This window comes from Trichosurus vulpecula, chromosome 5 (assembly GCF_011100635.1).
Source record: "Trichosurus vulpecula isolate mTriVul1 chromosome 5, mTriVul1.pri, whole genome shotgun sequence".
Taxonomy (NCBI): domain Eukaryota; kingdom Metazoa; phylum Chordata; class Mammalia; order Diprotodontia; family Phalangeridae; genus Trichosurus; species Trichosurus vulpecula.
In genome coordinates, this window is record NC_050577.1 from 49533273 (window position 1) to 49677451 (window position 144179).

Below are 144179 nucleotides of genomic sequence, written 5' to 3' on the forward strand. Positions count from 1 at the left end.
ATAAAACACAGATTGGTTAAGGAACTTTCCCATGGTCACATAGCTAGTAAGTGTCTGAGGCAGGATTTGCATCTGTTTTTTTCCTGACTCCAAGCCTAACATTAATTGGCATAGATAGCCATTTACTTACTCTGATTTTTAAGGGCAGAGAAACTCAGTTGATTAAAAAATATCTCCCCTTCAGCCTGCCATAATGCCTGCAATTCTACGGTTTGGAATCACTTCTTTGAGTTAAGGTGTTTTGATCTCCTGGAAGCTCTCCATGAATATGCATATATTACCAAAAAGGGTAACCTATTATCATCTTTGTTCTAATTAGCTACCAAATTAGCTGACCAGTCACTAAACGAGGCTCAGAGAGAATAAAAATAGGATTATAATGTTTGTTTGTGGGGTAAAGAAGTAAAATATCTAAAGCATAAAGAAACTTAGGGAAGACAAGGCTGGATGGGGCACAGTTTTGGAAGGCCTGTGAAACCAGGGATTGCTAGTACATATCAGCTGCTAGAGTTGCTAAAAAGGGATAGGAAGATCAGAAAGGAAGGTGCTTCTGGTTCAGGTGAAGGAGAATTTTTGATAAAGAGAAACTAACTATTAAATAGCTTTTCCTTGAGTGAGCCTGAAAGGCCCCAAATATAGGAACCCTGGAAATTCTTTTAATGTTTTAAACAACATGACTTAATAAAATCGATCAATCAACATTTTATTAAGTACTTACTATGAGCCAGGTAATGAGTCCCGGCTCTCAATGAAGGAGACCACGTATAAATAAACGGCACATACATATAAAAGGCACATGAAAGATACATTTAGAGCAGATGGAAGGTGATCTCAGAGAGGAAGGCTGAGGAAAGCCTTTGAGTTCTTCGTTTCAAGTCAGTTTTTCACTGATGTCTTCTAGTTGAAGCCAAGCAATGCCACCATAACTACAGAAAGACCACATGGCCATCTACAGTAACTTTTTTTTAAAAAAAAATGTATTTATTTTTAGTTTCCAATATTCACTTTTAAAAGATTTTGAGTTCTAAAAATTTCCCCCTCTCTCAGCTCCTCCCTTCCCAAGATGGCAATCTGATACAGGCTATACATGTACAATCATATTGAACATAATTCCACATAAGTCATGTTGTAAAGAGGAATCAGAACCAAAGGGAAAAATCATTCATCTCTTGTAACTTTGGACTCTCTCAGCCCCTTTCAGGATTTTGCTTAAATTCAGGAAAACATTTGGGTTGGCTCTTCTTCTGTCTGACTTGGTTCACAAAGTAACACCATTTGAAAAACATTTTAAGTTCCTGCAGTAGGCAGAGGATTGTAGTAGGTGTTGGGGAGGGAACAAAATTTAGAAGATACATAGTCCCTGCCCCTGGGGAGTTTATACTTTCTTACCCCCTCCCCCCACTTTATAGGATACAAAGCAAGGTAAATATACTCTGCAACATTGCACAGTAAGTGTGTTATAGAGGTAAAAAATAAACCACCAGGTGGAAAATTCATCAGGATAAAAGCACAGGGATTATTTTCACAAATAGCATCGAGTCAAACATGTCAAAGTAACTTCCCCAAGCATGAAGGTAACGGTTTCCCACCCCTGAATTTCCTTTGTCTTCTACACCAACTCAAAACTATGCTCTAAGATGGTACAGGCCTTTGGCCTCTTTCTTCACAGGTGGGTGGCACTGGTTTTGTTTGAAAAACCCTTTTTTTTGACGTGACTTTTTGTTTTCCTAGTTACCCAGGTGATTGGTGCGGCTGTTTTTAAAGCTATTCTCTGTATCCTGTACATTTTCCATGCACCAGTGACTAGGAATATTTCAAGCTTGAGTCAGAGTTACTGGCTTTGTGAAGGTCTGTACGTGATTGACGTGTCTTGTCTTCCCTGGTGTTCTTCAGTGTGAGATAACTCCATGGAAGCAAGTTTGTATTTGGGAGAAGGGGAGGACAAATTAAGATGTATTTAGAAGTCAACCTGCCAGCAACACCTTTTGACATTCCGTGCTAGATGTAAATTCAAGAATCGGGCTATCACTGAGGAGAGATAAAGAAAGCAAGAGGGGTTAAAAAAATTGGCATCCAAATGTCTCCTTAAAGATTCCTGTTGGATGATGATCCTACGACGGAAGCTTAGGATAAAGAAAGGAAGAGGACGGTGTACCCGTGGAAAAACTTCATTCCAGAATAGTTATGGACTACAAGACTAATGGGTCCGTGGAATCAGGAAATAATAATGTTTATGGTAAGCTTTCAGTTGGGCATCAGGGCCTGAATCCTAAAGAGGAGAAAAAGTATATCTGTTTACTGAGTCAAGTCACATCCTTTCCTTAACTCCCAAATGTGTTAAAGGAGGTTAGGAGATTCCTGGTTTATTGTAAGGCCCAGGCTTACAATAAAAGGAAAGAGGGCAGGTCTGAACTTGTTGGTGGGGCTGAGGTAGATCAAGATTAAGCCCTCCAGAAATAGCCTGCATGATGAAACTCTTCTAAATGGCCTTGGAAGGGCCTGGAAGGCTGCCCTTTGGTGCAGCATTATCTGACAATTTTATCTTTCTCCGAATGAATGAACGGAAAGAACTGCCGTTTATTATATTTTCCCTGCTCTGGGAGAAAGGTGAAGCTGGTGAAGGGCAGCAGTGACTATCTTCATGCCCTCAGAAAATCTCCGAGTGAAAAGGGTTTGAACAACAGATAAAAAGTCTCACGCTGCAAACCATTCAGGAGTATGGTCCCTTATCTTCCCTTTTTTGTAGCAAACATTTAAAAAATACTTAACAATGTATGATGGCACTAATATTTGCCAGCACTTCCCCACAATCTGTGTTAGGCTCATGTGTCCCTCCCCCCAACCCCAAACACAGGTTAGGTATAGGCCTCCCCTTTCCCTTTTGGGGCAAGGATTAGCTTTCTTTAAAAGGAAACAAAGTTGCCTTTGGGACCTGATTGGTCTATACTTTCCTTGACACAGTTTCTTTACTTCCAACCCCCACCGTGGGATAGGCATTGGCTCTTCCTCCTTCCCTCTTGTGACAGGGATTAACCTTCCCTAAAAGGAGACAGTCATCCTCAGAACCTGATTGACCCTCAGTTCCCTGACGCCTTTCTGATCACCTAAGGGCATATAAAGTCCCAGCCTTGTTGAGTCCAGGCCTCGAAGACTTAGTCGGTGCCTGAGACACTTGACACTTTTCCAGATGACTCGCTGATCCGATGAGTTTCCGTAAGGAGGCAAGGGTCTACCAAGGCTGAAGATGTCTCTGTATCCTTGTCCCATGTTCTTGTTGAGTAAGAGCAAAGTAAACCTCTTTTTCTGTTAACTGTTTAAAGCCTCACAACTACTCCATTTTGTCCCAAAATAGAATGTGAACTAAGAGAGTGCTGATGTTAGACCCACCTCTAATACCATGGGGAGAAAACCAAAACCAAAACCCAAGAGTTATTAGGGAATTCAGCTCTTTTCCTCACAGAAGTAAGAACATTTAACTTGATAGTTGAAGCCCTGTAACCATAAGAGACCATTTTCAAACACCCTTTCATGGTCAGAGAATCTCAGCATTGGGAGAGATATCGGTGCTCACCTTTGTCCAGAGTTCCTGACTTTGACTGAAGAGTCAGTCAAAGGGCCCCACTTGAGGACCTAGAGGGCCACATGTAGCCTCTAGGCAGCAGGTTCCCCACCGCTGGAACTCATATTCCCTGTGAATCCCAACTAAACAGTCATTCAGCCTTACTTGAAGACTTCCAAGAAGGGGGAACCTGCCCTGCCTTAAGATAGCTCACTCTGCTTTTGAGCTGTAATGGTTAGGACATTTTGCATGATATCCAGCTAAAGTTGCCTCTTTGTAACTTCTACCTATTACTTCTGGTTCTTGGGCACATGATCTGTTTTTGGATAGACTATTTGCCAAAGGTACAGTGGATGGCTATTTTTCTTCATGCCTATCATTTGAGATAGGGCAAGTGACAGGCACCTTTGCCACATTTCAAGACTGAATTAAGGCTATCTCCCATTGGTAATTGTACTAAGGTACAAATTCTGTGTTAGAGAGGCATTCTAGGGCCCTGTACCCCTCAGCCTTTTTTTTTAATCAGGAAGAAGAGGAGAGTATGATATCCTGTATTCTCATCTTTTATCATAGAGAATAAATTAACTCAGTGAGAGTTTTTAGTGACTTGCCTAGCTTCAAGCCCAGAAAGTAAGATGAGAATGGAGACCCCAAGTCCACAAACTGCACCTTGAGCTTTGCCTTATTCCACTCAACTAGACATTCCATTAAAGATTGAACACAGGCTGACAGAAACTGGGAATTTCAGAGAGAAGGCTGTCCTCAGACATCAGCACAAACATCAAGGGAATAATGTTCTATGCTGTGGAAATGCTACGATGCCACAAAAGAAAAAAAAGGAAGGTACAAAGGGATAGATTTTAAAATTATATGAAAGTTGGATGGCTTTTGTTTAAATGCATGATTTTAGCACTGCATGCTGGAGGAAGGTTTTGTTTCTTTCTCCTGGGAGAGGAGGAGAATTGGGGAATGTAAAGAAAAGTCTTGTCTATACATGCAGTCCATCCAAGTGGATACCTTACAAGCAAATGGCAGGCACTCTGCCATATATCAGGGCAAAGGGAAAGCTGTCTCCTCCCATGGTGCACTGCATCAACATATAAGCCATATGATAGAGAATTATTCTCAGCCTCTCCACACGTCTTGATTTTTATTTCATTTTTTTTTATCAAGGTCAAGAAAAGCACAGCAAGGAGCTACTATTTCAAATTCCTGAAAAAGAGCTCTTTAAATTTATAGGAATTGATTAACTAAAAGATAATACATTTAAGGGCCTATGGAAAAACGGCAGTGACTCAGTGTGCAAATTCCCTTCTGTAAACTAGAGAAAACCCAGCAGTGTGGAAAGTGCACTCATCTCAATGTCAGGAGACCAGCATTTGATTTCTGGCTCTGCTGCTAATTACCTGCACAAGGCTGGGAGAAGTATTTGACCTATTTGGGCTTCACCTTCCTCATCAGTAAAATGATGGAGTTGTAGTTGACCTCTAGGGTCTTTCTAGCATTCACAGTCTAGGCAGCCTGGAATTCCCCTCTGTGGCACTTCTCTGTGTCAGGAAATGTTTCCCTGATTCTATCACACTGTCAGTCACAAGGTGGTTCAGTGGAAAGAATACATATAAAAGGTGGTGTCTGAGGACCTGGTTTCAAATCTTGACTCTGCCCTTTACTATTTCTATGACCTTGGGGATCAGTTGTTCTTTCTTATCTGGAACAGTGGATCCCTCAGAGCTGAGGGCTCAAACAAGTATAATCCTTTTACTAAAATCATATTCCAATACCCTCAGGTTATTTAGGAAGATAGAAACAAATAAAAACCAATACCAAGAAGGTTCAGAGCAGTTGGCAAGGGGGCTTCCTGGAGCCTTGTGAGCACTTCACCAAAGAAACAAAAGCTCCTTTTAGACTCCTCTTGCCTCCTGGGCCTGTAACCCACTTTCCTTGCTTGTAACAGGAGCTTTAGGGGTTAGCTCAGCACTTCCCAGTTCCACCAATATCATGAACCACAATACTAGACAAACTACTGAATCTATCTAGGACTCAGTTGGCTTTTCTGTAAAACGTGGGATTGGATTAGATAAGCTCTCAGGCCCTTTCCAGCTCTAAATCTATGAGCCAATGATATTTTTTCAGAAGAAATTCCTTCCCTTTTACATCCCCTCTCCCTCCCCTTGTGTTGAAATCACATGCACTTGGCAGTTCTCAACAGGAGGCAAATGAATGTTTCATTCAACAGCTTCCTCTGCCTCCTGCCAGCCAACACCATTTCACAATTACCTTTGTCAAAGGTTATAAGGTAGTATGAGTATACAGAAACAAGTACTTGGTGAATTTCCCATGTATTTACATCCCAATGGACATAGGTTTCTAAGGCATGGGCATAAACTCCTTGAAGGCAGGCGCTGATTTTATGTTTGCTTTGGTAATCCCAGCACCTAACTAACCCTTGTTGAATTACATAGTATAATGGGACAATGAGTCTTTGTGAGTGAACTCTTATTGAGTAGAACAATGTCAAGGACAGCTAGCATGTATGTGGTGCTTTAAGGTTTGGAAGTCACTTTACAAATGTTATTTCATCTGTGGGGTAGGTAGTTGCTATTACCATCCTTATTTTACAAATGGAGAAACTGAGTCAGGTGATGTGACTCATCTAGGATCAGTCACACTAAGTAAGTATATCAGATGAGATTTGAAATCAGTTTTCCTTGACTCAAGTCCAATGTAAATAGTGTGATGGGAAGCAGTGCCTGTCTGCCTTCCTTCCTTCCTTCCTTCCTTCCTTCCTTCCTTCCTTCCTTCCTTCCTTCCCCAGAGTTGTTGGAAGTGGCTTGCCAACTTTCTTCCCTCTCTTCTTCCCTGCCCCCTTTCCCTTCTTCTTCCTCCTCTTCCCCCTTTTTCTCTTCCTTTTTCCACTACCCTATGTTTCTAGTGCTTTCTTTCTTTAGGCTTCTCTGAGCCTTAAGGTAATGTACATGACCTAACTGGGGCTGGAGGTGAGGGAGGAGGATGAGGATATGCCAATAGTCAGAATGGTAAATGAATGTGCTTTTGTCTCCCCCCACCCACAGCTTCAAGAAGATTCAGCAAATGGTGGTGACCCTGTTGGTGGCACACAACTTGCATCCTGAAACAAGGAACAGCTGAATAGAGTTCAGTTGTTCTAACTTAGGAGATTAGAATGGGGAATGTTGGTTAAGGCAGGTGAGTCAGGAGGTCCACTGCACCGTCTAAAGACCTTGTTGTGTGCCAGCCAATTGTGGCTGTAGGCCTTACTAAAACAAAAGAACTAGAAAGGTGATTGCTCATTCTGGATATCTCAATGTGAGAGCTGTAACATTTTCCTGAGGGAAGGGAAATGGATGGCAGCTACAGAAATGGAGAGAGCAGCAGCAGTTACAGCAGCCCTATGGAGCAATGGTGCCTCCTGGCTTCCATACAGGAGTTAGAGGCTGGGCAATACTAAGCCACATGGACCAGAGAAAGAATGATGACATGTGAACCTGATAGCATTGGCAATGGGGTGATAGGGGAAGAGAGAGGAGGGGAAATCAGTGGCGCAGTGAACCCTGGGCCCAAGAATCAGAGAAGTAGCTGGAACCAAAGAGCAAAATGATACAGAACCATTCTGTGAAGGAGCAAATCCAAACCGTACAATTCACTAGTCTCTCGAGTCATTTGGAAGTGGAAGTTTTGAGAGAAGGGATTCAGCTAGGATTGCGCTGAAGCCAGCTTGAACCAGCTTTAGGAGAGGCCATTGTTTAGTTTTCAATCTAAATTTTTATTTTGACTATTTACACCTCAGAAATTGGGAAAAGCTACAAACCAGACTTAAGTGGTAGAGAAAATGTTAGTAATGCAAACTAAATTTAAAACCGTGTACTGTGGCTTTTTTTTCAAGAGAATTGATATATTACTAGCACACACTATAGTGACCCTAAGTTACGATCTCAGTGTGATACCATAAGTTTGGGGTGACTGTATAGATTCCTGGGGAAGGTAGAGCTCACCAGAAGGGACATTCCTAAAAGTTCTAGAATAAAGACCCTTCTGTATTTTTTGTTGTGTAAGATACATTTGTTCTATGTGTTATGTTTTGTTAACTTGATGCTTGCAGAAGGATTGAATAATCTTAGGAGATAATTAGAAATGAATTGTGAGAAATGATTATGATTATTCCAAGGAACCATTGTGGAAAGATGAGTCAAAAAATATTACTACTAAGCAGTCTTCAAGTCTGAACCTGGTTCATGAAAGTCTAGAACTTTTTAGTAAGGGGTCATTAGTGCTACTAGATCTGGGAATTTGTAAATCAATTTCATTAAGGTAAAGAAGTAAAATAAAATCGTCTAATAGTGGAGACATTTTGTCTTATGTTGAAGTAACATAGCAGATAGGCTAGGTTTGCTCTCAGAGGGGTCTGCTTCCTTACCAAATGAGACAAGTTGCCTTTTTCTCTGTGGGCCACATAGAGTCAGATGCTAGAAGAAACACATTTTATTTACTCTTACACACAAATCTCTTCTTCCAACTTTCACATCAGGATTGTGAGCTCTTTAGGTATGAAGAAATATTGTATGAATTCAGCTCTTGGGGACCAGAAGAAGAGGAGACATGAAAAAGCTATTCAATGTCTCTGGTTACAGAGATAAGTACAAAGGGTTACTGGCATTAAGGCTGTAATAGCTGCTCTGAGCATTGGCCTTGATTGGAATCTCTTGATAACTGATGCTTGGATTCTGGAATATTTATCTTGTCATTAGGAGAGGCTGCTCTTAGCTGATAAGATGCCTATAGCTGATGAAGTCCACCAGAAGACTGAGATGATGCTGGGCCCCTTTGTAGCTATTCTTTGCAGGTAGCAAGGAATGCTCACCACAAGGGCAGAGTACAACATCCATCAGCAGAATTATCCAATCTTTTGCCTGGGGCCAACTTATGGAATCTTTAGTTAACAAGAACTGGTGAATATTCTGATGTACAAGTGCAAACTGCCTGGAGCCTGTTCCTTGAATTGGCTAGCAAGCCACAAATTCACTGATTTGGAAGCTCAGGTTAGAAGGAAGCAGAGGAAAGGAAGAGGGAAAATGATCCAAGAATCATTAATCAGTGTTTTCCATTTTTCAGAAAGACTCTCATCATGTCATATGGTGCCAGGAGAGTGATCATTCTGTATACAAAAAGTGAAGTCATTAAATTTATATAACTCTGGGATCTCTTGTTATTATTCATTTAGCACTCTGTCCAGCACATAGTAGGAGCTTAATAAATGCTTATTGATTGATTGACTGAGTCAGCCATTTTGGATTGGAGCTTCAGAAAAATAAAGAACTAACTGAAAATAAAGACAAAGCATTGATTAAGCACTCACTCTATGCCAGTAATGGGTAAATTAGAGACAGCACAAAAAGGAGAAGACATTTCACATTCATACTCATTCTTCATTCTCTTATCCTTCTACAACAGGGCTTCTTAACCTGTGGGCTGTGAACTTTTCAAAAATGAATTTTTTTCATACCTGTATTTCAATATAATTGGTTGCCTTAGAAGTCTTTTGTATTTCGTTTTATGCATTTAAAAGAATTAGCGGTTGATAGGTTTCACCGGATTGCCAAAGTCTACAATTTGCATCCCAAATGAGATCAGATCCTGTCCCTTTGCTTTGTTTACATAAGTGGGAGACTGGGCAGTACAGTGGAAAGAACTCTGGTTCTAGAGTAAGATGAGCTGGCTTTAAATCCTCACTTTGATGCTTATCACCTGGAGAGGGATGAGAAAATGAAGAGGAATGACCGAAAGTGAGATGTTTTCCTCTTTTCATGTTGTCTCTAATCTAATTATTTCTAACACATAGTGAGCGCTTAATAAATGCTCTGTCTTTATTTTCAATTAGTTTTTATTTTTCTGAAGCTCTGGTCCAAAATAGCTCAATCTATATTTGGGGCAGACAACTTAATCTCTTTAGGTCTCAGTTTCCTTAACTGTAAAGTAAGGAAGTTGCATTTGATGGCTTCTAAAGCTAGCATCTGATGCACATCAGACTAAAATTAAGGCTTTTGCTCATTAAAAAAATATGATTTTTCTTTAAACCAAGATGGCGGCAATATTTTTTTTTTTGGCAGTTGCCATGTTCTTGACAATGAGAGTGGGCATAGCTGGCTGAAAATCTTGGGTAATGTATTTATGCTCTGCTTTTTCTTCCTAATTTTAGCAGGGGACAGTTGTAGGTGGGTTGCCAGGATTATGAGACAGATGGTGAGACTTCAGCAAACTATTATTATTGTGCTGTTGCCTTGGAGAAAAACTATTTAGGCCAGGAGCCACTGTGGCAGGGATGCTCAGTTGTGGGTTCAGCTCAAATTGGCTTGTGCCTTTGTTAGGTTCTATTGCAGCAAAAGCACAGGGTTGCATGATGGTCACCCTCGATGCCCCCAGGCCTTGTCTTTCACTCTGGACCATCTGGACTTTGGACCTTGACATCTGCCCTGAAGATGAACTCAACTATATGTAATGTTTCTCTTTACCAGAATATAGGCTCCTTGAGGGTAGGGACTGCTTCACTAATATATTTGTATCTGTAGAGCTTAACACAGTTCTTGACCCAATGTGAGCACTTAATTAGTATATTTTCATTCATTCTTTTCCAGCTTGCATCTATTTCATTTTTTCTAAGGTCTGGGAAGAAAATGGAAACACATAGCCCCTGAACCTACCCATGCAGTGCAAGGTGGAGGATTGAGTTACTATCAATGAAACTCAGGCAAAACCCCCATTGAGCTTCAGTGACCTGGATTTTTGGGGTAAAAGTGCATTATTGGCTTGAATTATCCTAGATAATTTCCTCAATTATTTGAAACAGAACCCTAATGATCAAGAGCAAATCTTTTGACTTTGCCCTGGCTAATACTAGGGAGCTTTTGTAGGTATTATGCAGCATGCAAGATCCATCATGAGGAGGAATGATTGACACTCCATAAAGTGAAGGAAATTGAAATGTTTCTTGACTGGCTGAATGACAGTTGAAGAGCTCATGCATTAGCCCACTGTGTTGTCAGGTTACGTATAGTGTCTTTTCAGCGAGAGCACTTGCAGAGGTTGGGGTAGGTGGGGAGGGTGGGAAGGATGGCACTGAGAGTCTTCTTGGGGGGCACAAAAATGAACTAATGACTACATTTCTAGGCTTGGCAGAGGTATGAACCAGGGAGAGTAAGAGACCCCCCCCAAAAATACATCTGAATCCATCATGACTGGGGACCAGTGGCTAATTAACACATGGGTTACATGTAGATATACAGCCTGCCTGTTTCATTCTTGAACTGACTAGTCACAAAGCAATTTAAGCTTATTGCAACTTCAAAAAATATCAATAATAGCCCCCAAAGAGTCAATAATCAAATTATTCCTTTCATCTCCCAACCCTTTGTCAACTTTAACAGTGGATCTTTTATATTTGAAGAATGAACATGGGATCTGTGACAAAAACCACACCCACCAATCCCAATTCCCAGGTCCTAGTTCCCTCTGACCTAGAGAGTAGGAATAAAGAATCAGTGGCTTATGAAATGGGGGACCTGCCCTCAGCCAGGCAGTATAGGCACCAACCAAAATCCCCCTTGATGCGCTTTACTCTCCCACTTTAACCTGACATGGGCGGCTGCTATGACACATGAGAGAGTGTTGATTCCAAAAGACCCGCCTCTATTTCAGGAATATCATAAGCCAAAGAACAGTCACGTTCCAGAAAGGATGTGTCTTGCTCATACCCCATTTCAGGGTCTCACAATAGAAAAACCTTAGAAATTCTGCTCTCAGAGAGCCCACTTAAGAGGACCTCTCTCTCCACACTGTAGCTAAACCAATGAAATATTAAACAGTAGAGCTCTCCCCAAATCATTAGCACTGAATGCACAGGTAATGAATTTGACTGTAGGCTATTTGGGGCCTGTTGTTTTTATTTCCCACCCACAGAATACACTTTTCAGTAATGAACTCTCCCAGCTCAGGAAGACAGAACATACACAATGTCCCCAGAAGGCTTGAAACAGTCTCATTTCTGCCAGTAAGACTGGCCCGGGAGGCACCAAACCCTCTGTCACAAGCAGGGGGAAGAAAGACAATCACATAGCTGTCTAGATTCACTGGCTGGTTGGATGAGAAAACTCTATTTCTGTAAGACCTTCTTCCTGAACCAAGTTACTGGAGGTGATTCAATTAGCCTGGCACAGTGGCTAGAGGCATGTCCCTTACCCCTGATATCAACTAGCTGTATGGCCCCCTAGGGTAAGTCACTTAACCCCTCTAGCAAGTACCACCTCTGATATGATTGATCTCTAGCCCCACCTTCTAGTTGGAGACTGCCTATGTCTCCCTCTCAGGAGTATCCCTGAGGGGTTGGTGATGTCTTTATCTAATGTTATCTGCTTAAGCCCCCATTCCAGTGGGTTCCTCCTCTCACCTGGTTATCTATCAGTGGTTGGTTAAGGCTCCAGTTCCATTTAACTAAATAATATCAATTAGTTTTTACAAATGGAAAATTACTTTGAAGATATAGCAAGAATAGAAGTACAATTATTTCTTTCCCAGTGCCTGAGGCTCCTGTTCTCTCCTATGCCACTGTGGTCACTGGGGAGATGAGGCTCAGATTTAATGTAGTTTCTACATAGCATTGGTCCCACCAAATAAAATCTAAGCACAACTTTACTGCTGGATAAGACTCCTCTTAGCTGCCACTGAGAATCCCAAAGGTCCTTCCTTGATCCTTGGGGCCTCCCTGTGAGGTAGGGAGGGAGGGAGGGAGGAAACATATAAGTATCAACAATGTGAGTCAGAGGACTTGAGTGCTCCAATCCTGCTTCTGCCATTTACTATCTGTGTGACCTTGGGAAAGTGGTTTAACCCCTCTAAGCCTCAGTTTCCTCATTTTACAAATGAGGGATATAGATTTGATTATTTTTAAGGTCCCTCCCAGGTCTCAAGCTGTGATCCCTAGGAACCTATGTATAATGCCTTATAAACTTTAAAGTCCTATAGGGCCAGGCTGGTACAGCAAATAAAGCTAAAGGTGGGCTGGGTTCAATTTCCACCTGAATGTTTCATAGCTGTGTAACCGTGGGTAGCTCGCTTAATGTCTCTGAGTCTCACTTTCCTCCTCTGTGAAGGGGAGGGGTTGGACTAAATGGTCTCTGAGTTTCTTTTTAGCTTCAGATCTATGATCCTATATAAATGTCAGTTACTTTTATTATTATTACTATAGGTTATTTCAATAATCCTATAGAAATGGACCAAAATAAAATGACACTTTGTTCTTTTCCTGCAGTTTAGTTCTAAATGGCTTAAAGAGCTTGACCAATTTTATCTTTAATCCTCTGGAACAGTCAGGTGGCCTCCACCAGTATTATCTCTGAGTTCCCTACAGAGAAGCCAAGACCCAGAAGAAGTGAAGCAACCTTGCAGAAGTCACATGACAAGTCAACAGAGACAGGGACTGAACTGTGGTCTCCTGCTGCCTGGTTGAGTATTCAACCCTCTGGGTTATCCTGTCCCTTTAACTCAGGCAGTCATCTGGGATGCCAGGTGTGAAATAGGAAATCTACCTTATGCGCATAGCCCGCTACCAAAGAGCCGTTAGTATGCAAGAGAAAAAAAAAAAAGAAGTACATTTTGAATGTAGCTGTCATGTCAGCTAGATTGCTAAATTATATAGGTCAGGGTGGGCTGCTGAGTTGCAAGACTTTGAGATCCAGTGAATTTAGTTCATGAAAACTGCCTAAGAAACTTCGTTTCATGTAGATTTTTGATCACAGGTGAGAAGCAATGTCAGGCTTTAGTGGGCTTATCCTTTAGATTAGAAAAATCATATGGTTTAAACACAAGCTAACTCTCGAAACTTGTTTCTCGGCATCAAGTATGACTGTACTGAACTAATGAAGTCAGCTGCTAGCTATTTCCTGCTTAGCTTACAAAGATGACTTTGGTCTTTTGGCTCAGCACTAAGGAGGGAATGCAGAGATTGCCGTGTTTAAGAAGCTGTCTTCAAAAGTTAGGATTGAGCAGGTTGGGCTTTTTTTTTTCTTTTTATCTTTGATTCCAACACATAGTATGAGTAAATAAAACTGGGAAGGAGGCTGGGGAGAGGGAATCTTTGTATTGTAATCTATGAATCAATTTTGGAGCCTTATAGATCTGGATTTATTTACCTGTTGGATATTTCAAACTGAATGTCTCAGAAACATCCCAAACTCAACATATGTAAAATAGAACTCATCTCTTCCCCGCAAAGCCACTCCTTTTTCAAACTGCCCTGTTTCTGTCAAACATACCACCATCCTTGTAGTTGTCTAAGTCTGTAAGCCTGGTCTTTTCCATTTTTCCTCACTCTCTCCCCCTCACCTTACATGTACACTGTAGCAGAAATCTTTTTACTTGGAAGCTATAAACTTTTAAAAAATGCTTTTGATAACTGTATTTAAATATAATTAGCTTCTTTTGTTATCCCATATTATGCATTTAAAAACAATCTAGACTTCTGGGGGTGGAGTCAAGATGGTGGAATAGAGAATGCACTCAGCTGAGCTCTCTCAACATTTCCCTCCAAACAACTTTAAAATAACAACTCAAATTAAATTCTAGAGCAGCAGAGTCAACAAAAGGTCAGAGCGAGACATTTTTCCAGCCCAAGACAACTTGAGAGGCCGGAAAGAGAGATCTGTGACACAAAGGTAAAGGTTGAACCAGAGCCAACAAAGAGGACTAGGTAGTGGTGACAGAAGCACCAGCAGCTTTAGGGACTCTTAAGCAAGAGACAGTAAGGGACCCTTACAACTGGTCAGAAAGAGATTACAGGGAACCCCTGTGCTAGCAAAGGATACAGGACCGATGTTGTTTGGCAGATCCATTGCCTATACCTACTACTGGGTCATAGTTCAAGGGTGGAAAGGAGCACTTTTGGTCAAAAGGGAGTGAGAGCCTTGAAGGGCAGTATTGCTTTTAGTCCCAAGGGATCAGGGACCTGGAGGAACAGTATTAATTGCAATTCCATGGGATCAGGGGCACTCCCAGCTGACGACTTGAGTACAGACCAGGAGAGTGCTGACCATACCTCTTCTGAGATCACACCCCCTTGGAAGCACTGAAAATTTCCAAACCCTCCGAACTAGCTCTGAAAATAGCTAAAGCTTCGTACAGTTCCCCCGTCCTTCCTCCCCCAAGAAAGTTACACATAATAGATTTGCATTTTCATGCCATCTTTCTATGTTGTGGAAATGCTTGTTTTATTCTTAAGTTTAGAATAACATTTTAAAAAAAAAGTAGAATTGACCAAATGGAAAAAGAGGTACCAAAGCTCACTGAAGAAAATGATTCCTTAAAATTTGAATGGTCAAGTGGAAGCTAATGACTCCCCGAAACATCAAGAAACAATAAGACAAAATCAAAAGAATGAAAAAAGAGAGGAAAATGTGAAATATCTCATTGAAAGCAACTGACTGAAAATATATTAAGGAGAGATAATTTGAGATTATTGAACTACCCAAAAGTCATGATCAAAAAAGAGCCTACAAATCATATTTCAAGAAATTTTCAAGGAAAACTGCCCTGATGTCCTAGAACCAGAGGGTAATCCAATCACCACCTGAAAGAGATCTCAAAATGAAAACTTCAAGGAATATTATAGTCAAATTCCAGAGCTCTGAGGTCAAAGAGAAAATACTTCAAACATCCAGAAAACAACCATTCAAATACCTTGGAACTATAGTCAGGATTACACAAGATTTAGAAACTACCACATTAGAGGAGTGGAGGGCTTGGAATCTGATATTCCAGTAGGTAAAAGAGCTGGGATTATAACCAATAATAATCTATCCATTAAAAGTCAATATAATCCTTCAAGGAAAAAATGAATGTTTAATAAAATAGAGGACATTCAATTATTCCTGATGAAAAGACCAGAGCTGAATAGAATATCTGACTTTCAAATATGAGACTCAAGAGAAGTATAAAAAGGTAAATAGGAAAGAGAAATCATAAGGCACTCAATAAGGTTAAATGGTTTACCTCTATACGGAAAAAATGATACATGTAACTTTTAAGAACTTTATCATTATTATGATAGAAGGATTCTACATAGAAAGAAGCCATTGGAATGAATTGATTATGTTGAGATCATGTTAAAAAATGGATGGGTGAGAAAGAAGAATGCCTTGGGAGAAGGGAGAAGGGAGAAGGGAGAGGAAGAATGGGGAAAATTATCCCACATAAAAGAGGCATGCAAAGAAGAGCTTTTTCAGTGGAGGGGAAAATGGTAGTAGTGGTAGGAAAGTGGGCAATACTTGAACCTCACTCACATCTAAATTGGTTCAAAGAGGAAGAATACATACACACACACATACATACATATATACACATACATACACACATACACACCCACACCCACACTCATATATATATATATATACACACACACACATATATATATACATACATATATACACATACATACACACATACACACATACACACCCACACCCACACTCATATATATATATATACACACACATATATACACACACACACACATATATATATATACATATATATATACACACACACACACACATATATATATACATATATATATATATATATATATATATATATATATACACTCAGTTGGTTATTAGAAATCTATTTAACAACAGGGAAATAAGAGGCAAAGGGGATGAGGGAAATAGGGAGTGGCAAAAGGAAGGACAAAAGAGATGATAAATGAAAACAGTGCTCAGAAGCAAAACAAACTTTAGGAGAACACAAAAAGAGAGAAAGAAGGATAAACAGAAGAAAATAGGATGGAGCATAAAATATATCATTAGTCATTATAACTGTGGATGTGAATGGGATGAACTCACTGATAAAATAGCAAAATGTATTAAAAACCAGAATCCAACAATATTCTGTTTACAAGAAACACACTAGAAACAGAGAGATACATATAGGGTTAAAATAAAGGGCTGGAGCAAAATCTATTATGCTTCAGCTGAAATAAAAAAGACAAGGGTGGCAATCATGATCTCAGACAAAGCAAAAGCAAAAATAGATCTAATTAAAAGGGATAAAGGAAAACTACTAGACAATGAAGTAGTATAAATGCTAATCATATATTCACCAAATGGCAAAGCATCTAAATTCTCAAAGGAAAAGTTAAATGAATATAGGAGGAAATGGGAAAATTATATTAGTGGGAGACATTAATTTTCTCCTTTCAGAGCTAGATAACTCTAATTACAAAATAAATAAGAAAGAAGTCAAGGAGATCAATAGAATCTTAGAAAAGTTAGATGTGATAGACCTCTGGAGAAAACTGAATGGGAATAGAAAGGAGTATACTTTTCTCAACTCTACATGGCACCTTCACAAAGATTAACTACATATTAGGGTATAAAAACCTCATAAGCAAATACAGAAAAGCAGAAATAGTAAATATGCACCCTCTTCAGACCATAATGCAATAAAAATTATATTTAGTAAAGAGTCGTGGAAGTATAGATTAAAAACTAATTGGAAACTAAATAATCTAACCCTAAAAAAGAACAAATCACAGAAACGAATAATTTCATTAAAGAGTATGACACGGGGTAGCTAGGAGTCAGGAGGACCTGAGTTCAAATCTGGCCTCAGACACTTGACACTACCTGTGTGACCTTGGGCAAGTCACTTAACCCCAATTGCCTTGCCTTCCCCCTCCAAAAAAGAAAGAGGATGACAACAATGAGACAACAGTCCAAAATTTGTAAAATGCATCCAAAGCAGTACATAAGGGGAAATATATCTTAAATGTGTTCATCAATAAAAGAGAGAAAGAGCAGATCAGTTAATTGACCATGCAACTAAAAAAAAAATCACTAGAAAAAGAACAAATTAAAAATCCCCAATTAAACACCCAAATGTAAATCCTGAAAATCAAAGGAGAGATTAATAAAATTGAAGATAACAAACAAACATTGAAATAATAAATAAAATTGAGTGGTTTTATAAAAAAAAAAAACAAAAAACAAATAATCCAGTAAAATAGATAAACCACTGGGTAATTTGATTAAAAAAAGAAAGAAGCAAACCAAATTCCTTGTATCAAATACAAAAAGATTGAATGCACCATCAAAGATGAAATTAAAGCAATTATTAGAAGTTATTTTGCCCAATTATATGCCAGTATAACTGACAATCTAAGTGAAATAGACATTTACAGAAATATAAACTGCCCAGATTAACAGAAGAGGAAATATAATCCTTAAATGGCCTTATCTTAGACAAAGAAATTGAGCAAGCTATAAATGAACTCCTTAAGGAAAAATCTCTAGGACCAGATGGCTTTCACAAATGAATTCTACCAAATATTTAAGGAACAATTAATCCCAATACTGTATAAACTATTTGGAAAAATAAGTAAAGAAGGAGTATTACCAAATTCACTTTATGACACAAATATGTTTTTGATAACTAAACCAGGGAGAGCAAGAAAACAGAAAGAAAACTATGGACCAGGTTACTTAATGAATATTGATGCAAAAATTTTACATAAAATACCGATGAGAAAATTATAACACTATATAATGAAGATCATGCACTATGACCAGCTGTGATTAATACTAGGAATGCAGGGCTGGTTAAATATTAGAAAAACTAGCAGCATAATTTTATTTTTCAGAGGAAGGCATTTATTATACTCCTTGAGAGAGCGGGTGCAGTGCTCACTGGGAACACTCACACTGATACAGCAGCAGGAGTTGGGGGTAACCATTACCTCCACTCCTGTTTGAGTTATGGTTAGTTTACATTCTTTACTTTTTACATAGTTTTCCTAGGTTATACAGTTTATATAGGTAGGATAATAAGGATACAGAAGCAGAAGTGAAGTTAATTAGATCTTCCTTGTCTGAGTTAGGATTAATCTGCATTCTTTATTTCCCCTACCTTCCCTCTTTAACATATGCAAATTATGCAAATCAGTAGGCCTGGACCCTTGACCAAGACCAGACCCTTGAACTGACATGATAAGCTTGAACTGGTTCAACCAGTTTGGTCTTTCTAGTTTCCCTGACACCAGGATTGCCATTGATTTGACAAATAAGTGTTAACTCAGCTATATGGAGAGCTTCTGTGGGAGCAAAACCAGATACTATACTATCGTTCCTTACAACTCCTTCCTTTTCCTTTTTAATAGGATTTTTGCTCCCACACTTCCTATTCATCACTACTAGTCTCAAATTGTTTTAACATTAATTCACATTCTTCATCATTTTTCCCATCACCTGTTTTTACAATCAACATTTTTACCTTTCCTCCTTCATTAAAATATACCCTCCCATACCCTGAATGGCACTCTGTACAGTTTTGGTAACCAACTGTATGATATAGGGTATACATAGAGGTAACAAGATTAGACCACATAATGCTAGTAGGAAGGCTCCAATAATTTGTTTCCACCAGGAACCTTTGAACCAATCAAACCAAGAAGGATTGAATGGATGCGTCCTTGTCTGAACTGGGACATGTGCTAGTTTCCTGATACTATTAGTAATCTCTTTTACAGCCTGTCCATTATCATCTATTTTTATACAACAGCTAGAGAGGTTGAGCTTCCCACAAACACCTCCCTCTTCTGCTAGCAAATAATCAAGAACCAATTTATGTTGCAGTACAGCCTCCTGGGTTTGGGTAGCTTGATCAGCCAGTAGGCCCAATGCCTCAGCAGTCTGGTTGGTGATAGTCTCTACTACAGATTGTAATCTTATAAGCCTGTTGAGGATATAGATTGGAGTTCGGTATCCCCAACTCCCATCCTGGGCCCATGTAGCAGGCCCATAAGTTTGAACAATTCTTTGTGGGGGCTGCTCATCTCCCCACCCATTGGCATCCCCAGTGACTGTTAGGGAAGTATCTATCTCTCATTTGAGCCTCTCATGTGGGGGCATTAGGTCATCATATAGCTGTATTCCCAATTTTGTCCCCTTTTTGTCCTGCTAAGAAGAAAAATTTTGGTCTAACCAACCCCACATAGCACACCCCTGTCCAATTTAAAGGGAGATGGGTATAGGCCGTATGGCCACAAATCCAATAACGTCCTTTTATTGCTAGTTGCTCCATCTTGTGTAATTTGGAAGCATTCCAAAGAAAGGGATAATATTGCTTATCTTGTGACCCCAAGGGTCCTCCTTGGTAAGACCGGGTTCCATTTCTTCGATATTGGCACCTCCACAGCTGCTCTTTCCTTCTCCACTCACACTTGTCTACCTGGGAGCTACTCGTTTCGTTCTTTTTACTCCAAAAAGTATCAAAATGTCCAAAATAAGAACCATTATCCCACCCCCACTGTCTATAAGGATCCAGGATTATTCTACTAGTTTTTCTTTCTGCTTGACACTTTGCTATGGCCACCGAGTGCCAGAAATTCCGGCCTATATCACTCTTACTCATAATAAGCATTATACCACAAGAGGTCATTAGGTTCAGTACGGTAGAGTTACACCGGACCCAAGTCCTATTATTATATTGGACATGGGTGGAATTCCACCTCCTTTTGTAAGACGTACAATTATATCTCACTGTAACTGGTTTCCACCTATAGGTCCTTTTACATTTGCTCTCTCCCAGATTTTCTCCTTGTCTTGTCTGGTTTAGACAGTATTGACCTCGAACTCACTCCGTAAAATGCCACTGATGCTTCTTGTTACTGGACCAGAACCCAGTACCATTATGTACTTCTGACCGGTTACTAAGGATCCAGGACGGACTCAGAGGTACAGGTACCCAGGGCCAATTTTCGAATTGTTGTGGGCCCCCACAGATCCAACAATTGGTCATATTAAAAGTTTTGGCAATGACTTCCATCAGTTGAGTATGAACTTATTCTCTTCCTTCCATGGAGGGGAAGTAGGGGCTCCAATGGTCAGAGTGACCCAAATAACCAAGACAATAGAAGTGTATCTGGATCTCATTTTATTGTCTAATTTTACCCTAATTTTACTAATTTTTAGCTCTCCAGAAGTAAGCCTGTGCTTTCCCTTAGGCCTCCCCACTTATTCTAACAGAAGGAGAAAAGAAAAAAAAAGGCTACTGTCCCATCCCTGCTATCCCCACTATTCCTAATTCTCAACTAGTGGAATAATCTCTCCGTCCTTCACTGAAGCTGGTATACACTGAATGATTGACAACAAGATAACAGAAACAATATTAATACAAAGGTGATTAGTCCATTTTCTTCTGATGTCCCTCTCTCTTCTGGTGTAGAATAATCTTCAAGGGGTCGGAATTGTCCTTAATAGTCCATTCTTGGGATTCCCTCTCAGGTCCTTTTACCTTGGTATAATGAGTCCACCCTTTCTCAGCAGTTCGTATAGCAGTCTCTGTAGTTAGAAGTACCTGGAATGGTCCCCCCCGGCTGGGCTGAAGCTTAGTTTCTTTCCAGGATTTAATCAGCACCCAGTCTCCTGGTTGAAAGGGATGTACGCTGAAGTCCAAGGGAGGAGTCTGAGCAAGCAAGAAGTCCTCTTTCCTTAGATCTATAAGGGATGATGAGACTGCCAATATATAATTCCTTAGAAACTTATCTTTAGTTTCAAATGTAGGAAGTTCTGACCCCTTTCCCAGATAAGGCAACCCAAATAGCATTTCATAAGGAGAAAGACCCAAATCTTTTCTAGGAGCAGTTCTAATTCTTAGTAAGGCAATTGGCAGGCACTTAGTCCAAGGTAATTTGGTTTCCACCATCAGCTTGGTGAGTTGTTTCTTTAAGGTTTGATTCATCCTCTCAACTCTCCCTGAGGAGGGTGGGTGCCAGGGAGTGTGAAATTGCCATTCTGTTTGCAACCTGGTTACAATGTCTTGTAATATTTTTGATGTACAATGAGTTCCATTATCTGAATTAATTCTCTCTACTAACCCATATCTGGGTATAATCTGCTCCAATATTATTTTACTGACTCCATTAGAAGTGGCAGAGTTTAGGGGATATGCCTCTACCCAGCCTGTTTAGTGATCAACTATTACCAATAGATATTTCAATTTTCCCACTGGAGGCATTTAGTAAAACCTACCTGTATACTTTGGAAAGATCTTAACCCTGGTTCCCTTCCTCCCAAAGGTTGTTTTCTCAACATTTTAAAATTTATTTTCTGACATATAACACACCTTTCAGTTATTTGTTTGGCTATGGTATAAAGCCCTAAACACCCAAATTTTCTGAGGAAGGTGTCACACATTGTTTGTATCCTCCAATGACTCCCTTGATGTAATATCCCTAAAAGTTCCCTGGTTATTTCTTTATTTAACATTTCCTGCCCATCGGGTTAGTGCCAATGACCACTCTGAGTTTTTATGGCTCCCAATTTCTGGAGAGCCTCTTCTTCCCCCTCCTTAAATGTTGGAGGGACTGTGACTTCAGGGAGGGATGGGATTAGGGTGAACAATTTGCTTGATAATTCCTTACAAGCTGCTTCCTGTGCAGCTTTATCAGCCAAAGGATTCCCCATTATTTTAGGAGTCTTCCCCTTTTGATGTCCTCTAACATGTACCACTGCAATTTCTTCGGGAAGCAACAAGTTCTCTATTACTTGCTTGATCAATTCCCCATGGACTAACTCCTTTCCCCTACTATTTATTAATCCTCTCTCACTCCAGATTTTCCCAAATGTATGAACCACCCCATATGCATACTTAGAATCTGTGTATATTGTACCTTCTGTCCCCTTTAGCAGCTTCAGAGCTTGATTTAAGGCATATAGTTCACAGGTTTGTGCTGACCAATTCTTAGGTAGGGAGTCTGCTTCCATCAACTGATGGTTTTCCCCATCTACCATAACATAACTGTTATACCTTTTCCCATCTATTACCCTTGAGGAGCCATCTACAAATAACTTTCTCCCTTTTGTAAATGGGACATCCCTCAGATCTGACCTAACTTTGGTTTGATAATCCACAATATCTAAGCAATTATGTTCTGTGTTTGTTTGTTCAGCATTTCCCTTTTTAAAAAGGTGGCAGGGTTAATATTATTACCAGTGGTTAGTACTAAGTCATCCTTTTCCATTAGTATGGCTTCATATTTTAGAATTCTTGAATCAGTCAACCACCTTCCAGCTTTCCGGTTTAGTATTGTTCTTACTTGATGGGGAGGGTGCTAACTACTAAGGCTCCTCCAAATGTAAGTTTCCTACTTTCTTCCACCAGCAAGGCTGTAGCTGCCACAGCTTGCACACATTCAGGCCAACCCCTAGAAGCTGGGTCCAATAATCTGGATAAGAATGCTACAGGTTGTCTTTGCCCTGTCCATGATTGGGTTAGGATCCCAAGAGCTGCCCCTCTATCTACAGTGGCAAACAAATGAAAGGGTTTTTTCAGGGTAGGTAGTGGACTACAATATAATTGACCATAGCAATAACAGAAACAATAAAAATTATATGATTATCTCAAAAGATGCAGAAAAGCTTTTGACAAAATACCATACCAATTTCTATTAAGAACACCAGGAACCATAGAAATAAGTGGAGCCTTTCTTAAAATGATAAGTAGTATCTATTTAAAACCAAGAGTAAACATTATCTTTAGTGAGGACAAGCTAGAAACCTTCCCAATAAAATCAGCGTGAAGAAAGGCTGTCCTTCATCACTACCATTATTCAATATTGTACTAGAAATTCTAGCTAAATCAGTAAGACAAGAAAAATAAATTGAAAGAATTAGAATGGGCAATGAGGAAATAAAACTATTACTCTTTGCAGATGATATGATATGAACCCTAGAGAATCAACTAAAAAACTAAATTGAAACAACTTCACTACAGGTGCAGGATATAAAATAAATCTACATAAATCATCAGTATTTCTATATATCAACAACAAAGCCAGCAGCAAGAGATAGAAAGAGAAATTCCATCTAAAATGACTGCATATAATACAAAATACTTGAGAGTAATATCATCACACCAACCTATTGATGCTTTTAACTACTTAGGCAGAATCCAGCCAGGACATTTAACTGGAGCTCTGCTTTAGACAAACAAATATGCATAATTAATTTCACGGCAAGACTGCTCTCAGAGACCAGTTTGAGATCCTCGCTCTGATGGGCCCTGATGCTTATCAATTTTTAATTTTCCACTTACAGTCGTGACCAGAACTAAATTTATTTTTGACAAGGAGCCCAAGAGTTTCTTTTTTGTTATTTCCAAGTCACTCATTTCCCTACAGAAACTGGACAGTGCCTCCAAGCAAGAGTGATTCCTCAGCACTTGAAGTATGTTCAGTCATTTGGAAGTCGAATAGGATGCCACTGACAGGAAAACACATTTACAAAACACTTGTCACAAACATAAAGACAGGTCTAAACAATTGGAGAAATATCAATGGCTCAGGAGTAAGCAGAGCCAGTATAATAAAAATGACAGTTCTACCTAAATTAATTTACTTATTCAGTGCCGTAACAATCAAATTGCCAAAAAACATTATCTTATAGAGCTAGACAAAAACAACAAAATTTATTTGGAAGAACAAAAGGTCAAAGATATCAAGAGAAGCAACAAAAAGAAATGTGAAGGATGACAGCTTAGCAGTTCCAGAGTTCAAACATTGCAAAGCAGTAATCATCAAACAATCTGGTACTGGCTAAGAAATAAAGTGGTAAATCAGTGGAGTAGATTAGGTACACAAGATATAGTAGTAAATAACCATAGTAATCTAGTGTTTGATAAAACCCAACGATCCAAGCTTTTGGAATAAGAACTCAACTTTGGCAAAAATTGCTGGGAAAACTGAAAAGTAGTTTGGCAGAAACTAGGCATAGACCAACATCTCACACTCTATACCAAGATAAGGTCAAAATGGATAAAAGATTTAGACATAAAGGGTGATATCATAAGTAAATTAGGGGAGCATGAAAAAATGTACCTGTCATATCTCTGCATAAAGGAAGTATTTATTACCAAGTAAAAGACAGGGAAGATCATGGGAAGTAAAAGATTTAATTTTAATTATATGAAATCAAAAGCTTTTGCACAAATTAAACCAATGCAGCCAAAATTAGAGGGAAAAGAGGAAACTGCAAAAAATTTTACAGCAAGTTTCTCTGATAAAGACCTCATTTCTCCAATATATAGGAAACTTAGCCAAATGTATAAGAAAAGAGCCATTCTCTAGTTAATAAATGGTTAAAGGATATGAACAAGCAGTTTTCAGGAGAAGAAATCAAAGCTATCAATAGTCATATAAAAATGCTATAAATCACTACTGATTAGAGAAATTAAAATTAAAACAACTCTGAGGTACCCCCTCACACCTATCAGATTAGCTAACATGACAGAAAAAGAAAATGACAAATACTGGGTGGGGATGTGGAAATATTATGACAATAATGCACTGTTAGAGGAGTGAACTCGTCCAACCATTCTGGAGAACAATTTGGAACTATGCCCAAAGGGCTATAAAACTGTGCATACCCTTTGACCCAGCAATACCACTATTAGGTCTGTATCCCAAAGAGACCAAAGAAAAGGAAAAAGGACCTATTTGTACAAAAACATTTATAGCATCTCTTTTTGTGGTTGCTAAGAATTAGAAATTTAGGGGGTACTTATCAATTGGGGAATGGCTGAGTAATGTGTGGTACATGATTGTGATGGAATACTATTGTTCTATCAGAAATGATGAGCAGGATGGTTTCAGAAAAACCTAGGAAGATAGATATATATGAACTCATACAAAGTGAAGTGAGCAAAACCAAGAGAAGACTGTACACGGTAACAGCAATATTATAAGGATAATCAAATGTGAAAGACTTAGCCACTCTGATCAAGACAATAATCCAAGACATTTCCAAAGGACCCATGATGAAAAATGCTATCCACCTCCAGGGAGAGAACTGATGAACTCTGAATGCAGATTGAAACATACCTTTAAAAAAAACTATTATTTATCTTGGGTTTTTTGTCTGTCTTTTGTTTTGGAACATGGAAAATATGGAAATATGTTTATGTTTTGCCTGACTTCACATATATAGTCAATATCAAATTGCTTGCCTTCTCAAGGAGGGGAGATGGACAGGAGGGAAGGAAAGAATTTGGAACTCAAAATTAAAAAAAAATAATTGCTAAAAACTATTTTGCAAGTAATTGGGAAACATTTAATGAAATAAATAAAAATATATTTTAAAAAAATCTGAGTCAGTAGGATTTACCAGATTCATTCATTAGACAAACATTTATTAATTATCTATTACTGTTTAAGGTGATATCAGAGATACAAAGATAGATAAGACTCAGTTCTTAACTTATGGAATTCAAGATCTAGTGGGCCTAATACACATGTAACCATAGTACAACTGGAAAGAGAAATGAAATGCTATTGGTTCAATAATTTCGATATAAATTATATAGACGGTTCAGTAGGCTTAGGAACTCCCAGTAGATATTATTGTAAGAACTAGTTGAGTGGTCAAGTCAAATCAAGTCAATTAATAATAAGCATTAATTGGCACTCCTTATGTGTTAGGCCCTCTGCTTACAACTGAAGATACAAAGGAGAAGTAATAAAGAATACAGTTCTTGCCCTCAAGGAGCCTAACAGAGGAAGACACATAAAAGGAATGCCTCTTGGGGGAGGGGCAGACATGGTAGAACAAGACGCCAAGAGAGTCATGAGTGGGTCCAGAGAGAAATGAAGGCCTGAGGATTCAGCAAATCAGAGGAAGAGGCTGAAGGCATGGTGGGAGAGGAAGGATGTTGGAGGAGGTGGATGAAGGCCTGAGTCAATCAGCTAGTCAATAAGCATTTATTAAGTGCCTACCATATACCAGCCTCTTTGCTAAGTGGTAGGGGCTTGAAGAAAGAAAAAAAAAACAAAAATAACCCCCCCAAACCATCCCTTGTTCTTAAAGATTTAACAATCTAACGTAAAGGTTGACTGTCTTAGCATAGTTCTGTAGTAATGTGCTCTGCGCATTTTTCTTTATCATCTTTTCCCCGCCCTGATTTGGAATCATGGTGTTTCAAGATTTGGAAGGGACCTTATGGGCCAGATAGTCTAAGTTCTAAACGACTGAAAATACACTCTACAAAGTATGCTTTTTATTTCTTTTGTGTGTACTTAGAAGTTATTTGCCCTGATAGAATATAAGCTCCTTGAGGGCAGGGGCCTATTTCCTTTTCTGTCTTTGTATCCCCAGCATCTAACATGGTGCATGACACATACTACATGTTAATAAATGATTTTTTTTGGTGGCTTGATGTCCATACTTGGTTTTGAGATGTCCAGTGAGAGGAAACCCAGTGTCTTCCCAGGTGGCAGCTCATTCCACTTTGGGCCAGTCCTCATTACTAGGAAGTTCTACTTTGTATTGAGCATAAATCTCTCTCTTTTAAACTTCCACCATTGCTCATAATTCTACATTTGGGAGCCAGAAAAATAGATTCCGTCTGGAGCTGGATGGGATGGTCTAGGGCTCAGTTAGAGAGCCACCTTACCTATAGGGGGAATGGGGAAGGATGTTAGATCTTCCATTACACAGGTCTCTTTTCCCCTTATTCAAGGAATCAGCATCATCATGGATTCTAGCTTCCAGTGAAGTAATGAAATATAAATTTCACTGGCCCCTATTTACCATCTTGCTTTCATTCTGTAATGGTTTCTTAAGCCTTACTGGCAGGGGCAGCTCATAGTTAAAGCCAGTGAGAAAATCTTTAGCCATCCCACTGCTAGTCTGGAAGGACCCAAAAAGATGGAAATTACATCAATTGTGGTGCCCTTTCCTTCTACCAACTCACCCAGCAGAAAGCCATCATCATAACCCACTGAGCTTTGCCCTCTTGCAGAAAAAGCTACCCCCAGTGGCTAAGTAGGATCTCTGGGGGGTATCTCTCTTCTTATCCACTAGTATACCATTTAATGCATTCCATCCATAATACTGAGAATCCGGCTGCCTATCTCCATGAATGAGAATGTAAGGGCCATTGTGAGCAGCACTGTATGCATTTTGATCAGATTTTCAAAGAGCTTTTTAAGAATTTAGTTTCCTCTGTGACCCCAGGATAGAATGTATTTCTCACACCAACCTCTTCCTCTTTCCCTGGCTGTTATTAAGAATTTAGTAAGACCATGGTAACTTTGAAAAATTTCAAACATTGTACTCTAGTATAGTCAGTTTTAATTGGGAGTTCTCCTTTTTCTCAAATGTTTTCTATTATTCAAAAAACAATTAAAACCCAGCCAGCTAGGGTAGGAGTTCCTACTTCATGTAGACACAGATACATGGTTCATATATGTCTCCCCTACTCTCCTTTGCGCTTCTCCCTCCCTCCCCCATTTCACCCTACTTCCCCCTGGGATCACAGAGTGAGAAAATATTTACCTTTCTCCAAAATAAGGAAAGGCTGTCTCTATCCCATGTTTAATTTAAAGTTCTGAATTTTTTTTCTTTCTGATTTCCATCAATTACTGAACAGATGTGGAGAGGAAATAAACCAACATAGACCGATATTATGGCTTCTATTTTAGTTCTGGTCATGACTGTAATTGGAAAATTAAAAATTGATAAGCACCAGAGCCCATCAGAGTCAGGATCTCAAACTTGATTCTGAGTGCAGTCTTGCCATGAAATTAATTATGCATCTTTGTTTGTCTAAAGCAGAGCTTCAGTTAAATGTCCTGGCTGAATTCCGTCTAAGTAGTTAAAAGATCCACTCGTTGGTGTGATGACTTTACCTTTGTAGTACATTATTTTTTGTGAAAAGATCATCCATGCAGCTAAATTAAAACTAAAGAGCCATCTAAAAGGTCTAAGTATACATTTGCCCACAATTTGAACAATAGGAATTAAATATATGGCTCAATGACTAATCAGAGCTGATGTTTACATGGATCCATCCCTCCACCTATCTCCTCTATCTATCTATCTAGTCTATCTATCTATCTATTTATCTGTCTGTCTATCTATCTAGTCTATCTGTCTGTCTGTCTATCTATATATCTATCTATCATCTGCTCCTCTCAGCAACTGAATGGGGGTAGATACATTGTGTTTTATTATCTCCCTTTTATACATGAAGAAACTCAGACTAAGAATGAGAAATACAACATCTATTTTCCTTTTTCTTTGTGTCCCCAGGGGCTTAGCATAGTGCCTAACACACAGTAAATACTTAATAAATGCTTCTTGACTGACTCACTGATTTTATGTGCTTACTATGGCTCGGGCACATGTTATAAGAACAGGCAAACAGGACAATCCCTGCCCTGAAGGAGATTACATTCTATATCGGTGGAAGATAACACATAATGGGAAGTTGAGGACCAGAATACATGAGAGCAGTGGCATGAAGTAGAGATGGCCAAGCGGTGTCATGGCAGCGTGGTTCTGTGCTGACCTCTCAAAGTCCACTGTCCCAGAACAAAGTAACTCCAGCGGGAACGGAGAGAGGAGTAACGGCAGGTGAGTTTGGAAATGGACAAGAGGTGGTTAAATGACCTGCCCAAAGTCACATAGCTGACTTCCCCAAAGCCACATAAATGGCAAGTATCAGAGGCTGGCTTCTAATCTCATTCTCTTCTAAAAGCAAAGAAAGTACCTTTTTTCATTAGATCATGCTGACTAGACTTTATTGAAAGCCCCAGGAGTCTTCTCTCAAAGTTTTATAATGGCTGTGCTTTTGTTGAATTCTGAAAGATGACTGGCAGCTAACTGGCTTGGTGGATAGAGCACTGGCCCTGGAATCAGGACGACCTGAGTTCAAGTCCAGGCTCAGACAATTACTAGCTGTGTGACCCTGGGCAAGTCACTTAACCCTGTTTGCCTCAGTTTTCCCACCTGTAAAATAACCTGGAGAAGGAAATGGCAATCCCAAATGAGGTCATGGTGAGTCAAACCCAACTGAAATGACTCAACTGCAACGACAATAGAAAGATGATTAAATATTTCTAACAATATTCTCAATTGTAAAACTCACAAATGGTTGCTCACATTTATAGGATATTTTAAAGTTAGTCTTGGGCTAAGTAAGTTAGCCTCTCTGAACCTCAGTTTCCTTATCAGTAAAATCGGGATCTGTAAAAAAACCCAAAAGACTACGTACCTCACAAGATTGCTAAGATAGCTCTTAAACCTGAAAGGGATATGGAAGTGGGAGCTTTAATGATCTTGTTTGATGCTCCAAATAATGAAGAGGCTAGGTAACTAAAACAATATAACAACTTCCAAAGTTACAATAAAAACTTAACTGGCAAGAAAACCTCACTAATTTTGACTAATTCGAGGTGGGGTAGGCAATCTAAATGAGTGAGACACATCTGAATTCCGGATGATTTTAAATAAATAGGTCATTTTATTATATAAATAATAAAATAAATAAATGATAAATAAACATAAATTATTGTATAAAATTATATAAATTATATAAATAAATATGTCATTTCAATTCTATGCCTTAGCTTAGCCTTCCAACAAAAGGTGTTTCCTGGGCTGGACGTTTATTTTTAATAGCTAAAACTCATCTATAATTAGCAGAATCCACGTATAGACAAAACATTAATGTCCTAACATTTTTATAACTATGAAAAAGAAGGATCACATCCCTGAAAATCTTTCTTCCTATTCATTTTCTTAGAAAATGCTTTCTTCATAGATAATACAAATATAAACTTCAAGCCCACCCAAGTCAAATTATCATCAATTCTGAATTAATGGAATTAATGAGGCTTTACTATAAATCTCAAACTTTAAAAATGAAAGCATGACTAATGCTCCTCCATCTCCCATTACTTTTTGATATGCAAAGGGCTTAATCAGCCAGATTCGCTGCCCCAAGAGGCAACAAATGAGTGATTAGAAACTCACTCTATGATAATCCTGTCTCAGGATGCAGATGGGGTCCGGTTGGATGGTACCAGCACCTGGAGCAGCTCTAGTCATCAGGACACAGGAGGTGATATGATGGTGGGGGTGTGTTGTCTCCCTTGATGGACTGTAGGCTCCTTGAGGGCAAGGATTATTCCATTTGTTTTGGTAGTGCCAGAATCTAGTGCACAGCCTGGCACATAACACTTAAAATCAATGGATTGGATTGCAGATAAGTTGTCATACCTGGGGCACATGCATTTAAAAACATAGTTTTGAGAAAGGATCTACATGCCTCACCACACTGCTCAAAGAAGTCCATGACATAAAAAAATGTTCAGAATCCCTAGAGTCTATTCATGCATGTCTCTTATGTCATAACCTCTACTTCTTTGTATTGGCCTTGCATTATACCTGAGTTAGAAATAGAGAATCTGAGCCTAATCAGATCCATGGTAGCTCCTGATACATGGATGCATAGCTGGCATGTAGTTACACAAACATTTATTTAAATTCTTTCCATTCCTACTCATAACATGAGGCAACTAGTCAAACTGTGCCTTGTCAAAGCAGGGATGGATTGGAGACTTACCTAGTTTTGTATTTGGGAAAGATATGGTGCTATTTCTCTTTCTTCAAAAAAAAAATGCCCAGTTCTCAAATTATTTCACTTTTCAGAGATCTGCTCAATCCCTAAGCAGAAAACTAATAACGATGGGTGGGAGTAACTCAATGATAGATTTAAGGGAAGACTTCCTAACAGTTAGGGTGACTCAGAAGCATAATGGGCTAACTTGGGAGGTGGTAGGTTTCCGCACTCTAGACGTCTCTGAGTAGAGACTGAATGACCACTTGTTGAGATATAATATATAGAAGATTCTGGGTTAGGTATACATGACCTTTGAGTTCCATTTTGACAATGAAATTCTATGATCCTTTATGTAATTTTTATATCTAACCCTGACACACATGCACACAAAAAAACCAACCCTAGAACCAACCATAGCCACCAAATAGCCTATACCTTTGGAAACATATAACTATCATAAACCATATAGGTATTTATAGATACCTAGGTGGCACAGTAGACTTGAAGTCAGGAGAACCCAAGTTTAAATCCAGCCTCAGACACTTACTAGCTTTATGACCCTGATCAAGTCACTTAACCCTGTTTGCCTCAGTTTCCTCATCGCTAAAACAGGGATAATGATAGTGCCTACTTCACAGGGTCATTTGGATGAAATGAAACACTATGTGCAAGTACTCTGCAAACCTTAAAGAACTATGTAAATTCTATTATGATTGTTATGATTATATTTTTATATCATACTGTATTTGCTGCTCGGCTGTTGGCATTTGCCAGCTGCCTAATCCACTTATCCAATTCAGTTTGTGCAGGTAAGGTGGATACTGCAGTGCTAAATGGATGGATTATAATGTTCAACGTGGGGTCACTCATTCAATGGAAACTTCTTGTTAATGTAGACAAGCTGGATACCATGAAGGCAGTGTAATCCTCTGCCCCAGGCAGCTATGAGCTGAACCAGCTCATCTGCTAGTTGGTTAGCTATTCTGGGCTGAGACATCGTACTTAGGGTGGGTTTGTTAGTGCAGTTCCAAAGATGTGTTCGCTGCTTTGCCTTTTGTCTAGAAAAACAAGTGTGGGGCTCCAGTCATCAGTGGATGCTGTGGGCTTAACAGCTATGGTTTCCTTTGTATTTATTACCTGTGGGTGGATGGGTGGGTGGGGGAGTCAGCAAGGTTTAGGATAATTGTGAAAAAATTCAGAATTGGAATGAATGGATGAAAAAGTGTTTATTAATCACTTCCTGTTTCAAACACTGCTATGTTGTATAGTTAAAAACACAAAAATCAAGACAACCTCTGTCCCCCCAAAACTCACATTATAAAAGGGAAGATAACATATAGAGGATGGGTTCATTACAGGGCAGATGGCAAGACCCGTTTATCCAGTCCTACCAGTGATAGTACTATGTATGATGGGCAACTGTTACCATCCATGTGGTAACCGTTTTTCAATGACAACTTCTGCCTTCAAGGAGGTCACATTATAAAAAAGGAAGATAACATATATTGGATGGATTCACTGCAGGACAGATGGCAAAACCAGTCCTACCAGTGACAGTCCTATGTATGACGGTGTGTTGGCAATCAAAATGGGCTCTTAGCACTCAATTCAACTAAGTGCACTTGAAGAGTTTGGCCTTTGTTTCCTTAATTAGATTTGGAGTCCTTGGTGACCTCCTTGCCTCAGGGGAGGGCCTAGTTTACATGGGTTTGAGTGGTATGTTTGGGACATCAGAGGCTTTTAGACCACGTGGGTTTAAGTCGCCTCTTTGTGACGATTTCAAGTCACTTGGGTGAGTCGCATGTGTGTGTGACTCACCCTTGACCCTGAAAAAGATATAAAACCAGGGGTTGGCTTTCTCTTTTCCGGAGCTCTTACCCACAGCTGTGATGGCATGAGTGACTCTGGGCCAGCCCTTGGTATGAGCTCCCGGGCTGAACCTAGATGTTGGTAACTATGAATTGTATTTGGTCTGTTTGAAAATTGTAATTTGTTTGTATTTGCTCCAAAGTTCAGGGTGCTGGCTTTTCCCCCTGAACTAAGTGAATGGTATTTGTATGCTGAATTAAAAACTCGTTAACCCCTTAACATTGCTTTCCTTAGTAAAGCAGATCAAAAGAACCTGGGTTTTGGCAGCATTCTTGTTGTTGGGCTTGTGTTAGTTTTTCACCCCCACAGCAGCTACTAGCTGGATTGTTGAAACAGATGGGCAACTGTTACCATCCATGTGGTAACTGTTTTTCAATGACAACTTCTGCCTTCAAGGAGGTCATATTATAAAAAAGGAAGATAACATATATTGGATGGATTCACTGCAGGACAGATGGCAAGACCAGTCCTACCAGTGACAGTCCTATGTATGATGGGCAACTGTTAACATCAATGTGGTAACCAGTTTTTCAACAATCTTTCCCGTGTTCCCACTGCTATTTTTATAACCTACAAATTTGCCACATGAAAGCACTTTGCATAAAGCTGTTTGCACAAAAGATTAAGGGTTTGATTAGCATTGAAAAGAAAGGATTCTGGCTCCCTTCTGGATTTTTTTTTATTGAGATGATGAAAGGCATTCAGGAATCTCCCTGTGAAAAAGTGAAGAAGATGCTACAAGATGCGCTACATGACCTTGGTCTGCCTTCCTGTTGCAGGCTAACACCTGGAGGGAGTGGCCTGGTAACCCAGGAGTGCATTAAGGTCAGAGCACTTAATCTTAGGGTTATACCCTTAGCACTTAATCTTATGGTTATATCCTTAGCTCTTTGGGACTTGGAAGAAGTATCTCTTTGGGGCTAGGCAAAAACGTCTTTCAGGGTTCCTAATAGCTGCTCAGCAAAATCTGAAATAGGAGACTTGACCCAAACAAATGCTGCTTTCTCTGCCCTTAGAATCTAGGTGGATATCGATCCTATCTTGGCAAGAAAGCCAGAGGTGTCCTTAAACAAAAGAGTACCCTCCCCCACTGGTCACTTCTATTGCCACCAAATGAAAGATAAAAGGGGGAGTTCCTCTTTTTTTATTTTACATGATTGCCAAGTTTAATGTAACATTCCCATTTCTGCCCTGTGAAAGTAAGAAAATGCTGCCATCAAAATTACACTGTAAAATGCAAGCACAAAGTTTCTTGACATAGTTCTAGAGAAAATGTTGGCACCAACTGCATTAAAAACAAGTTTTAGGTGTTATTGAAGATGGCGGCTGGAAAGCAGGGACTTGCTTAAGCTCTCCCCCAGGTCCCTCCAAACACCTATAAAAAGGCTCTGAACAAATTCTAGAAATGCAGAACCCACAAAATAGCAGAGGGAAGCAGGGCTCTAGGCCAGGACAGCCTGGATGGTTGCTGGAAAGGGTCTATCACACGGAGCTGGGAGCAGAGCGGAGCAGAGCCTGGCGTGGGACCAACCAGACCAGGAGCCGGGCAGAACAGGCCATAGGGCCCTGAATCATTGAGCTGTGGCAGTTACCAGACTTCTCAACCCATAAACACCAAAGACAACAGAGCAAATTAGTGGGAAAAACTACTGGGACAGAGTGAAAGGAGTTTGCAGTCGGCAAGGTGGTGCAGCTCTGAGGCTGCTTACAGAGCTACAGCTGCACTTGCCTTTGGCCCCAGGCCCACCTGGTGGGAGGAATTAAGTGGCAGATTAGAGCGGGAGTGCAAAGCCTGCTTTGCTCTGCCTGGATCTGGGCCGCAATCCTGGTTGGCAGTTCTTGGGGGAGAAGGAGCGCTGGTTTGGCACAGCTTGTTGTGTAGAAGTAGCTCTGAAAACAGCAGCATAGCCCCTCAAGCTTGGGACAAAGTACTTTATACTCTACAAGCAGTCATACCCTGACAAAAAGCTCAAGGGTCAAGAACTTGGCTGGGAACATGAACAGGCAGCAAAAATACTCTTAGATTCAGACTCAGACTTTGGAATCTTTTTTTGGTGACAAAGAAGAGCAAAGCATACAGCCGGAAGTCAACAAAGGCAAAGAGCCTACGTCAAAAACCTCCAAGAAAAATATGACTTGGTCTCAGGCCATGGAAGAGCTGAAAAAAGGATTTGGAAAAGCAAGTAAGAGAAATAGAGGAAAAATTGGGAAGAGAAATGAGAGTGATTCGAGAAAACCATGAAAAACAAGTCAATGACTTGCTAAAGGAGACCCCCCAAAATACTAAAGAAAATAACACCTTAAAAATAGACTAATTCAAATGACAAAAGAGCTCCAAAAAGCCAATGAGGAGAAGAATGCCTTGAAAGGCAGAATTACCCAAATGGAAAAGGAGTTCCAAAAGACCAGTGAAGAAAATACTACCTTAAAAATTAGATTGGAGCAAGTGGAAGCTAGTGACTTTATGAGAAATCAAGATATTTTAAAACAGAACCAAAGGAATGAAAAAATGGAAGACAATGTGAAATATCTCATTGGAAAAACCACTGTCCTGGAGAATAGATCCAGGAGAGATAATTTAAAAACTATTGGACTACCTGAAAGCCATGATCAAAAAAAGAGCCTAGATATTATTTTTCAAGAAATTATCAAGGAGAACTGCCCTGACATTCTAGAGCCAGAGGGTAAAATAGAAATTGAAAAAATCCACGAGTTGCCTCCTGAAAAAGATCCCAAAAAGAAAACTCCTAGGAATGTTGTCACAAAATTCCAGAGCTCCAAGATCAAGGAGAAAATACTGCAAACAGCCAGAAAGAAGCAATTTGAATATTGTGGAAACATAATCAGGATAACACAAGACCTAACACAAGCAGCTTCTACATTAAGGGATCAAAGGGCTTGGAATATGATATTCTGGAGGTCAATGGAGCTAGGATTAAAACAAAGAAACACCTACCCAGCAAAACTGAGTATCATGCTCCAAGGCAAAATATGGATTTTCAATAAAGTAGAGGACTTTCAAGCTTTCTCAGTGAAAAGACCAGAGCTGAATAGAAAATTTGACTTTCAAACACAAGAATCAAGGTAAGCATGAAAAGGTAAACAAGAAAGAGAAATCACAAGGGACTTACTGAAGTTAAACTGTTCTGTTTACATTCCTACATGGAAAGATGATGTGTGTAATTCATGAGACCTCAGTATTAGGGTAGCTGAAGGAAATACGTACATATATATATAGACAGAGAGCACAGGGTGAGTTGAATATGGAGGGACGATATCTAAAAAAAGTCAAATTAAGGGATGAGAGAGGAATGTATTGAGAGAGGGAGAAAGGGAGAGATAGAATGGGGTAAATTATCTCCCATAAAAGTGGCAAGAAAAAGCAGTTCTGTAGGAAGGGAAGAGGGGGTAGGTGAGGGGGAATGAGTGAATCTTGCTCTCATCAGATTTGACTTGAGAAGGGAATAACATACACACTCAATTGGGTACCTTACCCCACAGGAAAGAAGGAGGAAGGGAATGAAAAAGGGGGAATGATAGAAAGGAGGGCAGATAGGGGAAGGAGGTAATCAAAAGCAAACACTTTCAAAAAGGGACAGGGTCAAGGGAGAAAATTGAATAAAGAGGGACAGGATAGGAGGGAGCAAAATATAGTCTTTCACAACATGAGTATTGTGGAAGGGTTTTACATAATGATACACATGTGGCCTATGTAGAATTCCTTGCCTTCTTAGGGAGGGTGGGTGGGGAGTGAAGAAGGGAGAGAATTTGGAACTCAAAGTTTTAAAAGCAGATGTTCAAAAAAAGGTGTTTTTGCATGCAACTGGGAAATAAAATATACAGGCAATGGGGCATAAATATCTATCTTGCCCTATAAGGAAGTAAGGGAAAAGGGGATGGGGGGAGTGGGGTGACAGAAGGGAGGGCTGACTGGAGAACAGGCCAATCAGAATATATGCCATCCTGGAGTGGGGGGGAGGATAAAAATGGGGAGAAAATTTGTAATTCAAAATCCTGTGAAAATCAATGCTGAAAACTAAAAATATTAAATAAAAATGTAGATACTGTAAAAGAAATGAAAAAACCTATTTCCTAGTACTGAACAAAAAGAAAAAAAAGTCTCAACTAAAGTCCCACCTTCTACAGGAAAACTTCCCTAACCCCTCTTTATTCCAGTGCCTTCCCTCTGTGAATTATTTCCCATTTATCCTGTATTTAGCTTGCTTTGTATAGAGTTATTTGCATGTTGTTTCCCCCATTAAATTATAAGCTTCTTGAGGGCAGGGACTATCTTTTGCCTCCTTTTTTTAAATCTTCATCCAGTGCCTGGCACATAGTGCTCTCTTAATAAACATTATTGATTGACTAGGGTATCCTGATATTGAGTCCACCTGGTGACTTGAATTTATCCAGACAATCTTTTTACACTCTTTACTTGGTTTTTGTTTCAGCTCCCTATCAGCCTGGGTTTTTTTTTTCTCGCAGTTTCAATTCCAAAGATTATTCTCCTTGGTAGAGAACAAAAGGAAAAATAAAAGCTGAGTATTTCTTCCTTCTTTCCATAATCTTTCATCATTGTTTGCCCCCTGCTCTGAGCAATAGTCACCGCTTCTTTTTCCTCCTTTTTCCTAATATAGGTCATCCCCAAAGTCTTAGTGCAGTTTAATACTATTATAGCTAAGCTTTTAAAAAGTGTAAGCTCAAAAAAAAGAAAAGAAAAAAGAAAGAAAATCTTTTCCCTGTCCTTAGCATTCATTCCCAACCTTAATTTGGTTTGAAATTTATTGCTCCTGACATTATTCTTTGATGGCCAAGCCTTTGAATTAGTTTTCCATTTCTGGTCCTTGCTACCACCTTTTGTAGATGCCTTTTAAAAATCCACATTGGTTTATGAATTTTCTATGCATCTATATACATCCCTTTAGATCATGGAAGATGGGTTTAGAGTTGGAAGAGACCTTAGAAGGCATCAAGTCCAGCCCCTATAATTTCACCCAGACTGACCAAGGTAAAAATGACCTGCCCAGGATCGTATAGGCAGTAAGCGTCTGAGACAACATTTGAACTCAGGTCTTCATGACTCCAACCCCAGCACACTAGCACTGAAACATCTAGATGTCTCCAGATGGTTTCCCCTTTCCTTCCTTGTTTCGGTTTATTTCATAATTTCATAAATGAGGATTTCCTAGCCCTCCTTGATTGATTGCCTCTGTAGAATTTTAAGCCATATGATCATAACTTTTACTTACTCTGAATTCCTTGAAATCCAGTTGTCCCAAATCTCGTGTGCATATCAGACCATCCTTAACTTCTCTGTTATGAGTTTTAGATGGATTGGCCACTTTCCCCCAAAGAATTTTTTCAGCTCTACTCCAGCAACCATTTCCTTGTTATTGGTCAGAATCAGACTCAGAATCTCAGTTGCTCTCTTGTCTCCCTCCATCTTTTTACTCTATATCTTATGGGTGTCTTTCTGTCTCAGCAGACGGGCTGAACCAGGTTGAAGGTAACACAGGGATGTCAAATCCATTGGTGAGTTAAGGGGATGTTTACCCCAAGCATGTGAAGACTTACCCTAGTGGAATGGATAGGTGAGAACAATTTGTCCCAATGGCCATCAAAGCAGATGTAGCAGGTACTGTAGAGCGCTTAGAGCTTGGTCAGACATCGAAGACACCAAGGTCATCCACTGTATCTTGGGCCACCACCAGTTGTCCTGATTTTTGTCTCACCACTGGACTACTATGACTCAGGAAGAGAGAGTGAGGCTGACTGTTTTGTGCAACTCTGCCTCACTTTAATCCACTCCATGCACAAATCAAGAAATCACCCCTTGATGCCATTGGTCTGCTTCAAAAAGAAGGATCAACAACAATGACAACAACACATACCAGCTCCGTGAAGACTTCCTCGAATCCAGGCCTTGCCTAGATGCTAACGATTTCACCTTCTTCCTGTTGGCTTGGGAGGAGTGAACTGGATTTAAGGTTTTGTGAAAGAAAAAAGAAAGAAAGAGAGAAAGAAAGAGAGAGAGAGAGAGAAAGAAAGAAAGAAAGAAGAAAGAGAGAAGGAAAAAAAGAAAGAAAGAAAGAGAGAAAGAAAGAGAGAGAGAAGGAAAAAAAGAAAGAAAGAGAGAAGGAAAAAAAGAAAGAAAGAAAGAGAGAAAGGAAGGAAGGAAGGGAGGGAGGAAGAGAAGGAGGAAGGAAGAATGGAAGACAGAAAGAAAGAAATCTAGCCAGTAAACCCCAAGTTAAGTGGGCAGCTTCTGGCCATCAAAATTTAACTTCCTTTGGAGAGGAGAAGCAGAGGGAGAAGGAGAGGTAGAGGTAGAGGGAGAGGGAGAGGATGAGCTGAGTTGCCCAACTGTGGTCCCCATTGAGGCAGCTTGGTTTACTCACAGGTTGTCTTTGTCCTTCATTTTCAGAGAGGACCATGACATCAGGGAGATGATGACATTATATATTTTCCCGTTTCCACACCCCATCCTACCCCACTTCCATTTGTTTTTGTTCCTGCAATGGATAGCACAGGGTCAGGTGGATTAAGCAAGGTCCTGAAAACACTTTTGTTGAATTGTTGCTGAACAAATACAGGAGAAGGAAACAGCAGGACCTGATGAAGTTACCCAGGAGACCTTTGTTCAGAGTAACACATATCCCTGGCTTCTCTCCTTAGTTCCTTAATCCAACCCCCAAGACGGTTGGGCTTTCTGCATTGTCTTGCAATAGAGCACTGGACCTGGAGTCAAGAAGACCTGAGTTTAAATCTGGCCTCAGACACTTACTAGTTGTGTGACCCTGGACAAGTTACTTAACCTCAATCTGACTCAGTTGCCTTAACTGTAAAATGAGGATCATAATAATACCAACCTCACAGGGTTATCTGTAAAGACCAAATGAGATAATATTTGTAAAGCACTTAGCATAGTGCCTGGCACACAGAACGTGCCTAATAAATGTTTCTTTCCTTCCTTCTCTTCTAGTCCTAGAAAAGAACAGTTTTTTCTCCAACAAATAGCAGGCACAATCCTCAGACTGAAGTTTAAATGGTCTCCCCTAGGGCTCCCCAAAGCCGGTTGCTTTATTCTCCCTGGATTCCATATACTGGTACCACCTCTTGCCCTGCTCTAAGCCTCTAGTTTTTTCTTTCTCCCTTTGCAGAGCTTTCTGTTGTAACTCTTGATTCTGCTTCCCATCCTACTGCCATAAGGACCACAAACTGTGTCTGACACCATGTTTCTTGGTTCATTCTGGCTCATTACAACAATTTTGGGAATGAAGGATGGGAGAAGGTACTCCATCTGTGATTTTATTGGTAGAGGAAATTTCCATTGAGCAAACTGTTTCTACCAAGGAAAATCAGCGCTTCCTCTGTAACATAAAGTCTTAGGCAAAGGGCTGCACTCGAGGACCTAGAGGGCCACAAGTGGCCTTGGGGCCTCAGGTTCCTCATCCTTGTCTTAGAGTTACCTGCATCGCTGATAGGTTAAGTGATTTCCCCTAAGGTCACAAGACCATTACATGTCAGAGGCTGGACTTATTCCAAAACTATGTCTCATTCTCCCCAACCTCTAAACCTTCTATCAAGTTCTTCCTGCCTCTGGAAGGATTCTCCACTACATTACATTAGCATTTGTAAAATCTCCATTTGCATCATTCACAGATAAGAAGGTTCTTGTCTATAGCATAATTATGGCATAGTATAATTATGATACCTGTCACTGGGGAGAGTGGTTATTCATCATACCTGTCTTGGGTCCAGTCCAGAAGAGGCTAGGCCTTGGGTGTGGACTTTTTTGGAGATCTGGCCCCATTCTAGGCCAATCCTTGCCTGGAAGGCTCAAGAGAGTTTGGACTGCTTCCACATCAGATAAAGAATTTGCAGCCAACTTTTAGTAGGGGCTTGAGGAAAATAGGGCCTGGGAGGGGGGTGGAGGAAAAGAGAGAGTGTCTTTGTGAGGGGAACCAAAACTTCACATAATTACCCTTCAAGTTCCAATCCTGGAATCATATCATAACAAACTGTCCTGTTGCCTTTCCAGAGGAGACGGCTCCAATAATAAATAATAGATAGTTTTTGTGTTTGTATAATTTAGGACTAAGCTGATTTTTTTTTTTTTGCTGTCCCTGGGTTTTAATGAATTGTTAACATACTAATCATTGAATTTCCATATTCAGGAAGATCTCTGTTACCCATGGAGATAGCTGGCAAGTTCAATTTTAATGAAGCTTAGTTTTCCATAAATAAAGAAATCTGGCAATTATAACTCTATTTGCTAAAATTTCAAAGCAGGCAGATTTCCCTTGGGAAGGTCATTTATTTATTCATTGTAATTTGGTGTTCAAAATACTGTTGTTTATTGGGCCTTACTCATTATTCTTGTAGTTTATGGAAATCACTTAGCTCCAAATGGAGCTCTTCTTTTTGATTTAATGAAAAAAAAATCTTTGCCCTTTAAAGTAATCTAGCTCCTAAAAACTCTTCCCTACAGTGTTGTGTTTGACAAGTGTACTTTCACTAGCTAATATATTAGACAAATCTGAAACATTTCTTTAATGAGTCATAGCTGAGGAGTGCCCACTAAATATGAGTCTGCTGGAGATAAATCTGGAAGTAGGTGTGCTTTCCCTTGGACCACAACCCCCTAGCCTTAGTGCTCCTCCTCTTCCTTCTCTTACTGAAACTGCCCTTCACCCCCATTGTTTTCCTTCAACCTTTCCCAAAGCCATCAACCTCTTCTGACCTGTGCTATTTCTCCAGCCAGTCTAAATCCTGTGGTCATCCATTTCGGTGATACTCACATGAGCTTTCCCAAATCCCTCACTCCCTTGACATTCTGCCATGCTTGACTCACCAATCCCCAGTCCTGAGTCATCTCTGCCATCTGCTTTTTCTTTTCCAGCTCCTACGGTCATTTAATTCTTCTGTGGCTGCACTAATTTGGTCCATCATAACTTCAGGCTCTACTTACTTGCTTCTAATTTGTAGGGACTTCAGTTTCTACATTCTCTCCACCTCCCACCCACTCCCCATAATAAGGCAAAAATTATTTCATTAACAGGTTTACCAGGAAGTATGTGAGGCAAGTAGGTAGCATTGTGCATAGTGAGATGGGTTTGGAGTCAGGAATCCCTTGTTCAAATTCTGCCTCAGGAGCTTACTAGCTATATGACCCTGAGACTCTGTGAGCCTCAGTTTCCTTATCTGTAAAATGAAAGGACTGGACTTGATGGCATCCAAGGTCACTTCCAGCTTGAAGTCTATGATGCCATGATTCATAGTACTTGGCATATAGCAAACTTAAGAAATGCTTGTTGATAAACTGGTGCTATCTACCCTCAACTGGGTCCTCCACTTGTCAATCCCTTTATTCCTCCCTTGCTGGTGCCCCAAAATAATTATTCCAGACCTTTTCTTCACTCTTCAAACTTCAACAACTTGTGTTCAGCAGATGACTTCAACTCTTACTTTGCTTAGTTCAAGGCTATCTGATCCTAAGATATTAACTCCCCCAACTTCCCTCTTATATTCCTTTCTTCTAGTTCTGAGGTTTCCATTCTAAGGTTTTCATCCCTCTCTTGTTCTCCGCATTTTGTTTCCTTACACTAACTGGTGGACATGACTCTGATGTGCTTCTTTTATTGGTCCCTCTCTCTCCCTGTGCCCTTATCATCTTATAAACACATGCAGGTCTTTCCTCTCCTAAAATAAACCTCCCCTTTGACCTTACTATGAGCCAAGATATCATCATCATCATCATCTCTCTATCTCCCTGTCTTTCTGCTTATGTCTCTCTCTCCAACACTGTCTCTCCATTTCTCTGTGTGTTTCTCCCTGTCTCTGTCTCAACCTCTGCTTCCCTCTGTCTCTGACTCTCTCCTTTTACTGCCAGACTTCTAAAAACAACAGTATACATTTATGGCATCATCGTTCATAGCCTCCTACAAGCTGCTTTCTGCCTCTATAACTTGAATGAAGCTTGAGTCTGGAAAGTTTCTAATGACCTATGAATTGCTAGATCCAGTAGCCTTTTCTCAGTTCTCATCCTTTATCTCTCTAAAGCATCTGACACTAAGGACCACTACCTCTTAAAACCTCTCCTTTCTTGGCTTCCATGACAATGAATGGGGGAAGGAAGTACAATTCCCAGCTCTAATATCATTTTCTGTCTTTATAATTCTCTCTGGGAACTGCGTGGGTACATAACTGTAGATGCTATATTCTGAATAGGGTAATTTCAGAGATACCAAGTCTATTCATTAGAATTTGATGAGGCATTGCCAGTTGATAGGTCCCATAGCCTATGCAGGGATAAATAAATGCAAGGTATTTCGAGGAGGGAGAAAGCACTAAGAAATGAGGATAGGTGGGGGAGGGGGAGGGCAGGGAGTTAGAAAGGAATACCTGTAGGGAATGGCCTCTGGAGGAAACTAAGGATTCCAAGAGGTAAGGCTAGGGAGGGGGAACTTTTTAACATGGAGGACAATTGTGTGCAATGACACAGAAATGGGAGATGGAATGTCGAGGAGGGGGAACAGTTGAGCTGGAATATTGGGTGTCTGTGGGGGACAATGTGAAACAAGCCTTAAAGGTAACTTGGAGCCAGATTAGACAGTGCTCCAAATGCCTGGCTGAGCAGTCTGAGCCCTATACTAAAGAGAACAGAGAAACACTGGAAAATACCAAAGCAAAGGAGTATCAATGGTCAAACAGTGCCTTAGGAAAATTATTGGGGATTATGGAGAGTCTTGAATGCCAGGGTAAGGATATAGCAGTGTTTCTAAACAATTTTCAGGACTGTTGTTTGTATTTTTTAAATTCCGAACAAGTGTCAGTCTTTGCAGACCTTAAAACCCAGGTCATATAAGTAGGAGAATTTTTCTTTGTTCCAGTGAGTGACTTTCAGCTGGTCCTGAGTTGGCCTAGAAATCACTTTAAGTTGAAAGAACAACAGAGAAAGTATCCTCATTTTCAACTGTAACGGGTTTCAGTATTACATGATCATTTGGAAGATGTTTCATGGATTTTGGAATTAAATTGGCAAATGACATGGGAAGACATTGGCTTTCTGTGTTGCTTCCACGACTTCAGCTAGATTTTGGCAGACCTAAATTGAATGTAGCTTTTGAGCCCTGGACAAACTTAAATCCATCATATGTCAAGGTTTAAGTCACTCCTCACACGCATCATCTGCTTGTTCAAAGGCTTGGATCACAGCTGTCTCAGCTGTGTGAATATACTGTGTTCTGAAAGGCCAAAGAATCCAAGTTCCAGAAGTGATTTTACCAGTTTAATCAATATAGTCCTTTTGAATTCATTCAAAAGTAAAAAAAAAAAATCACTCAAAAGACCATTCTGAAGAAAGGTCTGTAAACTTTCCTACATATGACAAAGGCTCTCATTGGACCACAGAAATGGAGGGAAATCCCATTGAAGCCCTCAAATGACCTTAGAGGTCATCCTGCTTAGCTCCATACTCCTATCCCATATATGAATCCTGCTCCCAGCATCTTTGACAAATGGTCATCGGCCTCCACTTGTACACCTCCAATAAAAGAACACTCATCATCTTCTACAACAACTTACTACATTTCTAGCATCAATGAGTCAACGATGATTTATTAAGCGCATAGTAAGTGCCAGGCACTGTGCTAAACACTGGGAGGGTACCCATCAAGATAAAAACACTGTCCTTGCCCTCAAGGAGCTTATATTCAAATGGAAGAGACTCTGTAAATTACTATGTACATTTAAGATAGATACAGAGTAGATGGGAACCAGTCTCAGAGGAGGACTGGGAAAGGGCTTCTGTAAAAGGTAGAATTAAAGCTGAGACTTGAAGGAGAGGAAGGAAGCTAAAAGTTGGAGATGAGATCGTTCTAGGCATGAGGAGCTGTCAGTGCAAAGCCAGTGAGTTGGAAGGAGGAGAGCCTTGTATAAGGAATAAGCAATAGGCCCACTGTATCTAGATCCGAGAATGCATGGAAGAAAGTAGAGTAGCTGAAAATTAGAAAGGTACAAAGGGAGAGAAGGCTCTCACGCCGCTGCTGCAGCCATGTCTCTTGTGAACCCCGAGAAGTTCCAGCACATTTTGAGAGTGCTCAACACCAACATCGATGGCTGGCGGAAAATAGCTTTTGCCATCACAGCCATCAAGGGTGTGGGTCGAAGATACGCTCATGTAGTACTGAGGAAAGCAGACATTGATCTCACCAAGAGGGCTGGTGAGCTCACTGAAGATGAGGTGGAGCGTGTGATCACCATCATGCAGAATCCCTGGCAATACAAGATTCCAGACTGGTTCCTTAACAGGCAGAAGGATGTAAAGGATGGAAAATACAGCCAGGTTCTGGCCAACGGTCTGGACAACAAGCTGCATGAAGATCTGGAGTGACTGAAGAAGATTCGGGCACATCGTGGGCTTCGGCACTTCTGGGGTCTCCGGGTTCGAGGCCAACACACCAAGACTACAGGCCGCAGGGGTCGCACTGTCGGTGTGTCCAAGAAGAAGTAAACAACTTCACTGGCCTTGTCTATTAATAAATAACTTTATAACAAAAAAAAAAGAAAGGTACAGAGGAAGCACGTGCAAGACAAGTCAAACTATCTCCCCTCAGACTTTGATGGAGACAACTCAGAACCCTGAATCCAAGAGCCTTGGGAATAAATGTCCTCCAAAGTACCAGAACTGCTTCCAGTCCAATCTCCCACAGCCATCACTGAAAGGAGAAATCATTGTGGAGCAGGTCTCCCCTTCCTTATCACTACTAGAAACAATTGCTGACCAAATGCTACCAAGGAACAGAGAAGCACAGGAGATCTGGGAGTGGTAGCATCCTTCTGCTTCCAGCCTGGACCTCACAGCCATCATTCAGGGAAGTGACTCATGTAGGGAAGGGGCCAGCTATTGCCAAATTACTACTACTCACAGGGCAGGTGAGCCAGCCTAATTAAAGCAACAAGGCACCCGGAGGGACAGACTGTCATTCAACAGTCAAACATTTATTAAGCACCTACTAGGTACCAGGCACTGAGCTAAGTGCTGTGGATACAAAAAGAGGCAAAACATATTCCTGCATTCAAGGATGCAGAATGTGCTAGACAAGTCTAACTCCTACCACCCCTACATTGACCACCATCACTCCTCAGACCCTCATGGAGACAGCCTAGGACACGGAGCTTTGGAAGAGCCATGCTTCTGGCCCACGTGGAGATGCAGCCTGGCAACTGCTCCTACAGGTGAGTCAGCCATTTCTACTGGAGACCTGGAAAAGGACATTCTTACCACCAATGTCCTTGGCATTGTTGATAGGTTCAACATCAGAAACATACGATTTTATCAATGGACATGCATTAAAGATGAGGCATTGCCATCTGCTTTTCCGCTGCACCCTAAAGACCATGAGACCTTTCCATTTGATTTGTAGCTGAAACCTTCTTTATGCATTGTCTCTCTCATTAGAATGTGAGCTCCTTGAGAGCAGGGACTCTATTACCTTTCTGTTTGTATCTCTGGCATTTAGCACACAGAAAGTGCTTAATAAATGCTTCATTCATTCATTCAAACAGAGGAGATTATATAGCCATTACAACTCACAGTGGGAGGAGGGGAGGAAGGGGTGGTAATGGCTGTGACATGGTCTTTCCAGACAGTTCTGATTGCTATCAGCTATTTCCTTATCTTGCACTGAAGTTTGGATATAAGCCACTCTTGCTCATTGTTCTTAGTTCTGCTTTCCTGGGCCAAGCAGAGAAATTATCATTCCTCTTTTGCATGGCTTCTGGGTGATACAGTGGATAGAGTTTTGGACCTAGAGTCAGGAAGACCTGGATTCAAATCCTGCCTCAGATGTTTATTAGCTGTGTTACCCTGGGCTAGTCACTTAACTTGTCTGCCTCAGTTTCCTTATTTGTAAAATGGGGATGATAATCATAGCATCTACCTCCTAGTGAGGATAAAACGAAATGATATTTATAAAGTTATTTTTGGGGGCAGCCGTCAATATTTAAAGATATTCATTATATTCTCCCTTCTCCAAAATCTTCTCTAGGTCAATCACCCACATTTCCTTCACAGTTATACATGTGGCAACTGAGCAAGTGGACCTATTGTGCCTTCTAACTCTGGGATTCTATGATTTGAACGTTTCAACGGCATTCCACGTGCCACCCCCCCCCACCCCAACTGCTGATCGCTGACTCAGGAGATTAAAGGTGAGAGGTTTTGCTTTTGGGCCAAACTCCAGTTGGCTCCCCCTGAAACTGCTCTTGGAGATGCTTCATGGAAGATCTTTCTTTGACCTCACAGACAGGAAGGCAGTTATGCTGGGGATGCCCAAAAGTCAGTGATTATTTACCTGGCCATCTTCTCATAACACCACTGCCAACAATCCCAAGAAAGAAACTGTTTTGGCTCCTAATGGGATCTGGCATGATGTTCCAAAGGGTATCTGCATTGCTCATTGCATTGTATACTATAATATGTCACTAATTGGGGGGAAAAACAAACCTGTGAAAGGACCTTGTCTGTAAATTTCCATGTGGTTAACTACAACAGCAACTGCAGAAGTCAATTCTGAGTGTGTAATCTGATGCTATTAAAATGGAGGTGTCAGGTGCACAAAGCCTTCTCGCCTTTTCCCATGCCATGGAATATATTATTTCATTGGTAGTTTGGAAACTTCACTAATCAATTTTTTTAAAGTAAAGTAGAACTGAGTATTTTGAATCTCACGGACAGCAGTTATTCCCCTTCGTCTCAAAGTCCTCAGGACGTCCTGTTAATGAAAAACTCTTTGATACTGGCTTATTCTTTCCAAGTCTATCTCTACCTTTGAGTCTTTCTGTTATCTTTGATCAGTGACATTAAGTGACATGCTGATCTGATGGGGTTTGCAACGGGGGTGGGGGGAGAGGTTGCAATGGGGTGGTTGGGAAGGTCATGGAAAGGGACTGTAAGATGGGCAGAAGAACTTTGGAAGTGGGAGAGGGAGAAAGGAGGAATGTAGATGAGAAAGCAGCTGGAAACCCTGGGGTAAAAGGGACCAGGATTCAATCAGACAGGAGAGATGCGTTGGGAGAAGGCAAGGAGGAGGGTGAAGAGAGGAGGTAAAGAAGACAATCAGAAAATGGGGCAAGGTTGAACCCCAGTGCATCCACCAGAACTCACTGTATGATCTCATTATGATAACGTTTATAACTGCTTTGCCTGTGATGGAGGTAAGAGATACAGAAATCAAACCACAGTCAGTAAGCATGCATAGGAAACTGTTTGATACGACAGTATTATACTGGGAGGAGAGCTACAGGTAGAAAGATATTGCTAAATTGAATTATTATTAGTTCAGGTATAGGAGAAAGTGGAACAGTACCCAACTCAACACAATGGGTGATATACATATACATCCATTCTGGATTTCTCCACCCCCTCATTGCCTTACCCCACCCCTCTGCAGCTCCCATTGTTATCTTCCTCATTGAAGTGTAAGCTTCTTGAGGGCAGGGACCTTCTTACTTGAATTGTCTCCTTATTGCTTACCACAGTGCCTGACACAAATTAAGCGTTTAATTTTTTTATCTATTTGTCTGCCCATCTATCTACATATCTGTCTTGACTGTCTATCTGTCTGTCTATCTACCTTTCTTTGATTTATTCATCATTGATCTATCATCTGTCTATGATCTAACTAGCTATTGCTTATCTCTATCATCTGTTTATCATTTATCATTATCTATATCCATCTGTCATCCATCTGTCTGTTTATCTAGCTATCTATTTTTCTATCTATCTAAAATACTCTCAACCTGGATTGGTCTGTCTGCTGAGATGGTTTAACCAGGATGTGGCTGCTGTGCATGCTACAGCTTCTTTTGGGTGAAGGTGGACACCAAAGGTAGATGAGCAGCCCTGAAAAGGGCTCAGCAAGCTCTCGTGCTAGAGGTGCTAGTCCTCCCTGAACACTCCATACACCTCACCCATGATAAATAATTTTATAGTAAGAGAGTAGATAGCTATTCTTGATGAATTCAAGTCACTGGACCCAGATGAGCTGCATCTTCAGGTCCAGAAAGTACTGGAAGATGTATTTGTGAGCCATTATTAGTCACTTGAAAAATCACGGAAAACAGGAGAGGTCCTATAATCCCAGAGAAGGGTGAATATCTGGATTTTCAAAATAAGAAAGAGAATGGAGTCTGCAAACTAGAGGCTAGACAGCTTGGCTTTGATTCCTTAGAAAATTTTAGAATGGATCATTAAATATATGATGATTATATATGATGATATTTAGAAAGGAAAGTAGTGATTACAAAGAGCTAAGCTGGCTTAATCAAGAGCAGATCATGCCCGACCAACCTCATTTCCCTTTCTGACAGGATTACTAAGCTAATAGATGATACAGATGCTGCTATTATAGTTTATTTATATTTTTGGCAAAGCTTTTGATAAAGAATTTCATATGATTCTCATGGAGAACATGGAAAGATATGTGTTAGACAATAATAATACTATCATATGGATTTAGAAGAGATTCCATTCAAAGGACACTTGTTAATGGTTCGATGTGGCTGGTGGTTGCCAGTGGAGTTTTCCAAGGGATCTGTGCTTGACCTTGTGTGGGCTAACATTTTCATCTATGACTTGGATAAAGATATGGATGGTATGTTCATAAAACTTGCAGACAAGAAGCTGGGAGGGGAAGCTAACACACTGGATGACAGAATCAGAAGAATCTTGAGAGGCTAGGGTAAAGGTGTCAAACTCTCAGTCATTGACTGCTAAACAGAACTTCTGAATAGGGCCCAAACCAGATTACAGCCTAATTGGGAAATGCTTAACAAAATAAATAAAATATTACATAAGTAATGTTAATTAATGGCTTTCTGAGTCAATAGGCAACCTTCAGAAATCCATTTGAGTTTGATACTATTGGGTTAGATCAATCAACCAACATTTATCATGCACTACTATATATCAGGTGGGCAGCTGGGTGGTGCACTGAATAGAGCACCGGTTTTGGAATCAGGAAGACTTATCTTCATGAGTTCAAATCTGGCCTCAGACACTTACTAGCTGTGCGACCCTGGCTAAGTCACCCAACCTTGTTTGCCTCAGTTTCCTCATCTGTAGAATGAGCTGGAGAAGGAAATGGCAAACCACTCCAGTATCTTTGCCAAGAAAACCCCCCAAAAGAATGGGACATGACTGAAATGACTGAATAACATGTCAGGTGCTGTGTTAGGCACTGGAGCATAGGAATGAATTTTAACACAATGAAATTCAATAGGAATAAATCTTAAGTCTTGCATTTGAGTGTAAAAAAACAAACTTTACAAGTATAAGATGGGGGCAGCATGGATGGACAGTGGCCCTGAAAAAGAGAACAGGCTTTTAGCGGATTTCAAGCTTAATATGAATCATTAATAGAATATGTAGGCCAAAAAAGTGAACATGATCTTGGGCTGCATTAGGAAGGGCAAAACTTCCAGGAATAGAGAGGTGCCCTCATCAGGCCTCACCTGAAGCATGGTATGCAGTTCTGGGTACCATAGTTTAAGACATTAATAAGCTAATGAAGAGGGAATCTACAAGGAAGATCTTTGAGTGTATGTCTTTACTATGAGGAGCAGTTGGAGGAATGGAAGTATTATGAAAAAGGAAAGACTCAGGGAGTACATGATAGCTGTCTTCAACTATCTGAGGAGCCGTCACATGGAGAAGAAACTAGATGGGTTTTATTTAGAGCAGAGGGCAGACTCAGGCCCTGATAAATTGCATCTCAAGGTACTGAAAAAATTGGCAGTTATGATGGCCTTTGACAGGTCATAGAGAACAGGAGAGTTCTGACTGGAAGCAAAGATGACCCAGGGGGACATGAGAGCTGTCTTCAAATATTTGAAATGCTTTCAAGTCAAAGTGGCAAGAGGCTAGTTTTTCTTGTTGTCCTCAGAGGGAAGAAGTAGGAATACTGAGTGGAAGTTACAAATAGATAAATCAAGGCTTTATGTCAGGAAAAACTTCTTAATAATTAGAGCTGCAAGAAAGTGGAACAGCCTGCCTAGAGAGGTGATGGGTGTCCCTTCCTTGGAGGTCTTCAAGAGAAGAACAGATGACCACTTGTGGGTATGTTAGAGAAGGGATTCCTTTGTGTATGAGTTACACTAAATGGCCATGGAGGGCCTTTCCAACTCTCAAATAAATGCTGTGATTCTGTGATACCAAGTGACTTAATCTTTCTGGGCCTCAATTCGTTATCTGTGAAATGAAGCTACTGGATTGACTGAACTTAAAGTCTCTTCTAGCTCAAGCTGGGGCTCTTAAATATTTTTTGTGTCATGGATATCTTTGTGAGTCTGGCAAATGCTGTGGATTCTGTCTCACCATAATATTTTTAAGTGTATTTTAACAAAATCACACAAGATTTCCATAGAAACCAGTAATATTGAAATTGTTGTCAAAATATTACAAAACCAAATTCATGGACCCCAAATTAAGAACCTCTTTTGTAGAGTTGTGATTATATTATGCCTTATAATTAGCATAAATTTTTCTTTCCCTTTAGTTTGGTTTAGTTTTTTATGGTTATTTATAGTTACCATTATTTCTTTTACATCACTTTTACTTCCTAATGTCTTCCTAATAGAAAACTCCTTCGTTACAAAGAAGTGTCATTAAACCAAACAAGTCAACATGTTCAGCTATCCTTTTTGATTAAAGGACACAATTCCTTCAGTCTTTCTTAAGAGGTCCCCTCATCCTACCCTTTCATCCCTGGTGAATCTGCTCTGGACCCTTTCCAGGTTCTCCACCTACCTCTTAAAACATGGAGGCCAAATCTGGATCCAAGACTCTAATGAGAAGCTGACTCACAATGAACTGAGCCTAGGGATGACTCTCCAGATGTTATAGGCTACATGTTTTGTTCCTGATGGTACATCCTATGCTAGTGTTTCATAAAACAAACACAAGAGTGCTAAATATTTCGCTGACTCACATACATAATGAGCGGCAACATGTGGTTCTTTTCAGTGCAATGTTTGTCTCATATCTCATTCTTTATCTTACAGTCTGGTTTGGGTCTTAAAAGTGTAGTCACTTGCACTTGACGTGATTAAGACATGAAAGAAGATAATCTAGTCCCATTAGCCCATGCTGGTTTTTGCTTTAAATTCTCATCCAGTGATATGATTCTATAATCAACTTCCTGTTGTTGTTGTTGTTGGTCCTTCATTTTCAAAGAGGACTACTGACATCATGGGGTGATGTCTTGACTTGTGCATAAATTGGATTTAAGTGAGGCAGAGCTGCAAAGTTGTCAGCCTCACTCTCTCTTTCAGAGTCATCAAAGTCTGGCGGCAAAACAAAAGTCAAGATGACTGGTGATGGCCCACGATGCAGTGGATGACTTTGGTGTCTTTGATGCCTAACCAAGCTCTAAGTGCTTCACAGTGTCTGCTTCATGGCCATTGGAACAAATTGTTCTTACCCAACCATTCCTCTGAGGGAAGTCTTCGCATGCTTGGGGTAGACATCCTCCTAAATCACAATGGGTTTGAGGCCTGTCAGTTACCCTTTACCTGGTTTAGCCCATCTGTCAAGATGGTTTTACTGGGGTGTGGCCACTGTGCATGCTTTTATTCCAGCATAATAAAGTGGTAGATCTTTATTGAATATCCTTTTGAAACACACATAATAGTATGGGGAAGTGACACATCACCTCAAAACACACAATAACAAAATCTTTGACCACATGCAGAAGCACACATAAAAGAAATGATTACGTCACAGAATTCCTACATGGCAGGAAGGTCTCACTATCACTATGGTGAGAGTTGGGTGAAGCTGGACACCAAAGGTGGATGAGCAGCCCTGGCAAGTGCTTGGCAAGCCTTCACACCTGAGGTACTAGTCCTCCCTGAACACCCCATACATTCCATAATCAATTTATAGGTGGACTCAAAAGTCTTGGCTTCCTTTCTTTAGTTCCCTTTGCTTATTGAACCATTGTCAGAAGAAGAGAGCCACTGATCCAAAGGACCCTAGAATCAGAGCAGAGGTCATATTCTTTCTGATGCCTCATAGTGGCATGAAGGTGGTCCTATGTCTTCATTTCTACAGAAATCTAGAGACAAATAAGTAGCAGAACTGGGATTCAAATCCAACTCAAAGGATCAGAGGAAAAGAGATTTAGAACTAGAATGGACCCTAGGGGCCATCAACCTTTCCCCTCATATTACAGATGAAAAACTGAGGACCAGAGAAGTCACATTGGCAGTAAGGAGTCAAATCAAGAAAATAACATTCATTAAGCATCTACTCTGTATCAGGCCTTTGCTAAGCACTGGGCGTGATATAGAACAGAGCTGAGATTCAAACTCAGGCCATCTAACTTCAAATGCAGAACCTTTTATAACTCTCCATAACCTGACCCTGAGTACAGTATTCTTCCCTAAGTTTTAGAGACAGGAGAGAAAGAATAGGAAAAGGGTTGAAGGAAAATTCTGTATGATACCAAATATTATCAAGATCCATTATCTTTCTTTCTTTGGACATTTAATATGGCGCCCAAACTCCATCTTGATTTCCTCAAGAGCCATTTTATTATACGGCTAGGTCCTGGTTGGTATGAATAATGAATCTTCTGAAGTAGTCTCATTATTTGCATTCACACTGCATATTTTCATTGAGCTGGAACCAAAGACTATATTACATGTAATTATAGCTTCGAATAGTGTGAATGTGAATACATGCTACCATTTCAGGGGCTTCATTATTTGCACTAATTGGGACCTCATGGAAAGACTAAATGGATTCAAGAGTCTAAAGGAGAGTTCCAACCTTGGCTGTATTACTTGTCATTTGTGTGATAAGGGAGTGGGGGAGGGAAACATTTTACCTCTCTGGGTCTCAGTCTCCTTATCTATAAAGTGGAGGTATTGGACTAACTGTTCATTAAGATCTTTTTTACCTCTAAACCCTGGATCCCAGGATATAAAGTCCTGGGTCTGGGATATAGCTAGAAGACCATTCACCATCCCTTTATTGCCAAAACCTTTTCTTTATGTTTTGGATTTAGATTTCAGTATAAAGCATTTTTTAAAAATCCCTTAGGTTTGGGTCTGGAAAGGAAGAGAAGTAGAGCACTGGAGCCAAATTAATTCCATCAGCTAAATTTCTTAGAAACTTTTCTTCCTCTGCTTCCCACTGTGAGCATGGTCAAGTAAACCAAGAAAGCATAGTGAGTCAGTGAGGGTGGCCCTCAGGCATTTTGTTCTGTGGGATGTATGGGAAGTGCTGGGGAATTTAGCCTCTGACACAGTATTTTTGACCAGACTCTGAACCTGGTGCCCAAGGACTATGCCTGTCAATTGGCTCCTGTTCTCCTTGAAACATTAACATCTTGGGCCCCTGGGGCTTGCCAGGGTGGAATGCTAAGCTTGAACATTCAATATTAGACTTTTGTATTCATATAACCCTCTATTAAACTCATAGGAACACAGGCTCCTAGAACCCCAAATTTAAAGTTGGAAGGACCCCTGGAGGTCATACTTTATTCCAATGACTCACAGAGGCATGGAGGTAGTCCTAGGGACCGGAAGAATAGCAAGCTCTGTGTGTGTGTGTGTGTGTGTGTGTGTGTGTGTGTGTGTGTGTGTGTCCTATCACAGGGGAGGGGATCCTATCAATCTGAAGAAGCTTAAAGTATAATCCCATTAATATACAGTATATGGACTCTGTCTATTCAGAGAGGCTCTTCAACAGAAGTTTGACCACCCAAGAATCAACTTTAATGGCCACAACATGAATGAGAAAACATTTACTAAGTACTCCATGCTGTCACAAATAATATTAGGCCTGGTGGATACAAATACCAAAGCAAGACAATCTCTGACCTTAAGGAGCTTACATTCTAACTTACATATGCATATGTACACAAATATACATATATATATATATAAAATACACACACATATAAATATATGTATATACATAAACATACATATAATGTATACCCACATATAAATACATATGCATTGCATGTGGGGGTGGGGGTGGCATTCATGGAGGGGATTTTTCTCTTGAAAAGTCACAGGGACCTTGAGTGGAGCCATAAGGGAGCTGATTGAATATTCTTCCCAGTAACAATGTCCATCAAGTTCACCAGCATTTCTTAAGCACTTTTCATATGGCAGGCACCATGTTAAATGCTATGTCTACAAAGAAAGTCTGTTTCTGTCCTCAAGGAGCTTGCATTCCCTTGGGGGAGACAATATGTCAATAACTAGGTACAAAGAAGATATCTCTAGGGTAGATAGGTGGTAATCTGTGAGGGAAAAGCACTATTAGGTGGTATGGCCTGGAAATCCCTCCTGCAGAAGAGGATTTAAGCTGAGTCTGGAAGGAAGGCAGGACATCTAAGAAGTGGAGATGAAAAGGGAAGGCATTCCAGGAATAGGAGACAGACCACCATTGAGTGTCAGGGGACAACAAGTAGTCAAGCATGGCTGGATTACAGAATAATGAATGGGGCTAAAGTTTAAGAAGATTGTAAAGGTGGGAAAGGACTGAGTTATGAAGAGATTTTTAAACACCAAACAGAAGACTTTCATGGAATCCATTGGAATTTATTGAGTAAAAGGGTGACATGTTCAAACCTATGTTTGAAAAATCACTTTGACAGCTGGCTAGAGGATGAATTTGAGTGGGGAGATACTTGAGACAGGGAGATAAATTAGAAAACTATTGCAGTAGTCCAGGCAAGAAGTAACAAGGGACTGAACTAGATTGATGGCTATGTGAGTGAAGCAATAGGGGTTTATACGAGAGAAACTATGAAGGCAAAAAGGACGAGATTTGGCAACAGATTGGATATGTGGGGTGATTGAGAGTGAGGAGGTAAGGATGACAATAAAGCTGTAAACCTGGGTGAATGGGAAGATAGTTGTGCTTTCAACAGTAATTGGGAGGTTTAGATGAGGGGAAGGCTTGGGGTGGGTGAAAGATAATGAGTTCTTTTTTGGACACAGTGTGAAATTGAGTTTGAGATGTCCAAAAGGCAATTTTTTTCATGATTGGTTTTGCAAGACTGTAAACCAAGATAGACACAAGACCAGGATATATAGTTCTAGGAATCATCTACATAGACACGATAATTGAATTTATGGGAGGTTGGTGAGATCATTAAATGAGAAAGTATAGAGTGAAAAGAGAAAGGAGCCCAGGAGAGAGCCTTGGGAGATACCCACAGTTAGTGGGAATAACATGGATGAAGAACAAGCAAACTAGACTGAAAAGGGGTGGCCAGATACACTGGAGAAGAACCATGGAAGAAGAGTGTCATGAAAACACAGATAGGAGAGAGTATCTCAGAGGAGGTGTTTAACAGCATCAAATACTAAAGAGATGTAAAGAAGAATGAGGATTGAGAAAAGGTCATAAGATTTGGCAATTAAAAGATCATTGGTAACTATGTTTTCATAGAGAAGATTAAATTAAATGATGTTGAAACCAGATTGTAGAGGGTTTAAAAGTTAGTGAGAGAAGAAAAAACAGAGGCAATGAATGTAGCTGGCTTTTTCAAGGAATTTGACCACAAAGAAAAAGAAAGTCATAGGGAACTGCTAGTGAGAATGGTAAAGATCAAGTAAAGGATTTTTAAGAATAAGAAAGACTAGGGCATGTTTATAAATGGCTGGGAAGGAGCCAGTAGTGACCATGGGGGAAAATGTCTGAGTGATGTCAGATGAAGAGAGAAGGGAGAGATTAGGATTGAGTCTAGGCAGTATGTCATTGGTAATGGTTGGAGAGAGATCTTTTGAAGGAAGCAAATAATTAGACTCTTTAAGGTCTTCCCTTGAGGTTCAACCACATGTGAGGTGATGATTTTGCACTCTATAAGCTCCTGAAAGCTCGCTTCACATCAGGTAGGAGAAGAAAATCAGTGGGACCCTGATCAGTGGGTAGTGGTTCCTTCATGTATGGAAGAAGGCCCTATCATGTGGGAAGTAGTGGGAGGTCTTATCCTAGAAGTGGTTGGCACTGGTAAAAGTATAGGAAGCCACAGAAACTAGAAAGTAGGTATTGAGGTTTTGTCATGAGTGACTTGGCTGAAGATGACTCAGGACAGGGTCATCAATGTTGAGTGAAATATAGTTCTGCTGATGGAGGAGATGGAGGGAAGGTGTATATGTATGTTGGCATGGTGGATAAAAAGAAGATGGTTGGGGTAGAATGTGAAGGAGGCCTGAGGGTGGCTAGAAATCATAAGCTATGTGACACACTTACTTATCAGGACAACATAGGTTTCAGGGTGGGACATGTACAGAACATGGCAACAATATTGGGTGATGGAGGATGAATACAAAAATGGGTTATCATTTGGTAGGAACTGTGTCAGGAAGACGAATGCTCAGAATGAGCTGAAGCTAGCAAGGGAAGAAACTAAAGACAACAAAAAAGTGTCTTTTTAAGTGTTTTGAGGAAAAGGGAAAATGGAGGCTCAAAGAACAATAGCCACTACACAAGGTGGCTGGGATACTGAACATGGACAATGGAGAGAAGGCAAGACTACTCAACTCTTATCATGTTCCAATTGTCTCTGCAAAGGAGGATGAACTTTGTATTGGAAAGATAGACTAGAATATGGCCAATAGGGAGTTGATACTCAACAAAATGAGGGATAATGAGAGAGTTTCACTTGATGAGTTCAAGCCACCAGGCTCGGATTAATTACATATCAAGTTACTGAAAGGAGTGGCAGTTGTGATTATTGAGCCGCTATTAGAAATCTTTGGTAGACCATGGAGAGCAAGAAGACGTAAGGGGACATGATAACTGTCTTTAAGTATTCAGGCTGCCTTCAGTGGATAAAGGACTAGTTTGCTTAGACCCTAGAAGGAAGGAACAGACACAATGGATGGGAAAAAGCTTCCTACAAGTAGGGACTGTCTAAAAGTGGAATGGCATGCTTTGGGAACAAGTGAGTTTCCATTCTCTGGAGCCCTTCAAAGAAAGACTGCATAAACATTTGTTGGACATGTTGTTGAGGTGCGCTTGTTCAGGGATGGCTTAGATAAGACAGCCTCTAAGGTTCTTTTCAACTCTGAGATTTTGTAATAATGGGATGTCAAGATAGAGAAAAGTAAACAATGGGTTAAAGGTCACAAAGAACATTACTAGTTAAAACAAGTAAAGCCCCCAAGTTCTGACTGGCCCACCAACCAATTTCAGAGTCTCACAGGCAGGTAGTTTAAGTTGCCATATTATGAGCTCAATTCTAAGGAGAAATTCCTTGCACCATTTTTACAGATCTGTGTTTCCAAAGGAGACTACAAAATGGTTTGAATTGCCTGTGTCTGAGCCTGGATAGAGTTTAAATTTACAAGACAAAAGAAAAGTCACCCAGTAAACAAGAATGTATGGGTTTACTAGACACTTGGAAGGATGTATGCAAAGGTAGAATTAAGCTTCCTCTTGAAGGAACTTAGGGACTAAAAAAGAAGGATCAAGAAAGCAGAGTTGAAATTTCTGCCTAACTTCACAAGAATATCTACTTCTTGGTCTTTGTAGGACACTCCATGGAAGTCTCAACATGGAAAGTATGAGTGGCATGGTGATAGAGTAGGGTATGAGCTGCTCTGTAATCAGAGAGCCATGACGCAAGTCCTGTCTCTGCTAATGATTCCTTGGATGACCTCAGGAAAGCTGTTAACTTCTTTGACTCCTCATCTGTAGAACAAGGGGTTTGGGTGGGACAACCACTAAGGTCCCTTAATCCTCTCCTCTAAGTCTTATGTGCCTATGTGTTTCTTCTCATGAAATGTGGTCATCTCAGTATGGGCTAGTCCAAATATTTCTGGAATAGAAGGCAAGAGAACTGAATTTTAGTCCCAGGTCTGTCCCTGGCTTGCTGTGTAACTTTAGACACATCTTAGGTTCTCTGGGCTGCCATTTGCTCATTTATAAAATGATGGGGTTTGACTTCACAGCCTCTGGAGGTCCCTGACTAGCTGGCCCTTTTAACTCGAAATAAAACAGAATACCTGTCTGGGTCATCTGTGTGTTATGTCCAGTTTAGAAGTAACATGCAACTGATCTTCATTGACATTATATATCACATTATTGTATTAGAGTATATTATTCCCAACTTAAGCTTACCCCAGTCAGTCAACTAGCATTTATTAAGTGTCTACTATGTGCTAGGTACTATTTTAGCCACAAGAGATACAAAAATGAAAAATTGCCAAACCTTTGCCCTGAAGAGACTTGCAACTGAATAGGGGAATATGACCTATACACACACATTTAAGTAAGGTACAAAGTTCAGTATAGACACCTTGAAGACAGGGACTATTTCATTTATGTCTTTGTATTTTCTAGAACACAATAGGTCTAAGATAAATAATAGAATAATAGAAATTGAATAATAGAATATGAGAAGGGGAAAATAAGAGTCTAGATAAAATACAATAAGAAATTGGAGAGAGAGAGAGAAGCTTTTAGCTTCAAGGAAATAGAAATGGCTTCATAGAGGAAGGGGCACTTGAACTGGGTCTTGAAGGGAAAGAAGAGGCCATTCCAGACAAAAGAGATGTACGAGATGCGAATGTACAGAGATAGGAGGAAGCAGGAAAAGTGATGGAAACAGCCAGTTATATAGAATAGCTGAAATGTAGAGTGCATGAAGGGCACATTGGTAATGGTGCCACTTCGTTAAAGGTCATCAATGCCAAGCTGAGATGTCTTTATTATATCCCATAAGAAATGGGGAGAACCTCAAGGTGTTTGAGCATAGTCAGACTGGTACAATAGAAAGGACAATATGGTGGCCGTGTGCAGGATAGATCAGAGAAGGTAAAGATTGGACATGGGGACATGGGGACATGGTTTTAGAGGCTTTTCTTGACTCTTGTTTTCATCTCATTGTCTTGCAACTTATTGGAGCTAAATGGAGACCTTAAATAAATGATGAATTATCATCACTCTCTATTGGTGCCTTATTTTATCTTTATATATTTATTTTTATCCATGTCTTTATTTTGTGCCATTATAAATTGCTCACTAGTAGGTAAGATACTTTTGGACTGATCTTATGATTCTGTTGGCATAGGGAGCTCAAAATATAGAACTATACTGGAAATTCCAATGTAAATTCTCCCTACCAATATGGATGGGCAGGTGCTCAGTGAAAGCCATAGAGACTAGGGAACTGTGAGGCTAAGTGATTTTCCCAGGGTCTCACAGTGAGTATGTATCAGTGGAAAGATTTGAATTCAGATCTTTCTAATTCTGGGGTCTATTCTCTACTCCCATCACCATGATGCCTGTCAAGATATAATTAACAAAAAATGTTTGCTGTTCTAATCAACATTATATAAAATGTATATTTTTCAATAGCAAAGATTTATTTAGTGCCTAGTATGTGCAGGGAAAGAAAGGCAAATAGTGGATAAAGAGTGGTCCTTAGAGTCAAGAAGATCTGGGTCCAGGTCCCACCATGAACGCACACCAGCTGTGTGACTGTGGGAAAGTCAAATATCATCTCAGCACCACAGGCAACTAATACTTTAAATTACCGAAGGTACAAATCCATATCAGTAAAGAAAGTTCTTTTCTAGAAGAAACCATGAGGACGATCAAGGAAAAAAAAAATGCCTAGGACAATGTGTGGGGTAATAAGACTACAAAGGTATAAAATGCAAGACCCTGATCTCCAAAAGCTTACAATCTAATAAGGAAGCCATTGTTCGTCTTTTTGACTTTTGTCCTGCCACTGGATTCTGATGACTCTGGAGGAGACAACTTTGTGTAACTCTGCCTCATTTCAATCCAATTCTCGAGTAAGACATCACCTAGTGATGTCATTGGTCATCTTTGAGAAGGACAAACAACAGCTACAATCTAATAGGATACACATCAAAAGAAGAAAAGATGAATAGGAATACAAGGTAATAGGTATCACAATGATTCCGATATAAATCAATTTCTTCTCACAACTATGACCAACTTGAAACTAAGAGCTCTCTCTATTTTTTCTCCCTTCACACATGCTGTAAACGGCACTTGAAATGCTGAAGCTCACCTTCTTGTTTTTCCTCTTGAGCATCTCCTTCCCTAGAAGGCAGTGGTGAGAACCATCACTTGTTAACACACCCAGATGACTCCAGAAATTTGTGTACTTCAAAGTGAATCCTTTATTCACCTGAGTGTTTAACTGTGTCAATGCGCACTCATTATCAGATTTAATTGAATTATTCAACAAGGTAATGTTGCCCGGTGCCCACATTATACAGATGAATTCATGGATGTGCCCAATGGCCTGCGGTAGTTATGGCAACCCTGGGATGCAATGAGTTATTTAGAGAGATCGCTTATGTCATTGTCAGAAAGGGAAGACAGGTACCTGCAGTATTCCAGAACTAGAATAAACCCACACTTTTACCCTTTCACTGTGTAGGTAAGAAGAAGCTTTGACTGTGATTTTATAGAAGCAGACATTTGGCAAGATGACTTTAGGGTGGGAGGTTGAGTGTGTGTGTGTGTGTGTATGTATGTATGTGTGTGAAGATGTTGTAACAAAGGCCAACATACAAATAGTATAATTTCCAAAGCAAAGGGAGACATTCTAGTTGACTTAGGTTTAGGGGTATAAGTTTGCCTAAGATCTCACACTGATTCACACCCCAAAGCACACTGGGACAGCCAGCTGAGACAGACCTCCCTGTGATTAGTAGAACAGTGGCCTTATCAGCTCATCTTGTCAGTAATATAGAGGGGACAATCGACTTCCTACTTAGTAGTTGGATTGGGGCAGTTGGGTGGCACAGCGGATAGACCATTGGGTTTGGAATCAGGAAGACTCATCTTCCTGAGTTCAAATTTGGCCTCAGACACTCACTAGCTGTGTGATTCTGGGCAAGCCACTTAACCCTGTTTGCCTCAGTTTCCTCATCTGTAAAACGAGCTGGAGAAAAAAATGTCAAACCACTTCAGCATTTTTGCCAAGAAAGCCCCAAATGGGGTCACAAGGAATCAGGCACGACTGAAAAATGACTAAACAACAAAAGTTGGATTGGTGAGTTTTCCCTTGTATCCTGCCAGCATAAGAGGAATTACATATTCATGATCTCCATACCCAGACACTTGAATGGATCTGTGATCTCATCAACACAAGGTTCCCTTTAACAATGCAGGTCACAACCTGTCCATGATTGCTCAGCCTGTGTGACTCATCTATGTCATGACATCCCTCCAGTGCGCTAGGCACATCTTCACTTTCTCCTAACATTGCAAGGGCATGAGTACTAAAGCAATGAGGCTGGCCACATGGCTACGTATATGTCATAGGATCATCGATTTAGAGCTGGAAGTGACCTTAGACGTCTTCAGACCCAATCCCTTCATTTTATAAATGAGGAATTTAGTGCTAGAGAAGTTAAGAAGCTTATCTAGCGTCACAAAACTAATTCTAAGTGGCCAAGGCAGGATTTGAACTCAGGTCTTCCTGATTCCAAATGTAGTACTCCATGTATTATATCATATCTTCAGTATGTGTATGTGTGTGTGTGTGTGTGTATTTGTATTCACATACACTGGTGGACATATCCTTTCAAGTTGTTCATCTAACTGCATAGCATAATCTAATTAAAGGTATTCTTTATTCCCTTGTGTTTTTATTGTAGGTCTGGTTAATTCAAACTCTCATGATGGTTACAGATCTCTCTCAGGAGGTTCTACAATGGCTCTGGGCTTGATGAAACCAGCACAATATTATCAGCAAACAGGAACATTTAAAGTACCTCACCATCTATTGGAAGTGATCTTACTTCAATTTGGACTCTTCTGGGGATCTCCTCTGTGATAAAAGTAAACACTTTGTAGAGCATATGTCTTGCGTCATGCCTCCCCTAATGTTAATGATCAGTCAATGAACAAGGTTATTCCTGTCACATATTTTTTAAGAAATCTTAAATAATTTTAATGAGTGGATAGGAGATACCTGCTTAGAATGGCAACATTAGGATGGCATTTTGTTGGACTGAAAAAATTCCTTGTAATAATCAACAACTTAGAAGCACTGTGGAATGTAGTATTTTCTGCATTTTTCAGACAATTGCATGATGGTAAAGATGTGATCTACTGAGAAAAATTACTTGCAAAAGCCTGCCCATATCCTACTTATGGCCTCATTGAAGACCACTAGCACACATGCTCTCAATGCATGCATAGAGGATTATCATAAACATTTTCCCATAGATGAGAAAGTTGACTTACAGGTTGGTGGTTGTTGATGTTTTCTTGGTTGTTTTCTTTTCTCTATTAAAAACTGGAAAACTGGGTTTTTCCGCATGCCTTTGGTTTCTATTCCTCTTCCAGACACCTTATGAATCTATCCCTTAATCTTCTCACAACTGTGTCACTTCTAGCATGGCTCTCCTCTAAGCACAATCCAGCTGCTTTCCCTGTCTTTATTCTCCTTTGTGCCAATCTTTTTTTTTTCTTTTTGGCAGGGCAATTTGGGTTAAGTGACTTACCCAAGGTCACACAGCTAGTAAGTGTATCAAGTGTCTGAGGCTGGATTTGAACTCAGGTCCTTCTGACTCCAGGGCTGGTGCTCTACTCACTGTGCCACCTAGCTGTCCCACCTTTGTGCTAATCTTAAGTCTAAGCAATCCAAGATGGTAGTCCCAACCTAAGTGTAATGACTCTACTGTCCTTGATGGTGAAAAAAAATATAAAATACTGCAGATCTTTTCCACTTTTCTTCTGTTTAGTCTTCCTTCAGTTTTTACCCTTAAATGCCCTCTGGATGACTTCATATAGTTCTTGACAAGCTTTCTTTAAACTGGTTTTACCCTTCACTGCTTTCCTGTTTTATGAGGCAGCATGGCTTATAATCTTCCATCATCCTTCTCTGTGAAATTTTCCAAAGAAGTTGATACTGTAAATTTGTGTTATGCTTAACTCTCATATCTATGACCTTTATGAATAAGTCAAGTGTTTTCTGACTAAGGAATATTTTAGGATTTTTCTTGGCCTCTTTATTAACAGCAATTGATTTATATCAGTTAAACTTCTGCATGAAATTATTATCATCTGTCTATATGTCCTTTCTTCCATCCAAATCCCAGATTTCATAATGATGTGCTTGAGTAGATAAAGATGGAACTCCACATCTTTTCCTAATTTTTGTTATTAATTCTAGCTTTGAGATCTTTTTTGATCTTCATTCCAATAAGTTGGTGGTCTGATTGTACATAACTGATTCAGGAATGACTCTTACATGAGAAATGAGGCATTTACTGCTTATTAAAATATAATCAGTTTCATTTTGGTGATGCTATTCAGCTCTTGCCATGTACAGTACCTTCTATATCTTTTCTAGAAGAAAATATTAATCACTTTTGGTGTGAGGCTTCAGTACATTCTGTAACCTTTTGGCCTCTCTTATTCTTTATGTCTCATCCATATTTTCCTGTAACTTTTTTTTGGCCACCCTGACCTATTCTTACTTTTGCATTGATGTACAAATGGATGTGTTTTTTAAAAGAAATTATATCTTGGTTAGGAGGTCTTACTGATTTTTTTGTAGATTTTTTTCTTTCATGTCATACTCTACAAGAGTTAATGGAATATAAGCTATAATATTATTGTGCTGGTCATTTTGCAAATATTTATCATGAATTTGGCAATAGAGGATGGCCAAATAAACCATGATATGATGTTTCTTGATGCTTTTGGTTACATGATGAAAAAACTGATGCTTCTACTTTTTTATTTTCCTCCTTTCAGAAGAGAATTTGTGAGCCATTCCTCCATGTAGCTATAACTTCTGTCTTCTTGTTTATAGTGGAAATGTCAAGATAAATAGGGTTCAATTCCTCCAGTGTTATATCCACTTGTTAGTCCTTTTTGGTGACTTGTTGGTTACATTTAGAGAATGACTGCCTATTTAAAAGTTATAGGTGGTCTAAAAATCATGATTTGTAGCATCCCCTTCTTGCCTTTCTATGATGCTGCCACCATAACTGCAGAAGGGGTTACGGATTTAGATCAGGATGTTATATGGTTGCATAGTCTAGTCCCTTCGTTTTACAAATGAGGATAGATAGTATGGATTAACAAGAGTGACTTGAGCCTTCTCTCTAAATTTACTCTCTGACTGGTGGAACTTTCCTTGGTGTTTTCACTTAGAAGTTCATAGGATCATCCGTCTAAAGCAGAAAGGGACCTTTAAGGACATCTAGCACAACTCTTTCATTTTATAAGGGAGGAACGTGAAACTCAGAGAGTTTAAGTGTCCAGGCTCATATAGCTCGTTATTGTCAGGTAAGATTTGAACCCAGGTATTCTTAGCTGCAAGTTTAGTTACTACATGGCTGAATTTAGTTTTAAAGACAAGTTGAGCCCTAGTTGAGAGAGGGAACCTAAAATCTCTTTCTCCTCCAGTTCCTTCTGAACCTCAGGCTATATATAGAAAGGGAGTAAATACTACGGCAAAGTTATACTGTCCTGTTTTGCATTCTAACCCCTGAAGAGTTGCTTCTAATAAACTGCTCAGGACTTGTCATTAAAAGTTGACTAATGGCACAGTCCAAACATAGTTGCTCAGTAAATACTTGTTAACTAATTCTAGAATTTATATTCTTATAAATGCAGCATGGATGGCACTTAGTGCTTCTGGGGATGCAATTGGGAACAACCATTTCACACCCTTATTCCATCCACACTTGCTCATGTCTGGAAGCATGGAATTGGGAATCCCTGATGGAAAGGAGGAAGGAATATATTAAATTATTCAAACTTTCAAGTATTTAGACTTATCTGTTTTCTATTTTATCCCAACACTTCACACACAGTAAGTGCTTTTCTCCATTCAGTTCATCCTAATTCTATCAAACACAATTCCAACAAGGCACCAAAAGGATATCTAACGGGCTAAGTACCAAGAAGCCATAAGACTGTGTGAGGAGGCCCCTGGAGCCTCCCAAACAGAAGTCTCCATCCATTTCCTGTTAGTCTTGCCTCAGCCATAACCCAAGTTACTAATAAGGGGGTTCACCTTCACTTGTAGGCTCCATCCTGCTCTTTACTCCTACTTCCACTGGATCCATCAGAACATTCATTGAAACTTTGAAAAGACAAGACATTGCTACAGGAATGGGCCACAAAAGGCTTCCCAGCCTTCTAAACCTCACTTCTAAATGCCATCGGTAATACCCTATGACCAAATATACTATTAAGCACAACCCCTCTGTATCAATGCTGAGCTAGTGGTTCATCTGTAACCTTCTTCCTATGCTGCCTCTCACATCATTTCCTAGCACAACAATACTGCTTTTATAGAACCAGTGAATGGTGTCAGGCACGGCATGGTTGTATGGGGTAAAGAATCTCAGGACACAAACTATACATAAGGGGCAAATGACTGGAATCCAATTTTGTATATTTAGCTCAAGAGAAAAATTCCATATAATATTTTCTTTCCACTAGATTCTCTCAGTTTTCCCCAACTTTCCAGCCTAGGCCTTACTTTGACTGGCTGCTCCTAAAGCCTGATTTCTCTTTGGAATCTGCTGATCTAGGTTGAAACTCTCCTTTGAATTGGCTAATATTTTCTCATTGTACCCGAATGAAATCCAGAAGCTTTTTTCACTCAACTATTCAATCCTTCCATTCTCTTGTATTATCTCTTGGATTCCTTCATCTCTTGAATCTCTTGCATTTTCTTGCTTTTTGTATCCACAATGTCTTCCCCACTGGCTTGTCTCACCTCCTATAAAATAATTTCTTCTATTTCCACAACTAGCCCGTCATCAACTAGCTTTTACAAGGATCCTCATTAGCATTTAACATACTTAAATCAGTTTTTCTCAACAGAGAAAATAAAAGGAGTACACATCTTAGATATATATATATATACACATATATATGCACATATACATATATACATATATATACATATATATGCACATATATACATATATATATATATATACATATATATATGCACATATATATGAGTGGGTTTCCTTTATAGAGTCCGAACTGGGGGACATTAAGACAGGCAACAGAAGCATAATAAAGCATGCAAAGAGAACTGCTCGGCTCTTGGAGAGGGGTCTCCGGCCAGCAGGGACCCCCATCAGGAACAATGAAGAGACAGGGAGACAGAGGTGGAGAAGTCTCGTTTATTCAAGGAAGCAGCACAGCTTTTATAGGAGTTTTTGCCAATGCTAGCTCGGCACCTGCAAGGAGGCTTATTGCCAATCATGTAAAAGGTTTGGCGGTGTGTATGCCCTCGTGGAGCCCCTGCGCACGGTCTCATGCTCAGATGTTGCTGAGAGTGTGGAGACCCTACCCAGCCTGTTTGGCCTTGATTGGGAATGGAGGCAGCTCTCTTTTCCCACAGGACCGGCTGTGAGCCTTTGACAGCACTTAACAGAGAACGATCAGAAATCTAGAGCTAAAAGGAAACCTCAGTGCCATTTAATCCACTCCAACTATTTGACAGAAGAGGAAACTGAGACCCAAGGATATTACATGATTTGCTGGAGGTCACATAGGCTTTAAGGATCAGAGGTGACACTTCAACCCAGGTCCTCCAACAGGTGATTATTCAACTATTCCACAAAGCTGGTGAGCAACAGGCTACTGGATCAGAAAGCTGCATGGGGTGTCAATGTCAATAAGTCTATATTGCCTTTAATCTTGAGTTATCAAGGTGGACAATACAGATTAACCTTCAGCCTGGGGCCAGGAATAAAGTGATATATATTTTAAAACAGTTTTCCTTATGTAAATATTCTTTTTTCCTGCCCCCTTTCAGTAATCAAAATGTCCATATTAGAAAGAACCTGTATCCTACATATAAAAAGACCCAATTATAGGGAGAATGCTAGAGCATTTGATGTACACATGAAAATCTGTGGTCCAATTCAAGCATGCCACCAACACAGTAACATCAAGAACAATATGTATATGTGTGTGTGTGTATAGGTAGATATAGATATATACATGTATACACATATGTATATATATTTATTTTTTGAGAATTTGTTTTTTAAGTATCCATCAGAGAACCTTTGTGCATCATATTAAATTCATTCTTGATTAATCCTACAACCACTTATTAAACACCTGTTGTGTTCAATGCACTTTGATGGGCATTGGGGAGATGCCAAGGACTTGAGTCATTGCCCTGATGGATCTTATGGCAGCATTAGCAGGCAATGGACAGCGGTCATCTACTTGTGTTCATTTCAGTGCAATATGACATACCTCCAGTGACATCCGGTTCAAAGGGTATAGATTCTTAGGTGTTCATCAGGATCCCAGCAATAGGATGGAAGTTTCTATTTAGGAACATAAAACTCTTGATCTAGAACTTGAAGGCATTTCAGAAGCCACCTAGTCCATCCCCTCATTTTACAGATGAGGAAACAGGCTCAGAGTAGTTACGTGACTTACTCAAGGTCACACAGTTAATAAGGACTAGAGATGGGATTTGAACCCAGGTCCTCTGACTCCAGAGGCAAGGCACGAAAATGCAGATGTGGAAACAAAGCTGGAAGGTGTGATGAGGGGACATTGGGGTGGAAAGAAGCCTCCTTCCTATCTTCCTTGTTTTTCTGTCATAGAATCACGCCTTGTCTGAATAAAGCCAGAGTATACCATAAGACTAATTAACACATCCACACTTTTATGAGGGGGAGTTAATGAGTCAGGCCAATCTTTCTTTCCCATGGACATTTTTCACAGATGTTATTTACCTATAATGTATTTGCATTACTTCACCCCCTCATTATTGTGTCTGAATTACGTTATCACTCATGACTTCTTCTATATAAAGCTGCCACCACTGCTTTCCTTCCTTCTGAAATAGGATATTTTGTAGTGTTATACAAGCTCCTCTTCTGCATTAATGGCTTCTTGTCTTTTAATGGCATCATACTTACTGATGACTTTGGGTTGGGTCTAAGTCATAAATAAAGCCCTACCGTTCACAGGTAGACAGAAACCCAAACACATCTATCCCATTCACCTTTAAATCCTTTTTTTACATTAATTTTTTTTCACTTTAAATTTATTTTTATTTTTAGAGATCCTTATCTCTAATTCTAAGACAATTGGATTCCCCCAAACTGGAAATGCAAATCAACTGCCTCTGACAAGGCAGCATGGATTGTACTCCAGAGTCCTTGAATGTAAGAAAAGAAATCACCTCCTTTCTCCTTGAAAATCTATCTTCCTGCAAAGCTGCATCTGAATAATGGAGCAATCACTCACCTGAAACAGCGTCTTTTAATAATAGGGTATGTTTACTTTCTGAGACACAAGTTAGCCTACCGTAAATCACAAAGCATCAAAGCTGTCGTTTGTGTTTCTGATTTCAAAAGTTCCCTGAAAGTCTTTGTCATGAAAAGTTGTATTGCAAGATGTTAAAATGGCATGTACTGTCTACCTGGCTTTAAATCACCTTGATTTCCTTTTCCCTCATTTCCTTTTATTAAGATTTTGGAGCAAAGAATAAATTAGTAGCAGAAGTAATTTATGGACCTTCTTTCCTTATTTGTACAGTGCTTTGTACCTAGTAAGCACTTAATAAATGCTTTTTCATTCATTCAGTTCTCTCATTAGTAGCACACACCATTCACTCGTATTAGGGGCATACAAATAAACGGGATATGAGTTTAGAGTCATGTTGATCAAATAGCATCTAATGATGGGAAAACAGGAAGGGAAAGTCCCAAAGCATTTCTTCGTGTCAGGAAATTCAAATTTTTATTGTATTTGTACAATACAAATTTGTATTGTATTTTTATTTTAATTTTATTGTAGGATTTTATGGTAAGTGTTTTATTTGGTAAAATTAAAAATACTGCTTCAATTCCCAATTTAATAGATTGGAGGGCATCCAGAGGAAAGTAACCAGGATGGTGGCAGGATCATAGGGTCAATTCAGATCTGTAAGGAAACTTCAAGGTTATGTAGTCCAACCTCCTCATTTTACAGCTGTGGAAACTGGGGCCCAGAGAGAAGTAAAATAGCTTGCCAAAAGTCACACAGGTAATAGGTAGCAAGTCAGGATTTGAACCCAGGTCCCCTGACGCCAAATTGCAGGATCTTTCCCCTATGCTGAGATAATGCAAATTGGTTAAAGGAACTGGGAATGTTTAACCTAGAGAAAATTGAGGAGGGGTAGTAAAAGGCATGATGTCTATCTCCAAATATTTGAAAGACTTATGTGGAAGAAGGATTAAGTTGTTCTGTTTCTCCCCGGTAAAAGTAACTAAGTATAACGACTAGAAGTTGAAGAGATGCTTTAGGGTCAACTCATGGAAATACTTTCAGAAACTTTAAGCTTCTGTGTGTGCGCGTGTGTGTGTGTGTGCGTGTGTGTGCGTGTGTGTGCGTGTGTGTGTGTGTGAATGTGTGTGTGTGAATGTGTGTGTGTATGAATGTGTGTGTGTGTGAATGTGTGTGTGTATGAATGTGTGTGTGTGTGAATGTGTGCGTGTGTGTGTGTGTGTGAATGTGTGTGTGTGAGTGTGTGTGCATGTGTGTGTGTGAATGTGTGTGTGTGTGTGCGTGTGTGTGTGTGTGTGAATGTGTGCGTGTGTGTGTGTGAATGTGTATGTGTGTGAATGTGTGTGTGTGTGTGAATGTGTGTGCGCGTGTGTGTGTGTGTGTGTGTGTGTGTGTGTGTGTGTGTGTTTTCCCCCATTGGATTGGATTGTTTTAATTTGTATTTGCATATCTAGGACTTAGCACAGTGCCTGACAAATAGCAGGTGCTTAATAAGAGAGAGACAGAGAGACAGACAGACAGACAGAGACAGGCAGACAGAAAGACAGAGAGAAAAACAGAGAAACAAAGAGACAGAGACAGAGAGACAGAGACAGAGAGGCAGAGAAAAGAGACGCAGACACACACAGAGAGAAACAGAGAGAGACAGAGAGACAGAGAAGAAAGGCTTGTCTCATGGAGCATTCTCAGAGTTGCCGTTCCTGATTTCAGTCAACCACATGGAAGCTTTGGGGGGTCGCTGAAGGGAGCTGCTTCTACCTATCTGTGACTCAAGGCTGAAGCGTTTCCATTTTGAGGTGGTAAAGAGTACTCTTACCGGTTTAAAAGCTAAAAGTGCCGGTGACTCATCGGATGTACAATTGGGAGTGATCCAGCCCCTCACCTTCTGTTCTTTTCTGGCTACAAATGGTGGAGGCTTATTCTGACCTTCCTGAGGTGGGAGTAGGAGAAGGAACAGCTTGTTCTTTTACTTCCCACTACCCCCCTCACCTCTGTGTAGCCAAACGCACGTGGCATCGAAACCATGATTAACCTAGGCAATCCTAAACCTGGGTTTGGGTTCATTTTTTGTGTTTTCTCTTTTCTTATCTGAAGTGAACTAATACTTTTCCTGAGCTGAATGTGTTCCAACTTGGAGGTGTCATATGGCTGGAGCTGAACAGTAGCAGGGGAGGAGGACCAGGTAATTATGTCAGCACTCTGGGAGAGGATGGCCACTGACAAGGAGAGGATGAGCCATATCTATTAAGCCATAAACAGATCAGGCTGTCTTAAGGGCAGAAATGTAACAGGAGTGGTTTGGGCAGTGCAGGGCCAAAATGAAATGGAAAAAGCTTTAATTAGCAGTCCTTCAGACTTCTTTAGGCTCTGTTGATGTTCAAACAGCAGCCTCCCGGCTGATTGTAACAGTAGTTGAAAGTTAAGTTACTAAGTCCTGCTTTGAGACTGTTTTTGTCAAATGTTTGCTTGTAAGTGCCCTTTATTTCGGCATCCCTTTTGGGGTTAATAAATTACCTGATTCATATTGTTCATGGGTTACCTTTCTATGCCTCCCATTTTGAGGGAAAACTTAGACATGAATTATATTCTACTGAGGTATAAGTAAATATTTGTCAACAGGTTGTGAGGGTGGGAGTTTAACGGACCAAGGATGTGAGAAAAGGAAGCATGAGCCCACTCATGAGAGGCCAGGCCTTCCTAGGACCGATCCTGGTCCAAATTGGACGCCTGGGTACAGAAAAGAAGGCCCTTTTAGAAGCAAAGGGAGAGCTGCAGGATTCTCGAATAGGAAGGTCAAATACCTGTAAAATAAAACAATATTTTCTGCCCATGCAACTGACTTCAGTGGGTGAATTGGCATAACAAGTGCTTAATAAATGCTTGTTACCTTCCTGCTAGGTATGAAAATATGGGCATATCACTGGTTTTTTCTAATTGGAAGAACGTTAGAGCTATTCCTTAAAACCTGACTCACTGGCTACCTTCCTGCCCTTTCTGAGCTCCTTGTCAATAATAAACTTCCTCTTACAACCGCAAAGAGCATTTTGTTTTGAATCTCCCTGATATATGTTTAATGTGACATCATGTATTGTGTTTATGGGTTATTTGTCAACCAGACTATAAATAAATACCATGAGGACAAGAGACCATTTGATTTAAACTTTTCATCTTTTCCCACTGCCGGGCACAGTGCTCTACACAAAGGAACTACTTTTGTTGAGCAAATGCATGTTTTTTTTCTTAACAATTCCCCCAATCTTTATTATTTCAAGTAACAAAAATGCCCATAGTTAGAATGGGATGGCTCACAGCTCATTACAAAAAAAAAGGCAGAAGCTTTTATAAAATCATTATAAAAGTGTATCAAAAGAAATGAAAGCCAAAACCATTGTTATAAACTTGTACAATCAAGCAAAATAAATTTCCACATTGGCTATGTCCAATACACACACACACACACACACACACACACTTACTCATACATATACATATATATGTCTTGTTCTGTCTTCTGAGTCTTTTTCCTGTCTATCAGGAAGTGGGTAGCATGTTTGATCATTAATCATCTGGAACTGATAGGTCATCAGAACTAATGAATAATGGCAAAGGCTACATTCAGTGCAACAATTAAGAACAAATAACATGCTCAAGCTAGGAGCAAAGGCAGAATAGAGAATATGGACAACAGAGAACGAGGGTATGGCACCACATTTCCACAACCCAGCATTCTGTTTCTGTCAAATAAATTATAAACAGAGCTATGTTTACCCAAACATATTTGGTAGAATAAAACCATAACATTTAATCCAGGTGATTTGGAGGGTGAGGTTGGGGGTAGAGGAAAAGTAGGCTGGGAGTTGACCTCAGAGTCATAGGGCAGGGAAACTAGAATTTTGCATAAAGGTTATAAAATTTAGAGGGTGTTAACAATTTAACATGCATTATTTCGATCACAATAGTAACTGAGACTCCCTGTCAATCACTTGATTTTGTCTTAGATTCTATTTCTATTATTTTAACATTAAATGTTACAAAGTTAATTTGGAGACCTATTTCATGCTGCTTGCCTCAGGCACCAAAATTGCTAGTTACAGCTCCGTTTGGTCTGCAGGGATCTCAGCTCGTTAATTGGACTGACTTTCTCACTTTTCACCTGGCTCTTTTGGCACTATGTGACTTCAGCCTAGGTCTGAAGTGTGACTCTGGAACTCTTTTTTTTAGGCTATTTCAACCTGAAGTTTGGATTGAGGACTAACAACCCATTGTAAACATCTTCTGGTCATGAGAGACACTTTAGTCCTGTTACTTCATGACCTCTTCCTCAACCTGAACACCCCTACCAGCAGAAGTCTTTTTTATTGCATAAATTTAAAAATTAATTTTTTAAAAAGAATATTTTTTAAAAGAGCAGACCTCAAATCATTAGGTAAGGGTTACATTTTCTTTGTTGTTTCCTAAGTTTTTGCAGAGCCGGATGGGAAAGTGCCAACATTTTGAAGGAGTTCGCATGGAGCTCCAGCTCAACCAGCCACAGGACGTGCCAGAGTTCCCATTAGACGGGATATTTTTGCTGATCCAAAAGAAATGTGAAATTTGGCCTTGCAGATCGGTATCTAAATGTTACAGAAGTGTTGTAATGGAGTCTCTAAGCTTTGGGTGGTTCATTCATCATTAATGACGACCTCAAGATTTACTGAATGGTCTCTGTAGTAAGGGCTTGAGGTAGCTGTCAGTGGTTCAGATCAGCATTTTTAGAGTAGATTAAATATCAAGTTAAAAAATATGTTCTATCACATTTCCTCTCCATAAATATGACCCAGTGAGACTTTGCACTATAGCCGTATTTCAGAACATTGAGGAAATAACAGTCTTTTATCTGTAACTAGGTTCTGGAACTAATTTGCTTTTGAAAGAACTAGCATTAATACATTTTCCCTTTAGTAGCCTACTGAAGGAAATATAAACTCCTTGAAGTTCATCACTATTTATTTTTTATCTTTGTATCTCTCACTGCCTAGCATGGTGCCTGGCGCATAGTAGGCCTTAATAACAAATATTTGTTAAATTGAATTATATTCAAAACCTTTCACTGAGTCAAGGCAATAGAATGTTCATGGAAAGAGCATAAATAATGAACATTAATCTAATTTCAACATCGGATAATGGTTTTTTTGGTTTTTTTTGCTCAATCAATAAGCATTTCTACCAAGATCCAGGAACTGACACAAGAAAACAAAGAATCCTTGGCCTCCCTTAGGAAACAATTACCTTACAAAGTACTTTCAGTTCTTTATCTCATTTAATCCTTACAACAATCCAGTGAGATAGATAGTCTATATTAGGGGTGGGGAACCTGACTACCTATGGCCCTCTAGGTCCTCAAATAGGGCCCTTTGACTGAATCCAAATTTCACAGAACAAATACGTTTATTATATAGACTCTATATAATATCTATTTTATAAATCAAGATAATGAAGCACAAGGAGGTTTTGTTGTTGATTCCTTCCAGTCATATCCAGTACTTCATGGCCCCTTTTGGGGTTTTCTTGACAAAGATACTGGAATGGTTTAACCATTTCCTTCCCCAGCTCGTCTTACAGATGAGAAATCAAGGCAAACAGGTTTAGGTGAATTGCCTAGGATCACACAGCTAGTAAGTGTCTGAGGCCGGATTTGAACTCACGAAGATGGGTCTTCCTGACTCCAGGCCCAGTACTCTATCCACTGTACCTCCTAGCTGCCGCAGAGAAATACCTAGATCTGAATCTGGAATATCTCCAATTTCATTTGGAATGAGCAATGTATTTGCAGGCTGTATCCTGGCTCTGCCCCCTCAACACCTGTGAATACCCATGGCCCATAGACATTAACCTCTCTGTACCTCAGTTCCTCATCTGTGAAATGAAGGGATTGCATCAGATAACCTCTAAGGTGCCTTCTGAGCTTTCGCTTGTCAGGACCTGGGGATGTTTAACCTGAGAAGAGAAGACTTGGGGAAGATAGCTATCACGTTGTTCAGTATGTGAAGGGCTATCACATGGAAGAGCAATTAGAAGCAAGAGGGCCAAGTTAGGAGTAACAGATGGAACCATGGGAGCTCTTATGTGGTCTATCTCCCACCCATGCTGGTTTCCCCTTCCTAAGTCAATCTAGTGGTCGCCGGCTCACCACATTGATGGCAAACTTCATGCAGATACCTCACCACCATAGATCACTCTGAAACCCAGTGAATCTAGAGTCTCAGCCTTCTGCATAGCTGGGATCACAGGTCCATACTATCACACCTTGCATACAGCTTGTTGTCAGCTTGTAAAGAAAGAAGCTATCTCTTGTGAACTCTGGAGCTAACCTGGGTGTTGGGCTGAATTGTGTTTTTTGGGTGATGGGAAAACTTTTAACTATGAGAGTCTTTCTTGCCCTTTTTGGGGCCAGTAGGTGGAGCAGCAGATAGGGCTCTGAACCTGGAATCAGGAAAATCTGAATTTAAATTCTGTCTCAGACAGTTATTGGTTGTTGGGAACCTGGGTAAGTCACTTAACTTTTGTTTGCCTTTGTTTCCTCATCTGTAAAATGAAGATAATAATAACCCCTGTCTCTCAGGGATGTTGTAAAGCTCAGATGAGATAATATTTGTAAAGCACTTTACAGACCTTAATCTATATAATCTTTAGCTGCTATTATTTGGGCAGACAAAAAAGTCGTGTCTAGTTAGTTTAATGATTATTTAGTTCTGTAGGTGGAGCATGAAAAGCCCACCAGCTTTTAGGAAGACTCCAGATTGGCTCAGAGGAACCTTGGGCTAGAGCCACATCAAGGCAAATACCAAATTCTGGGATAACAATTGACTTCATTTGGGATGCCATAGAGGAACCAGACATCATGGTTTTCCACATCCCAAATCTTCTCTAAGATACCCATCCTGAGTCCCATGCAGAATCACGGGGATTAATCCAATCACATTTAAGTCTTTGAGCTACATTTATCTTTATTTCCCTGTGCTGTCTCCATAGAAACTGAAAATTCCACAGTTATCTCCATTTCCAGGCTGAAATGGCTTTATCGTGTTGCTCTAAGATATTCAACAAATCGCATCTCCTGAGCACCTCTTGCCTGATTAGCCAACTAGCAAAAGTCTCTTTAATTTGGTTTCCATGCCTCAAGATTCTTCTCTTACCAATTCATGCTCCACAGAGTTGACAAAGCGATATCCCTAAAGCACATGTAACCATGTCATTTACCTGTTCAATAAACTTCAGTGTCTTTCTGGCATCATAGATGTAGTAGGAGAAAGCACCTTAGAGATCATCTAGTCCAACTTCATTTTTTACAGATGGGGATACTGAGGCCTAGGGAAGCTAAGTGATTTGCCCAACATTACATAGATAGTAAATTTCAGATGTGGGATTTAAATCCCAGTGTTTTGACTTCAGAGGCAGGGTTCTTTTCATTGTACCAAACTGTCTCTCCAAAATACAAACTCCTTTGTTTAGCATTTAAAGATTTTTACCACCTGACTCCAACCAACCTTTCCAGCCTTTTTATATATTACTCTCCTCCACATACTCCCTAGTCTAGTCAAGCTGGCCTTTGTAATCAGTATGTTAAATAAATAACATGGGTGTGATTAGAGTGTAAAAAGTGTCCTCTCTACCCCCATTCAGTTAAATAGTTCCCCCTCTCCCTGTAATCTTGTTTACACTATTACTTTAGCTGGCAAAATATTGTAGTAGTGCATAAGTTTCAACCTGGTTCTAGTTGAATTCATCATAAATTCTAAATTAGAGGAATTTAAATTAATTTTTATTTTTCTCTCCTTTATGCAATGGGGCGACTAAGCACAGAAAAGAGCCCCCCTCCCTTAACCTCTTCTCAATAGCCTAATGGACCTCAGAATATTTTGGGGCATTTGAACCCATTTTATTATTTTCATGTTTCTCCATTGTGTATGAATCTGGATTTTCTCATCTCCTTTCAACTTGGAAAGAGAGCGAAGAAAAAGACTGTTTTGACAACATTCCAATCCAACAGGAAGTGCTGAAAATCTAAAAAAAATCTCATTCCTTCAAGATTGCCAAGTCTTTTTGCAGATCCAAGAGATTTGGATAATCATAATCAGTCCCATTTCCCTATTCTCTGAATGGGGGTGGGGGTTGGGGAGGGAAGAAAGACTGAATCATCAATTGGGGCTGGAAAAGTTGAGCTGTTTATCCTACCATAAAGCTTAGATCTGCTGATGTCCCTCTGACAATTCAGGGAAGACAACTGAATGAAGGTCAAAGAGAACCCCCATCCTGGGTACCATTGCCAGTTCTGTGACTTTGCTGAATGTCAACATCTCCTTAGCTAAATACTGAGACTTAAGGTGTATTGTTGGTGTAATGTTTACATAGGCATGGGTTTCTTGGATTAAAGGTGCTACAAAGGAAAGAGGTGTTATTGTTACTACTCACAAGAAATAGTTTTAGTGCTGATTTTGGCAAAGCCTGTCATGCTTCCCCTTGGCTGGTCAAGAAAAGGCAACAGAAATTTATCATGCATATTTTCACTGGTGAAAGGTATTAATGGCCCTTAGATCTATGCTAATGGGAATAAAGAAGACTTCCTTTGGAAGCTGATAATTGAGTGTTAACAGCCTTTCTCCCATAAATATAATAGGAATGATCTGCTCCTTGTAAAATCCATAGCACAATGCTAGGCACTCTGTAAGCATAAAATCTCTGCATAGGTCCAAATCTAATCCAATCCATCAGCTGCTAGAGAGGAAAGTTGTTCTTTCTCCCTACCCTTTTTGAAAATGGTATCACCATACAGCTGAAAGAAGGCTAGATTTGGTGAGTTTGAATCCAGCCCCTGACATTTACTAACCACATGACTGGGTCAATCACTTAACCACTTAACCTCTCTCTTACTGAGTGATGAGATAGAGGGAGAACCTGAAATGGCCATGAGGAACAATTATTCCAACTCCATCGCCATGACCAGTCAGTTAGGAGAGATGAATGAATGTGCAAACAGTGTTGGGAAGTGTATCTAGGGAAGTTGGATCATCAGGAGGGAGCCAGGTAGGGGTGTGCTGGGGCCAGCTTGAACCAGCTTAGGAGAGCTGATTGTTAAATTTTCAGTGTAAACATTTACACCCCAGAAACTAGAGAAAACTACAATCAGGGCTTGATTTAATTTTTTATTGAATGTCTAGGCTTAAGACAGTGATGGAAAAATGTTAATAATGCAGATTAAAATTAAAAATGTCATAAATATCTTTTTTAAAGAGTTGGTTGTTAAACATTTACCAGCACATCTCTGGATCCAGGTTATAGTTATTTTTCAAACCTTTTCCATTATTCCACAATTATCACTGCGAAAACAATGAAGCGCCACAATCCAGTTAAGGGCACCTTTATATTTTGGTCTATTTCTTGGATCACCATGACCAAAACATTTAGCATCTACTGGACAACCTTCTGGTAATAAGTCTTTTTGTGTTTGGCCAAGGTGGTTCTTTCCCAGTAGCCACTATCAGTCACTGAGCCCAAACTCAGAGCATTTCAAGCTTTGTAGGACCTGCATAGGGGTAGCTAGGTGATACACTGGATAGAGCGGAGGGCCTGGAGTCAAAAAGACTACTCTCCCTGAGTTCAAATCTGGTCTCAGACACTTTCTAGCTGTATGACCCTGAGCAAGTAATTTAACCCTATTTGCCTCAGTTTCCTCATTTATAAAAGGAGCTGGACAAGGAAATAGCAAACCACTCCAATATCTCTGCCAAGAAAACTCCAAACAGGGTCACAAAGAGTCAGACACGACTCAACAACAACTGAACCACTACAATATGCCTATGAGGCATGACCTTCCACTGGTGTAACATTCAAGAGTCCAAAATCATCTTCCTTCCAGGAGGACACATCAAAATAAGACTTTCAGGAAAACTTCAGAGGACTTTTTTTTTAAACTATGGAAATGTAAGAATGCAAGATGATAGCTTGATATCCCAAGAAGTACTGTGGCCTTTATATGTCCAGACACTAGATGAATAAGTGAGGCCTACAGCATCAACGTGAAGGGTGGATATAAAACCTGGGCAAGAGTTACGTAGAATGGGAAGGTGCAAAGAGGTTGTGGGGAGGGTCATAATACCGACACTAATAGACACCCAGTTTTGTTCATGGGCCCTCTTGAAGGTGCTATTGGATGAGAAAAGTAGCTTTCAATAAAAGTTTTGATTGATTCACACAGAAGATAGAGATAGAGCACTTATTTACTAAGCACTTATTGTGTGCTAAGCTGTAGAAGTATAAATACAACAAAAGACAGTCTCTATTCTCATGACCTCAAATTCTAACAAGGGAATGTAGAAAGGAGCTGGAAAAAGAGGGAGGAAGGTTATTCACAAGGTAGAAGAGTCCAGAAGGAGAGAAGTGGATCTGGGAGAGAAGTGAGCATGAATATTCTGGGCTTTTCATGAAGTAGTAGTCCAGATGGAAACTCACCACTCAGAAGACAGGGCTGTAGGCATGGAGGCATCGCTATAGTGAAAAGGGTGGTGGGCACAGTCCATGGTGGCCTGGTCATGAAAGGATCCACGTTGTAGTCCATTCATACATGCATTCTGGGTCTTACAGTCTCTTTTGGGTTCCTTAAAAGTGCCACATGGTGAGTTGGGATCACTCTATGCCCTCATCTAAATGTTTGCATTGGATTTAGAGTCAAATAATTACTTGGCTCTTTCAATCTTATTGTCTTCTCTGTCCCCTTCAATGGGGAAAAAGAATGACAGGCTGCAAGAAGAAAGCACTCAGTGGAATACCCTGGCTCATGCCCTCCTGGTAGTGTAGCTTGTTCAGCCATTGGCAAGTCAAGGTGTGCAGCCAAAGGTAGCAGCCACGTTAATGGTGAAACCAAAGTCAGCCAAGTTTGTTCAGCCCCCACTTCACCCTGGCATGTCGTAGACACAATTGTGGCATTACTAGAAAAGGCCTGGGGCAATCTTAAAAACCAGGACAATAAATATGCATCCATTGATCCTGGTCAGTTTGATGGAGCAGGGTCACTCCTGACAACGAGTCAGTGGACCTGCCCAGACAGTGTAGCATCATAGATGCTTTCAGATGAATGGCTTTAACCCTTCCTCATCCCAAGGAAAAGGCCTCGGGCAGTCTAGGAGCAAGTCTTGGCAAGGAATTGTCAAACCCCTCTATCACCCGCCACCCTGACCATGTCATGTGTAATTACTGTCACCTAAATCAATATGATGAAAGGAACATGGTTCCTTTCCAGATGCCCACTGTAAACTTCCTCTCAGTAAGTAAAGCCACCATCAAGCTCAGGAAATGCCTCTTGTTTGAACCAGAGCTGCAAGAAAAGTCACCCAACTGTGAATCCATCATACTCTTTTTGCTGTTGCTGTTGTTGTTCAGAGAGTGACTCTCTTTTAACCAGGGCCCCCACTGCCCAAAGGGGCCAAAGGTGAAAAAGAATGTCTGAAGGGAAATCTTGGAGTATTTAATTCCCATCCCAGAAACAGAGAAATGAACAAAAACAAAAGGGCCAAGCAAACTTCTTTGGCAAATGAGAGTTTTTAGTAAAATAGAATTAGAACCCTTTTGGAGATTTGAGCTGTCAGCAGATTGCTGGATTAATCTGAATCAACTCTCCATTGTCTGTCATAGCACAGGGGCCAAGAGCACATGGATAAATGGATTTTGGGATTATCTTCCCATCACAATGTGGACAATTGCCTAGCCTATGATGTTCAATAGATGGAAAGCTCATAGGGCTAGTCTATTAGTGTGTGTCTATATTAGTGGGTATTTACGTGTGCAAATATATGCATATATATACACACACACACATACACATAGGTATTCATATATATGTATGTATATAATATATATGACTTATATAACACTTTAAGATAAGCATTAATATTTATTATCTTATTTGACTCTTGTCAGAACCATATGGACTAGGTGCTATTGTTCTCATTTTAATGAAGAGGCAATTGAGGCCAAGAAAAGTTAAGTGATTTATCCAAGGCCACACAGCTAGTAATTGTCTCTCTGAAGTCTATCTTGGCCAGAGACTGAAAATGTAGAATTAGCTGAGCCCAGAACTGAACTGTAGGATGAGAGTGGGCTGGGTTGCTTTTGGGGGACTACAGTTCCCTTAATGACCCCAAGCTTTTTCTTGAGACAGTCACCCAGAAAATTACAGAACCCAAATCTGATGTCCAACACTGCGTTCCTGCTACTAAAAGCAGATTAAAGGACTAGAGTCATGTCTTTCCTTTTGACAATGAATTCACTTTTTCAATCACAGGACCCTCTTAGACAATATTCCAGAATCTCTCATGGTCTGTTGCTCAAACTTAGGTGCTTACTCACGATGGAGAATGCTATCTACACCCAGAGAAAGAACTGTGAAGTTTGAATGCAGATTGAGGCACACTACATGCTCGCCTTTTTTCTTCTCTTTTGTTTTTGTTTTTGGGGTTTTTTTTTTGGTTCTGTTTCTTCTTTCTCATGATTCGTTACATTGGTCATAATTCTTCTCCACGACTTGACTAGTGTATAAATTAATTCAATGCGAAGTTATACATGGTAGTTATATGAGATTCCATGCCGTCTTGGGAAGGGAAGGGGGAGGGAGGGAAGAAAATCTGGAACTCAAAATTATGTAGAACCATGTGTTGTAAACTAAAAATAAACAAAAAAAACTTAGGTGCTTAATAAATGGTCATTACATTGATGAAAGCATGTTAGGCACCATCTAAATATACAATGAAAGGGGATAAGGTTAAATGCTTGTGAGGCAATGTTCTTGCCATGATTTCCAAGGCCGGAATTAGCCTCTGATTTGTGATATTTCCATCCTAATAGGAAAGAGCAGCCATAACCAACAAATTTTAGAACCCTAGAGGCAGAGCTGGACAGGATTGAGAGATGATAAAGTATGTTCCTTTCATTTTACAGATGGGGAAACTGTGAGCCAGAGAGATTAAGTAACTCGACCAAAGTTACAAGGTGGCAAAAGGCAGAACCACCCAGGCCATCAAACTCCACATAATAAGGCCTAACTTTATATAGCTTTTAGTCACAATAACCACAGCGACAGTAAAAATAGCTAGCATTTGTGTAGTGATCGGATAGTGCCAAAGAGTTTCACGTGTCATTTCACTTGATCTTCCCAATATCCCTGTAAAGTAGGTACAGCTATCAGCCTCCTTTTACAGATGAAGAAACTGAGGCTGAGAGCCATCAAGTGACTCACACATCTAGTAAATATTTAAAGCAGGATTCAAACTCAGGTCTTCATAACTCTATTGGACCACCTGGCTGCCTGTTTGGATTCACAAAACACTTTACATGCATTGTCTCATTTGACCCCACAGCCCTATAAGGAAAATACTATTATCACCACCATTTTAAGTGGGAAAGTCCCTTTGACTTCCGTAGCATAACTGGTTAAGTGCCTGAGGAAGGATTTGAACTCGGGTCACCCTTATTCCAAGTCCAGGGATATGTCCACGAGAGTCCCCCCTGCCTCTGTAAGTGCAGTAAACAAGCCTCCCTGGCCTAGGTCAATGGTCAGCCTCAGGTTTTCAGACAGTATTGCACTGAGGGATCAGTCCATCTGCTCTGTTCTTGATAAGCTGATGCTATAGATGGCAGCTTGTGAATAGCCATAGGAAAACCTCAGAAACTCCAACGACAAAAATGCTTGACGACCTGGAGCCAAATACAGACCGGCCCAAAGGACCTCAGACCTGGCAAGGCAAACCTCTCCACAAAGACTGAGGAGGCTGAGAAATCGCACAGCTGGAGAATGTCTCAGGCCTCATAGTATTTCTTTAGCTTTTAATCTCCTCAACAATAACACCTTCGAGAGCAGCCCAGTGGTTCAGACCCAGATTCTAGTGGATTCTTTGATATAATCATAAGGGACACAAGGGACCCAGTCCTCTTGTGGATTTCTGCATTTCTGCAGAGGATCTCAGTCTCTGAGGCTTGCACCCTTAGAGGAATTGACCTCTCTCTCTCTCTCTCTCTCTTTCTTTGTTTCTTTGTCTCCCTATTGCTCTCTCTCTCTCTCTCTCTCTCTTTCTCTTTCTCAGTCTCTCCAATCAGTTTTCAAACCCTGATGTTTCTATTCCTCCCATCCATTGACCTAGGTAGCACAGTGGATAAGGACTTAGAGTCATGGAGACCTGAATTCAAATCCTTCCTCAAACACTTTCTAGCAGTATGATTCCTGGGCAAGTCAAACCCCTCTCAACATGCATTTCCTCATCTGCAAAATGAGGATAATAATGACATCTACCTCACTGGCTTTTTATGAGAATCCAATGGAACCGTACATAAAACACTTTGTAAACCTTAAAGCACTACAAACGATAGCTAGTGTTATTATTCTCCTTCCCTCTTCCCTCCCCTAACATCCACCATGTTAGTTCAAACCCTCATCACTTCTACAATGGACTACGACAACTGCCTCCTAATGGTCTCCTTATCTCAGGCCTCTCACCATGCCAATCCACTGTCCAAACAGCCTCTAATGTGATTTTTCTTTTTCGGATTGCTCTGACCATCATACTCCTTTACTCAATAAACCCCATTGGCTCCTAATTGCCTCTAGAATCAAATATAAATTCTTGGAAAATTCTGGGTGGCAGAGCCAAGATGGCTGCAGGAAAGCAGGGACCAGCATGAGGTCCCTGCCGAGTCCCTCCAAAAACCTATAAAAAATGTCTCGGAACCAATTCTAGAACTGCAGAACCCACAAAACAGCAGAGGGAAGCGGGGCTCCAGCCCAGGACAGCCTGGATGGTCTCCATGAGGTCTATCCCACACAGAGCTGGGAGCTGGGAGCTGGGAGTGGAGCAGAGCAGAGCCCAGCATGAGCGGCTCGGACCAACCAGACCAGGAGCTGGGCGGAATGTGCCCTAGCGCCCTGAATCAGTGAGCTGCGGCAGTTACCAGACTTCTGAACCCACAAACACCAAAGACAACAGAGAAGGTTAGTGGGAAAAACTGCGGGAGAGGAAGGAGTTCGGGGTTTGGCCACTGCCCCCAGGGTAGCGGAGGTGAGGCAGCTACAGCTGCTGTTGCTTCCGGCCCCAGGCCCACCCAGTGGGAGGAATTAAGTGGCGGATCAGAGCAGGAGTGCACAGCCTGCTGAAGATCTAAGCCCAGTCCGGGTTGGGGGTTCTTGGGGAAAGAGGAGTGCTGGTGTGGCAGAGCTGGTGCATCCTCCCCAAAGGTGGAACATAGAACTCTTTAGTCTACAAGCAGTCATACCCCACTGAAAAACTCAAGGGTCAAGTTCGTTGGTTGGGAATATGGCCAGGCAGCGAAAACACACCCAGATTCAGTCTCAGACTTTGGATTCTTTCTTTGGTGACAAAGAAGACCAAAACATACAGCCAGAAGAAGTCAACAAAGTGCAAGAGCCTACACCAAAAGCCTCCAAAAAAAACATAAACTGGCTCCAGGCCATGGAAGAGCTCAAAAAGGATTTGGAAAAGCAAGTTAGAGAAGTAGAGGAAAAATTGGGAAGAGAAATGAGAAGGATACGAGAAAACCATGAAAAACAAGTCAATGACTTGCTAAAGGAGACCCCCCAAAAATACTGAAAAACACACTGAAGGAAACAACACCTTAAAAAACAGACCAACTCAAATGGCAAAAGAGCTCCAAAAAGCCAATGAGGAGAAGAATGGAAAAGGAGGTCCAATGGACCACTGAAGAAAATACTACCTTAAAAATTAGACTGGAGCAAGTGGAAGCTAGTGACTTTATGAGAAATCAAGATATTATAAAACAGAACCAAAGGAATGAAAAAATGGAAGACGATGTGAAATATCTCATTGGAAAAACCACTGACCTGGAAAATAGATCCAGGAGAGAGAGTTTAAAAATTATTGGACTACCTGAAAGCCATGATCAAAAAAAGAGCCTAGATATCGTCTTTCAAGAAATTATCAAGGAGAACTGCCCTGATATTCTAGAGCCACAGGGCAAAATAGAAATTGAAAGAATCCATCAATCGCCTCCTCAAAAACACCCCAAAAAAGAAATCTCCTAGGAATATTGTGGCCAAATTCCAGAGCTCCCATATCAAGGAGAAAATACTGCAAGCAGCCAGAAAGAAACAATTTGATTATTGTGGAAACATAATCAGAATAACCCAAGATCTGGCAGCTTCTACATTAAGAGATCGAAGGGCTTGGAATATGATATTCCGGAGGTCAATGGAGCTAGGATTAAAACCTAGAATCACCTACCCAGCAAAACTGAGTATCATGCTCCAAGGCAAAATATGGACTTGCCATAAAATAGAGGACTTTCAAGCTTTCTCAGTGAAAAGATCAGAGCTGAATAGAAAATTTGACTTTCAAACACAAGAATCAAGAGAAGCATGAAAAGGTAAACAAGAAAGAGAAATAATAAGGGACTTACTAAAGTTGAACTGTTTTGTTTACGTTCCTACGTAGAAAGATGATGTGTATGATTCATGAGACCTCAATATCATAGTAGCTGAAAGGAATATGCATATATATGTTTATATATATATATATATATATATAAATATAAGTGAACGTGCATGTATGTATATATGTATGTGTATATATATATGTGTATATGTATATATATATATATATATATATATATATATATATATAGATATATAGAGAGAGAGAGAGAGAGAGAGAGAGAGCAGACACAAGGTGATTTGAAGATGAAGGGAAGATATCTAAAGGAAATAAAATCAAATTCAGGGATGAGAGAGGAATATACTGAGAGAGGGAGATAGGGAGAGATAGAATGGGGTGGATTATCTCACTTAAAGGTGGCAAGAGGAAGCAGTTCTGTGGGAGGAGGGGAGAGGGCAGGTGAGGGAGGAATGAGTGAATCTTGCTCTCATCAAATTTGGGCTGAGGAGGGAATACCATACATACTCAATTGGGTATCTTACCCCACAGGAAAGAAGAGGGAAGAAGATAAAAAAAGGGGGCAGATGATGGAGGGGAGGGCAGATGGGGGTGGAGGTAATCAAAAACAAACACTTTGGAAAGGGGACAGGGTCAAGGGAGAAAATTCAATAAAGGGGGATGGGTGGGGAAGGAGCAAAATATAGTTAGTCTTTCACAACATGAGTATTGTGGAAGGGTTATACATAATGATACGCATGTGGCCTATGTTGACTTGCTTGACTTCTTAGGGAGGGTGGGTGGGAAGGGAAGAGGGGAGAGAATTTGGAACTCAAAGTTTTAAAAACAGATGTTCAAAAACAAAAAAAAAGTTTTTGCATGCAACTAGGAAATAAGATACACAGGCAATGGGGCATAGAAATTTATCTTGCCCTCCAAGAAAGTAAGGGAAAAGGGGATGGGAGGGGAATGGGGTGACAGAAGGGAGGGCTGACTGGTGAATGGGGCAACCAGAATATATGCCATCTTGAAGTGGGTGGGAGGGTAGAAATGGGGAGAAAATATGTAATTCAAACTCTTGTGAAAATCAATGCTGAAAACTAAATATGTTAAATAAATAAATTTAATTTAAAAAAAAGAGGGGAAGGAAAAAAAAAAGAAAAAAATTATTGGAAAATTCTTCACAACTTGGCCTGAACCTACCTTTTCAGTCTGATCACATGCTATGATCCAGCTAAACAGGTCTTCTCTCTGTTCTTCACACGGAGCTCCCATCTCTAGGCTTTGTGCTGGTCTCCCCCTTCCTGGAATACCCTCCTTCCTGATTTCTGCTGCAGGAAAAAAATACATCACTTCTTTCAGGTCTCAGCTCAAGTACCACTTTTATGAAGCCTTTCCTGATGTTCCCATGCTAGCTAACTAGTATGTACTTTCTATCTATCTATCTATCTATCTATCTATCTATCTATCTATATGTCTCTTCCATCTGATAGAATGCAAATACCTTGGAAGTAGGGACTGGTTTGCTTTTGCCTTTGTATCTCTAGCACCTAGCATGGTCCCTGGCACATAGTAGGTATGTAACAAGTTCTGTTTGATTGATTGGCCTAATTGAACTAATCCACCAGAAGGACTCTACAGCAGAGAAGTACTGGCAATTCTCGTACCCAGGGCAAGCCCCATGAATCAGTTTTCAAATCAAATTTTTTTGGGAAGTGGCAAGGATCTCAAGGAGAAATACTGGACCATGGGATAAAAAATCTTAGAGCAGCTAGGTGGTGCAGTGGATAAAGCTCTGGGCCTGGAGTCAGGAAGTCCCAAGTTCAAATCTGGCTTCAGATACTTACTAGCTGTGTGACATTGGGCAAGTCATTTAGCCTCTGCCTGCCTCAGTTTCTCCAACTGGAAATCGAGATAATAATAGCACCTACCTCCCAGGGTTGTTGTGAGGATCAATGAGATAGTAATTATCAAAAGTGCTTAGCACAGTGACTGGCATACAGTAAGTGCTATATAAGTGTTAGCCATGATTAGTAATAGTGGGAATACTAGGAGGGACCATGAAGTGGCCTTTGATAGGGGGACAAATATCCCTGGACTCTAGTATGAACTAATTTCTGAGGTGTAGATGCTCAGGGTGAAAATATAACAACCAGCTCTCACCTCCGCTGTTCCGCCTGGAGTACATCCTCTCTTCCCCTCTGTCTCTTAGAATTCCTAGCTTCCTACAAAGCTCAGCTCAGGGGCTACCTTTGATGAGGAGGAGGCTTTCGTCATGTCCCTAGTCATCAATGCTCTCTCCCTCCTCAAATGACCAGGGATATACATATCTACTTAGAGGTTTGAATTCCCTAATAGAAAGTAAGTTTCTCGAGGGTGGGAACCAGTTTTCCTTTCCTCTTTTTATTTCTATCACCTTCCACTAAGCCCTGCCCATTTATTGTTGTTCAGTCATTCCAATCATGTCCAATTCTTTGTGACCCCATTTGGGGTTTTCTTGGCAAAGATACTGGAGTGATTCGCCATTTCCTTCTCCAGCTTATTTGACAAATGAGGAAACTGAGGCAAACAGGATTAAGTGACTTGCCCAGGGTCACACAGCTAGTAAGTGTCTGAGGCCAGATTTGAATGTAGGTCCTCTTGACTCCAAGGCCAGCACTCTATCCACTGTACCACCTAGCTGCCCATATCCTGCATATCCAAGTCAATATATTGGTTTATAACACCTAACTGGCCTCTGGTCTTTGTCCCCGCCCCCCCCCCCCCAAACTCTCCTATAGATCCTACAGAAAAGCTCATATTTGAGAGCTATGCTTTAAGATAACATTCGTTAACAAGCCCAGAGTTAGATGTATTAGCATATTTAATTTATGCGCTATCTGATGATGGAGTGGTTAGTCATTTTTATGACTTTCCCATTCTTCTATGAAATATTTTCTCCTGGGTAGAGATTTGATCCCTAACATCTCAGGCTCGTAGTCTTAATACTTAGAGCAGTAGTTTTAACTTGCAAGGAGAGGTTAGTAACAATATGATATGATAATACTCAGAGCTAACAGCTATATAGTAAGTTAGGTTTTACAAAATGTTTTACATTTATTATTTGATTTCATTCTCACAGTAGCCCTGCGGAGAAAGCGCTCTTACCAGTCTCATTTTAACATCGAGGAAACTGAGTCTGAGAGAATTCAAGTGACTTGCCCAAGCAACTTACAGCTAGTAAGCATCTGGGCTAGGATTTGAACCCAAGTCATCTTGACTCAGCCCTGCACTCAATCCACCATACCACCTAAATTTCGCGTGTTACTGTAGGGTGTTCTAACAATATATTTAACAGACAGACAAAAAGCATCCTTCCCTTTCCCCTAAAGCCCAATAATTAGGTAGATCTTCTGTGTCTCTTCAACACCCAAAGTCCCCTCAATGATACTTGTGGAGTTTATCGCTCTTTGTCCCTTTCTTTCCCATCACATGCACGTTCAATGGGGAGGATGGATTTTCTGTCACCGAGAGCCATAAACTATTATTCTGGGCAAAGTCCTCAGATATGGACCGGAATACTGATCAGAAAAATTGTCCAGCTGGCAAGATGAAGGAGAAAAAGGAAAGCCCAGGGCAGGCGGAAAGAAGAGATCATGGGAAGAATTGAGAAGTAGAAGAGGAAGAAAGCTATTTTGGGGGGAAGCAAAAAGGAAGTCTGGTGGAACGTTGGATAGTGATGGTGCAAGTAGTGAGAGAAAGTTCTGGGACTGTAGCATTTTTAAGATGGACACCCTTGTTTTTAGCACACAGATAGATGATATTAGGTTGATAAGAGGTGAGAAGTTCATGGAAAAGAACCCCTAACTTTTTTTTAAAGACAATTTTAGCCATGAAAGCCTTCAAAAGATAAACATATAGCATCATAAAAAGCAGAAAACATAGAATGAACTGCCTCAAAGCACAGTCTAGGTAAAAAGCCATGAAAATATTCTATGTTTTATCACCCCATTTAAAGTGTACATTGTATTTATGGCTTTCCCCCTGAATACACAATAATGCAATATTGAATTTTCGGTAAAAAAATGATACCATTCGTCCGTGCCAAAAGCTCATTTCCCACACACAAATCTGTATCTCTACTTACTGCTTCCAGTGTTTCTTTTAAAAACCAAGCTGGGGGCATTGAAAGGTCCTGACTTAATGTTTGGAAAGCAAAGCTAAAAGGTTTGTGACTACACTCTGAGGACTGCTACAGTCATGCTGACTCCAGAAAAAAAGTTCTCAGAGTAGGATTGAGGGAGCCTTGACAAAAATGGGAGGCAGGTACAGGTCTTCGGCCTAGACCAGAAGGCAATGAACTCAGACAACTGGCCTTCTGTTATCATTTTTCCTTATAGCTGGATATTATAGCCTAACGTATAGCAAGAGATTAACCATTTCTCCTGCCTCTGGACAACTCCATAACCTAGAGTAATGAATGAGAGCTTCTTCCATCCAAGGTCATTTATTACTTGGCCCCTTGGGCCCATTTCAGTCTTGGAAAATGAGAAGACCATCGCAACCCATGTTCAGAGTAAAATGGAATGAGATCTAAAAGAGGAGGGACCGTATAATTTATGTCTCTATAGTAGACTATTATGCCAAAATGAACAGAAGGATAAGCAGGAAATGACTGAATTTTTAGTCGACTCAATAAATAAAAACTCATTTATTCTTATATTATCAATTATTAATTAATCACTAAGTATTGCATTCAGATACTACATTAGGCATTAGTCACACAGATAGAAACAAAACCATTCCTATTTTCAAGAAATATACACTCTAATAGGGGCACATGACACCCATAAGGCAATTGGTGGCATGGGAAGGGAGTCTTGGTCTAGATTGGGGGTTTTAACTTGAACTCATTGTATACATATATACATACATATTTTATATTTATATATATGTATACACACGTGTGTGTGCGTGTGTGTGTGTGTGTGTGTGTGTGTGTTGATAACTATTTCAAGGCAAGGCAACCAGCATTAATTAAGCACCCACTATGTGCCTGGCACTGTGCTGCGCTTAGAGACACAAATCAAAGGCAAAAACAATTGCTGCTCTCCAGAAGCTCACGGTCTAATGGTGAAGATGACGCACAAACAATTATATCCAAACATGATATAGAGGGGATAAAGCAGGAGAGAATTTCAGAATGAAGGGGATAATGGAGATTGAGAAAGGCTTCTTGCAGAAGGCAGGATTTTAGCTGGGGTCTGAAGGAAGCCAGGAGACCGCAATATCTTTGACTTTTGTGTATTTTGTATGTATTTTTGCTTATGCTTTTAAAAACATTATTCTGAGGAGTCCTTCTTCACCAGACTGTCAAAGAGATTCATGACACGAAGAAAGTTAAGAACCCTGAGCAGTCACTGGGCTGGTGAATGGACCCTTAAGGCAGAAGATTAACACCTCCTTTTAAAATATTTTTAGAGGTATAGCTTGCTAAACAAGTTCTTGAGTATTATTGTGTAGAATGGGGCAGCATGGCACAGTAGGAAGAAATGGATTTGAAATTAGGAGAGGCTTGGATTCAAATCCTTCATCTGGAGCCTATTAATAGGGACATGATCAATCACTGAATATCTCCGAGTCTCAATTTCCTTATCTATAAAATGGGATCAGTAATACCTATAGTAATCAACTTAGAGGATTGCACTGAGAATGGAAGTGCTTTGCAAACCCTAAAGCAGATTATACATTGCTTTTCTTTCAAAAAGCTGGGAAAGGGGATTTTTTGTGTGTTTTAAATTGCATTTTCTTATTGAGATATGGTCATTATCCCCAGTAGTTAATGATCTATCACTAATGTTTAAGACCAGAGGGACATATTTATTCAAATGAACCCCATGAAACCTTTTGTAAAGAGGGAAATTTCTTGGGAACACAAATAATCATACCATTCTTTAATTCATTTATGTTTGATTTTTTAAAAAAAAATATTGCTTTCCTTAAGGCAAACGTTGAGAATGAGCAGCTTGACTGAATAACCAAAGTAAGAGGTCTTATTATTTGGTGTGTTTAAGGGAAGGCCGTGGGGTTTAACTAGAGACGCCCAAGGGATCAGGGAAGGGAAGCTGGGGCCACAAGGAAGAATAATAGGGCAACATTCATCTGTAAGACTCCTGCCACTGCCCCACACACACTGGGGCAGCGATTAACTCCTCTCAAGCTGGACAGGAAGGGCAAAGAAAAGATACAACCTGGTGAGTGTCCTGGGAGCCTCTGGCACATTAGCTGGCAAGCTACAGCAAGAAGAGAGACTCCTCCATGATGGACTTGCTAGTCTTATGAGAAGCTGCTTCCAGGACTTGGTGCATTTTCAGGGACTCACTAAGATTCTTGAGTCTGTCTTCATTGCACGCATAATGGCATACCCCATTAGGAAAGCTGACAGGCCAGGACAGTGGCTGTTTTATAAGGAAGATTAAGTCCCCACTCAGACAGATTTTATTGGTTCCCCACTTATAGGCTAACAGATTTAAAGCTGGAACAGGCATTACAGGCTGTCTGGTCCAACCTCATCATCTTACAAAGGAAGAAATTAAGGAGTGGGGGTGGGTGGGGATGGAGAAGATATTAAATGACTGACCTGGGCCATACAGTAAGTGTCTAAGGTGGTATTTGAACCTAGGTTTTTTTGACTCCAGTCCAGTAACTAACCACCACACCATCTTCAATCTCAAAGAGAAATGCCAATCAGCTAGGAAACAGTAAGTTTCTAATTTGGAAGTTTCGACGTTTAAAAGACTCTAGTATGTAGAATTCCAGAAAAGGCCAAGAGAAGAGGGAGTACCAGGAAAGAGAAGGAAGGATGGCTACAGTGTAGATATCCTATAGACCAAAAGAGACTAGCCCTTATTTATTCCAAGTTACTATGCAGGGCACAGTAAGAAACCATGGTGTTGTTACACATCATGCCCATAGGCATCCTTCAGTAGGTCTAGGAAATCTGGGAGTAAACTTATCTGGTAGAAGTCAAATAGGCTGGTCAAGGCTAAACCTGGCCATTGATCTCATCATCCATGATCTTCCAATTCTGATAAATCCTCTGGGGCAGAAATAGATGTGAATCTGAACCAACAGATATCTATAAACATTCCTGCCCTTCCCCCCCACAAAATCCCCTGTACTGATGATGGCACAAGGGGGAAAAGACCCCTAAACCAACCACTGCTTCTTCCAATTTCTCCTCTATACTGACTCCATTTACTCATTCCCGTATGGCCTCTCATCACCAACCCATAGGTTGATTGAGTTAATCTACAACAATTCCCTTCTCACAATTTAGCTCTTCTAAATAATATCCTGGTAGGAATACTGTTGTAAGTGGTAGGTACTCTTATCAGCTACTCCTGAAAACTTAGGGAGACTGTCCCAGGGTTAAGTCCCAAATTCAGCACAAGACCCTGCTTTCACCCTTTCCTACCACTGGTCCCCACAATGCCCCATTCTCCCCACAATGCATCAGGGTATCAACGTTCTCTGTATAGGGTAAAAGGACTTATTCAGTGGGAAACCAACAGACCACGTTTCTGCAAGACATGCCTTTGAAGAACAGCATATGCTTTCAATAATGGCCTGGTCCATTTTATTTAATCAGATAAGTCACAAAATCAAACTAAAAGAAAATTCCCATAAAGTTTATAGTGTGGGTGTTTTATGAATTTCTCCATATTTTACAGGCTGTTAGAGATTAAGCTGGATTGAAACTGTGTCCCTAAAACAAGGTAACTACAAAGTTTCCCTAAAGACTTAAACTTTAAAGTCATGAAACCATTCTACGGTTTGGGGTTTTTTTGTTGCTTCTTTTTACAATGCCATTTACAACGAACGTTATATTTATTGTCTTTCCCTAGGACATACATTAAAATGATTCTGAACAGAAGCGAGTAAACCAAAGCTTTTGGTTTTGGGGCCTCCTGATAGAAGGAGACTTGAAATAACAGGACAGGGTCCTCACAAAAGACTTGAAGTGGGCATGGAGTCCCCCATTAATGAGATTCTGTAATTGGATCCCCAGCAGACAATGACAGCTGTTCTCAGGGCCCTAATGAACCGTACACATTTACAGATCACTGATTAGATGAACTTTATCCTGGTGGACAGAGGCAAGTCCTAACACTGGTAGAAATAGCTTGGGTGGTATTAAATAGCAGCGATCTATTATCAAGTGATTACCTGTCCATCAAATGCCTATATATCTTCATGAAGTTGCTCCTTTTAGAGGATGGGGAGGGAATGGAGAGGGGGGAGTAGCTCATCCACTTTAATATGACACCTGTTGCTTTAAGTCTGCATAGCTCTTGAATAGGCAAATGAATGCTCTGATGGTCCCAGGGATAAAGGTCCCTTTCATGCCAGAAGCAAGTTTATTGCATAACGGGGCAAGACTGATGTTGCACCTGGAGGCCTACCAGCATGGACATGGTACTGTATCATGGCATCATAGAAGCAGAGCTGGGAGCAACCTTAAGGGCGAGCTAGTCCAACAGATGAGATAATAGAGGCCCAGAAATATTCATGAACTCAGGTCCTCTGAGGCACTCTGCTATGTACCATGCAGCTGCCTACAATCCTACCTGATTATTGGGAATAGGTGTGAGAATGTCTCATGAGTTTTTGTTTATAATTGTTATACTCCAGTGCCCCCCCCAAATTAAGGAGAAGTTTATAGCCAGTAGCTGAGAGTCAGCAGAGACATCCTTTGTCCATTAGTTGGGGACATACTTGTTATCGCAGCTCAGCTAACGAGTGTGGAACTAGGTAGGGCTAGATCCCCAGTGTGTGCGTAGGTAGAGAAGGAGACAGAAAATCAGTCTAGGTGCTGTCCATTTATGTGTTGTCTCCTCTCATTACAATATAAGCTCCTTATCTGAATGCAGATAGAAGCAGAGTCTTTTCACTTTACTTTTTTATGGTTTTTTCCTTTTGCAAATTGTAAATTTTTTTGTAAACTATTTCTTCTTCCACAACATTATTAATATGGAAATGTGTTTCACATGATTGTACATATATAACCTATATCAAATTGCTTACCATCTTAGGGAGAGGGGAGGTAAGGGAGGGAGGAAGAAAATCTGGAACTCAAAATGTTATAAAAAAGGAATGTTAAAAATTATCTTTAAAGTAATTAGAAAAAATAAAATACTATTTTAAAAAGAATATAAGCTCTTTGAAGATATGGACTAAACTGTTTGCTTGTATTTTTATCAGTGCCTTTCACATAATAAATTCTTAATAAATGTTCTATCATCTATTTATAAATTTACATTCTATCAATCTATCACCTATCTTGTGTCCATCATCTATCTATGTATCATTTCTCTAACATCTATCTACTTATTTGTCATCTATCAATCATCCATTTATCTATCATTTATTTTTCTATCACCTATTTCTCTACCCTCTATTATTTATCAATTATCTAACAATATGATCTATTTATCTATCTTCTATCTATTTATCTGTGATCTATCTAGAAAACTAGGGAGGCTCAGACTCATGGTTCTAGGCCAGAAGATCCAGTGTCAAGTCTTATCATTAAGGACAGAGACAGTTTAGGTAGGAGCCTTTGCACTAAGCATACTTAGGAATCAGGAATAGTGATAATGGGTGAGAGAGAGAGAGAGAGAGAGAGAGAGAGAGAGAGAGAGAGAGAGAGAGAGAGAGAGATTTCTAAAGTTCAGAGTCAGGGATCTCCAGAAATGTAATGAAAGTACAAGGCCTTTGTAGCCCAAAAGGGAGGAAGCTTGAGAACCTCACAGGAAAAAAGGCGTTTCTCATCCATAGAGCAAAAAACAATAATAGAGGACCTCTCCAGGTTCATGGTCAATGGAATCTAGGGTGAGATAGTCCATAGAATCACCAAACTGTGGAAACTGCAGGAGAGGGACATGTATCTAATTTGGGTCCTAACCTTTCCCCCCCTTAACTTAGGTTTAAGGATTAGTTTTTGGAAGGCACAAATACCCTCAGAGCTTTGCCAGCTTAATCTACCACAGAACTAAGCTTGACCTAACATCAAGGACCAAACCTAACAAAAACATGTCAATTAGAAGGGAAAAAGGAGCTGAGAAAGACTAGGTGCCATTCCCTCTGGCTAGAAAATAGGACTAGGATCAACCTCAAAGAATTTTTTCATCTTGTAAAATTTTTTTGCCTTTTATCTCTTATTTACCCTCTATCTCCCCATCCCCTTCCCACTCTCCAGGGCTTTGTAGTGAATTCCATTTCAAAATATTTTAAAAGTATACCACCATTTTAAAATCTACCACTTAAAAAGGGGGGTGGGGGAGTATATCACTTTCCCATCCAGAAAAAAAAGAAGAGGGGAAGAGGACCATAGAAGACCTGTGTCATTCCCAGCCAGGGGATTTGGGTATTAGGGAAACCAAGAAAATGAGGTCAGGCATTGACAATGAGAAAGCACAACCGAAGTGGGCTCTAGGACTTGGTGGTCAGTCAATAAATCAACAAACCTCTTATTAGGTGCCTACTATGTGTCGGGCACTGTGGTAAGTGCTGGAGAGATAAAGGCAAAAGACAGTCCCTGATCTTAAGTAGCTCACATTCTAATGAGAGTGGGGAGATGGGTGCGGGGAGGGGGGCGGGCGGGAGATAACATGCTGGTGCAAAGGAAACAAAACTATAAAAATCGGGGCAGAAGGAGATCAGTGCTCGCCCAAGCCCTGTACCCTGGCACCACAGACTGTGACAATGAATTGAATTCCTGATATAACCTGCTTCTGAGCAGATGAAATACCTGGTCTGTTGATGGTTAGCTTTGTGTTTCCTGTTTTGGAGGAAGTGTTAACTGATCACAGAGCTATAACCAGGAATTATTACACTTGGAGCAAAACCAGTTAAGTAGAAATTGAGAGAGGAGTGGCTGTAGCTGCTTTCTGACTAGCTTGATTACACTGGCAGAAAGACTCGAGTCACAGGACCTGAATTTGAATCTTCACTCTCCTATTTGCCACCTACACAACTGTGGGCAAATCATTTAACTCCTCTGGCCTCAATGAGGAAGTGGGACTGAGTGACCTTTTGGGTCCCTTCTGGCTCTGTCTATGATTCTCTAGCCTCATTTCCCAAACAGTCCTGCTTATGTGCGTTCTAAGGTTTTGGGCTTGGGTACTGAAGGAGGGAGGAGTTTGGCCCTTGGAGAGGGGCAATGTTGCGATGAAATCCTGGGTGTGAGTGCTGATTGCTCAGGTTTGGTGAGGAAGGAGACTCTCATAGGATGTGAGAGTTACCTTTAAGTATATGAATATTTGTCATGCATGAGATGTATTAGACCTGTTCTGTTTAGCCCCAAAGTCCAGGACCCAGAGAAATGGGTAGAAGTAGCAGGTGGGGAAAAGGAGATTTAGGTTTAGTATGAGAATAAAACTTCCTAAAAATCAGAGCCATTTGAAAATAGAATGGACCCCTTTGGGAGACCTTGGCTTCCTCCTCATGGGAGGCCATTGAAGAAAGGCCAAATGATCAGTTTTCAAGCAGTGTGTAGAAGATATGTTTGTACAGATACAAGCTAGATTAGATGAGGAGTTCTCAACCATTTTTGTGTCACAAACCCTTTGGTCAGTCTGATGACGCCCATGGACTCCTTTTCTGAATAATGTGTTTAAATGTATCAAATTAAATGCTGAGGATCACAAAGGAAACCAAGTATATTGAATAATACATTTATTAAATTTTTTTTAAATCCTCAGACATCAAGTTAAGAGTGCTTGGATTAGAAAGCCTCCAAATTCCCTTGACTTTCTAAAACTCTGTGAATCTATGACTTGTCAACAGTCACCTGGCTAGTAAGTGATTGAATCAGAATTTGAATCCAGGTCTTCTGGGTCTAATGTGCTTTTCACTATACCTGGTTACAATCTGGCCTGAGTGGGGGGGAGGAGGGTGGGGAAATGGGAAGGTTTAAAGTATACTGACTTTGGGATAATAAAAGCAGCATGTCCTAAATGTCTGTAGTAGGGTGTTATCTTTGCAACATCTGAGCTTTTCCAGTTGCATAGTGATTTTTACATGTGTGTCTCACTAATGAATAGAAAAGTTTTCCTGATCTGCATTCCGGTGATCATATCTCTAACTCTCCCAGAAATTTATTTGAAATAGGCTCATCAAGGTAATCTTTCTGACAATCAGTAGAGCTTGTAAAAATTATTTAACTGCTTTCTTTGGCAGCCTAAATCTCTGTCTTAGGTCATCCAAGTTGCCTTGGCTTTTACTCACATTTGATTGATTTTGCAACGGTGGTGAATTCAGGAATAAAAAGTCACAAAGTCAACACAAAAGGTGGATTGTATTACTGAATGATAACAAGCAGATGACATCCAGGCTGTCTAATCAATAACACACTCTCTCTCACCAGGTCCAACAAGACACTTCAAAACATGCTGGACTCATTTCAAAACCAAAGCAAAGAGTCCGTTTCAGGGCTTATGATGCATCCCATGTGGCACAATCACTCCAGCTTGCTCAGCTGGAGGGAACTGGACCAAAACTACTCATCCTCACATGACTCATGCATACATTTCAGAACAAGGAATTACTTATCTCTTTAGAAGAGAACAGCATTGGGATGCCTAACACACATCCAAATTCAATCTAATTAAATAGACTTTTAATAGGCATCCATTATTTGAGCTGTAACTTGGAATTTTTGCACCACAAGCTGCACCCAAGGCAAGTGAGACAAGGCATGCTTCACCTAGTTGGATTGGAATTAGTGGGACTGAAAAAACAGAACATCACTTGTCTGCTTCCTACTTTAGCTATTTGCTAAGCTCTGTTGTCTCTATGTGTACTACAGTTACCCTCTAAATTTGTTACCCTAGGAAAAAGCACCAGTCACCATACCCTAGTATTGGTTCTGCCTACTGTGTTAAAGCTGCTATACAAGGTACAGGGAAAACAAAGACAAAAACAAAACCATCAGGTATTTTATACATATCAAATTCTTTTTGTTAACATTTTGTTATCATTAGAGAAAAATTCCATGAGATGAAGGAACTGCTTAATGGATTTGTTGGTGCAGCAAAATAATTTTATGGCATCTGTATAAGGTAAGTTTTTTTGGAAGCTATTCTTATTCCTATTTAGGGGAGATGATAAAGGATTTAAGCAAGGCAAAACTATAATGACCTTAAACTGTCTTGCTGAAGACTGTCTAATTTTACATCAATTGTTCTTGATGTTACTGTGTTGGTGGCATGTTTGAATTGGACCACAGATTTTCGGGTGGACACCAAATGCTCTAGCATTCTCCCTATAATTGGGTCTTTTTTATATGTAGGACACAGGTTCTTTCTAATATGGACATTTTGATTACTGAAAGGGGGCAGGAAAAAAGAATATTTACATAAGGAAAACTTTTAAAAAATCTATTTGAGAAGTAACGCAGCTGCTCAGATAAAATGTCAAGGAAATAAGACTTTTCTCATGATCAGGCAAAAAAACTGCTTCTTAGATCAATGTACTGAAAGGACCTCTGTGGAGGTAGGACAATGCCTGAGTTACAGGTTGATGATGGTTACAGGGCATTAAAATCCATCAACTCATTTACATGTGACTGTTTTCAGAGTGTTAAAGGTGATAGTGGAAAAATAGTAAATCAAATAATTATTTTGGTTTCATAGGTCTGTTAGTTGGATTCATCCTGTCAAACTCAAGAAGAGCTTTTTGGAATTCCAGTCCAAGTATGCCCATCTCCTTTTCAAATTCATTTGAGATATAATTGATTATTTTTATCAACTCTTTCATAAAGAATTTCAATTTTTCCCCTCTTCAGATTTTAGATTTTTGAACTTTGATTTTAGATTTTAGAACTTTGATTCCACCTCTGATTTTGCCTAATCTAGGTTTAGTGATGAAGCTATATCTTATGGTTATCCTGCATTGGTGTGTGATCAAATGAGATAATGGATGTAAAGCATTTTGAAAACCTTACAGTACAATGTAAAAACCAAAAATCATTATTACTATCATTTCATCTTAGAATAAGAATCATTAATTGTGTGTTATGTGACAACATGTTGCAGGGTGATATAGAACTGCTGGTATTATTGACAAAACATAGGATTTTGTTAATGGCATAGTTCTGCTACATCATGAGAGTAATCATGTTTTCAATATACTCATATGTACTTTTGGTTTGCCCACTTCAATAGTTATCATGCCATGTAGTAAAGCTTTTCCAGCAGGTGTGGGGTATTGATATTTCTGGTTTGTTCCAATTTATGTTGCTTCTTATGGTACTGGAATGTAAGGCAGTGCCACTCAATCCCATGTTCTCTGTGTTAAGCTGACCATCAAGACAGTTTTAAGTTGGACCAGCATGCAACTGTATGCCATTCCATTTATTAGATTTATAGGCAGAGCTACATCTTGGTGGCACAGTTGATACAGGACACCCAGACTAGTCAGGAAGACTCATCTTCCTGAGTTCAAAGCTGGCCTCAGACATTTACTGAGTGACCCTGGGCAAGTCACTTCATCCTGTTTACCTCAGTTTCCTCATCTGTAAAATGAGCTGGAGAGGGAAATGGAAAACCACAGGTAACAAAAAGTCAGACATGACTGAAAAATGACTGAAGAAAAACATATCACATCAACTGGTGTGCTAACACAATTGATGGTACCACCAGAGACCAATTTACCAGCATTTCAGGGTTTCTACTTTATCATCATCAGCATCATCTCATCTTCTTATGAGATGATGAACCCTCCCTTTCAGCTACAGGAAGGAGGGCAGCAAGGCAGTTGTCTGCTTCCTTCCAACCCATAAGGTAGTTGCCTTCTTATCAGTAATATACACGGCAAAGATATGGTCTGTGAAGTGCCACGGGTCCCTAGGAAAAGCACTGCATTCAAAGAAAGTTTTTTTTTTAATTCCTGTCATAAGCAAGCCACAGAATACCTTTCTATTATGCCATCTCATCTCACTTTGAACAAAAAATTGGCCTTCATCAAAATGATATTAGAAAATTCCTTGCTGATTCATACCATTAGAACAAAAATGCCTCCAAATCCTCAGCAAACACAGGTAGGAGACATGCCCAAAGCTCTTCATTTGATTTTTCAATAGTTTCCCTTGATCTTTCAGGATTATATTAAGAAGTTGTATTTTTTTTAAAGAGATGCTGTCTTTGTCTGGAAAAGCTTTTCATTAAAGGTCCCACACTAGTATTAAAGTCTTCGAAGAGAATTCTGGTTGATCAAATAACTCCGCCAACCAAAGTTCTGCATATTTTCTGGCTAACAGATTTCCCTCCAGTTCCACAACTATGAAAATAACTTCGTCTTTGTGAGCAAGTGCCATGAAATGGGTCTCTGCCTCTACTACCACTGAAAATAAACTATTATAACTTCCATATGGTAAAACCACTAGACTCCTATTTATTCCTAAGTCTCACACTATTTATCACCTTGTCAGTTTACTTGATAGAGATATTCTGAACTCATCTTTAAATGAGAGTTTTCTATTTCCTGTCTTTTGCTATGGACTTTCTGTTCCTTACTATAATGTTTCTTATTTCTTATTCAGGAAGTCAAGTTACCAAGACATCAAAAGGACATAGGTTTTGGTCACAGTTAATATCACTGACTGCAATTGTTTGACTAAGTCACTTCGCCTCACGATGCCTTAGTTTCTTTGGCTATAAAATGATGAAAATAAACTCTACCAGAATGTAAGGTCCTTTAGGGTTGGGGATGATATTTATTTTGTATCCCAGCACTTAGAATAATGTTTTTCACATGGTAGATAGTTAAATAAATATTTATTAGATTGAGTTGGATTGTTGGGTAGGTTAGAAAATCAAGAAAGTGAGTTTCTGTGACTTTGGTTTTCTTGCCACTAACTACCTGAGTTTCCAGATAATAGGCAAAGAAATTAACCAATGTCTGCATTCCAATGGTGGGAGCCAGAAGAGGGAGTGGTACTTCACTTTCCACCTTCAAATTCATGCTGAGACAGATATAAATATAGCAACATTTTGATGAGCCATTACCCAATGTTCATGAATTCCTTACTTCAGATGATAAAAACTCAGTGTGTTTCTAAATATATAGCAAAACGTGACAGTTTCTGAGCCAAATTAAAATGTAACATTCAATATTCATAACCTCATAACCTTCATATTGTTTTTGGCAGTAGCTTTTTATTTTTTGAGTAATATAGTGGTGGTTCCAGGATCAAATGAGATAATGGATGTAAAACATTTTGAAAACCTTAAAGTACAATGCAAAAACCAAAAATCATTATTACTATCATTTCATCTTAGAATAAGAATCATTAAGTTCTTTGTTGCGATCAAGGACATTTAATCCTCAGAGATTGAGCTTACTGGATTGTTTCCTTATTCTCCCATTTAGTCTCTCCCATCCATTTCCCCTCCTCCCAATTATTTAGTAAATGTTTTCTATTTCCTTATCGGCATACATATTATTGCATCCAATACAATCTAAGCTCCTTGAGTGCAGTTTTATTTTATTTTTGAATCCCCACTGTTTACATTAGTGCCTAACAAATTGCAAGTGATTAATAAATACTTATTTAATTCGAAAAAAAATGAATTGGTTGTGGGGATAGGGGAACCAAAGAAGGTACCTCTAAAAAGTTCACATTCATCTTCATGACTACCTTGTTCCAAGAGGGTCTGGGAATCTAGATGAAACAATGTGAAACCTCACTTTGTGTCTCCAGAGAAACAGAACTTTAAAACAGGCTTATGGTTCAATCTTGTGCTTTTGGTCCTAGGGTTCCCTTTTGACATTCCCCATAGTATGGTCCACTCATTTATACTAAATACTCACTCAGAATGCAATGAAGGTCAGTCTATCTTCCCTTGGAGATGAAACCTATTATAAAAGTACAGTAAACTTCTCTGGGTATGAGATGCCAGTTTGCCAAGCAGGATCGAGACAAAGGATGGGAGAAAATGGAGAGGGGATAAATTCACCAGGTTTCAGGGCAGCAACCAATTCTCTCCAGGAAGGACACTCCAATAATCAGGCCAGTGATTTAGGTTCCAACTGCTGGGGATTGTTTGTTCCGTTTGGAGCACCAGTACCTTACCCTTGCAACTGGCTGTTAACGTGATACAAATCCCTACACTTTTCCATTCTGCAGGGCTTACCTTCCCATAATGCATTGGTCCCACCTTCTAACTGGGAAAACTACACTTTCCATTGGTCTCTTCACCAATAAGGCATATTGTAATGTTAATGGAATAGGAAGATCTTCCCCATCCATCATAGGCCTATGTGACCACATGTTGTGTGCTGTGATACATCCTGAGTCACACAGAGCCCCCTGGGGGAGGAACTTGCCTAATGAGGAGCTTGCTTAGGAGGAGGCTTGCTTATAGGAAGGCTTTCACATCTTTTGGTAGTAAGCTAATTAGGCACTGAGTCATGAGGGCCTATTAGCCAAAAGTGTATATATATTCTGAGGTGAGATTTTGCTTTGGAGGTTTGCTCATGAGAAGGACCTTTAATTCCCTAGATGGGACTCGAGTAGCCATTTGTTAAGAGCCTTCCAACTATTCAGATGTTGATGCTCCCCTGATCTGGTGGTGTATGCCGGTGGTTATATTACTTTGTTCAGACAGTTGGAGCCCTGTCTGTTTAATGTCTGTGCTGATTTCTCTGCTTGTATTTTCTCCACGTTCAGGGTGCTGACCTTTCCCCTGAACTAATGAATGATTTATATATATTTGATTAAAGTAAGATTGTTAACCCCCTTAAAGTTGCCTCTCCTTTAAGAAAAGTAGACCAAAGAACCCATCCTGGGTATGTTAGGGTGCTTGCTGATACCCCTATACATTTATTCAAAGTATCTAGTTTCAAGTAATCCAACAGTGTGCATAGACTTCTGCTCCACACGCCCCTCCTGCCAGCTAATCTATTTCTATTGAAGACCCCACTATTGTCCCAGTTATTGAGGCTCTAATTCCTTTGCTGCAGGCCGCAATCTAATCACTTGCTGAGTTTTGTCAATGCCACTCCTTTAATTTTATCATGCCTCTTCCCTCTTTTCCACTTGAACTGCCACTACCTTAGTGGCATACCCTAGTGGCATCTCTCATTATTTCTCACCTAAGAGATAGCTAACTGCTCTCCGATCTCTTCCCATCCAATCTCTCCTTCATATGGACGTCACATTAGTCTTCCTGATGTGCAGTTCTGACTGTGTCACTCACCTTCTTAAAAACCTGCAGTGATATCTTCTCAAAGGATCATAGATTTGGCCTGAAAAGGATCTTAAAGGTCACTGAGTCCAAGTCTCTCATTTTGCGCATGGGAAAACTGAACCCAGGGAGGTTAGTTTACTTGCCCAAGGTCGCACAGGCAGTAAAACTTTCTTAGATCTTTGTCAGAACCTTTGTGACTACAACCTACTTTGTACTATGCTATATGTACATATGTATGCATATGTATGTGTATGTGTGGGTGTGTATGTATACACACACATATACACATACATATACATATATACATACATATTCTGCATTAGATTGTAAGTTCCTTGATCAAGGTCTTTGTCATTTTCTTCTTTGAAAACCTAGTGCCTAGGATAGCAGTACATCATAGTGAGTAGAGTATTAGGGCTGAGCATAGGTCAAGCAGATCTGGATTCAAGTCCTCCCTACAACAATTACTAGCTAAGTTAACCTAGGCAAATCACTTATTTTCTGTGTGCCTTAGGGACACCTGTCCCACCTACCACTGGAGTTCTTAATGGGAACTATGAACTTAAAACATTTTTTGATAATTATATTTCAATTAATTGATTTGCTTTGTAATCCTATGATTTTCATTTGTCTTATTTTATACCTTTAAAAACATTCTTCTGAGGATGGATCTGTAGGCTTCACTAGACTGCAAAAGGGGTCCATGACATTCACAAAAAAGTTAAGAAGCTTGCCCTAGTATTTATCCGCTCAATAATAGACCTTTGGGAATTTGGTTGGTGGAAGACGATTCCAATGATAATCATAGATCCTTCCAATATTTACATATCCTCTAGTATAGTGCTTTGTCCATAATATGTGCTTAAGAGGTATACTATGAATTGGATGTAACCAGTGGCCAGCTCAGCCAAGATGAAGGGGTTGGACTGGCTGATCCCCAAGGTCTCGAATAGCTGTAAAATTCTATGGCTCTGTGTGGTTTATGGACTTCTAAGGCATGAAGGAGTACCCTCTTCAACTGCATTTCTTTGTGATATGGGAAGGAGGTCCATTTGAGACCTAGGCAGGGATGGGGAGGGGTGCCAGAATTAGATACTGTTGCTTAAAGTTCAGCATTTGGTGACTGGATTCAGGAGAACCTATTTATCCACATCTACAGGCCTGCCATAAATATGCTTTGAAGGACAGCATGTCTTTTTCTCCATTCAGAAAATGCAGTGATGGGGGCAGCTAGGTGGCACAGTGAGTAAAGCACCGGCCCTGGAGGCAGGGACACCTGAGTTCAAAATCCGGCCTCAGACGCTTCACACACTTACTAGCTGTGTGACCTTGGGCAAGTCATTTAACCCCAATTGCCCTGCCTTCCCCCTTGCAAAAAAAATGTGAAAAAAAAAGAAAAAGCAGTGATGGCTGCAATTCCAATGAAGTTCTATGAATTAAACCCTTTTTAGATATGTTACATTTAGGGTCAAAGAACCTGGAGGCAGCTAAGTGGATAGAGCCCTATATTTGGAGTCAGGGACACCCAGGTCTGAATCCTTCCTTAATTAGTCACTAGATGTGTGATCCTAAGTAAGTCACTTATTTCTGACTGACTCAGTTTTCTCATCTGTAAAACGGGGATAATAGTATCTACCTCCATTGTTACATCAATATTAGCTTCTAATCATTCAATTGTTCACTCCTCCTACTGGAGCAGTTTGCCATTTCCTTCTTCAGTGAATTAAAGAAAACAGAAATTAAGTAACTTGCCCAGGTCACATAGCTACTAAGTGTCTGAGGGCAGACAAACATTAGCTGGCATTATTCAAATCTTTCCTGTTACTTTGTGTTTATATCATTGACAAGGAAAAAACCCCTTTCCTTTTCCGGATTTCAGTTTCCTCATCTGCAAATTGAAGAACCTGAACTAGATTTAATTCAACACCATTTATTAAGCATCTACTATGCATGAGTAACTAGGGATGCAAAGACAAAAATAAAGTGGTCCCTGCCCTCAAGGAACTTACCTTCTACATATGGGGCATATGGGGAAAATTTGTATGCAACATATACCAAATAAATACAAAGTAATTTTATTGCAGGAAAGCCCTAATTAACTGGGGATTAGGAAAGGATGAATGCAGGAAGTGGTGCTTAATCAAAGAATTGAAGGGAGGTAGGAATACTCTAAGGCAGATATGGGGAGGGTAAGTGTTCCAGGCATGGGGAAGTGTGTGTGCATCATGTGTGGTGAAGAGTGAGCAAACCATTTGAGTCAGAATGTAGAATGTGTAAAGGGATTAATGGGAAATAAATCTAGAAAGATTAGTAGGAACCAGATTGTGAAAGACTTTAAATGCCAAGCAAATGAGTTTGTATTTTTTTTCTGAGAAGTATGAAGTAATTACTAAAGATTTTTGAGAAAGGGAGTATCAGGGTCAAAATGGGATGAACCATGAACCATGAAAATCTATCTTGAAGGTAATTGTTAACAGGAATGAATATATATATATATATATATATATATATATATATATATGTATATTATAAGGAGCCAGGTAAAACATCTATGTTTGGTAAGATGCTAATTATAATGATGGCTATGGAAAATTACTTTTTGGAGCATGGTGAAAACTTTTAAAAGCCATCGAGTCACCTATATGAATAAAAATATTTATAGCAGCCCTTTTGTGGGGGCAAAGAATTGGAAATTGAGGGGATGCTCAACAGTTGGAAAATGGCTGAACAAGCTGTGGTTGTGATTGTGATGGACTACTATTGTGTTGTGGGAAATGACAAGGGAGAGGTGTCAGAAAAACATGGCAAAACCTATATGAACTGATGCAAAGTGAAGTGAGAAGAACCAGGGGATCATTGTGCACAGTAACAGCAATGTTGTAATGATGATTAACTGTGAAAGATTTGGCTACTCTGGTCCATGTTATGATCCAAGACAATTCTAAAAAATTCATGATGAAAAAATTGCCATCCTCCTCTAGAGAGAGAACTGATAAACTCTGAGTATGTGCTGAAGTATAATTCTCTCACTTTATCTTTCTTGCTTGGGAATATGTTTTTCATGATTTTACATGTATAATTGATATCATATTGCTTACCATCTCAGTAAGTGGGGGATGGGTGGGAGGGAAGGAGAGAATTTGGAACTCAAAATTTAAAAAAGGAAAGAATATTTAAAATAAAGAAATAATAAATTTGAAAAATATTTTTTTAAAAAAAGTCATTGAGGAGTATGGTATTTCAACTTACAGTGGAAAAAATTCTGATTTGGCTCAATTTCCTATCACACCAAAGCTACAATAGAAAAAAATAACCAAGGATTTAAGCACTTGGGTAAAGGATTTTGGCCTCCAGCATTTATTGCTGGTGTGGATTTTTTTCCCTAGTGGAGTGAACAGGAAATTCTCTTCAGCACAATTAATAACCAAGAGCCAGCATTTAAATAGTGCCTACTGTGCGCTAGGCACTGTGCTGAGCACTTTACCTTTCTTATCCCATTTGATCCTCACAACAAGGCTGCAAGGGAGGTGCTATTATTATCCCCTTTTAAAAATTATTTATTTTTAATTTTCAATATTCACTTTTATAGGATTTTGAGCTCTAAATTTTCTCCCCCTCCCTCTACTCCCCCTTCCCAAGGTGGCACGCGATCTGATATAGGCTATACATGTATAATCATATTAAATGTGTTTCCACATTAGTCATGTTGTGAAAGAAGAATCAGAACAAAAGGGGAAAATCATGAGATAAAAATAAAAAAAAAAAGAAAAGAAAAAATTGTATGCTTCAATCTGCATTCAGACCCTGTAGCTCTTTCTCTGGATGTGGATAGCATTTTCCATTATGAGTCTTTTGGAATTGTCTCAGATCATTGCATTGCTCAGAAAAGCTAAGTCTAACAAAGTCAGCCATCATACAATGTATAATTATCCCCATTTTACAGATAATAATGATAATAATAATTGCAACTAACAGTTATTAAGCACCTACTATGAGCCAGGCACTGTGCTAAGCACTTTACACTTACCCCATTTGATCCTCACAACAACCTGGGGAGGTAGGGGCTGTTATTATCCCCATTTTACAGATAATAATAATAATTATTACTATAACTAACATTTATTAAGCTCCTACTATGAGCCACTACTATGCTAAGCACTTTACACTTATTTTAACTGGTTCTCACAACGATCATGGGAGGTAGGGGCTGTTATTATCCCCATTTTACAGATGATAATAATAATAATTATTATGACTAATATTTATTAAGCACCTACTATGAGCCAGGCACTGTGCTAAGCACTTTACACTTACCCCATTTGATCCTCACAACAACCTGGGGAGGTAGGGGCTGTTATTATCCCCATTTTACAGATAACAATTATTATTATAACTAACATTTATTAAGCTCCTACTATGAACCAGGCACTATGCCAAGCGCTTTACGCTCATCTTAATTGATCCTCACAACAATCATGGGAGGCAGGGGCTACGAGTCTGAGGAAGAGCAAACTTTTGTGTCTCTGGGTGGCTCTTCTCATGGCCCCTGGGACTTTGTGTGCCCAGATAGTACAACAAACTCTGCATGCTTCCCGGTTATGTTGGGAAAAAGAAAAAAAAAATCCAGATTTCTACCTTCTACCTCACTGTTCCTCACGGCACCAGTGCCTGGGGAGCAAATGACACAGCCTCACAATAATAGATACTGAAATCCTCTGGACTTCTGAAAATGTGTTAACAGAATGGGAAACTCCATTTGTTTAATTGATTTAGATCCTTGGCTGCTTTGTGCCTCGCTAATTTCCCTGATGATAAGTTCCTCGCTCAGCAGATACGCTTTCAGGATCTTTTCTTTCCTGAGCCTGCTCCTTTTCTGCTTTTTCTTTGTGTAAAGGGTATGTACAGGCTTTGTGGAATCCCTGTAGCAAGTTGTGAATGATGTATGAAGTAAAAAGTCTTTGCCCAGGACACAGTCGGAATGCAGAGAGTGCTGTGCGCTCACTGCTGAGCTGCGGTTTTTTTACTGTGTGTTACAGCTACAGACATGCAGCCTTCATTTCCTGTGCATTCCAGAAAGGCAACGAGCTCTAGGATGCTTGAGATGGGGTAGTGTGATGGGTAGTGCTGGCTGGTGGGTAGAGGGATGGACCAGGTGTCTCCTGGCATTATGGTTCTTCATTCATTAGAGGAAGGGATTTTTCTTTTGAAAAAGGAGCCAGAATATGTAGACAGAGCATGGGTTTAGATGGCAGATTATCAGCCTAGTTCTGGGATTGTTATCAACCCGTTACATATTTATGTAGTTCAGGGAGAAGTCATCTTCTCTCCCTGTGGGATCATGATTTCTTCCTTTTGTGTCTTCAGAGGGTATGTTATTGTACTCAACCTCAGAGGGGTATTGTGGGAAAAGCATTATATAAACCTGAAAGTGTGGTATAAATGTGAATTGTTATGACTGTCATTTTTATTGTTAATGTCAATAATAATGTAGTAATATTTGGGGCAGTTAGGTAGCATAGTGATCAGAGTGCCAGGCCTGAAGTCAGGAAGACTTGAGTTCAAATCTGACCTCAGACACTAGCTGTGTGACCCTGGGCAAGTCATTTAACCCTGTGTGCCTCAGTTTCCTCATGTATAAATGAGCTGAGGGAGGAAATGGCAAACCACTCTTGTATCTTTGGCAAGAAAACCCCAAATGGGATCATGAAGAGTCAGAAATGACTGAACAACAGTGATATTTGGACCACTTGTGTAAAGTGCTTTAAAATGCTATGTAAATTGAGCCGTGATTATAATTATAATTATTGTTCATCTCATCTTTATGTTTGATGGAACTCAGATAGAGATAGTCTCAGGACAAGCAGCCACCATTCTATTCTTTTCTGTTAAACATTTGGTGGACTATCAGGATGCAGAAGAGCTTGGATGAAGTGCCAAAGAGCCACATGGGAATTGCAATTAACAAAACTTTGCGACCACTCATAAAGGGAGAAGGGAAACGGATGCCAATAGGGATCAGTTTCAGTGGGCAGCTCCCATTGCCCTCAGCTGAGGGCAGCATAAAGTGGGAAGGCTTCCTGATAAGGAATATACAATAGCTGTCATCCTCTAAAGGACTCAAACTTAGAGTTTTAGACAAAGATCTGGCTTCCCTGTCATACATCAGGGAAGATACAAGTATAGTAGGGACCAGTGAAATGACGGTATTTCCTAAATTGTCTAATAAGATATTAGAAATGAGAGACAGACATGAGGAATTTAACTCTGTCATTCAGCAACAAGGTATTTTTTTAGGTAGGGGGAGTGTAATTAATCCCCAAAGTCTGGGTATGTTAGCCTTAGTATTACTACATTTTGAGGGCTGGGGCCGTACCAATCAAATGGGCTTTCACAACTATTTATTGAGCAGGTGGACAAAATGCTGAATTTTTGTAACTGAGTAAAAATAATTGGGATGCAAGCTCATCTTCATGACAATTCCAGTAGCAGACAGGATGATGGTGATATATGCTTCTTCCTGTTCCCATATGGTTTTGATTTCTTCCCTTCAGTCTCTATATTTCGAGAGTTTTTCATCCCATATAGTTTGGCGGTTATGAGTGTTCAATATGAAATCTATTTTTAAAATTGTTTTTAAATTTTTGTGGGTCAATGTTAGGTGATTGTAGGTGACAAGTTGTTTTTTCTATAGTAGAGATTCTTTGTAAAATTTCCATTTTAAAATTTTTTTATTTTTAATTTGTGGAATAAAACAAGCATTTCCATAAAATAGTATATTTTTAAAAAGATGATTTTACATGAAACTGAATTTTCCAGGACATTTTGACGTTTCTATTTGGAATGTGGGAATTTCTTAGTTTATGAAAAAGAGCAGACTCCTGAGGTATCATTTTGGCTACTTGATTGGGTCTTTCCAAGTATTTGGTAGGTGCTAAATTTTTGTTAGGTACAACAAAATGTTTCCTGTTCTCCCATTTCCATACAAAGTCCATGTCGAACTCTGTAGTTTCTGGTAGTAATGATCTGATCCTCATATCCTGTATTTAGAGCTGGAAAGAACCTTAAAGACCAGTTAGTGCAGTTCCCTCATTTCCCAGTAAAGAAATGAGGCTAAATGACTTTCCCAGGGCAATATATCTCTTAAGAGTCTGTGGCATAATTTGAACTCAGGTCTACGTTACTCTAGCTACTGTACCACCTTGAGGGTAGGGATGGTTTCTTTTTTTGTCTTTATATCCTCAGTGTCTCTCACACTGCCTGATTTATAGTGAACAATAAATAAATGTTTGCTGATTGAGTGATAAAGTGTTTTAAAATTTTCAAAGTGTTTTATAAACAATCTCATTGAACTTCACAAGAACCTAGAGATGTCTTTTTTTAAAAAAAAAATTATTTGGCCTTGCAATTAATACAGGGAATTCTTGGTGAAGAAACTCCTACCCAAAAGATCATCAGTTTTTCAGCAAGGTATAGTTTTAGAGAGTTGCCCAGGGACAAGGAGAAGTTAAATGATTTTTTTGTCATGCACCCTGAATGACCTGGGGTCATGCAGCCAGTATATGTCAAGATGGGATTTGAAGCTAGGTTCTTCTGACTTTGAGACTGGCTCTGTCTCCATTACACCACATTAAATCTCATGTTGCTACTGCAGCTATTATTAGCTTCATCTTACAAATGAGGAAATTGAAGCTCAGATTGGTTAGGTCGCCTGTGGTCTAACAATTAGCAAGTATCAGAGGCAGGATTTGAACCCTTGGCATCCTCACTCCAGGTCCAGAGTTCTACCCACTACACTACACCACCTCAAACATAAGATGTTAATGTCCAAAGGAATAACTCGACTCCCCATCTTCCACTTCTAGCCTCACCAGAATACTTGAATCTAATTATATTTCAGAAAACAGATTTAAACTCTCAGGCTGTGCCTACATTAAACGTTTGATTAAGCTGATATCCCGGTAAAGAGAATTTTCTACTTCAATTACCAGGTATGTTTGTTCATAATATGGAATATGAGGACCTAGAAAAAGATCTCAAACTGTGCCATTCCCAAAGCATCTGGGGTCATTTAAGGAGGAAGAATGTAAAGGGAGGCAGTTTTTAAGTATGAGAAGGGAGACTAAGTGGGAAACAGGAACAGGAAAATCAAGAACTACTTTAATTTACGTAAGGAGTCATCTGGATTAGAGTCTGGAAAGAATAACTTCATGAATGTTGAATATAAGTGTTGCGAGATACTGGAATGCTGCGGCATCTTAACTGGAGAGCCTGAAGAAGGAGAGATTGGCTGGGTGGTACAGTAGATAAAACACCGGGCCTGGAGTCAGGTGTTCAAATCCAGCCTCAGACATTTACTTGCTATGTGACCCTGGCTGGGCAAGTCACTTAAGCTCTGTTGGCCATCGTTAAGTAGATTAATAATAGCGCCTTTCTCCCAGGGATGTTAGAAGGATCTAGTGACGTAGTATCTGTAAAGTGTTCATCACAGTGCCTGATAAGTAGTGTTATCATTCAGTTGTTTTTTGGTAGACTCTGACTTTTCGTGACCCATTTGGGGTTTTCTTGGCAAAGCTACTGGAGTGGTTTGTCATTTCCTTCTCTAGCTCATTTTACAGATAAGGAAACTGAGGCAAACAGGGTTAAGCAACTTGCCCAGGGTCACACAGCTAGGAAGTGTCTGAGGTCAGATTTGAACTCAGGAAGATGAGTCTTTCTGACTCTAGGCCCTGCACTGTATGCCCTGCACCTATTACTACTATTATCTCTACTACTACTACTACCACCACCACCACCACCACCACAGCTACTACTACCGTAACTACTACTACTATTACTACAACTATTGCTACTACTACCACTACAACACCAACAATAACTCTACTACTACCACTACTAACTTCTGCAGAGTATACACCAAGCTGAGAGTCATTGCTGTAAAGTGGATCGGAGGCAGGTCTTAAAAGAATTGAGTTCAACTCCTTCCTCTGACACATTTAAAATAAGTGACCATGGACAAATTAACTAAGTTCTTAGACTCTAGGAAATTCTAAATTGTAGGTCTGCATTGGGGAAGGGAGTTTCAACATTGAGCGTTTTCCACAAAAACGTAAAATGATGCTCATGTTGCCTGAAGGTGGCACGGGCATCCATACATGTGTGCTGACTGGAGGCATGCTGGGAGAAACAGCCTTTTCCTTCATAAATAAATCAAATACAATTCCGTTTCCCATGACCAGTTGCAGAATTTCAGAGATCAAAGAGAACTCAGGTAACTCCAGCCTAGGCTCCCCCAAAAATCACTCTTATGACACACCCAAAGAATGGTCATCCAGTGTCTCCTTGAAGACTTCCTCTGAGGGGCTGCACATCCCTCTGCAGACAGCCTGTGTTACTCTTAGACAATTCTAAATGTCAGGAAATTGTTTTCATATCATCTGAAATTTGCCCCTTTGCTAAGTAAAACCTAAAGACTAATGCCTCCCTCCACATTTTCTTCCTCCTTTTTTTCTCTCCTTTATACTCCCCCCTCACCTTCACCTCTTAGACTCTAGCTTTCTTTGAGACTCAGCTCAAGAGCTACCTTCTGCATGAGGCTTTTTCTGGTCCCCACCCCAGCCCCAGTTCAGAGCGCTTTCCCCTCCACACCCCAACTAAATCACATGGATCAATTTTAAATATAGTTGTCATCTGCCTGTATATGGACATGTTGTCTTTACTTATAGAATGTAAATTCCGCTTTTACCTTTGCATCCCCAGTGTCAATTGCTGGCACACAGAATATGCTTAAATTTTTGTTGATTGTTTAATTTGTTGATTCACAACTGCAGAGGTAATGATGATATATACCATCCACCTCCTAACAGAGAAGTGATAGATCTAGAGTACAAAGTGAGACATATTTGGGTGGAGTAGACATGGCCAGTGGGGGACTTTGTTTTGCTTGACTGTACATGTTTGAAAAGGGGGTTCTGTTCTTACTTCTCTTTGGGGAGGGCAGAAGAGAGAAAGAAAGAAGGCAAACATTTGACTGAAAATAAAATTATGTTTAATTAAAAATAAATGTTTGTTGATTGATATATTGCCCCTTCTTTTGGGAATAAGATATTCATTTACCCAACTTCTATTTGCTAGAGTTCTGGTCACCAACTGCTTGAAACACATGAGGTGTAAAGAAGGTGGGGAAGTAAACCCAAGGGATTACTATTTACACTAAAAGTCCATATCTAAGAGGCACTCCCAATCTTAGACCACCATCATGTGTAGGTTTCCTTCAAAAATTGTGAGCCAGGATGATTTTGAGAATAGCTCATTTAAGGATGAGAATGAAACCAAGTCTGCCAAAGGCAAGCAGGAAAACAAATAAGGGTGTGAGCACATCAGAATTTAGATGAGCCTCACCTGGCAATTTAGTAGCATTCCATTAGTTAGTGGACATGAAAAGTCCTAATCAGTTTTTTAAAACACAGTTTTGTTTTTCTCTAGTCAAATCTCGTTCCCGTCAAGGAAGGAATGCTAGATGGAAAGTTGTATGTGTATCGCTCTCTCTCTCTCTCTCTCTCTCTCTCTCTCTCTCTCTCTCTCTCTCCCTCTCTCGATAAAGACATGTAGATATGTATCTATATGTATATATAGCTCTCTTTTACATCGTTCTCTCTCCATACACACACACACACACACACACACACACACACACACACACACACACACTCCTCTCTCTAGGATTAGGATTAAACAGAAACCTGGATGCAAATGCTCCTGTCCCATCACCAATAGACCACTTCTAATAATCTAATTACAGGAGGGAGAAGAGAAGGTATATTGTAGAATGGAAAGAGAACTGGATTTGGCATCAAAGGACATGGGTTCAAATCTCATCTGTGCCTCTTATTTCATCTGTGAAGCCACTGAACTTCTCTAGGTTTCGGTTTCCTCATCTGTAAAGTGATGGGGTTGAACCAGGTGACTTGTAATGTCTCTTCTAACTCAAAATCTGAGCCTAGGGTTCCTCCAGGCCTCAAGTAAAGCAGTGATATTAGGACTGAATGAAAAGGCCCACAGTAAAATCTCAGTTTTCACTCAACCAAGACAGTAAACACAATCACCGTCCTGTTTGTTCAGAGCTTGACTCTCGGGGCATTCAACTCAGAGACCAAGTTCTCCAAAGAGCTTATTCCAACAGAAGCCCAGTCCAGCCCAGCACTTCACATCCAAGTGTTCCAACAAGGGCAAGCTAGAGTCTCCAAGTATTCCTCCCTGCCTCATGCCCACTCTCCTGCCAGTGATTACTTGCACATATTTACTTTTACACATGGCATATAGAACATTAAAAGGACTCCGGAAAAAAATCCCTCAGTTTTCTCAACTTCTGAAGGATTATTAACTTCAAAGTCTGAAGAAATGTCGGCCTTCTATCTTTGGAAATGCCAGAAGCCTTTGCATATCCCCACCACAGTACCCAGCAACCCCCAGCAGAGAAGAACGATTACTGGCTCCGGTGGCGGGAGGATGGCTTTTTGATCTCTTAACATATTGGAAATTACTTAAAGGTAAGCCATCTGCTAGCTGAGGAACAAAAACAGATTACATCACACCCTGCTAGAAAGATTGTGTTAAATCCTGTATATCAAGGCTTTTAATAATTCTATATTAAGTCAGCTAATAGGATTAGGTACACATTTTCTTTAGGCTGATTTCCCCAACTATTAAAAAAATAAAAAATAAAACTTTTTTTTTCTTCATGTGTGACAATCTGCAAAATTCAAGAGTATTCCACTGTGAAGGAAAAAAAAGAATTCTTTTATGAGCGAAGCATCTCTTCAGATCACAACTGTTCTCCAAAGAGATGTGTTGTGGGAGCGAGAGCGCTTATTTAGGGTGTAGGGAGAGGAAAGTACTGAATTGTGTTATCATCACTGTTGCTCACTACCTGTGGATTATGAAGTACTCCTGCTGTGTCCTCTTGTTGGTCTTCAGCTAGTTGGGGGTCGACATGGGTAGAACAGGGTACTCATGCCAAACTAACCAGGGTGCCTGTGTCCCATCACCAGCAATCCACCTTGGGGCTGCCAATGTATAGGTAGTAGTAAAGGGAGAAAGAATGAGCCTTGATTGACTAAGAGTCTGAGCCATGGCAAATTTTGAATAGGACACAGGGAAAGCCATTGTCCTTGCCATGATCAGGCTTAGCTTTTGAAGAAACACCCCCATACTCCGACTCAACGTGATATTGTATCTGTCCAAGGTAAGCGCCAGGTAACCTGGTTAGAAGTGTGCACTCACTTGGTGAGGAGAAGTAGATAGAAGGAAATAAGGGGTTGGTTTTCATTCACACTTTCTTCTACTAACTAGTCTGGTATAGAAAATCACCCCAAGGACACTAAAATACTAAGAAAACAAACCCAGATTATGTATATGTATACCAATCAATCAACAAACATTTATTGAAATACCTACTACATGCCAGGCACTGTCCTAAGTGCCATGGTTACAAAAAGACACTCAAGACAGTCCTTGCCCCCTAGGAGCTTAGAATCTAGCGAGAGACCATCATTGTGTCAGGAGATGTTTATACGTTACAGACCATGTCTATCACTTTGGACCTTTAATTAAATTATTCACAAATGTTAACAATATTTAGATTAAGTATCCTCATTTTCCAGAGGCCTGCTGAAGTAAGCCTTTAAAAACATTCACAAAATGGTCACAGTTCTCCTTCAGTCCATTCTCTTCTTTGAGACAGACAGCAACAATAAAATAAGTACACTTTCCATGAGCCAAATAAACCACAGATGAGATGTATTCCTACAAGACGCTTTAAAGAAAAATGTCCATAATCCTACAATGATGAATTCCCAGGTCTCGACTTCCTCCCCAAATGGCCCAATGTTACCTGAAGAGGCCATGCCATCTGTGATTCTCTTCAGCATATAAGGTGGCGGATTAGAGACGTTCTAGGGGAAGCAAGTCCTTCCCTTGAAGGTAGCAGCTCTGGGTCTCACTGAACTTTTGTCTGAGCATCTTCTCTTTTTATAATACCTACTAGCACAAAGAAGACATCAGGCATCGGGTACCAGGAATGCTTGAGTCCGTGCCTTTGGCTAAGGATGTGGGACACATTTCCATATCAAAACAACACAAACCTTTTTTTCCCCTCTTACCAATGCGTAACATTCTAAATGGCAAGGATGGCCTTTAGCTACTACAGATCAATTTTCCTTTGGCCTCAATCACTATTTAATTACTATTGGCTTCTTTTGCCTTTTTCCATTTCCTTTATGCATTACATTTTGTTTTTAATAGCCTATTGACATTTATTTCCTCCAGTGACATAATCAAACTTGAAATGAAATGGGAAAATTTCACATTTTCCTTCTTCCTTGCTGTATGAGATTTAGTTTACTTCAAAAACAGAACATTTGTTTGACAGAGCAAACTTTTTTTTTAATGGCCTGGGTTTAATTTTATTAAGCAATGATAAACATTGGTGGCTTGGATTTGATGACTTTAATTTATTTTCTGATCTCTTTACTCAAATAACTTGAATGGTTTCTAGAATAAAGGCATTTTTTTTCACTTTATAGGTCCTTTGAAACATTCTATCATAAACTTTCAGGGCAATGAATTGTGGAGAGTCAGAACACAAGTTCTGAGAACATAGCATGACATGTCTCCGTGTTGAGATTCATAAACCTGGGAACACATGTAACAATGTTGATAACAATTCTATATTATTAAGACCTTAACTTAAAAGGTGCAAGGTTTCCCACTACATCCTGGGCCATTTCCAGTCATCCTGATCCGTGTCTGGCCACTGGACCCAGAGGGCTCTGGAGGAGAAAGTGAGGCTGGTGACTTTGAACATTCCTCCCTCTAAAACTAAAATCAAAAAACTAAAATCAAAGTTAATTGAAGTCATGTTATCCTCTCCCTGATGTCATGGTCCTCTTTGAGAACAAAGGACAAACCACAACCACACCACACACACGCACAATCACAACCTATATAATCAATGAATTGTATAAATGCTGAAAAAGAACAAAGTACAGCAATGATAATGATGGCCCTCACTTACATGGAGCTTTACAAAGCACATCAAAAGTGCTTTTATTTCATGAGCCATTTTACAGATGAGGAAACAGACTTTCGTAGTGAGTAAATGACTTAGCCATGGTCATGCAACCAAAAAATGTAGAGCCATTTAGTGAAAGTTCAGTGCTTCTTGTAATAGAAGATGTGATCTTTCATACTACTTATGTACCGTGTTTTGCAGAGGATAAATGTGGAGCTTCCTGGGAGGATTTCAGGAATTCATACCACAGGGGAAGGGCAGGTGACTTGACGCTAGAAACTTTGCATTTGAATCTCAGGTCCAACAAGAGCTATGTGTCTTTAAGCAAGGCATTTCTGCCCTTGGAGAGTCAGTTTGCTCATCTATAAAGTGGAAATAATAATTATAATAATAGGGAACTACCAAATTTATAGAATTACTGTCGCATCATATATCTCTGAAATTCTTTGTTAACATTAAAGCTTTATGAAAATGTAAGCATCGATTGCTATTATTACAACACCTTATTGTTTTTCATCATTTATTTCTTGCTATCGTTTAGTTATTTCAGATTCTCCATGACCCAATTTTGGGGTTTTCTTGGCAGAAATGCTGGAGCGGTTTGCCATTTCCTTCTCCAGTTCATTTTACAGCTGAGGAAGTTGAGGCAAGCAGGGTTAAGTGACTCTCCCAGGGTCACACATCTAACAAGTGTCTGAGGCTGGATTTAAACTCAGAAAGATGAGTCTTCCTGGCTCCAAGGCTGGCAATTGATCTGCTGCACCACCTAGTTTCTCTACTAAGGGGGGTACAAAGAGAAGTAACCTATGGTATCAAAGAGCGTGTAACCTTTCTAGGCCTGGAACCCTAAATACTAGTTGGACCTTATACATCTCGCCAGAGAGAGTGGCGGGCCACAGGTATGGAACATCCCATAATCCATTAGGCATGGTTTGATTGTGCTTAACTGCTTTCATCTGTTACTAGGGAGCAGTCAACCGGGAGTTGGGATATATTGGGAAATAACCATTGTATCTTAAAAATCATCAATAAAGCTTTACAAAAAAGTTTAACCTGAAAAAAAGTTTAACCACCCTCAGTTATATCCTCCAGTATCAGCCTGGATTTGTGTTTGGGATATATTATTGTTGCTTTTCTGCTCCTTCCTCCAGCCTTCCTCCCTGTGCCCTGCCAAAGCCAGGATAATAGGATCATAGACTTAGAGCCAGAAGGAATCTTCATTTTATAGATAAGGACACTGAGGCATAGGCTTGCCCAGAGTCACATAGTATCTAAGGCAGGATTTGAACTCAGGTCTCCCTGACTCCAATACACTGTGCCCCCAGGCTGAAAGACTGAGCTGTCCAAGGTCACGCAGCTAACAAGTGACTGAAAGTAGGTTGTATGACTTCAAATATAATAATCTTTCTGTACTGGGAGTCAGGAGACTCAGGTTCTAATTCTGGTTCTGCTACTGACTAGTTGAGTGGCATTGGTCAAGTAATAGCTAAAAATAATAGCTAGCATTTCTATAGAGTTTTAAGATTTGTAGGGCATGTTACAAATATTACCTCCTTTGAGCCTCGCAACAACCCTATTAGGTAGGGGCCATGGCAAACCACTCCGACATCTTTGCCAAGACAACCCCAATGGGGTCACGTAGAGTCAGATGTGACTGAAACCACTGAACGATGACAACCGCGAAAACAAAACCAAAAATTATTAGCCTCATTTTACAGATGAGGAAACCGAGGCAGACAGCTGTTAGGGGACTTGTGCAGGGTTACACAGCTAGTAAGCGTCTGAATTCAGGACTTCCTGAAACCAATTCTATTACATCACCCAGCTGCCTTCACATCACACAATCTCTATAGATCTCAGTTTCCTCATCTTTAAACTGGGCAGTCAAGGGTGGAGGGGATGAGAGTAGGTGGGGATGAATTAAAGGAACTCAAAAGGTCCCTTGCACCTCTAAACTTCTAAGAATCTATGAAGACAAAAGGCAGCAAGGGTAATCACCCTCCAATGCAGCTTCTCCTGCCAAAGCCAACATTTCCAAGAGAGTGAATGTTCCCATCCCCTAAGGGCGTCATAATATTGACTTTTGAAGGAGGGATGCTAGCCCTGTGATCTTAGCAAGGACAATTCCTCTCCTAGGTGGAGTCACTGTTTACCCAGGAGGTGTATTAGCATCCTTGGAACAGATGTTTGATCTGATGGCGAGAAAGGAATATCCTTTCTTTCAATCCCAGGATTGTTTCTATGGCATTTGTCCATAACCTTATTGCGAGAAGACAATGCCTCATGACTAAGGCACTCTCTACTACTGTTTTTCAATGGTTTTAAGGGCCATTTCCCTAGAACAATATTTTTTAGACTGGAGGTTGGGAAAGCAGGGCATGGGGGAGGATCTTTTAAAGGGACCGTGCTAGCACAAGCTTATCCCCCCACAGCTACCTTTTTTGCTCTCTCCTTTGCTAATTACTGTCTGTTTCCCCACTTACCCTCTCTCTTCCCTCCATCTCCCAATACTCCTCACTTGTTTTAAGCTCTCCTTTCCTGAGTGAAATCAAGGGATGATTCTTCTGTCTTTCTAATTGCATGAAAAATCTGCCGTGGATATTTTATTTTTAGGGGAGAAGTCATAGAGGAAACAGCAACAAAGATAAAGAAGGGAAAGTGAAGGAACAGAGAACTCAGAAAAAATGATGAGATTAAAATGTGTGAAAAAACATTTTGTCTTAGACCTATCTGTCTCTAACATCTGTCCATGGACTCTTGGAGATTCCTGCTCAGAGGGGAATCTATAATTTATCCCTGGGTTTTGGAATGCAGAACTGATGTCATTAGCCACATCTTTCCTGGGAAGTTCTAACATTTCTGAGTGTGGTACCTGGGTCCCCTCACACATCCTCTCTGGGCTCCTTTCAGATCCATGATACCTAAGGATAAATCATCTATTTTAATCCACAGCACAAACTCCCATTTTATTGACCACTGAAGTCAGACTAAACACAGGAGATCATGGTAAAGCTAAAGACATTTACTTAAAGGAGAATGATAGATAAATAACAAAGAGTTTAACCTCTTGTTTTTTTGACATGAATCCCTTTGGCAGACTAGTAAAATTTATGGACCCTTCTCAGAACAATGTTCGTAAATTAATAAATAAAATTCACAGAATTACAAAGGAAACCAATTATACTGAAATATAGGCATCAAAATATTCTTTAAAAAACAGTTCACAGACTTCAGATTAAGAACTCACCCTAGAAGGCTTGAAAAGTATTCACATTCTTGTTATCCTTTAGAGAATCAGGACCAAATTCTCCAAGCCACCTTAGCCAGATGGTGTCTACATGCTTCCAGTTTCTAATGAAGGCAAATAGACGTCATATTTCTTTTCCAACTTTCCTTTTCCTAAACATTAGTTGGGAGTTGTATTTCTCTTAATACTGGAACTTTAGGGATATTGGATTGTGAGTCTTTTGAGGTCAGAGGTGATATGTGCCCTAGGCATGAAGACTCTCCTCTAGCAAATGCTTAATAAATATTTCAATTAATCAATAAACATCTAGTAAGTGCCTATTATGTGCCAGGCACTGTGCTAAGTGCTGGGGATACAAAAAGAGGCAAAAGACAGTTCTTGCCCTCAAGGAGTCTAAAACCTAATGGGGGTAAACAACATGCAAACAAACATACACAAAGTAAGCTATATACAAGATAAATAGAAAATAATGAAGAGAGAGAAGGTACTAGAATTAAGAGAGGTTGGTGAATGGAAGGGAAGCCAGGAAGGAGGAGATGGAAATAAAGGAGGAAGAAAGGAAGGGAGGGAGGGAAGGAAAGAAGGAAGGGAGAGAAGGGAGAGAAGGAGGGAAGGAGGGAAGGAAGGAAGGAAGGAAAGAAGGAAGGAAAGAAGGATGGAAGGAAGGAAGGGAGGGAGGGAGGAAGGGAGGGAAGGAAGGAAGGAAGGAAAGAAGGAAGGAAAGAAGGATGGAAGGAAGGAAGGGAGGGAGGGAGGAAGGGAGGGAAGGAAGGAAGGAAGGAAAGAAGGAAGGAAAGAAGGATGGAAGGAAGGAAGGGAGGGAGGGAGGAAGGGAGGGAAGGAAGGAAGGAAGGAAAGAAGGAAGGAAAGAAGGATGAAAGGAAGGAAGGAAGGGAGGGAGGGAGGAAGGGAGGGAAAAAGGGAAGGAAGAAGGGAGGGAGGGAGGAAGAGAAGGAAAAAAGGAAGGAAGCAGAAAAGGAAGAAAGGAAGGAAGGGAGAAAGGGAAGGAAAAAAGGAAGGAAGGAGAAAAAGAGAAAAGGAAGGAAGGAAGAACCTTCTTTCATCATGAAGCAGACGTTGCCCTTACTCTTTCCGTGTCAAGCGTGGCATGTAGTCCAAAGCACCCTGTATCAACGAAATGAATGTCTTAGAATATAGCTGCCCTAAGGTGTTAGGTGGACTTGTTACAATTAGGGAGCACCTGAACATGTTATCCTCTTTAGCTGAGCTTCCTCATTTCAGAATAGCAGGTCTGCTTGTGATGGTAACTGACAATGAAAGGATATATAAAAATACCACACACTTTTTTGTTGTTGCTATAACTACTCCTATTTTTTTGTGGTCAGCATTTAAAGTTTCCTTTAGGGCAGGGGTTCTGAACCATTTTCATTTCATAGACCCCTTTAGCCTTCTGGTGAAGTCTAATACTACTGTGGTTGTGGCCTATATTCATAATTGGAGGAAATGCTAAATCTCAATTAGAGGTTAGTGAAAAATAAGTTATATATAGATATATACATATATGTATTTTTCCCCATCCAAGTTCACAGACCCTCTAAGATCTATCCATGGACTCTTTGAGCTTCCCGCTCAGAGGGGAATCTATAATTTATCCCTGGGTTTTGGAATGCAGAACTGATGTCATTAGCCACATCTTTCCTGGGAAGTTCTAACATTTCTGAGTGTGGTACCTGGGTCCCCTCACACATTCTCTCTGGGATCCTTTCAGATTCACGATACCTAAGGATTAATCATCTGTTTTAATCCACAGCACAAACTCCCATTTCCATTGACTAACCACCGATGGAGCCAGACTAAACACAGGAGATAATGGTAAAGCTAAGGACATTTACTTAAAGGAGAATGATATCTAAATAGCAAAGAGTTTAAGTATCAAGTACTTGGCCACTGGTCCCTCAAAGCTACCACCTTCCCATATGGCCCCCAAGGTACATTGGTCTCAGCCCCTATTTCATCATTCTGGGCTTGTTTACTATCTTGAAAACACAGCAAAAGCCACATATACAAAATCATAGACTTAGATCTCAAAGAGACCCCAGAGGCCAAATCTGATTATCTCATTTTACATATGAGGAAAATGAGGCCCAAGAAGGAACAGAAAATTAAGCATCAGATGTGGGATTTGAACCCAGGTTCTCTGACTCCAGAGCCAAGGCTCCTTCCATTGCTTCCTGTCAAGTCACTCATGGCCAGACTCTAGGTTAGTAGGCACAGCAGCAGCACTAGGCACGCAGGAATTCTCAGCAGAGGACCCTGGGCTAAGGTACCCATGGATGGGTGTTGCCGTGGGAACTGGGAGAGTGGACTATCACTTCCCAGCTCAGCAACCTGATGAACAAGAGGTTAAGGTCTGGTCCAATCCACCGTTTTTTCCCCTTCTCTCTCTCCTGTTTTGCCACCCACAGTCCACAGCTCATCTTGCTTAGTGATTCTTCTCCTCATTTGAGACTAGAGGTGCTCAAATCTGCTGAGCCTTTCATAGGCTTCTGGGACATAGAGCCCCCAAAGAGAAGGAATCCTCCTTCCTCCCTACCCATTCCCCAGACTATTTATGAAGCCATCTATATAAGTAATAAGCTCAAGAGTGAGAATTGCTGGATTTAACCACTCACATCCTTTCAGGTTTACAAGAACACTTTTTCCTCATGACAAACCTGAACAGGTATTTATGAAGCATTTATGTCCCCATTGTATAGAAAGTAATAATAATATTAATGATCGATATTTACACAGCACATACTATGTGGTAGACACCATGCTGAGTACTTTACAATTACTATTTGACCCTCATAACAACCATGGTTGGTTGTTGCTATTTTGTCAATTAGTGATGACGTCCCATTCTTTGTGACCCCATTTGGGGTTTTTTTGTAAAAGATACTGGAGTGGTTTGACACTTCCTTCTCCAGCTCATTTTACAGATGAGGAAACTGAGTCAAACAGAAATCAAGTGACTTGCCCAGGGTCACACAGCCAATAAATGTCACAACCTGGATTTGAACTGAGGTCTACATTATTTTCAGTGCTGCCTCCCTTCCTAGTTACATACCTTTTCACACCTGCAGGGATTCTAATCCCTCACAGGAATAAAAGAGTTTGAATGTCCATTATTTTTCCATATTTCCACAGAAAAACCTTAATTCTTTAAAGAGAAATACATTATTTAGTTAGAAATGGGGAATTTGATTCAGAACGGCTCACTCTTAGCTCTTTCAGAAGGCAAGTCCCATGAGGTGATTACCCTAGACTCTCAGCAGATCTTGAGTTCTTTTCTATCGCTTTAACAACAATTTTTCATGTAGTAATGCTTCCAAAAGTTTTACTAAAGCACTTCTGAAAGCAGCCTTGTGTAAAGGGACCTCATATCTTCTGAATAAACTATCTTCTTTTGACCTTAGACCTCTATTTTGTTCATTTTTGTGGCCTAAACTGGGTACAGATGCAAATGTGGATATGTACAAGTCAGTAAAAACATACACATGTTGAAGTCAACTTAGCTAAATGTGTGGGTTTGTTTTAAAGCCACTAATATAATCAGGCTATATTAAGAGAGGAAGAGTGAGGTCATGCTCCTTAAAAACTTTCTGCCCTGGCCAAATCACATGTCAAATATTGTGTTCGGTTTTGAGGAAGGACATTTTTAGGAAGGACATTGATTAGAGAACACCAGGACAGTCAGGGTGGTAAAGGATGTGGAGGTCATGACGTGTAAGGATCACTTGAAGGAATTAAAGATGTTTAGTTGGGAAAGGAGAATGCTAAGTTAGGACATTAGAGATGCCATCAAATACTTGAATGGTAGGTATATGGAAATCAAGGGGCAGCTAGGTGGTGCAGTGGTTAGAGCTCTGGGCCTGGAGTCAGGAAGACTCATCTTGCTGAGTTCAAATCTGGCCTCAGACACTTATTAGCTGAGTGATCCTGGGCAAGTCCCTTAACCCTGTTTGCCTCAGTTTCCTCAGCTGTAAAATGAGCTGGAAAAAGAAATGACAAACCACTCCAGTATCTTTGCCAAGAAAACCCCAAATGGGGTCACAAAGAGTAGGGCATGAATGAAACAACTGAATGTTGAAAACTTTAGACTTTTTTAGACTTTTTCACTTGGTCCTAGTCCGGTGGGGTCAAACTGAAATGGAAACGGGGGCCACTAAGCCATATAAAATTATCCCAATGGGCTGCAGATTGACTTGGTCTTAAAATGCAATATTATCTGTTATATTGTATTTAATTGCATAGATATTATATTCTTGTACATTTAATCTGGTTCAGGCCATACTCAGGAGAGTTGTGGGTAGGGCCATGTCGGACACCACTGCCCCAGATGAGAGAGCTGCAAGCAATGAAAGGGGAAACTTGGGAGAGGAAGATTTAGGCTTGATGTAAGGAAAAAAAAAATGTCTAATAATTAAAGCTATCCCAAAGAGGAATGTTGTTCCCTCATTAGAAATGCCTTTCCTCTGCTGACTATTTCCACTTTCTCCTGTACTTAGCTCGTTTGCACCCAGTCATTTGCATGTTGTCTCCCCCATTAGACTGTGAGGTTCTCAAGGGCAAGGACTGTCTTTTCCCTTTCTTTGTATCCCCAGCACTTAGCACAGCCTGATACATAGTAGGTATTTAATAAATGTTTATTGACTATTAACTGACTGTGAACCAACAAAGAAAGACAAAGCATGCATTAAGCACTTACTGGATAACAAATGTGGATTGAATACTTACTTCCTGGATTTTCTGCAGTGCAGATTCTTTTTCGAGTCAAGCTTGGTCCCTTCTATTTACCATTTTGTTGTAACGTGTAATTACCATCAGCGAGACAAAATTCTTTAAATAGAGTTAGAGCTCTGTGTCACTAATTCTGTCACTAACTAGACATATGAGTTTGGACAAGTCACTGTACTTTGAAGCATATCTTCAAAATATGCTCAGAAACATGAACAAAAATGCTATATAATGGTATACAAATGCTATAAACTTTATCCTGCAAAATACAGAACTGTAGAATTAGGGATAATAATGGGGGAGTTGGAGATATGTAATACATACATTATCTATAAATAATATCTATGAATCATGAAAATTCACCTCTATCTATTCTCCTTCATATTCATACACATATATGCACACGTACATATGCATATGAACACACATACACACTCGTATGCACACACATACACATATATACACCCATATGCAGACACATACACCCATATGTACACACACACACCCATATGTACACACACACCCATATGAACACTCATACACACACCCACATGCACACGCACTTGTGCACATACATACACACACCTATATGCATATACATACACATACCTATATGCGCGCGCACACACACACACATGCATACATACAGGGTTGACCTTATTTCTTTCTGTAACATACCATTTATCTCTTCTTGGGACTGGCAATTAAACAATTAAGTCTCATTGATGGTAATTACACTTTACAACAAAATGGTAAATAGGCATTAACTCACTTGAGAAATATGTTTCATATTAAAGCCAGCACCAAGAAGTTGCCAAAGTGGAGACATAGGTCTGTGTTTATACTAGCCAAATAAACCCCCTTAGTGGCAAATGGAGAATTTTCTACAGTCAGTTGGTACCATTATTAGATGGGCATTTGCCTCCCAAGTGGTGCATTCACTGCATCTGAGCTGAATACAATAGAAGAATAATTGTCCAGCTTTAAATGTGCAGTGAGAGTGTCAGGCCTGCAAGGCCCTGAGTGAAATAAGCCCATATCCTAGCTGAAGACCTTTGTATCTGGGGTAGGGGGGTCCAGAGAGACCAATCTAATTCCACAGAGAAGTATAGTATTGTTCCTTTCCTACTGGCTCTGGCTACACATATCCTAAATTAAGACTAATACAGAGAAGACCAGCATGGGCCCTAGCAATGGTGACACATACATTGATGAAGTATCCATATCCCTGGAGAATAGAAGATCCTTGAGGGCAGGTTTTTGTCTCTGTATCCCCAGAGCCTAGCACACTGCCTGGCACATAGCACATGCTTAAGAAATTGTTGAATGAATGCAACCATTATACAGTTCATTCTTTTAAAAATTCTACTTACAGACTCCTAGATCTTTCAAGGCTGTTATTTCCTTTGACCCACATGGGGATGAAAAGGTAGAAAGAGAGAGATCCACAATCCTTCTACCACAGGGATTCTCAGTTTTATTTATCTCATGGTCCCCCTTGGCAGCCTGGTGAAGCCTATTCCTTCTCAGAATCATGCTTTTTACATGCATAAAACAAAAGACAAAGAAAACCAATTATATTGAATTAACTATCAAAATATTTTCTATATAAACGAAAAAGTTCACCTACCTAAGATTAACAAGCCCTGTGCTAACTGGAAGGACACTAGAAATGATTCTTTAGTCAACTTAAATATAGGGATGACGAGATATTTTATTCAATTTAACCCTGTGAACATTTATGTGACTACTGGGAAGAAGACTGCTCTAGGCACTAAGAGAAAGTTTAGAAAGGAAGATCTTCATTCTCTAGTGTGGTATAATGCTCAGAGTGTTGGGCATGGAGGCAAGAAGACCTAGCTTTGAACCCACCTCTGATACTTACTAGCTATGTGATCCTGGGCAAGTCACTTTAATACTGTCTCAGTTTCCTCATCTCTAAAACGGGCAGCTAAGTGGTACAGTGTTTTTCAGAGGTTTTTTCTTTTTTTTGGAGAGGGGAAGGCTGAGCAATTGGGGTTAAGTAACTTACCCAAGGTCACACAGCTATTAAGTGGATCAAGTGTCCGAGGCCGGACTTGAACTCAGCTCCTCCTGACTCAAGGCCAGTGCTCTACTTACTGCATCACTTAGCTTCCCCTAAGTGGTGCAGTGGGTAGAACATTGGGCTAGGAATCAGGAAGATGAGTCTTCCTGAGTTCAACTCCAGTCTCAGACACTTAACTAGCTCTGTGTGATCCTGGACAAGTCACTTGACCTGTTGGCCTCAGTTTCCTCATCTGTCCAATGAGCTGGAGAAGAAAATGGTAAATCCCTCCAGAATCTCTGCCAAGAAAACCCCAAAATGGCATCATGAAGAGTTAGACCCAACTGTAATGATTCAGCAATGACAAAATGAGGGTGCTGAATTCGAAGATCTCCAAGGTTCTTTAGCGTCTTAAATCTATAGTCCTATCATCCTTTATTCACTAACTTAACTAAATGGACAATGTGGATAAATATCTCATCATCATTCTCATAAAGGTAGAGAGCCCCTCATCCCCTGCTGGATGGAAGTACAGGACTATGCTCCCTACGTGGTTGATAAGGAGTTGAGGAGACACACTTAAGGCTGCCACACACTTGCCTCACTCTGGATACATAAATCCTTCCCCAGTTTGGTGCTGCTTCTAATCTTGGCCCCATCCTGGTGACAGAGGCTGAGCAGCCCCAGTGGTGGTAGGAAGTTTCATGTCCATAGAATTAGCAGGAAGGATAACCTAGTAGAAGAAGGGTTGGTCTGGGTATCTGCGGACTTGTATTAACTTTTTCACCAACTACATGAACTTGGACAAGTCATTGTCCTTCTGGATACCTTGGTCTTACTATCTATAAAATGGGAGTTTAGACTAAGTGACCTCTAAGCTTGCCTCTAGTTCTGATGTTCTAGACTATAGAATTAAGGGCCTCTCACAAAATAATCCCCTTGTAGGCTCATGGTGACTGAAACTTTCATGGTACTCATTCCCTTGAGTTAAGGCGTGGATGACCAAAATACTAATAAATTATCTGAGAAGGATAACATACCAAGCCATTAACAGCCATTATTATCTTATATTGGATTTATTAATAGAATTAGTCAGCCTTTTAGGAGAGCTTTGATGGAATGAGCCACCAGAGAAGTAAATTTTGATTGGATTGAGTCTGGGGTTTTGAAAAGAACCAAAGCATGACAGAGTGGGTTGCTCAGAAAAGGCAGTCATTGGTAGGGCAATATTGGGGGGAGAGGGAGAGAGAATGACTGATGCAGGCCCTCTGGGTGTCAGGATTCTAGAAACACACAGAGAGAGAGGCAAGCTGTAGACAATGCCTTCCTAGATCTTGCTTCCTCAACTCAATCTTGGTAACATGGTGGATGATTCTGATATGATTCTCTTGGCATGGTGTTTCCATGCTCAGCTTCCATACAATTGCTGATGTATTTCATAGAGTGATGCAGCTGCTCTTGGCATGTGCCCTGCTCTACTCTGTCCTACCCTGAGGGAGGGGCTAAAGGAGAGAAGTGGCATCAGAAAGGGCAGTGAAGGGTTCCTAGTCACCCTCTTCACTAGTTTATCTCAAGTGGTTCTTGGGATCAAGAGGAATTTAAAATCTCCCAAGTAGGGCAGGAATGGAAGAAATAGGTGATGACTGTGCCCTCTGCCACCCCACAGACCAAGTTACAAATACTTAAGATTGACTTAAAATGTCATCTCATTTTTTTCAAAGATCAAATAATTCTTGAGGATTTGGTTTGGGTGACCCTAATTTAGAAACCAGGGGGTACAGTCATAGGTTTTAGAGCCAAAAGGGACCTTCAAGATCACTTAGTCTAGGGATTCTTAATCTGGGGGTCCATTAATTTGTTTATTTTGAAAACTGCAATTCAACATGATTTGGTTTCCTTGGTAATCCTATGTATTTTATTTTAGGCATTAAAAACATTATTCTGAAAAGGAATCCAGAAGTCTGTCGAGACTTCCAGGGATGTCCATGACACACACACAAAAGACTAAGAAACCCTGATCTAGTCCATCTTCATTGTAAAGATAGGGGAAGCTGATTTGCCCAAGGTCAGAGAGGTAGAAAATGGGAGAACCAAGATTTCATCCCAAATCCTCTAAAACCCAATCCTACTCCACCACTGGGCATTTCTGGAATACATGCATGCTATTTATTCTCCCTAATGACCTCCAAGTGATTTGGGGTATCCAGTCTTCTTCCATATGACACCACCACATTGAAATGATTAAGGAGCTCAAAGCAAAGAAGAGCGTGCCCGGTGCTGCAGAAAGACTGAGCTGGGCCAGTCTTGCCCTCTTCCGGTGTACAACTCAGCAATAGAACAAGGAAACTCTCTGCCCTTTCCCAATGTGGAACTGGAACCAGAGAAGGGGTCTCTGTTCTCTCTCTCTTTTAAACATCTATTTGAAAGATCACTGCGGAGCCCCCGAGGTGTTAGAATCTGTACAGAGCAAGGCTATTCAGACCCAGTCTTTTGTGAGATTTCGTTTTTAGATATAGCTGCTTAGGATTCTTTAGATGCCTGCCTGGAGCCAAAATACACTACATATCAAATATGAAATCACCAGCATCAGAACATTCTTTAGGTTTTTCTTCTATGTAAATTAATACAGCTAGACCACTTGCCCTTCAACTCACAATTTCCAGCAACATTCAGAGAGAATTTTAAGTTGGTAAACTGAGAAACTGACTAGAGGAGAAGGAGAAACAAAAACCATTCAATTCAGAGTGAGAAATAGCCCATTATGAATTTACTAAGGCCACTTTTATGCTAGAGAAGTTAATAAGCCTACTAAGTCCACAAACCTGCTGCAAATTTAGGAAGAATTCATCAGGAAGCCAGGTATGTGGTAGCTAGAGTGCTAGACCTGGAGTCGGGAAGACCTAAATTCAGATCCAGCTTCAGACACCTCCTAGCTGTGTGACTTTGGGTACACAGCCTTGTGGCTGCCTCAGCTATATCCTTTGGTATTTATTTTTGTTTGTAAATTTTTATTTTTTATTTATTAAATAAAACAAGCATTTCCAATAACATAGTATATTTTTAAAAAAGATGATTGCACATTAAATTATAGATCTATTATGTATAACTTGCTATTTCTTTTAAATATGTAACAAAGTTATGTATATTCCTTTTTCCCCCCTCCTTTGTAAAAGGGGGATAATGATATCACCTACCACATGGGTTTGCTGTGAGGAGAAAATGAGATATTTGTAAAGTGTTTTGCAAACTTTATAATGTGATTTAAATGCCAGCTATTATTAATATCAAGCTAATTTAAATAAGTTTTCTTAGTTACTTAATTTCTAGTTTAAATCCGAAGCAACAGGATTAAATATTTGGCAATGTATTTTGCTTAATTATACCTGAGTGCCTCATATTTTTTGAGTAATGAATATAGAGTACTTTTATTGAAATACAATATTTCTGATTCCAAGACACTATTGGGAAACTGAAATTTTACCTCATCAATGTATGTGTCATTTTAGGGACAATGCTGAATAGATTGAATCTATGGAGCTCATTTAAAAAAAAAAATCAAGTCAAGCCATGAAAAATGGCATCACCCAACTGAGCACTGTTAATGGTCCAAGTCCCAATTACCATACAAAATTTGCTACAATGTAATGGACAGAACACTGGCCAATGAATCAGAAGACCTTGTTCATGTCTGGACTCAGACACACGCTGATCCTATGATGATTGTCATGTCACTACCTTTCTGAGCCTCAATTTCCTCATTGGCAAAATGGGACTGATACTTCTAGCCCCACCTACCTCCCAGGGCTATTGTTAAGAAGGCACATTATAAAGCATACATTAATCTTTACATACGAGCTGTTGCTTCTCTTAGCAATTCTCTTTTCCCTCTTCTTATCTTCCCTCATGCTCCAGCCCCTAAGGTCTTGACCTTAATATTGCAATCTTAGGAGACATCTAGTCCAAACTCGCCCAACAGATGAGGAAGCTGAAGCACCTTGTGCTTGTAGTTTTTATTCTTGTGCCTGCCTCAGTTTCTTCTTTTGTAAAGGGGGGATAATGAGAGGACCTACCTATTCTCAAATGAACTGCCTAAATTCAAGGCAGGGATGGAGTCTTGAATCAGGAAGACCTGAATCCGTGGGATCCTGGGCAAGTAAGTCCCTCAATCTCTTTTTGCCTCAGTTTCTTCATCTGTAAAGTGAGGAAAATAATAGCACCTAACTCCTAGAGTCTGTGTAAGGCTCAAATGAGATAACAGCTGTAAAACACTAAGCACGATGCCAGGCACATAGTAAGTACTATATAAATGTTAGCTGTTGTTGTTATTATTATGAGCTCAAACCCAGGTCCTCTGATTCCAAATCCACCATGGTTTTTTTAAAATTTGTTTTTATTGCATGATGGTGCCTTAAAGACAGCTGGTGGCACAGTGGATACAGCACTAAGGCTGAAGTCAAGAAGACCTGAGTTCAAGTGTGACCTTAGAAACTTACTAGCTGTATGACCTTGGCCAAGTCACTTAACCTCTATTTGTCACAGTTTTCTCAAGTTTAAAGTGTGGATAAAAACAGCACCTACTGTACGGGATTCTTGTGATGATCAAATAAGATAATATTTGTCAAGTGCTTTACAATGCTTTATTACAATGCCTGGCACACAGTAGACAGTTAATAAATGTAATGTGTTTACAATCACATTACCTCCAAGGCCTCATGGGAAGTAAGTTTCTTTTTCTAAATAATATTTTATTTTTCTCAATTACATGTTAAAATAATTTTAACTTTATTTTTTTTTTAAGTTTTGAGTTTCAAATTCTATCCCTCCCTCCCCTCCCTTCTCCCTGAGTTGGTAATCAATCCCACATAGGTTATACATATATAATCATGTAAAATATTTCCATATTAGTTATTTTATATGAAAAGAAAAGAAAGAAAGAAAGAAAGAGAAAGGAAAGAAGGAAGGAAGGAAAGAAGGAAGGAAGAAGAAAGGAAGGAAGGAAGGAAGGAAGGAAGGAAGGAAGGAAGGAAAGAAGGAAGGAAGGAAGGAAAGAAGGAAGATAGAAGGAAGGAAGGAAAGAAGGAAGGAAAGAAGGAAGGAAGGAAGGAAGGAAAAGAGGGAAGGAGGGAGGGAGGGAGGAAGGAAGGAAGAAAGAAGGAAAGAAGGAAGGAAGGGAACAGAAGGAAGGAAGAAATAATATTCTTCGATCTATATTCAGGCAATATCAGTTCTTTCTCTGGAAGCAGATAGTATGCTTCATCATGAGTCCTTTGGGATTGTCTTGGATCATTATATTGCTGAGAATAAGCCATTGTTATTATCACTCCAATTGAGTTCATTCACAGTTCTTCATTGTATAATATTGCTGTTGGTATGTACAGTATTCTCCTGGTTCTGCTTTACTTTGTATCAGTTTGTGTAAGTTGGAAACATGTTTTTTAATTAGACGGGATCATGCTTGTTGAATAGCTCCTGGGAAAATGTGAGCCATCTTTCTTTGACTTCTTTTCTTGCTCTCAGCTATGACCATGGAAATCTGGAACCCCAGAAGGCATTTTCTTTATATAGACTTCTGTCCCCCATTACAGGTTAACTGGCTATGTTCTGGAATGGCTTCTCCTACCCCTTTGTTGCCCCTGGGCAACAAAGATTCCCCCCAAAATGGGGCCAAAGCTATCACCTCTTCACTTCTCTATCTCTATTATTTGGAGAAGATTATGCTATATTTCCCATCTCTTAAATTTACTCTCATTTGACCATTTTGTAACTGACTGACCTCAAGCAACTTCTACTAGCTGGATCTACGGGGCTGGGTTGGCCTGTTGTGGTGAAATTTTCCCTTCTATGGCTGCCCTACCACCATAGGCTTTTGGGCTTATCCTGAGTTCCCCATGGCCTCTTCTGTCAAACTAGTCTCTTATTATCTAGGGTCCCTTGGGTCACTGCCCTAGCTTCCTCACTCATTAGCTGAGCTAATGGACACACCCAAGAGCCAATCAAAACCTTTCTTTATCCTCAGCAAATGAGTCAATTATCTGTCCATTAAGGTTATTAGCCCATCCTCTGATAATTCTGTCCTCTCTTCCGATTCCCCCAAGCCATCATCAATGTCAGTCTCCTACAATCTTCTTATTCTCTTCCAAGAGCACACAGATGCCTTAGTGGCATAAGATTTAGGGCTCTATATAGGACCTTAAAGAGATCATATAATCCAGCTGAGGTCCAGAGGACTGAAACTACTTGCCCAAGATCCCATACATAGAAAATGGCAGCACCACATTTAAACTCAGGTCTTTCCACCTTACCACTCTAACCTACAGCTATTTTTATCTTCTATCTTTCTTCATTTATTTATCTGTCCTCCTTTTCCCTCATAGTCATTATCTTACACAAAGTGATTGACTAAGACAGTTAAGACATTCTAAGAGCATGCTCAGGACTTTTATTCCTAGTTCCAGTTGACTATATGTGAACTTTGGGGCTAGCTTCCAGCTAGATATGACCCAGGACTAAAGGGCTTCCATGTTGAAATGATGGCATCACCTCCTCAGATGCAGAACCAGATGCACACAATATATTCAATGGACATACACAACAGAGTGGCCCACACCTTTGTCTCTCTCTTCCTTTTTGGCTCAAAGTGGGTTAGGACCCACTTTGAGCTGCTTCCCATTGGATGGATGGAGGGGCATTTTGCCCTGACTGCCTCCCCCATTGTCCTTCATCCATGTGGCTGTGAACACATGGCAACTAAGGCACATGTCCTACTTAGGCAAGCCTGAGACTGGATTTTGGCTTCCTCTTAAGTGTTTATTGTTTCCTGATATTAGGGAAACTAGTACCTATCCCTGTTTGAAGGTGACTTTGTAGGTACAAGAGCCTTGAAGTCTTGGTTTCCCATTGAGTTGAATGAGGGCAGGAAAAAAGTCCCTGGCATCTATTCTGGAGCATTAAGAGAGGATGGTCTTGGACAAAAGGATGATTCAGACCTGGCTGTTTTCACCAGGATACATGTACCAGGAGTTTTTTGGACAGTGTTCAGCCAAGGTGAAATGTAAAATGCCTACATAGCAGTCCTAAAGACTTTATGTTCTGCTGCACTTTAAACATCAGTTCTCAGCAGATTGTAACCCCAGTTATAAGATAACTTAACTAAATCCTGTTTTACATTTGTTTTGGTCAAATGCATGTTTATGGTTAGCATTCCTTTGAAGTTAAGAGAAAATTACCTCTCCCATATCTGATTCATATTATACATCGAGTACTTTTCCATTTCCCCCTTTTTGGCGAACCCCCAAACATGAGCCATAAGTAAAATAATTCCCAGGGTGCCAGGATGGGGGTTTCACAAGCTGCAGAGTGTGAAAACAGGGAGCTTAGTCTCCTGTCATTAGGAGGGAGTGGGAGCACTATCCCAGCCCCTATATGCTAAGCCTTAGTCTCTCAAACTTAAAAGAGAAGTGAAGAAATATTTCGGAACCCTTCTCTCTATGCCATCTAAACAAAATGCTGGGGCTCAGTTTCTGCCTTGCTTTGTCGCCACCCTGAAACTTATCTTTCTTTCTTTTTTTTCTTTTCTAAAACTTCTCTTCTTTCCCATGTCTTGCCAGGCCCTTGATCCTTTTCTCTCCGCTTTCTGCTTCTCTAAGGAAGAAACTGTAGTCACCCAGAACCCCAAGTGTGCCTGACCAGTTCAAATGTTATTAATTTCATTAATCTTCTTCTAAGTGAGTCTTCAAAGCTCTTGGAAATAAACTACAAATAGCTACACAATAGTAGCGGCATTGCATTTCAAAAGAAATCATCAAAGAAAACTCCACCAACGGTGATGCTTTCTCCTAATGGTCCTGAAAGGATAATTAACTTGTTTATCACCTTTGAAGCCATAACCCTAACACAGGTGTTCCCTGGAAACCAATTAAGAATACTTACAACTGATAAAGAATGCCTCTCAGCTTAACAAATTTCCTAATAATTCCAATATTATTTGCAAAAGAATTTTGTCAGGTCTTCTGACACCACCAGGCAACTCTCACATTCATTTACACTTCAGTGCCCGCATTGATAAGCATACTCTGGGTATTTACTCAGTCTCCCTTGATCTTCGGCAGAATATTTCACCTGGAAACTTCCCTTAGCTATTGTATGACAACTTTAGTTAAATGGTTTGAATTGCACTCAGTAACTTGGGATTTCCAACAAAAGGGAAACAGACAAAGATCTCTCCGAAGGCTCATTTACATCATTGCCAAGAGATAACAGTTCGCCCAAATCGACTTTCCCTGGGAGACTTCATTTAGGAGACTTCTGTGCTATGGGCACCAAGTCAGATTTGTCATTCCTCTCTCCAGCTACCTCGGGAACCCAAAGAATGTCTCTTTCTGAAAATCCCAGGTAGCAGCAGGCTGAACTGTCTGGCAGACACAGATAAGGATGTCTAGCACAGCTCCTTTGGGCAGAAGAAACACAGCCCTTTCTCCCCTATTTAGACACTGGCCCTTGACCTGACATGTAAAGTTGGCTCCTGATTCCTGTAACCTTGGGTGGTTGCCAGTTGGCCCACTGTTCAAAGTCTCAAAGCGTCTGTAGCAAAAAAAAAAATGTCTTTGCACTGAATGAGGCTGTGCTGCGTCTCAAGGGGTTTCCCCATCTGCTCCTGCTTCTCTTTGGTCCACGACTCCAAGGATACCGACCTTACTATCCTGGCTCTCTTCACTCATCTGCTCTTTTCCTTTTTCCTTGTGATGCTGTGGATTTTGGAAGGACCAGAATTTAAGACTTGGTGAATTTAAGAGTGACTCAATTGTGGAAGGCACCAGGGAGAGAAGGAGCACTAAATTTTGAGTTGGAGACCCTGGCTTCGAACCCTCAGCTCTGCCATCTACCATTTCTGTGACCTTGGGCAAGTAATTTCATTTCTCAGGGTTTTAGTTTCCTCATCTGTAAATTGAGGGGATTGGATCATGCGGCTCCTAAGATCTTTTCCAGCTCTAAATCTATCGTCTTGGGTGACAGTGCTTTCACTGAAAATTTTAAGCAAACTAGTAGGAATGTTTGCTTTTTATGACTTAGGAACCAAGATCAAAGATGGAGAACTGGAAGGGACCATATGGTCATCTAATCCAACCCTCTCATTTTACAGATGAGGAAACTGAGGCCCAGAGAAGTTAAATGACTTACCCAAGGTCATAAAGTTAGCAACTACATGTCAATTTTATCTTCCTAACATCTTTTGCACACATCCCCTTCTCTGACACTTCCACAACCCTGGTACAGGCTCTCATCACTTTATACCTGCAATAGTCTCCTGGTTGGTCTTCCTGCCATGAGACTCACTCCAGGAAATGATTTTCCTAAAGGAAAGATCTGCCTCCACAGTCTATAAACTCCAGTGGCTCTCTGCTGGGGTGCATAGGCTGTTCAGGGAGGACTAGCCCCTCTCTGTGAGGGCTTGATGAGCCCTTTTCAGGGCTGCTCATCTACCTTTGGTGTCCACCTGGCACTCAACTCTCACCTGTGGCTCCAAGAAGCTGTAGCATGCCCATGGCCATGCCTGGTAAAACCATCTCAGCAGATGAGCCAGGTTGTTAACTGACAGGCCTCACACCCATTGATGAGGTAGGGCGACGTCTACTCAAGCATGTGAAGACTTCCCCCTGTGGAATGGGCAGATGAGAACAATTTGTTCCAACTGCTATGAAGGCAGCTGAAGCAGGCACCATGGAATGCTTAGAGCTTGGTCAGACATGGAAGACACCAGGGTCATCCACTACATCCCAGAACTATCACCAATTGTCTTGACTTTCATGCTACCACTGGACTTTGATAACTGTGGAAGAGAGACTAAGGCTGACTACCTTGTGCAACTCTGCTTCACTTGAATCCAATTCCCTTGCAAGTCAAGACATTGCCCCATAATGTCATTGGTCCTCTATCAAAAATGAAGGACGAACAACAATATCTCCAGGATCAGATGTAAAAATCTTCTGTTTGGCATTCAATTCCTTTTATGTGGCGTTCAAGCCCTCCCCTCCACATTTCCAATATTCTTATACCTTTACATTTCCCCCCCCCTACCACCAGCACTACCATACTCTGTGATCCAGTGACACTAACAGCCTCCTTGAGGTTCTTCTAACAAGACACTTAATGTCCTGACTCCGGGCATTTTTACTGGCTGTCCTCCCATGCCTAGAATGCTCTCCCTCCTCATCTACTTCCTGGCTTCCTTCATGCCCCAGCTAAAAAATCCTACTTCAACTGGAAGCCTTTCATGATTCCCCCATAATTCTAGCTCATTTGACCTAGTAAGTTACAGAGTCACTATTTGAGTATTTTGCTTTGTTTTTATATTTGTGATTTACCTTGGTCTTGTGAGTTTCTAAACTACTCCTCTCCCTAAGTTTGTAATCATCATTCATCAATATTCTTCACAAACTGAACTCATTCAACCAAACATGCATCTATTAAACACCTCCATTGTAGCAAGTACCACCTAGATGTTACGATACAACAGTAAAAAACAAATCAGTCCTTGCCCTCAGGGAGCTTATATTCTACTCACAGAGATAAGTAATACAAAATAATTGGGGGAAACACGAAAAACTTTGGGGAAATCACTTGAGCTGAGGGCTAAAGAGACATAGGGGTTGTGGGAGGCAAGGTAAAGAAAAAGTATATTGCAAGCACAACAAATGTAGGTTCCAGAATACCCTGAGGGGTTGTGTGTATGTGTGTGTGTGTGTGTGGGGGGGTTGTGTTTCTTTACTGTCTTCATCTCAAGCCCCCACTGGTTCATTCCCCTCACAGTTAAGTGGCCAGTGATAAGCACTTGGTTCCATTAACCACTCAACATCCTCCCACAAAAGGATATTTACATCAAAGATGTAGCAAGAAGCAACAAACATTTCCTCAAAACCTTTGGGGCAAAGTCTCTTTTTGTCTCTTGGAGGTAGTAGGGTCAATTTAGTGATGGTCTCACCAAGTTCATGTCCAAATCTCTATCGGTTGAGTCCTTTTCTTAGCTTCCAGTGGGAAGATCTAAAGATCTTCCCTAAGAGCACTCCATGGCCACCAGGGTCTCTATGCAGCTCTGGTGTGGAAACTGAACCTGTATTTCAAGTCCCAGACTCCTGTGGCTTGCTCCCTCAACCATTCCAAACTCCCAAGGTTGGAAATTCCACTTGCTTCTCAGCACAGTCTTGAGCAAAGGAGTAACCAAGATCTCCCAGAAGTAGAAGAGGAAAGTAACAGTAGCTAAAGCTGACCAGCCTTTTTGAACACCTCTGCAGCTAATCCAACAGCCTCCCTTTCAACACATTGTTAGCCGATCAGAACCAGTTCCAAAATATCTGTACATGCTCCACATTCTGTCTCTCTGAGGTGATCTATTTATATGGTTTTAAGATTCTCCTAGGAGTCCTCTTGCATCTTCCTCATGGAAAAAAAAATCTCCCCAGGGTCCTCCACAAGGAGACACCATGTGAGATGTTTACACATGTATCAGACCCCTATTGTAATTGTATCCCCAGTGCCTGGCATACAGTAGGTATTTAACAAATGCTCATCCATTGCTTTGGTGAAGGGATAGAAGGAGGAGTTGAATTTTATTTTCATAGCTACTCCCTGATGGGAGGTTAAGTTTAAGAGGTATTTTCAAAACACAAAGAGTTTTTAAGGCTCTGTGCCAAGTTCTAGGAAAACAAACGGAAAAAAAAATGGTGCCTGATCTCAAAGAGCTTACGTTCTTCTAAATTAGACAAATTCAATGGATTGTTGGAGCATTTTGTGTTTTAAGCTGCTTTACTGCCTGTTGGTATGATTCTCGCCATTGTGTGTACAGGTAGTCTCAGTGCCTAGCATGGTGTCTTGTGCGTAACAGACACTGAATGCATTTTTTAAAAAGTTTAGTCGAATGAAATTGTATCTTCCTAAGGATTCGATAACATCAGTTAATTTCTGTTACTAAGGAGAGTTTTGACACTAGCTGTGTGAATATATCTCAAAATAAAGTGGAGATGTGCCAATTATCCAGTTAATTTGACTTGAATAGACAGCCAGCTTCAACATCTGAAGTCGATTATTTTTTGGCCAGAAGCTTAACCAAGTCATATTCAGGTTTCTATCCCTCAAACACTGAGCAATACGAAGCCCTGTGTCTCAGTCCCATTTGTACCATTTTAAAGAAATGGCCAGATCATTTATAACAAGTCATAACACATTTAGTCACTATTAACATTTTATATTTCATAATCATATTGTTAAGTGCTCATTAAGAATGCTCATTAAGAAAGAGCATCATAACCATTTGCATTATTTCATTCATATGAAGGGTATTTTTGTGACATGTACCTTCATGTTTCATTAGCAAGGCATACACAAAGGTTGGCAGTCCATGATCAAAAAGTTTCCATTAGCATCGACATCTCTGTAAGCATCTCAGCATTCCTACATATGCTATATATGTGCTGTTTCCCCCAGCAGAATTTCATCGCTAAGAACAGGGACTATTTCTTTTCTGCCTCCGGGTCCACGGTGTCTAGCATGGGGGATGGGGTAGCATATAGTAGGAGCTTAATAAGAGTTTATTGATTGAGTGATTGATTGTCAAGTCACCCTGGGAAATACAATTTCAAATTTGGTCAATATGGTGATGCCACCCAAGCCCATCTGCACTCAAGATTTTATATTACTTAACTGTTGTGACATCAGCTATAGTAGCAGTACCTTAGTGTAGCTCCACAATTTACAGAAAGATTAGTTCTGTGTTTTTGGAGGGGGGAAGGCAGGGCAATCGAGGTTAAGTGACTTGCCCAAGGTCACACAGCTATTAAGTGTGTCAAGTGTCTGAGGACAGATTTGAGCTCAGGTCCTCTCGACTCCAGGGCTGATGCTCTACTCACTGTGCACCTAGCTGCCCCAAAAGATTAGTTCTTATGGTAAAAATATACACAAACACACATATAATAAATACATGATGTATATGTATGTATATATATATACATGCATACATATGCATATATACATACATGCATATATATGGCACCTAAGTGGTGCAGTGGATAGAGTGCTGGGCTTGAAGTTGGGAAGACTCACCTTTCTGAGTTCAAATCTTGCCTCAGACACTCACTCACCCAGGTATGACTCTGGGCAAGTCACTTGACCCTGTTTGTCTCAGTTTCCTCATCTCTAAAATGAGATGGAGAAGAAAATGGCAAACTGCTCCAGTGTCTCTGCCCAGAAAACCCCAAATGGAGTCCTGAAGAGTCAGACATGACTGGAACAACTAAACAACAATAACCAATGGTAAAAAATAAGTCAAGTAGATTAAAACAATCTTGAAAATCCTCAGCTAGGTCTGGATGGAGACAATCAAAGCAAGTGTAATCATGTCACTCCCAAAAGACTGCACTATTATATAACTGGTGGCATAATTACAAGTGTGTGCTTTCCTTAAGAAGGATCCACTCAGAGGCTTGAGATCAGTAGAAGTTGTAAGGTTAGCGGTCATACTTTTCTCCTTCAAGAATATCAAGAGCATCTTTGTTCATTTGTGGACAATTCCGTTCCAGAGAAGTAATGGTTTGCATTAACTGTAGTATGGGCTCCAGACAGCCATTACTTGGCATTGCTGAAAATGTCCTCATTTTGGAGAGTTCAGTGCCATGAAAAGTTTTTTTTTTTTTTCTGAAAGGGTCACCTTTAGCAAAAGAAAACCATAAAGGAAATTATAGTCACAAGAAAGTTTGAAACTCTTGGTTTCCTTTTGCACTGAGTACATCACGGATTGTACAGATTTTATCTTGATATAAATGCCGGCAAAGAGATAATTACAAGAGTGACTCCATTGCCGAAGGAAGTGACATTAGAAATTCCAATTTTTTACTTGAATACCTATTGCAGAACATTATGAAGTTTTCCTGTGCATTCATCTTCTGCTGAACCTTGAGCAGCATATGTTCAAAAGCATAAATGACACTTATGAATCACTTTGCAGTCTACCAAGAATCGAACACAGATGATCTCATTTCAGCCTTACAAGAACTCCATGAACTAGGGGACATATCAATTTCTCCAATTTACCAATAATAAGATTGAGATTCCTATAGGTTTAAGTGAATTGCCTTGATCAAACAGTTAATAAGTGTTGGAGACAAGACTGAACTAATGCCAGCATTCTGTCCACTTTGTTGTTGTCGTTCAGTCATTTGAGTCATGTCTGACTTTGCATGACCCTATTTGAGGGTTTTGTTAGCAAAGATACTGGAGTGGTTTCACCATTTCCTTCTCCAGCTCATTTTATAGATAAGGAAACTGAGACAGAGATAAGTGACTTGTCCAGGGTCACGCAGCTAGTAAGTGTCTGAGGCCAGATTTTATCTCAGGAAGAAGAGTCTTCCTGATTCCCAGGGCAGTGCCCTATCCTCTTCGCCACTTAACTGCCCCCTCTATCCATTTTGCCACACTCCACAGATTATAGTACCTTCTTGGATTCCTAAGAAACAAAGCATGAAACACAGAAAAATCCCAGAGGCAACAGAAATTCCAAATTGAAGGCACTTAGCCTGATTCTAAAAGCTCTTCAATGAGTCATTTTTGTATGAATATTGCAGTAGCATTGCTGAGTGTCAGTTGTTCATAAACTAGTGAAAAGTCTAGTTTTACAAGAACTTTTTCCCATACAAGAAGGAATTGATTGGTTGTGAGCCAAGGGTTCTTAACCTAGGGTCTATAAACTTGTTTTTTAAAAAAATATTTTGACAGCAACATTTACGTGTAAAATTTGTATATTGTGTTTATCATGATGACCCTGGGCAAGTCACTTAACCTTGTTTGCCTCTTTTTCCTCATGTATAAAATGAGCTGGAGAAGAAAATGATAAACCACTTCAGTATCTTTGCCAAGAAAAGGAGTCACGAAGAGTTGAACACAGTAGAAATGACTAAGCAAAATGTTTATACATAAAATTGTTTCTTTCATAATCCTTTGCATCTTATTTTATGCATTTAAAACATTAGTCTTGAAAGGGGTCCATAGACTTCACCAGACACGGTCAAAAAGCTCTAGACAGAGAAAAAGTTAAAACGTCTTGCTGCAGGTACTGAAAATGGCAGCTAAAAGAGAATTTTTGTGACATTCAGTAACAGTCTCACCAGTGAGATATTTGTCTTGGGTCTTAATAAACACAAAATTTGATTTGATCAAAAAGCACCATTTGGGTGTTTCATTACAAACTCCATGTGTAAGATGTCCCTTTGATAGATCATATAAAAAATCCCCACGATTTCCAGATGGAGATTGATGGTCCAATTCTGCAGTACAAACAGAGATGCCTTTAACAAGACTATTGATTGTTTGTGAAATTTGAATTTCTGAGCAATAACTCATTAATCATTCATGCAATTAAGAACCCTCACAACTTATGTTTATCTAAAACTTGAGAATCACTCCTCACAGAAGTGCTGGGACGATTTGCATTTTCAATAATCACGTAAGTTCATCAAATGTCTTAAAGCAGTGTTTGTGAGAGATCTTATTGTAGATTATATCTGCAGCCTACATTCTGTCAAGAGTACAGGACACATAAACAAACAACTTTGAAAGACTGAGGAACTTGGAACAATACTGGGTGTAATGCCAGTTCTGAGAACTCGTGATGAAACATGCTATCCACATCCAGATAGAGGGATGATGGATTTGGGGTGCAGATTGAGGCATATCTTTATTTTGGGACATGGTTAATGTGGGAATTTGTTTCACTTGGCTATCCATGTATGTAACTGGTCTTGTTTTTCTTGCTTTCTTAATGAGTGGGAGGGGGAGGTGGGAGGGAGAGAATTCATAGCTGAAAATAAAAGCAAATTGAGTTTTTTAAAAAAGAGTACAGGATACATCTGTTTAGGGATATCTATTTTGTTGTTTCAAAATAGAGAAATAGATTCACTCTGCAAAACAATCTCAGGAATTTGGCTGACTGACATCAAACTTGTGAATTATGCTGCAGAGCAGACATTTTAGGAATGCTCATCTTCCAGGGTGGAGGACATATTCTGTTGTTTATTGGAAGTGCTTGAGAGTGGGGTTACATTAAGATCTAGAGTGAGAGAGATTTGAGAACTAATCAACATCTTGGAACTTGTTATGCAAAGGCATAAATCTTCCCCTCTTAGCCCTTTCCCTACCTCCCACCTCAATCTACGGGGCGAGAATGCACTTTTAGCAACAAAGCAGAGATTCTGGAATACAGAGAC

At 40.1% G+C, this 144179-nt stretch overlaps 1 pseudogene; it reads left to right on the top strand.

The window, feature by feature from the left end:
* The first annotated feature begins 44939 nt into the window (after nt 1–44939).
* LOC118852135 lies at nt 44940–45425 on the top strand (annotated as a pseudogene).
* Nucleotides 45426–144179: the final 98754 nt, after the last annotated feature.